The 144179-nt window shown below is 39.0% G+C and overlaps 2 protein-coding genes across 2 annotated transcripts; one reads left to right on the top strand and one right to left on the bottom strand.

Moving 5' to 3' along the window:
* Positions 1-39352: 39352 nt before the first annotated feature.
* EIF3H (eukaryotic translation initiation factor 3 subunit H) lies at positions 39353-128809 on the bottom strand. The gene is made up of 8 exons (XM_042786037.1): positions 128648-128809; positions 105836-105992; positions 56532-56699; positions 54934-55033; positions 53397-53546; positions 44803-44923; positions 42109-42241; positions 39353-39613 (listed from the first exon to the last, which is right to left on the bottom strand). The coding sequence occupies exons 1-8, from the start codon at positions 128765-128767 to the stop codon at positions 39516-39518; spliced, it is 1047 nt and encodes a 348-aa protein (XP_042641971.1). The 5' UTR covers positions 128768-128809; the 3' UTR covers positions 39353-39515.
* A 10715-nt stretch (positions 128810-139524) lies between these two features.
* UTP23 (UTP23 small subunit processome component) lies at positions 139525-142999 on the top strand. Its single transcript, XM_032993556.2, has 3 exons — positions 139525-139805; positions 141434-141608; positions 142503-142999. Exons 1-3 carry the CDS (start codon positions 139618-139620, stop codon positions 142884-142886), a joined length of 747 nt encoding a protein of 248 aa, XP_032849447.2. The 5' UTR covers positions 139525-139617; the 3' UTR covers positions 142887-142999.
* Positions 143000-144179: the final 1180 nt, after the last annotated feature.

The following is a 144179-nucleotide window of genomic DNA, read 5'->3' as shown; positions in this document are numbered from 1 at the left end:
TCAGTATAACACAAAGGGCTGTTATAGCTGGCCTAAACACAGATTAAAACCTGAATTCTCATCATAGTTGTTCAGTGACAATTAAGCCCCAAGCCGATCAGCTTGTAGAAGATGCCACTCTGAATTCATAGATGCAGACGTTTCCCCCATTTCATTACTAATCAGCTAATGCTACGTTATGTTGGGTGACTGCTACATGTCCCTCCTCCTTCATATGGCACCCACCATCTCTCATTACCTTCAGCTATCTCCAGCCTCAGACCATCCTAAGACAAAGCAGGATCTCCATCCACTGTCTTTGAATAAAATCTCCCCAGTGGTGAAGAGGACACCAAGGACTTTCAGAGTTCTGGGCATCTCATTACACAGGTTTCCCTCTGTCCTCTCCAGGCTTCTCTGCTCTGCCTTTGCCATCAAGGACCCAGCAGCAGACCCAGAGGGCTTCTGTGAAGCTGGCAGAGCCAGTGTCCACAGCCTCCCTGACCGCACAAGGTCCACGAACTCTTCCTGCTTAATCCTCATTGAAGGGGGAAGAACAATTTTAGTGCATAGTAAAGCATTTGTTTAATTCCTCTTAGGTGCATGGTGCATTTTAATGAATAAAATATTGGATTACCTCATATAAACAAAGTTTAACACGATCATGAATCGAGGCCTGAGAGTGCTCTCTACAAGCTCTGAAATTGCCTTTGGGAAACTGGCAATGTTTGGCATTTCCTGACTGTATATATTTTATGGAGTATATTATTCACAAACATAAAATATGCATTAAATAAATGTAAAACTGTGTCCAAAGCAGTGGGGTCATTAAAGATCCCATGGCACTTTATACTTACTGTGGGTGTTAGCCCTGGCCTCCTGTCCAAAATCAATTTGGCAATTACAGGCTGTTTGCCTAAATTCCCAAGCAGTTTCAGTCAGATGCCATATTCCTTGTTTTCTCCTGAGACTATTGAGTAGCAGCATTGTGTGCTGCTCAACAGTTTCTATGTTTCATCTTTCAAATGGCTGTAGTGGCCATGTCAGAAATGGGAAAAGCTAGAAAACGTAAGCGGACCCTTGGAAGGGTTTATTTGTCTTGGGAGGATCTTTGTATTTTTTTATTATTATTATTATTTATTATTTTGGTTTGGTTTGTTTTTTTGTTTTGGTTTGTTGTTTTTTTGTTTTGGTTTGGTTTGGGGTTTTTTGTAATTATTATTTATTTAGTTTAAAAGTAAAACCTAAAAGAATGAAGACATCCCCAAAACAAGGATCCAGCTAATCTGCAGCCACATTAGAAAAATATGGTTACAAAATGTTCCTCAGCCCTGACCCAGTTACAACCTGAATTTAATTTGCTGCCTACTTTGCCCATGGCTGTAATGCATCTCAGGAGCATGTTATTCACATGATAGGGTCCAATCCAACACCCATTCCTTTCTGTAAGAGTCAGACTGCTGCTACTAATAAGGATGGCATAATTCTCTCCTCGTCATTATGGCTGCTATCATGTGCCAGAGTTTACATGTTCCCTTTAGGCACATGCTTTTAAAGAAAGACTTTATTGTGCACTTTGGTGGAATCTGGAGCTGAAGCACAGAAGCCATATGTCAGGGGCTAGCTGTTTTTATATGGAGGTTTGCCATAGTTACAGCTGTAGGTAATTATTACAAATAATAATGACTAACATTTATGTAACAGCTTTCTCCAAGCATCTCAAATCACTCAGTAAGCCTTATATATTGATTACAAATCCTGAGCCAAATTCTGCTTTCATTCATATACACACAACACTGATAGAAATCTCCACTGGGATTTACATACGTAGCTGAGGGCAGATGTTAGTCCTGTGCCTACATGTATGTACACATGCAACATATATACACACACTCAGGTAGGGGTGTAGAGATTGGTTCACTTACTGGATGAAAACTGGAGCCGTGATATATTTTGAGCAACATTCAGCAACAGCGAAAGCAAGTGGGGATTAATAAGCATTTCCACAAAACAGTTTTCTTTGGAAAATTGAGCTGTTTTAATAAAAAAATTTCTTTTGGACTTATAAGCCAACCTCCAAAGAAATCAGAAAGAAGTCAGTCTCTCCTTGTTTTTTTCTGAAAAACTAAACTTCTTCAGCATATCAAAACAAAATATTTCCATATTAACAAAACAAAATACATTTCCCATAGTGAAAATAAAATAACGTGACATTTCCTAATTATTCTTTTATTTTTTCCCCTTTATGAATGTCCTGTGAGAAGATGGAGAACTAACTTTCATATTGACAACAAAAACAAATCTGGAAGAGTCAAATTTCCCGTGAAAAGAAATTCTATTTCCCAACCAGATCTACTCAGCAAACTGATCAGTACAAAGGTAATGAGCCTGAAGCCTTGGTTCTCTGCTGTTTACATAACCTAGGAGAAATGGACAGAGAAGACTTTGTATCACCTTTGAACTTCCCATCTCCTTTAAGCTTGGTTTAGCAAAAGTTTGCACCTGAGGGTTGTTCTAATACTTGCATGTTGGTAAAAGAGGGGAAAGCCAACTGTTTTTAAATTAAGCTTCTACACAGGAGAATATTGGATGAGCAGAAAATAACCACCATAATTATGAGTTAATCAAGAAGCTGGAATAAGCAATCCAGCTCCTGAAAAAAGTCCAGCAGTGAAAATTTTCTCTAGCATTTGAAGAGGTCTCTGGTTCCAGGCTAAATCAGGGAAAAGAGAGTCAGGACCTGAATATTTGACACCATTTCCTACCACACGTGTTTTTGGAGATTTCCCATACATGTATTGAGCAGGCCCAAGTCTGCTTATCCAACAGAAAGAAAACGATGAGTGCTCGAGGCAACGTGGCAGCAGACAAGCGTAACAAATCTTAAGATTCTGGACAGCTTCAGAAACCAAAACCAAACAACACAAATCAGGGAGACAAAAAGTGCAAAGTATTTACTCTGATGCAACGATAAGAACATTTGGATTCTGAAACAACAGTCGCCTCCTGCAATATCTATTAAAATGAACAGCACTAAAGTATTTATTTTAGAAATTAAAAAACACCCTAGTGAATAATTCATCTCTTTCTGTGACTTGAGAGGAGATGGTATGGTACAGCACAGCTTGTTATAATACACAGCAGCATTTTGATTTGCAGACTTAAAGAATTTCAGATTGCTTAGAGATACATGAGGCTCCGTGGTGGTATGTAACATAATTTCTCACACGGTCTACCCATTGGAACAACTGTTGCCTTAGAGGAGGTAAGTGGTAATGTGAAACATGTTGTTTCCTATTGTGAAGTTTTAAAGAAATACATTAACTGCAAATACTTAGACTTTTCCCTTCATTAATATTCTAGTTAAATATATGCTACTAATGGGCATCTCTGGGACAGCTCAGGCAGACTGGCAGATACATAATAAAAACAAGGGCCCTTGCTGGATCATGCATTGAAGTTTTTCAGAGGAATAATTCCACCGATTTCAGAAGAATTTCTCCTTATTTACTGGGGTATATCTGACAAGAGAATCAGGCTCAAAGCAATTGTATTGACAGTTTAAAAAATGTCACTTTAATCTCTACAGAGCAACATAATAGTTGAGATTTCAATTTAAAACATATCTGTTCTGATGAAATATAAAAGAATATGCTTTAACAAGCTGCTGTACTATTTTCAATCAGCACAAAAGCTCAGATCACATTTTAGAGAACTATTGTGAAATAATTTTAATGAAACTTGCACAAAAGTCCACCCTCTGAGAAAATTCAGACTACCAGACTAATACATCAATAGAAAAAGAAAATGAGACATGAAAACAAACTCTGGTTAGATGACGATAGGAAATGTTAGCTAGCCTAGAGGAAAGGAAAGGCTTGGAATTTAATGCAAAATTTAACTCTTCTTCTGACACATGCAATTTTCAATGTTTCTTTGGTTGCAAACTCTACAGACATAAAAGCTAGTTGTTGAGGAGTCGGGTGAAAAATAAATTATTTTGGGAAAGCTCTCACCTGTTTGGCAGGCCTGAAAAATCAAGTAAATTATTAAGGACTATAAACATAGATCTATCTCCATTTTGGAATTTTTTTCCCCACCATCCTTGATCTCAAATTATCCATGCAAAAATGTATCTTCTTCCTGTAACCTCTATGCGGCCTCTTTTCTTTTCTGGCTGTGTAAGTCACGTAAACAACACAGCATTTTTGCCCCTCCAGCTAATGACTAGGTCATCAGCTGTACTTGTGAGGGGAGAATATATTCCAGAAACTTTATTCTACTTTGTTTGCATTTGATCTTGATCATAAAAGTGGTCTGTCATAGCAAGACATGAGGTGGGAACAGTGCAGAGGGCTCAGGCCTTGTACTGATCACCACCTGCAAGATCAGGTCAGGGGTGGATTTTGCTAAGGATCTGCAGTGGGACATGCTGTAATGTTGGGCTGAGCTCCTTTGCTTTTACACTACCACTACCATGCACTGGGCAAAACCCCTCATCCTGCAGATCCTCAGTTTCCCAGCTGTGAAGTGGTGATAGAAAACCTTCCCTTATTATTGGCCTAGGCCTCTCCTATTAGTTTTGATATAAAATATTCAGAGGGAATTGATTCCTACCGGATGTCTGAGCTGCACTTCACACAGTGAAGTCCCCAGCCTCCAGTGATGCTTCTTGTAATACAAATAAACTATAGTGATAAATATGTCTCTAGAGGAACAAGTTTCCCTGAGCCAACAGAGCTCAGAGCAAACCCCTTAGGCAAATTCACCCTTTCATGATTAGCATTTAAAACTCATTTTATGAGCTGGTTATATGCTTATAATGTTTAATCTTTGCTTAATACTTTTTATGGGGTCCTTGTAGATGAAGGGTACATTTAGAGGGAAAGTTAGGTTACGTGAAAACTGCTTACATCAAGAGCTAGTAGGACTGGTTAGCCGAGAATTAGGGAATAATCCTCCAGGTCCTTAACACCAGAATTTGAAAATGAAGGAATTATGTTTCTTTACTGCTATTCTGCAATTTTTTTTCAGCTCCTGTTTTGGACCATAAATGTCTTCCTATAGCCAAGGTAGATATGCTAATGTCTGGATGGCCCATTACATTATTATATTGTCTCATAACAAAGCCAGTATTAATTTGACTTATCAAAGCCTTAACTGACTGCAGTGAGTATATTCAGCCCTTAAAACTCCCACTGACTGTTGCTGGAGGCACCAACACCAGAGAATGACCTATTACACTATTAGTCTTATTACACCATTTGCAAGATAACTCTGCTCACCTCTCTTTGTAGTGGCTGGTCTGCATGGGAAGCATCTCTATAATACTTGACAACTGTGAAATAATACTCTTTTTATCTCCAAGGCAATAAGTTTGTGCTTTCTGCAGTGGCGGGGGGAGGGGGGGGGACGTGGGTGTCAGTCCCTACAGATGACCCGTGGAGCATGTCTCCACTTATCTGCAGAGAAGTCTTTTCTCTCACACTCATCTCTTCCTTTCCGGACTTCCTCTGTCAGCTTATGGTATCATGAGCTCTCCCTGGGAAAAGCAGAGCTCAGGTCCTAGCAAAAAAGAAAATTCCTGCTGACTTCCAGAGACTTTGGATCATGGCCTCTGCAATCCTCTTGCCTTTCACTTCTGTGTGCTGATCTCCATATGTAGAAATATTTGCTCCCACACACTGTATAGCATGAAGTGCTGTCCCGGTTGGGGCTGGCCTAGAGTTCCCGTTGGTTCGGCAGCGGGAGGAGCTGCAGCCCCCTGAGACCCCAGGGGCTCCCCAGGGCCCAGTGCCCTCACCTGTGTGCGGGGGCGGGGGGAGCACAGCTGGAGGGCTGGGCCCCGATTGGCCGATAGTCCATGTCACATGACATTACGCTCACCATATAAAGGCAGGAGTGGGCTGGAAGGGGCTGCCACTTGTGGGAGTGTTGTTGTGGGGCCTTGGTGTTGGGGATGGCTGGCTGGGAGCAGGCGGGTGTTGGTTGGGTGGGTGGTGAGCAACTGTATTGTACATTACCCATTTATACCATCACCGTATTATTCTGTTACTACGATTAAACTGTTTTTATCTCAACCCGCGAGTCTCCCTTTGCCCCTCTGATTCCCTCCCCGTTCCCAAATGGGGGAGGGTGGGTGAGCAGCTGTGAGGCATTTAGCTGCTGACCAGGCTCAAACCACGAAAAGTGCATGCACCCCTGGACATCTTCTATCCACCTTCACAGAGAAACAGTCCCTTGCTGCTTTCTGCACCCACACAAGCCTCTTGCAACATCGACTCTTCACAGAGCTTTGTAAACACTAGCAAACCCACGTGGCAGAGGCTCTGCCAACCCACCAAAGACTCGAGGCTAACAAAACAGACCTCTGTGAGATGTGCCTTCAAGGTGGGACCCAAGCCCTCTCCAGATCCACCATCACAACCCAGGGAAAACCCTGGCATTACCCTGGGCTAACCTCTGAGCTGGCACTCCCAGCCAGTTCTCCCACATGTAGGGAGTACCGAGGCATTTGGCCATGTGAACCCTGATCCATCATCGTGCATTGGGGCTCGCTGCTCAGCACTGCTACTTCTGGTCATACTTCTGGTATGAACACTGCAAGACTCTCTACTCTGTCCTGTCCAGCTACAGCCCACTGATATAAAAAAGTTATACTTTCAGAAAAATGAGCTCAACCAGTCCCTCTTATGGAAACAACTCATTATTTCAACCAGTTCCTTTACAGAGCAGGTGCCTCTAGATCTTTATGTATCAAGTTTGGATAACGTTTTGATTGAAAATAAATATCTGCCTTGCTTTTAACTCAGCTGTACTGACTGTTCCCTGTAGCCATTTGCAGCACAATGTGGTGTGAAATTGTCCATGTGAACTGGAAACCTTAACTTTTACTCTTGTCGGTCTCAGTCAAGATTGCAGGCTCTTACAGCATGCCAAAACAACACGTGTAATGGACAAAAGCATGACATACTGGTATATATCTAACATAGTGGCAGAACAGAAAGCCGTTGAATACTCATTCAAGATGTCTACCTGGGCGAAAATAAACAGGAATTATTTGGATGATAATTCAGATCAAAGGCCACAAAAAATGCAGAGATTATTTACACTGTAAAGAAAAACTTTGGCTTGCACTGTACTTTTAAGCAATTTTCCTCACACCGTAGTCACAGGCTTGCAGTGGATAGTAATTATTTCTGTCTTTAATACAGACTTCAGCCCCCCTCCTTTCTCTCCTACCTCAGAGAAAAAAAAAAAAAAATTATAGGTAGTAATTTTCCTTCATTGGCCAACACATGGCTGTGTGTGAAGAATACTCTCTGGATATCCAGCACGATGTAGGCTTTGATGGATGGAAATAAAAGATCATTCTCTGCAAGCTGGAGCTGAAATGTTAGCCTTTGAGAGCAAAGGTTATTTTATCAGGAAATAAATCAGAGCCCTCTTTCATTACTGTTTTTTTCCGAGCTCATCTCAGTGATGACTAGGGTGTGTGTTCAGACCACAGGAATCTGAAGAACCACCCAGTCGCTTCATCAGTCCTAGAAGACGACAGGGCCCAGAGTCAATGCAGCACCGTCCTGGATTATTTTTTTTTTCTTTTTTTTTTTTTTTTTTTTTTTTTTGCATTTGGTCTTATTTCTGTTTGTTTGGATGTTCTCATTTATAGGCTGGTGGTTACAGTTCATTCCGTGAACTCTGAGCCAAGAAACGCTGGGTTTTACTCCCAACAGCCTGTCCCCTGTGCCGCCAGGCTCTGAGATGCCATCTTGCAGCTCTTCCCGATCCGTCCCCAGAGAGCCACCTTCCCCCAGGCTGCAGGGAACATCCGAAGCCCTTTTGTGGATCAACATCCATGACTCTCCAGTGCTTTTCTTCAAAGGAGAGTGCCTTGCCCTGCTGTTGGACACGACGTCTCCCCTCTGCTCGCAGCTCACTGCAAGCTGGCGTGCGGCACAGTGACAGTGTGCCGGCCACAGAGGCAGCTGCCCTGCCGGCAGCGGTGCTTGGAGATGTGGTTATGGAGCCTTCAGACCCCCACAGAGGGAGGGGACATGTTATTAGGCCTTTCCTAAGGAGACATGCGGGAGGGAATTATGCTCTACCCATGTGTCTAAAGTCGGGGGAAAAGGAGGGCCCAGCGGGAGCGGCGAGTGAGGAGGGGAAGGAAGGGAGCGGTTGGGAAGGCAAATGGTCGATGACAAAGGTTAGAGGCAGTGGGACAAGCCAGCACATACATCAGCATCCCCTGAGTGGGTAACACAGGCTACCAGCGGGGCGAAATAACTAGCGGGGTGGCCATGGAGGAGCAGGGTCTGGGTACATGAGTGAGCAAGGAGGGTAAATACAGGCCCTGACAAGGAGCCAGGCCCATGCAGCATCCACAGCCTGTAGCACTTCCCTACCTCAAAACCCGAAATAAACTTGGATACCACACCTTCAAGAAAAGATACAGCTATTTATAAGCATTCCAGCTATGCCTTTGATGCTATTTCAAAACCCTAAGATATAATTTAGTTTTGTTTTTGTTTTTGTTTTTGTTTAAAAAAAAAAAAAAAGAGTATCAGAGAAGAGAGAAGAGAAAAAAGTTTAAAAACCAGAAATAAAGTCCTACCGTCACATTTCACCACTGACTTACAGGTCTGCAGGTCTCACTCAGCCCCTGCCTTCCTAGCAATCAGATTTTTAAATTCATTTTATTCATTTTATATTCATTTTCATTCATTTAATTGATTTATCACTCAATTTGTATACAATTAAATATGTATTTTTTCCAAATATAAGTTTTACATTTATCAGCTACTAAACATGCATCCCCCATGCCCCCTCAGGAAAGAGAACAGATATCACCATTTTACATATGGCAAAACTAAGACATCAACACACTAGATGACATGCTAAGTTTGCCAAGGCAAGCCTATGTCAGAGATAAGACGAGAGCATGACTGCTTCATTTTCAGGTCTGATGCTAAATGTCAAGCTTTTCTATTTAATCTATCTTACTGCATCCTGGCAATGATTGTAAGTCTGACTGGAGAAATATGATCTTAAAACTGAATGTCTCTCAGTGATCTCATTGTGACTCTTACATTTATTTTATACCAAAATCCTGCCAGGGATGGAGTTTTTGCCTGTTCTTGACAAAAGTGTAGGTTATACAACATCTCACTTATTGGACATACAGCATCTTTTTGGAGGCCTCCTTGTTATATCACAAAGGTCATGAAGGAGTTGCAAGATCCAAGCTTTAGAAGTGCCATTGATCAAGATCCATGAAATTATATTAGCCACTACAGTATGTTCCTATGGATAAAATATGCAGAATTTATTCTGGTGCAAATGGGTCATCTCGTCAGGACTTCTTCTGCTTACACATACCTTGTACAACCTCTAGTCATCCACAGTCTTGAAAAGTCTCTGATTAGGTTTTGTAAGGGGAGCTAGCAACCTGTTTGGGACAGATCTTCCCTGGTCTCCTCAAATGAGGTGAGAGGAGAATCTGAACCAGCGTTTCATCGTCCTGAAGCACATCAGATCTGATACATTTTAGAAGGCGGCATTTAAACCACAGCTATGACCTTTTCTGGTCCTGGCCTTGTGCCTGCTATATCAATCACATGCTATGAGAACAGCAGCTGGGTTTATCACAGCATACATTTTCCTCTATCTAATTACAGTCCTGCAGCCCAAATTATCTGCACAGCTTTGTTTCAAGTCTATAATGCTTGCTTTGAACATCCCTTAAACTTCTTGCCAGTCTTGCAAAATCTTCCCCTGATTGCTCTGGAAGGTTTCTGGAGTACCCACCATACTGAGCAGGAAACAACAAAATCAGTGTTTTCAGGGAAATGGAAGAGACTGAGTCTAAAGTACCAAAATTCAGCAGTTGCATCTATGGGATACATACTGTATTACATTACATTTATATCCATTCACTCCAGAAGTGTAGTCTCAATTCTCTCCTCCTTTAAGGTTTCTTTATACTGCCCAGCTGATACAAAAAAAAAAAAAAAAAAAAAAAAAAGAAAACAAACAAACAAAACAAAAAAAAATGCTTTAAGGCATCAGAGCCTTTCTGCTAGGAAATATCATCTGTATAAAACAGCTTGCCAGCTGGCTTGGGAATTGTGTAATGACTCTGGCCCTCTCAAGGAAGTGGCCCTGGAGGGAAGGGAGGAGAGCAACAGGAAAGCCAGGGCAGAGGACAGGGAAGGGGAGAGGTGCATATAAAGAGGACAACATGAAGAGCAGAGCGTGAGGGTGCCTGCATGCCCCGGCACAGCTCAAAGGATGCTGCTCCAGAAACCCAGCAGAGCCCAGGAGGTGCCCTGGAACACTGGGAAATGCAGCCATAGCTCCCAGACCTCCCAGAAGGTATTTTATCCATACTGTGCTCTTGCATGGGATTCCATACATACCTGCTGAGTTTAACGTTTATGATAGCCTGAGTACATCACTGAAGACATTATACTTAACTGTGGGGCAGGGGGGAAGCTACCAAAATATACTGTGCACAGACTTTTCTTAAACACCGTTTTCAAAATGCTTCAAGGATTATTCACCTCATTTTAAATACACACTGTATTTTAAACCTGCTTAAATATATCTTTAACTGAAGACTGGACAAGTTCCAACAAAGTCATCCATGTAGTTGAGGTAAATGATATGCAATTTATGACCATATGTTATTTTATTAAATAAAAAACAACAAAAACTGTCATTGCCAAAGAAAAAAAGAAAATATCTTTCCAGAAGAAAAACATGTATTTACTTAATATTATGGCTGCAATACAAGTTAAGAGAAGCCAAGAGATTCAAAGTCAAGGCTATCCTTTATGCTTTTACCCGGCAGCTATATGAGGTAAGCGCCGAGTGCCAGCCATAACTTGCATTTCTTGTCCAGTGCTGGTTAATGTACCAATTTGTACATTATGGAAACAAGCTTCATCTGTTCTGTCAAACCTTTTCCTGCTTTTGCAGTGCCCACAATAAGCACCCAGCAGTATGGTCTTCCTGACTCTTTTATCTTCCATCCTTTTTAAGCAAAAGCCGCTGCAGCCCAGCCGTCCCTGCAAGGGTGCCACAGGTAGAGTTGTGGGGCTGAGCCCTCCCAAGCCCTTCTGTGGTGGGGCGGTATCTGACAGCCTGGCCCCAAACCCAGGGACAGACTTTCCCAGGAGAGGCAAACCCCCAGAAGATAAAGGGATGGAGAAGTAGGATGGGGGCTGGCCCCTGGCCGAGCCGGGGGGCCAGTGTGTCCTGGCGCGGGGAGCACTCTGGGCTGCGGGGCTCTGCAGCAGCCTGCACCCACGTGCAGAGGGCAGGGGAGTGGGCTCCATACTGCTGCAGCTTTGGGCAGCTCTGGGCACCGGCTCCCTCCCCTCGACATCTCCCAACTCAGATCCCTGGACTCAGCTACCTGCCCAGCATTTTCTCCAGGCCCTATAGGCACTAACGTGAAACCGATTCCTGTCCGGAAGCAATGGACAGATGGGCTTCCCCAAGACCCCGTCGTGCTATGGAGCAAAACACCATTGCGTCAGGTGCTATGCAGCCTCAGAACTGAGGGATGAACCCCACTCTGACAAGCATATTGGGAGGGAAACCTGACGTTGTTGTTGCAAATCAGTACCGTTTATTTCTCTGAACCAGTATCACAACATACCAGTAAATATAACTTCCCAATATGTTTTCCAGTGTTCCTCTGTCCACGGTATGTCACAACAGCACAAGGAGAGGTGAGAAGGGTATGTCCAGGGGGCATGGGGGAGAGCAGAGGTGTCCCCAGTTAAGGGTTTGTGGGGTGAATAGCTTGCACTTGAATTCTGTGCATGCTGGCTGACAGGCTAGAGGATTAAAGGGTTGCATACCAAGCGGAATTAAGAAGTGCTAGCTTTCCTAGCTCCTATAATTTGTAAAGAACGGAAAGAAAAAAAAAATTCTCGTGGAATTAATCTATTTCTTATGCTCATTCCAGCTGTGTTTAATTTACCCTCTGCTATTTCTCCCCTCTGATCGAGGAATGCTGTATCCTTACATTCATATTTCCCCTCAAAATCCCCGCGTTGAGCAGAGCTTTTCTTAATTGCTTTAATATGCTGCATTCTGGGACAGGAGAAGCTGATCCAGAGTGACAACTGCTCCCTCTCCCCTGGCACCGCCACAGCCCCCCCTCCCCAGCCTTGCCATCGAGCATGGGGGTCCTTCACCCGCCCGGCGGCCCCCGCTTGCTGCCCGCTCCCCACCAGGGCTGTGCTGCAAGCAGGCTCTGGCTGCAGCCCATGCCGGCCTGTTTGACCCAACTCTGCACGTGCAAAGAAGAAACTATGCTGTGCGCTTGACACAGTCACACCAAGCACCCTGCGGCAAAGCCAGAATATTCCCCTCCGCCTGGCTTCCTTTCATTCATGGATTAAAAGGCAAGCAAGAGGCCTTCAGGCGGGCGGCCGGAGCCAGGCGTCCTGGCAAGCCCGCTCACCAGTGATTTAGTAACCAACGTGCCAGATGGACCAAGCCTTGGAAGAGCAGGGATGGGGGCAACGCCAAGACAACAAGGCAAGGGGATTGCGAAAGGGAGAAACCAAGGAAGAGAAGGGGAGATTCAGAGGACTTTTTGGTTTTCTGCTTGTGTGTTTGCCTTGACTCAGCCTGCAGTAGATTTCTGTCCGGAGGCCCTCACATAACCTGGGCTCTGCATTCAGCGTGCTCTTGCATATCTGAAGGGCTGCTAGACAGGGCATCCAGGCAGCCTGAACATTTGCCACCAGCAATAATGAGAGAGGGAGACCTCCCTGCAGACAGAGCAAGGCCCTTCCACCATCAGGTGGCATAGGCTGGACAATTGACACTTGTATTTTAGCCCAGATCCAGAGCAAGGACACATCCTCCACCACCTTCATTTGCCATTGCATACTGACCCAACTTGCAGACAGGGTGTTGTAAGACCATGGGAGTACTGGCTACCAAACCACAGCACTCTGCTCTCCAAGTGAACCAAGAATTTCCATCAGTTGTCACCCGCGATTTAATTTTTCTTGTGGGCCAAGCATTTGTCTGTGTAACAGGATCCTGCACCTCAGCTAATGTGTTATTCCGTTCAGTGGGAGGGGAGAGTCCATGCAGGGGGTACAAACCTCTCCTGAGGATGAACCACAGAGGGGTAATGTATCTAGCCCTCTCCATAATGACCAGACTGAATATAACACAGCTCTTTGCCAAGATAATCACCCCCATGTAGGCCACTCTCATGTTCTGTGCAAGTCATTAGGCCTAACTTATGTGGCAGAACTGCTCAGCAAAATGGGAATTACAGAGCAATTTATGGGGGCTAGAATGCATATTGTCCAATAACTTCCTCCTCATGGAAATTTCCCTGTAGGTATTTCTCCCTCTGCCCCAGCCCTGTCCCACCGCTGCCAATGCTGTCACCCCTGTTCAGCTTTATTCTTATGCCCCTTGCTAGGAGTCCACTGAGACAGCCCCCTCTCCACAGCCTTCAGGATTCATTGCCCCCCTCATTGAGAGCTACTCCAGCAAAGCCTGGGACAGATTGTATGGCAGGACTCTTTTTTTTTTTTTTTTTTTTCTCTCCCTTGGTTTCCCATTCTGGCCTTTCCAGAGACCACTAAACAACTGTAAATAGACGAAACTCACGGAAGGGAGGGAAAATGAAGAAAGGCAGGCAAGTGAGATGATGACGTGAAGTTATACAGTGTGACCGGGAAGCTGACAAAGAGGTAAATTATGTGACCTTTTTCAGGGATGGCTAACGGTGGTGTGCACACAGCGCCCTGCCTTCAGCTTTGAAACGGCCAACAAGCAGGAGACCCATTGTCTGCAGTGAGCCAGGCTAAGTCTCCTGGATGCCAGGGGACACCGGCACCACCATGCCCACTAACAGGCCAACCTGGGGTTTCCTCCACTTGTGGCCACAGGTATGCTTCACCACCGTCTGGCTGGCTGCTGCTATTTATTCCACGATTTTCTAAAAATGTGCCTCGGCCTAGAAGCCCAGACTGTTGCCAACCCCCTTCTTTAATAAAAGTAACAACAGCAAGGTATTAAAAATCACGAGGCATTTAGAAATATACAGACTCCTTTATGGGTGAAATAATCTAATAGACAAGCTGTTGTTAATTTACAGCCTCAATTTTCAGACACACTTCTTGAGTCAAAAGTACTTCCTGCTCCATAATTCCTACAGGGACACAGGTGGCCCAAATTGCAGTATACATCTACTGTACATTAAAATGTATTTCGGACTTAGCTTAAACATTTCTGAAATCTCAAGTTTATGTCTAGACTATTTTAATCAGCTAAATGTCATAATAAGCCATATGTTGGGCTTGATAGGTTACATATACCAGCCCCGCTCATAAAGTATCAAAAGGTGTTTTTAAAAAGGAGTCTGTGTTTGTTTTACCAGGAAAATGGTGCTTTTAGTCAGTCGTATCAAACCTACTGGCGAAGTGCACAGGCTCTGACGTAACTACTGGGAAAGAGGGAGGCCGGGGTGGCCGCGGCGTGGGGGAACAGAGATGGCTCAGTCTGCCCCACCGCCCCACGCCGGCTCCGCTGGCAGGGAGCCGCTCTCCTCCCACCGCCCGCGCGGGGCAGACGGCTTCACCCCTGCTGCGAAAGGCTGCCAGCACAGTCGCCTGCATGCTCCATGACCTGTTCCTCATTGCAACGCATTCCTGGGCTGAAGCAGAGGGGTATTTTCTGCCCGATCCCTCCACGCAGGAGCGGATGGCACCTGCTGGGTCCTGAGCACCCCTTCGCATCAGGTCTCACCTGTAGGAGGGAGCTTGCTAGGGGAGAGCAGCGCGGGCAGGTTCTCTGGGTTGCACCAGAAAAAGGGCTTTCACCAGTAAAGATCTGCCATTACCAAATTAAATTAATTAAGCATAAGAGCACAAAAACAACCATTCCTTCTCCAGAGCTTTCGCTAGTACAACCCAGCAAAAATCAAAGTCTCTTTCCTGAGCATCGTTAAGTAGAAATGTCCAGCTTGGGGAACGACCCCTGACCCAGGGATGCCTCATGCCAGGAGGACGGTTCCCCACCGCATAGGCTGAAAGGGATCCTCTGTTTGCTCCAAGCCGCGGAGGGCCTATGGCACACAGACACGTAGCTTGGACTGCCTCCAGCAGCGAGCGGGGATATACATGCACACAAATTCATCACACTGTCGTACCAGATTATTTCCTTATGCAAAGCTGGCTCCCTTCTGGATGCAAAAATTCCCCCTCTGCTTCCAGCCACTGCCACAGGGAGGTCTTACAGCCCCTCCTCGGGCACCCTGACTGCCAAAAAGACTCGGCGGCTATGGGCCATGCTGTGCCTGGTGTCCCCGCAGGGCAGTGTGCCCGTCCCCTCGATCCCGTCCTCCTGACAATCCTGGCTCAGACCACTTTTACCAGAAAAACCACATATGGTCCTGTAAGAAATACGTACGCGTGGCCCAGTGGAGGAAATCCCAGGAGTTTTATGGCTGGGCACTTGCCTCCAGAGGTTCCCCAGGGACTCGAGATATACAGGAGAGTTTAAGGAGTATTTTAATTATAGACTTTCCTTAGGATAAACAGTTCATTCAGTGCACAGGGATCTCCAGGGGCAACACCTCAATTGTTACTAAAAGTAGAACACTCTTCTGGTTACCCCATCGTAACTCCTTGGGTTGAGCCATTTCAGATATTAGCTAGAGTAACTCACAAACTGTACTTTAACCCCCCCACACACCCCCAGTTTTCTGGTAATTTAGCCAGTCACTTTCCAGATGTACTTATTCTTCCTCCTTTTAACAAGCCTCCAGGGCAGAGGATGAGAGAGAAGTTGTCATGCTCTCACTCTGCACAGAAAGTGTCCTGCCTCTGCAGAGACTCTGAAATACAGCAGGGTGAAACCATGAAGAAGCAGAGCCTGCCCATGGTATCAGGTAAGAATACTGGCTTTTTTTTTAAATATATTTTCCTGTCAGTGTCTGCACCACAAAACATAAATCCTTACGTGATCCTTTTTTTCAGGATCCCCGTTTGCCAGCAGTAAACATCTGAGAGCTGTTTTTATTCCCATAGCAGTTTATTGCTGTGCAAATACCATAATTTTCAGTCTCTACAAACAGAGAGAGATCCTCATCCACCCAGTTTGTTACTATACTTGCTGGTCAGAGGGATATAGTAAAAGTCATGATTCCACTCAATGTGCAAAGTGGAATTTTGGGTTTTAACTCTTTCCCTGCCTATGCAGGCTTAGAGTTATTCTTTCTAATGCTGACTAGTCAATTTGAACTCTGGTCTGAAAATCCACAGCACTTTCTCCCTCCCATGTTGACCATCTGCAGAGGAAGGAATAGCCACACAGTTACTAAGCTACATGATCAACCCACAGAAGTTGGTATCGCTTCATTGAAGGTGCCATGCTGAAGATATGCAACATTGGGGCTTATGGCCTTAGTTCCAAAATAACAATTATGCTATGGTCATGAATCACAGCTGGTCATTTCCCTTTCTTGTCTCCCAGTTTTGGTTGCATAAATCCAAGACCCTGTATTGCTGCAGTGTAGGTCAGCCCAGCATTTTCCTGTCTTCCTGTACATGCCTGGACATGAGGAATAAGCCTGCTTGCCCCAACAATCACCCTTGTCATGTACCACCACAGGAAGGGACAAGTCCAGCTGCATTTAGGTGGCCTCTCAGGCTTTTATTGGTATAGATGGGTCAGCTTCTGTAACAGAGGGCATACCAAATGTTGTAACTCTGCAACTCTAGATGACTGATTCCTAATCTGGGTGGCCAGGAACCAAGAAAGGAAAGCAGGAAGCAACTAATAATAAACTGGAAAGAATAGATAGTATCAGCTGAATCGGCTTTTTCGATCACATGATTCAGCTGGGCTGGGGACATCTAGCTTTCCATAGAAGAAAATGGTGATCTCAGAACAAGGATAATGAATGGGATATATATCAATATGTCATAATTTCATCAATAGAGGGCAAATTCTCTTGTTAAATCAGCATATATACTCTTTTGTACCATCACAATCACTAGGATTATGTATGAGTTTGCAGTCCCTGATACCTGATTATGCTCTTTCTACCTCAAACAGTTCACAGTGTCACTGAGCTGAAGATTGGTCCAGGTGGGATCAAATCCACTTAATTAAGGCTCATCTAATGCTTAATGCAATGTTTTTTCTAATTCCTTATGGATTCATTATGGAAATTAAAGTTCCTTCAGAGAGCTCCAGAGTGTGAGCCCTGGCTATATCCATAATGGGGGGCTTAGGAAGACCTTCCAGGTCCTATGTCCAGACATGTAACTCGGCCACACTCTTTTCTTTCTGTGGGAAGGAAATCCAGGTATGAAGGTTGGAAGTGGGATAGCACTGTCCCCTCTCACCTAGCCAGCAGGAAAACAGGGGCTGTGAGGCAACTGATCTTCCTGCCTAAATCCAGCTCTATGGGGAAATCAGACACTTATATAAGGAGACCCAGATCCCATTAGCAAATACATCCATCTTTCCTGTCAACTAGATGTACTGCTTTGCTCCCAGATGAAGGGAGCTGAGCACAGCTGTTTCCTTGAAGGTCAAACTTGGAGTTCAGTCTTGCACCTGAACAGACAAAGGACACCTCAATCCTCCAATTATACTGAGACATCTTCATCTAAATATTTTAATGCACTTTCTTGACAAAAAATGTTTCATAAGTACGTACATTTCTTTTATCAATGCTCTACATAGGTTGTTTGGGCTTTTTTCAAATCAAATCCTTGTGTAAAGTGTTCCCATTTTTAATCTCTTTCTCATTAGAAGTTTTTGGTTTGTTTTTTTTCTTTTTTCTAAAAGTAGTTTTGCTTTCATTTTTTAAGGGTCTTTTGTGATTTCCTTTTTTAAACTTCCAACAAAGATGATATTTTTAACAAGCAGTAATTATAAAACACAATACCTGATAGCTTCCCAGACAGATGGATCACAAGAGAGTGTAATTGGAGGTGGGTAGGAAATTACACCTCTACCATTCACAGAAGCCTCTGTTCCTTAGACAGAGACACGTCTTCTGATCCTTGAGAGCTCTTTAATCTAACAAGCACACAGGGAAGAAAATATCCTCTTATTTCTGTGTTGTTGTTGACTACAACTCTGTCAATCAGTGCAACCCATTTCAATTAGGTTTTAGAGTGGATTTTGACAAATCACTGTCTGTTAGAACAAAGTTGCTATTGAAACAAGTTGCTAAATGGTGTGATGCACTTTCCATTATTTATCCAGTCCCGACACAAAATCTCTATCTTTCTAAAATATGTGCTTCAGTTTCTTCATAAATTGATATGTTTGGAACAGTTTGCATAGTACAAAATCTATGGCTTGTGGAATACTAGTCAAAACAGGAGTAAATATTGCAAAGAAAAATCTCAACCCCCTGTACAGAAGGAACTTGGGACCACGAACAGCAACCATTTTTTGATCAGTTTTATGTTCCTAAGTACCAAGCAAGGACACAAGGCTGCTAAATCACTCAGGCATTTCTGAACATGCCTAAGTCTTGGCTGATCTAGGGGTAATCTATAGTGCTTCTGGACAATTTCTTGTTCCAGAAATAACCTCTTAATTTATACGGTGAAAGGCTCACCCCCACTCACACAGTAGAGCACAGAGGCACCAAGGAAGCCCCGGTCAGAGACATGAAACCCTGTCCCAGCCTCCCTTCCCCCCCCCTCCCCCAAATTGTCCTGGAACCTGGAATTGTCTGGGGGGACCATCAGCCTCACAGGTTGGGTGAGACCCAGCACCATGAGTCCATGGGGGAGGCTCTCTGGGACACTGCACAGACTGGTGGTCCCTGTCTTGGGGGACAGGGGCCGTTATGGGGTACAGGGGAAGAGCATGATGGGACTGTGCAAGACTTACTATGGGATGTTTAGGGGAGGAACCAAAGGCTGGGAAAGGGAGAGACTGATGTGGGAAAACAAAAGGAAAAGGACCTCAAAGCTGCAGATAAAAAAGTGTTTGGTCAATATATTGGTCTGGCCATGTAGCAGTCTGTGCTATCTTCTTAAACAATTCCATTTCTAATTATTTTATGGGTGTGGGGCTATCTCTTCTGCATGCATGTGTGTGCAGGGGGCTCTGAGTGCAGCAACTGGAATAGGGCTGTGGCCTTGGGACCTCACATGTGAAGATGCCAGCAACTGGAGAGACTGGGATCCAGTCCGAGCCCAGATTCTGGAGCAGTCCACCTTGTATACGTGTACACCTATATATTCCTACTAAGGAACCTCAATCCTGTTGAGCCAGACAAGGGGACACGATTAGGTTATTCGTGCTGCCTGTGTTTGCTTATTTCTATCTATCTATCTGCTTCACTTGGTGTTATAGGTATGTGTGTGCACTCATGTGCCTACTGGGAACATGTGTTCAGTGTCACTGCTGGCTGGGATGGGGGACGGGGAGCTGCAGCTGCCTCTCATCTATGGGGCTACTGGTTTTGGCAACTCCTAACATAAGCCTTGTGGGTATTTTCAGGCAAAGTTTGAAATTAAGCATCCATTATTCTTAAATGAACAGACTGAAATAAAACATGAGCTGTGATGGCCATTAGTATAGGAACCACGGGGAAAGTAAATAACAATACCAGATCCTCTTAATAAAGCCGTGGTATCTCCATTTCCAGCTCAGTCTCGAACTCTTCTAGCAGTAAAAGAGATAGACGTGGTATGGAAAATGATGGAGGAAAAGCCACAAAGCAAGGAAGGGGACATCCTGAGAGGTCTGAAGGTTGTAATCTCTGTCGGGACAAATGACAATTAGGTCGATGTAAGGCAGATTTGTAAAAGTGTCCTGACCAAGCAGATCAGCCTTACGAGGACCTGGCACCCTCCCAAGCCACTGACACCCGCAGACCCAGAAGAGAGGCAATCAGGGAGGCACTCAGCACCGCCAGCAAGCAAGAAACATGCACGGAAAAACACAACCAAGCCCAGAGTGGATCAGATGATGGCATTTCTCCTGATCTCTCCCTTCACCAACACCAAACACATCCAAGAAGAAGCAGTTATAAAAATATCACTCACAAAATTAGAAGAAAAGGAGGAGGAACAGAGGAAGTATTGACAACATCAGTGTGACAGACAAACGTGCACAGCACTGCCAGCCCCGATCAGAAACCAGGCCAGACAGTCTTTATTTGTTGGGTTGTTTAGTTGGTTGGCTTGTTTGTTTGTCTTAATAATAATAACCTGTGGGTTTCTTCTTGTTCACCTTTTGGGTTTTGAGCCTTGAAGTATTCCTCTCAAGCTTTTCTTCAACGAACTTAAAACATTACTTAGAAAATTACCTTCTTCTAATACAAAAAGAAACCTGAGATTCTTCTGCACTCACAGGAAATCATGCTTAAAGAAAATAATCAGCATCAAGAGCCACACAGGAAAATTACTGCACCATCATTTTCCCAATTGATTACAGGAGAGTCCATGTTCCTACAGGGCAGGTGAGCAAGTTGCCCCCTCCCCATCTCCTCCTTTGGCCAAAAAAATCCTAATTACTCAGCTGTGAAGAAAGATTTAGTCGTCTTTAGCTATGGGACAGGCAGGGTATGAGGAGAGCACAGAGGTCCAATGCTGCCTGCACTGACTCTGCTGCGAGTCATGTACTTGGCAGAGCAGAAGGGTATTGCTCTTCAAGTAGATTTGCTGTTGCTACAACCAGGAATGGGCTGCAAAGTGCCTGAGGCAAAATAGCAGGATCCCTCTATTTTAAGGAATGTGTGTGTACACTGAGTATATAAACCAAATCTGACATCCAAAGCGGCAGACAAAATTAAAAGAAAATGAAAAGAATGCTATTTATGACTGAAAAAAAATCACTTTAAGTTTAGGAACAAGCAAAAGAGAGCCAGAGAACTGTATAATCTTGTTGCCTTGTCTCATCCAGTGTTTTGAAACAGCAACAAAAGCAGCCATGACATCAATGTTAAAGTGCAGCACATGCCCCAAGTATTTTTACAGTGGCTGTTCACAAGCAGGGTTAAGCTCTACTGCAGTGTAGCCAGATTTATCACTCCAGCCAGTTACCCACAGAACGAGATGTATGTACCCAAGAGATCAAGTATTACAGCCTATCAGCCACTCCTGAAAAAATTGGCCTGACCAAACAGATTGAAAGCCTGGTTGCTAAGTGGTAATCTGCTCGTTAACTACCATTTTCACACATAATAATTGACTTATCTTTTCTTTACCATTATCCACCTTTCCTGGGCTATCTTCTCTCTTTGTTGCTCTGGGAACTGCCTCACATACAGGTAGATGCAGGGAGCAGGAACCCACCACTGCTCCAGGACCCCAAGGTCTCAGCCTGAAGCCACAGGATGTGCATTAAACACCCGTACATGATGCCTTTTTGAGGCAAGAGCAGCTTTTTCCTAGTGTTTGCCCCAGGTCTTGGTCACAGGAACTAACAGCGGTTAATGCAGTGATTAATTAAATCGGGTACTTTCCACTCTCTGCCCCAGCCATGTATTCTCCTGCCAGACCACCAGCGCATCTGCTGACTCTTCCTCAGGGGAAGGTGGGTTTTTCAGTTTAATCTGGTGACCACCAACTAACACCTGCTGACTCCGATGTCCATAAACTCTCACCAATTTGGCACAACAGAAACAAACATCCCCTAGAAGGACCCCAGATAACGGGGGTACAGGGCAGCAGCAGCACCCAGCTCTCCACAAGGAAAAGCCATGCAGACGGGCTTGTCAGCCTCCTGCCAGAGTTTCATCCATCCCCAGGAAGGACCTTGCACTCCCTGTGAAACAACAAGCTCAGGAAACCAAGACCACACTGAGATGGCCTGGAAGTCCAGCTCCTGTGAAACTTTATTTTTTTGTTCAGATGGGCTAAAAGAGAGCATCCAACTTCCAATTTCCTGTCTGCCGCCACTTTGAAGCTAGCACACATAATTTAAGTGTGGTTTTTAAATGTTAAATTAAAAAATTCCTTCATTTAATACAGAAAAAATGTTACAGATGCTGGAAGGTTTCTAATGTTCCACCTGAAATACACACATTAGATTAAACCCTTGGATGCAATGTCTGAATTAATATAGATTGTTGCAAAGAAATAATTGCTAAATTTAAGCCTATAAGGAAACGAGTGAAGGTGGATAATTGCAAAACAAGGCATATAGGACTAGATAGGAACACAGGTTCTACCTCAGTCACTTATCAATATCAAAATACCTGAGACAGAGGTGATTATTTCAGGGAATATATGTAACAGCACATAAATCCTTCATCTATAATGCCTCTGGTGCAGTCAGAGTTCGTAAGTAATAGTCATCCAGCTCAGCAATGCTCCATGGGGCCCATGGGCAACCCGCAATCCATCACAGCACCAGAAGGTGGTCCGTGAACTGATTGCAGAAAAATAATTAAGAAACTAAACCGAAACACACACACGCCATCCCACGCAGTTGGCAGGCGCTTATGTCAGAGCCTGCCCACAGGCACTGTTCACTCCCTGGCTGCTGGTGCTCAGATCACAAAGGCCTGTAGGTCCTTTGATTTTAAGAGATTGAGAAACGCTCATTTAGCTTCTGTGAAATGGGGCAGAGCTGTGAGTTTGGCTCCTAAAGTTGCTCCTTCTCCCATTGCAATCAGGAACATGCCACCTCCTCCCCCCCTGCCCCTCCATCATGCAGAAGCTACCAGCAGGATTTTCCCTGGCTGGCAATAGAAGTAGGTCCAAGCTGAAAAATCTGCATCTTGAGTCAAATTTCCTCAAAATTCTTCCCCCACCCTGCTCCCAGATGCCTTGGTCAGTATCATTAGAGGGGGGGCAGGACAGGACCCTGCTGTGCCGAGGTGCCTGGTGGGCAGCATTACCACCCCAGCAACGATGCTGCTTCATCCACCCTCTGCGGGATTAACCCCCCCGCCCCGGTCCCCTGCCCAGCAGCAAGCTAAGAGATGCCTGACCCTGGAGGGTCTCCGGTGCAATGGAGTTAAACGATAGCTGCAGAGGACTGTGGCTTGTCCAGTAAAATAAAAGGTGAAAGGACCCCATTATTTATAAATTTGGCATCCTGACATCACCAAATGAAAATAAAGATTGAGAAATAGTAACATATAAAAAATATTTTCAAGTACTAGACACCCCACAGTTTTCCAGTGAGCAGTTAGCATGACCTGCTAAGAGTTATTGGGTACGCATGTTTAGCTGATTGATAGGTTTTATTAGTAAAGCAGATTTTTCTGTTTCAAGATCTGTTCCAGTCTCCAGTTAAGGGTATGAGAATATTGTTTCTCCCCTGTAAAGAAACCAGCATCTTATAATTTCTCAGTCAGAAGGAAAATGTGGTTCAGGGATTTTTTTTTTTTTAATTACCCTATATTTAAAGAAAAGATGTGCTTTTTTTCCCCACCATTTGTGTGCAGAATCAGGACTAGCAAGCTCCGTGTTTCTCCTTGTTTGGAGCTAACATCAAAAAATTGCCTGACAGTTTTTCTAAGAGCCAAGAAAGTCAGCTAGTAATCATCTGGGGTTGTGTGGCCAAAGGTACATAAACTGACTTCACATGGGACCAGCAGTAGATCAGATTGCATTGGGCGGAATGAAATAAAAAATCCCAGAAGTCTAGTTTCTTTGGAAATGTACCAAAACTGTCTCACTATACCAACCTGGCACATCATATGTAAAAAAGTGACTATTTCCTAGTACAGTATATGGGGTGTTTTATAGAAGTCAAAAAATCAGAATGGCCTTAGTTTGACATCGTAAACACAATATACTGTAATGTCACTGAGAGACTACTTGTTAACCTACTTGTCCCAAGATTAAATGCTGAAATTGAGCACGCAGACCTACCTAGTTTCCCTCTGAGCACAGACATGCCAGAAAAATCTCTTTGCCATACAACTTGGAAATAATTACAACAACTACGTAATAGTAGAAACCACTTCTGTTTAATTCACTGATGTTATTTATGTCGGCCAAGAGAGGTTACAGAGCTGGAAAGTGACACTATGAGAATGACACTTCCCTGTGAAGCAAATCTTCTCCCTGTCTGCACCTACAGCTATTCTCCTGCTTGCTTTGAAAGCAGGGCTGTGTTTGTACCTACAGCTCGTTCTTCCTGCCAGGGGATTGCTCCCCACGAGGGGCCTGGGGCGGCACAGTGGGGACGGGACCCCACGGCAGCCGGAGTAGGGCAAACAGCTCTGAGAGGCACCTCTTCAGCTGGGGCTGGCCTACCCGATGTCACCCAAGATGTATTTTCCCCACGCCCCCGCCCCCCATTCAAGATCAGGCCTGCAATGGCAAGTCTGTAGGTAAAAGGGTTGCAGAGGATTAACAGGTGTCTCTGCACAGTTTTAGCTTCTGGTGATGATGAACAGAAGCAATCTGCTGTGCATCGGGTGCAGTTGTAGGCTTGGCAACAGGGCAGGAGGGAGAGAGCTGTCATTAGAGCCCATGATGCCAGAGTCACAAACCTCAGTTGTTAAAGATACTACATTCTTAATCTATTCATCTATTTAGCAAGATTAGATTATTTTTTTTAACCGGCTGTACCACGTATTGGGGTTAGTGCATCATTCTTTCTGAATTATATATATATATATTGTCTCCAACATAATTTATAGATCATCAACAGCCTGGAGGTAGGAATTATTTCGCTTTCCAGAATAAGAAATAATAATAATTAAAAGATGTCGCAAACAAAAAGCTAATATGATTTTATGCAAATCAAGTTTTTTAAAATGTAGAACAGTATTTGTTAAGATTATTTTCTCATAGATTAGTTTATGAACTCCAGAAGAACAACATTATGGTTTCATTTCTCATGAGAGATGCCTAGACTTTTAGAGCTATAAAATATAAAATGAAACAACAGCAGTTAGATCTGACGATGCTTGATCTCCAGATATTAATCAGCAGGTGTCCATAGGCATGCAGATAGCAAAAAAAGTGAGAAAGCACTAGGAAACCAGTATGACCAGCTGACTTCCTAAGCAGCACAGGATCTAAACCTGGAAGTTTCTGCCCACAGCTCCTGCATGCTTAGCTTTCAAAACAACTTTCTGTAGCTGCATCCAAGTGAGGGAAAATCAATCATGCTTGTAGAAGAGTTGCTCCTACAGTTAATGGTTAATAGATGCATGTAATGAAGGTGGCCTTCCTTGCAAAAGTGATCCATGCAATGAAGAGTCTAAATTCTACGCGACACTCGCTCCTAAAGTCCGAAGGTATTTCTGAAAATGGGAGACACAAAGATTTACATGCTCTTTTGTTTGCCTTGTATGGTTATTAACATGTAGCAACTAACTCAGCTGTGTTCTTGCTGCTGCTGACTCTCCTCAGTGAGCGTTACTGGGTCTCGGTTTGCTCTCCTCACTGCATTCCTCAGCTGTACCAGATGTCAGTCCCTTCCTTTTGGAAGGGCTGAAAGCTCATTCCAAGAGAAAGTCCACAGCCCTTTCTAACCTCTCCAAGTCTGGCTTGGCATTTTTTTTCCTTCTCTTGTCATGAAAGGACAGAGCATTGGGGAGCTTAACCCAGTACAAGGTTATTCAAGTTATCTGCTTGCCATTAGGTATCACTGTGCAGCACTGAATTATTTATTCCAGCTTCCTAGGCAGGTGTGTGGCAAATTTCCATACAGCTTTAATGGGAATCAGATTGCCAGCTTCAAACCCAAATTCTTCATCTGCACCACAGCATGACTGTGAAGTGTTGCTGAGCAAGGGCGGGGTGAACAGTTATGTAGGAACAGACCACACGGTCACAGCTGGAAGAAGTATGTGGGTCTCACTTAATAAAACTTGAGAGAAAATATTTGTAGCTATACAAAAGTATCGACAGAGCCGGCAACATGATATACCTCATGTAACCAACACGATTCTCTCCCTAGGATGGGCACGTACCATATTTTGAAGCCTGATTATCAGTGGGGACTCGACTGTCAGAGTGCACACGCAGAGCACCTGCTGGCAGACACAGCTGCGGGTGTGACAGCTCAACAAGGACACTGTGCATGCAGACTTGCTCTGTTTCCATTTCCAGGTGGAAATTCAGAATAGCACATACCCAGGATGAAGAGGTGGACCTCATCATCACATACAAAGGGCACGCAGAAGATAACGCATGAGCCAGGACAAATGAGGTGGGGCTCTCAGCCCTAATGTGCCCTGACTGGAGGTACCAGAGGCTATGTTCATTTGACTGACAGTCTGTGTGCACCTGAGCAGGTAACCCCCGTGCCTCCTCTGCAGTCAGCAGAGCTCAGGGCACAAACGTCTTATCCAAAAGTAGATGGTGACATCCTGTCCCCTGACCACCGCCCACTTCGCTGAGAGGCGCCCAGAACATGGGGTCCAACACAGGCAGCAGAAGCCAGCTGAGATGAATCACGCCGTGAGAGACTGATGCACCAGAGCCTTTGCAGGTGGTAGCCTCTACATGAAAGCCAGCTTGTGTGGCCTCATCAAAGGGCTTGCCCAGGCCAGCAACCCGGGTGGCATGGCAGCCAGGAGCTTGGTGGTACCAGCACTGCTCGATCCGGGCTAGGAGTAGGTGGTGGGGTGCTCCCTGGGTGGTGACTCCTGGCAGCGCTTCCCCTGCCAACTCGATTGCTAAACATTTATCTTACCCAGCCCATGATTAGGAAAGTCTTCTGAGGAATTACGGGATGCACCCTCTGCAGAGTGCAGTACACACCTAAATGCCCAGGAATAAAAAAAAAAAAAAAAAAAAATGTGTTTCACGGGGAAACAACAGAATGCCTTTATTTATTCCCTGACAATGTCAAACACAACTCAAAGCCAGATGTTAAAATAAAATGGCCTGATTTTTACTGCCACTACTACTTTGTGCTGATTTGGTCAAAAATAAAACCCCTTAAAAACAACAAAAAATGCACAGCTCTGAAATAGCAAACCAGATCAGCATGGAAGAACAAAAAGTTGCTAGAAACTGACAGTGTCTGAATTTGTTTCTTTTAATAGATAAATGTCTGTGATTGTCACAAAAGGGATAGAGCCAGCAGTTTTACTGAAGAGTCCTCAACTGAAGGGTCCTCACTCTCTCCCTAGCCTTGCATAAACTGAATGACTGCAAGGTCAGCTTAGCTGCTTGCCTTGCCAGCAGGGCACCAAGGGATGCCTGAGAAATTATGGTCTCTGTTATAGACGGGGAGAGGGAGAGCTGTGCCTGGATACTGTCTGTGTTTGCAATGCCAAAGCCTGAAAGCGTGCCAATGACAGGCATGCTTTTATCACAGTGGAGCAGACAAAAACATTCAGTGCACTTGAAATCTCAGAGCTGTCTCAAATCACTGAGTCTTTAAATTAATTTAAAACACCTCTGAGGTGGCTTCTGTGGGTCCAGCTGCCCAGGTTACCATGCAGTCTTGGATGAAATAGGTCCTTGGGGGGCAACCTGTATCTTAATTATTCACTTAAATGAATAAGAAAATAAAATGGAAATAGAAAGAACAAGGTGAAGAAGTTCCATTTTGGTTATTATTTTGATGCGCAACACAGAGTTTGATACCTGCTGCTGTCTCATGTGGGTCCCTCTCCAAATCAGAGAATCGTTTAGGTTGGAAAAGACCCTCAAGATCGTTGAGTCCAACCATTAATCTAACACTGCCAAGTCCACCACTAAGCCATGTCTCTAAGCAGCACATTTACATGTCTTTTGAATAACTCCAGGGATGGTGACTCAACAACTTCCCTGGACAGCCTGTTCCAATGCTTATTCTGAAAAAGATTCACACACACAAACAGAAATGATAATCACTGGACAGCACAGGACGGTGCTGGGTGATGCAGTGAGCATGAGGGCCTTAGTGAAGGGATTGGGCTCTGGTTTTGTAGACCTAACTGGTGAGGACACACTCAAATTCTCCAGAAGAAAGTGTCATCTGTGAACTGATACCTGAAAATAACTAATACCTGAGAAAATGTTTCCTATTCCACCAATGTAATATCCATTTAGTATCACCTTTACTCAAATCTCTACTTTTTCTTCCCAGCTCACCAACATTGTCCAACTGCTTACAGAAAACTGCTCATCATTGGCTCTAGTCTGCTCACATTTGTGATTTTACTACCTAGTTTCAGCTTCCTCCATGCAGCACTCTTCACACTCAGTAATATGAAAATCCACATTTGCATCTGCCTTTAATGTCTCCCTCACACAAGGGCATTGCTTCAAGTCAGCTAATTTGCTGGGACAGGTAAATAGCTCTGTGTATTCCTAATTCCTTCCCTTTCCTCTCCCGCACCAAGACTTCCCTAAGTGATCCACCCTTTGCTTGTCCTCTTAATGATCACCTTCCTGCCTGTGTTTTTGAAATATAACCTGTTTCTGAGCTGGCCTCTGTGCCCCCATCTCGACTGCCCTCCAACATACTGGACTGGCTGAAGCACAGGGGCTCACTTCCCCACAGTTCTCCCTGTAACCTCAGTGTCACTCTGCCGAAAGCACAGCACTCATGAAAATGCAAATCAATAAATATGGGTCTAAAGCAGGTTTTTCAACCCTTCCATGCCAGAAAAGACCAATATTCTCAAACAACTATTAACCTTATTATACCCAATTTAGTGAGTTTAGGCTTCACTTCATGTCTTTGGCAAAACAGTCTTTTTAAGACAGCCTGTGATGGGCATGCATCTTATTAACTGCTGTAAAATGTCTTGACCTGGAGATGGCAAAGCTTTTCGTGACCAGTATGAACAAAATCACTCTTGCTGAAAAGATAAGAAGTTTAAAACAATGGCCATTAGAATATAACTTTTTTTTTTTTTATCATCTGCTATTTGTGATGGATTAGAAAAGGTCCTGTTATTCCTGTATATATCACCCTTCATAGAAAAACAGTATTCAGGGCTGAAAAGACCACAAGACAACAGAAGCCAAAGGCATCCATCTTCCTAAGATGGGTACAAGAGGTGAGGTACCTACCTGTCAGAAGTTTCTCCTGTGGGACCAGACATCTCTGTCCAGTGGCCTTCATAAGCTGCATGCCATCAGCACACTCCATCCCTTCACAAACCACCCTCTTCTATAAATGGCCTCACCTGAGCCCGCTTTTGACACTAGGGGAAACCCATTTTTTATCCCACCAGTTGTTGACACTTGTTCTTCAGGAAAGTGAGTTCTCTTTGGTTCTGCAAGCCCCAGCCCTCTCGCAGCTTTCCCACCTTTACTTTTCCCCCAATTTTATTTAAGGGCCTTTTCCCCAGACCCCATGTGCCACAGCAGTTCATTCCTCGATGTACACATGCACCTTTCTCCAGCACAAACCCGGCTACTGCTGCATCCTCCTTCTCCTGCACCCTGAGCTCATGGCCTGTAGGGAAGTGCTGAGTACTGCTGGATTTCCAAAAGCCATGGTAAATTGTGCTGAGAAAAGGCATAGCCTAGCAGCACCATCCAGCACTCAATGCAACACAGTACAGAAGTTAGATGAGGCTTAAAAGATTTAAAAAAAAAAAAAAAAATTTCTTTGTGTCAGGGTCCCAATAACTCTCAGGAGATGGGTCCTGGCTTTTCTTGCCATGCTGAGCCGTAGAAATGGAGAAAGGTATGAGTGGTCATCTCAGGGCACGGCACGGAAGAGGCAGTTATGATCTTGAAATGAGGAGACTTCATTCAAAGGAGCAAATAAAGTAATGAATTAAGGTATCCTGGTGGCAAAAGGGCTATTACACATGAAATAAACAACTTTAATGAGGTTGTAACCCTAGATTTATAGTCTCATCTCCATGCGCAGGACTTCAGGTGCATAACTCCATTAGCACTAATGGGACGTGCACAATTAAAGCCCCACACACCAAGATGAGACTGCTGCTATTAAAATCAGCCATGAACAAGCTTCAGAGAGGTTCTCCCATTTAGCTCAGCAGAGCGATCCAAAAGAGAGATGCTCATTTGTCACCAATCTGATCACTTTGCAACCTGGACAAGTACGAGCAGTCACTATGAATTCTCTGTATGCTGGACATGAGTCAGTGGATAGTCTGTATTTTTTGGGTCAGATATTACTCCTACACATTTTATGGGACATCAGCTCTCCTCTGCCAGGAATAAGCTCCCGTTCTCCAGGAAAGGTCAATAAAACTCTTGACTTCAGTCACCATCACCTCTCACTTTCAAACTGGGGAAGAGGCGTCACAGACTTCCCACCCCAGACATACCGAAACCTCCCGCCTCCCTGGCATGTTGTGGGGAACAAAGCACAGGCTTAGAGAGTGGCTCAGCTCACAGATACAGCGTGTTTTCCCTGCAGGGATCTCAGACTGAAGGCTGTCTATACTATCCTACTATACTAGAAGGCTGTTTATTTTTTGTGTAGAGCAGTGCAAAAATACTGCAGCTAGTTGGGATATCACAGCAGTCCAGAAATGTGAGTTATCTCAGGCAAAGTTTCATCCCAGTGAACTGCTTGTTCCCAAAGCCAGATCTGGTCTGCCCCATACCCTGGCATGGCAATATTTAGCTCTGAAAATAAAAAAAGAAACCTCTGGGAACTCAAAACCAGCATAAAACAGTATTGAAGATACTCTAGAATTTCATGGGGACAAAAAAAAAAATGTCTATCACATACTGAATGTGGACAAAATAGCTCAGTATTTTAAATCTGTAAATATCTCACCCGTACTTAGGAGCAGAGCATATATAACTTTGCTCAGGTGACAATATGCCAGCTGAGACCCTGAGATGCTGCTTGCTTACCTGTTATTTAATAGTGGCACCAGGCAGAGATCACCATTTGAAAAGGGCAACACCTTATATTATCAGGTTTTTTAGCAACCAATGCAATGTTTTTGGAATGGCTTTCTTGCCAGAGAGAGGTAAAAGCTATTTAAATCTGAATAGTGCCACAGCATATGTGAGGGTAATGGAATAAGGCACAGAGGCTGCAAGCATAACTACAATGATAAAACATTAAATACCAATATGACTTTAGATATTTTATTATGCTCTCTTGAGAGTTGCAATTCTTCAGATATATGAAGCATTCAGAAAAATGGAATTGAACCCTTCGTCACACAATTTTTTTTCTACAATATTAAAAATGTAATTTTACCAGAAGCCATGGGGACTTCTATGTTCTTAATATACTGAAAGATTTTTACAAGCTAACATTAAAACTGACTGAGATGCCATACACATTCTTGCTCACATTTAGGTCTGAAAAGCTATTCACTTTAGTTTTGTATTGTAATGTCTATATTCGTGTATGCTTAATACTCACAGATTTCAACAGTACAAAATTCTGACATCATTCCTGAAAAGTCCATGTTCACACAGAATCCAATGGTTTTACCATGAGCTTTAGTGGCAACAGGCTTAAGCCCAGAAGTCTTAAATCTGATAGACATTAAAGATGGAGAAAATTTACTGGTTAATCTAATTTAGCTAGCACAAGAACATTCTCTACAAGGCCAAGGTTATTAATGGCAGCACAAGTAGCTGCATTTATGCAGAGGCTACTTAACATTTTCCATTGTAATACTCCACTTCAGAATAACTTTGAACAATTCAGGCTAAACATTCCTGATGTTAGCTGTCTGACTAATAGGATCTTTTTTGGGAAGCTTTTGCTCAAGGGATTCAGCTATTTCCAAGACTGAGGTTACAAAAAAGAAAAAAAAAAAAAATGAAAACCCCACAGTTTTACATGAAAAGCTCTGGTGCTTCCATAAAGTAAAACAAGAGTTTTGATCATCACCCTAATGAAAATTCAAAGAATGACCAAGGGTGGAGGCTGAAAAAGAGCACAGAGTATGGCTGAAAATAAATATTGGGATGAGCTAATTACAGAATTAAGAAACATAAGAAAAGTTTCAGGTGCTAAGAAGAGCCTAGGCAGAACAACCTTGTCTGGCTGGTAGGGTTACAAGGCTTGGAGTGTTCATCACATCTATGCATTCTGGCCTCAACACTGCTTTGCTATTTGGCAAGTAGCAAGCAGCCCATTAACATCTCTTTGTTGTCAGGTACATATAGCAGGTAATGGCATTGTGCTGCTGCTTTCCACTCTCTAAACTCTGAAAGAGGGCAACTGTGCTTCCAATACAACCTCAAAACACAGCTGGCATGGCAGTCTACACAGATTCATACAAGAAAATCTGTTTTACTGAACTTTGGAAATCTAAACCCTCATGAGACAGGAAAAACTTGAATTGTCAGTGCAATCTTCATCCAGCTACTCAGCACAGAACCTTTTAATGGTCTAATCATGTACTCTTTTCTCCATAAGATGTAATAATCAGGCAATTATACTTAGATTCTCCAAATTATATCAAGGATCTGCTGAGCATGGGCTGGATTGAGCACATGAAGCACTTTAAACGCATATGACAGACATGGCATCTCTCTTATGGAGTTTACACTCTAAAATTGCAAAAGACAGAATCGCTGCTTATTGCACTGAAGAGTGAAATGCTGGGAATTCAAGAACCTGCCCAGAGCATTTGTCCAGATCTACTGTATCCAGGTTTAGACACAGGATTCCCACCAGGCTCATGTCTACATGGCCAGGCAGTTGTGAATGACGAAGCAGCTCGTATGTTTCATATCAAGAAGAGCTGCTCTTTACATAAGGGAATTATTCACCTATGTCTATTAACATCACTACTTAAGCCCTAGTAACAGGAGTGGCAAGTTCACAGCTATTGCCTGGGTGGCAGACAGAGGTGGTGGCAAGGAGAGATTGTGGCTTGTGAACCACAAGATACGGACAAGCTTCTCTCCAGACACGGTGGTCTCCTCTTTTGGGACTGCTCAGCCCGTGGCCCAGGTCCCCTTTTGCCTCCTTCAGTGAGGAAAGCCCTCCTACATTTTGTAGAAGAAAAGCAAATCTTCAGTTGTCCCAAGAGAGGAAGAAGCAGCCGCCTACAAAGGGGATGAGAAATTTCAGATAAGATGACTGATTTGTATCACTTTAGTAATCTAAAAATAGCTGAAAAATACCATAAATATACAAAAGGAGTCTCTTCTAATAATGCTGTGATCTAATGAAAATTCGTATGACTTCAGAAATATTCACACCAACAAATGCTATAGGATTTGATTTTTATGCCAGTGTGTGTAATTTGCAGTCACAATCCACTTGCTTTGTGACCACATAACTGGTTTAGTGCTCAGTTCAAAAGCTTCTTTTCTTCTCATAAGTCACCTTATTTCCTTTCTACAGATAAATAAAATGAAAATGTCTGGGTGTCCTTCCCAAGTAGAAATTTTTCCTTTGAGAGTGGGGATTCATTAAACATTCATCAAAGTCTTATGAAAATCAATTAGCGAATGGGAGAGTTTTTAATTTCCAAGTACCTTGTTCAACTACAATAGATGTTATCCACCCCAGGACAGATGCTGGGTCGTCCATGCGAACCCAAATCTGCACAGCTCCCTCTTCACACACCCTCCCTGTCTGCACAGCTGTGGATACCAGCAGAAATGAAGGGCGATGTTGAGCTTTTCTAAAGAAGCAGAGATTACATAGTTACGCAGTCCGTTAACTCCGCTCCGATAACATCTAAACTCATCGGCCAAACACAACAAGGTGATGGATCGGTGGGGCTGAGCGCCCAGGCCCCAGAGCAGACCAGCAGGATGCGCAGCCCAGGAGGGGCTGCAAACAGGCAGCGACAGAGAGAGCTGCCCCAGCACATGCTCGAAGAGGGGAAGAGTAAGAACCTCCTGGAGGGAGCTGAAGATACAACGCGGCAGTTCTGTGCAGGAGTTCTGAACGGCTATTTGTGGTTGAACTAAAAAGACCAAAAAGCCACAAGAAATGAAGTCCATGACTGTTTGTGATCACATATATAACTGTAGAAAGTGCTCCTCTATCAACTGAAAGTTGTTGTTTTTTTTTCCCCTTATTGTACTAGAAACCTAGATAGTTTTAGAATATGACTTCAGGAGTCACATTAGAAGTAATTAAATTGAATATGACCTTGTAGTCCATGTAAACAAGTTGTAAACACTGTTGAAGCTTGTAATTGCTAATCCTTTTGGAAACTAGTTTTTTCATAGCTAGTAACAACAGATTTGCCTGACTACTGTGTTATGTTAAATGTTACAATTAATAGAACCATACTTTTGCTTTGCTAAAAATAACTAACTAAACAAATAAATCCGCGTGGAAGATGCAAATTGGGTCCAAAGCAGAAACTGCTTGTGTCACAATCTGTTGTAAGACAGACTAGCCTTGATCATCGTATTACTTACATATTCTCCTAAATATATAAATTGGTCATTATTAGTTACACTTTCAGGCATATTCACTACCACATCTTGAAACAGGCAAGGGTGTTGCAACTGGTGCATTCCAGTTATATAATATGCTTTCCTGCCTTAGATGCAATCTCCAAGCTAATAATTAAATTTGCTAATGTTAAAGAAGCCAAATGAAAGATTTGGGAACACAAAAAATAACCAGTTCTGTGACAGACAAAACCTACTTTAAATCCTTTGATTTGTTTTCAAACATCAGGATACGCAAGCAAGCAAACACTGCACGTGGGGTGAGACCCCTGAACCTTTCAATCAGCTTCCAACTTTCTAACCTGTGGGATGTGACTCTCCATCAGTTTTACTGAGATAAGAGATCAAATCGCACACCGAATGACGAAAACAGGACACATTTTTGCATATAAGACTAAGTTTGTATTGCTCAAATCCAGAAAAATTAAAAAAAAAAAAAAAAAAGATCAAAAACTTGAGATATCATATGATATTTAAGGAACACCACTCTGTAATGGTGAGAGATTAATAAATTGATCATTTAAACCAGAATGGAAATCTTTGTTGCACGCATTCTTTTCATCTTATAAAGCTTTTGAAGTCTTTAACTGTTTCTGCTGAATAAATACATTGCTAACCTTTCTTGTTTATTTTACTGACAACCTATGCCTTTTAATATCATTATAAAAATGTATCTGGCCATTCTTCCTCACATATAAATGTTTGCTTTAACTGAAATAAGACATGGACTTTTCTCTCACTAAGGAGCCTTTTGCCAAAGCTGTTGTTTTTAAAGACATCCTCTACAGCTCTGTGCAATTTGCTACCACTCAGCATATGATGAGTTGTGTCAACAGCAATCTGTTCTGTCAATTAAAAGATCAAAAAATAAAACACAGGCCCAACTTTGTATAAACCTCCTTCAAGTTGTAAAGCTGGTATGAAAAGCTTCTGAATCCCGCCCTCTGGACGAGTCCCAAGGAGCAGCACCCCACCTCCTGCACCATGCCAACACATTCAGGCCCCTGCAGCTGACGACCAGGGGCATGAGAAAGTTGAACTCATGACCATACCTGACACATGAGCAACTGAAACTTCCACCATGACTTTGATGTTCAGATCACAAAATTTAAAGCATCTTTCCAACTGCAGACAAAGCTTTCCAGAAGAATTCATGGAAAAACAAAGCACGTAAGGACAGAAGGCATTGGATTTAAAGCAGTATGCTTTTTTTGCTTAAAAATCAACAAGCTGTGGGCAAAATCTTAAGAAAATTAAAAGGAAGCATAAAATCCAGGGGAAGAAAATGCACAGGAAAGGAAAAATCATGAGGGACGTATCTGTCACCCGAGGGCTGGCAAACTGGATGAGAAGCAGTTCTGCAGAGAGCAATTCAATTCTTACTGCACACACTGCACGTATTTCGGCTGGTGATATTATTTGCATCACCAGCTCCTAATGACTTCTTAACTGAGCAGCAGGAGTCCTTTGACTATCAAGTGAGAACCATTAAATAGTTCTTGCTTCTTAAAGATGTTTCAGATTGTCACCAGTGATCTCTCATATCAGAGATTCATCAGAAGGCAAAAAATCAGGCAATACTGACCAACAAGATTAATGACTCTTGTGCTCAGGAATTTGCAAAGCATAAAAAGCATAAACACAAAGATGTCAGATGTTCTTTACAAGCATTATTGGTTGCCACTGCAAATCCCATCCAACATCTTTGTTCGCACCAAAAGGACATCTGCAACCTCACCCAGACCTTCTCTCCTCTGTACTCTGTGCAGTTGTTTACATCTGCACAAACACTGACCACCTACCTGGCAGTACCTTATACTCGATGCTGTTCAGCTCTGCACAGAAGTCCAGACTTTGACAGGATGCAGAGAAATTCAGCCTCTAAAACATACAAGTACTTTGGGGAATATCATGTGGAGCTAAGAAGAAAAAGGACATGATAACCTTACGTAGAGTAATGGGGAAAGCACCCCAAGTTCTCTCCATGTGGGCAGTCATCAGGGAATGCTTACAGTTCAGATGGAGCTTAGTCCAACTTTGAAGACACCAAAAGGAGAAAGGAATACTATTATGTATCTTGATCTCCAGATAAGGGCATGTCAAGTATATCTGGATTACAGAAAAGCTCTCTTCCATTTGGTTTCATTTTCCTTAAATATTAATATAGAGGATTAGTCTCTGATAACAACTGTGGCAGTTAACCATATCCGAGGAATTACAAGTATTTTGTTAGTTAACCAAGCAGATGGTTCAAAGTTTAGCATCTTTCCTATTGCCTGTTCTGAATATGACCTCAGGGCTGTCAGTATAACCAGACACATTTCAGATTGTTAGAAAGGCTCAGAGATTAACCCGTTTCACTTTGTGTTGTGGAATGAGCACACACCACCCATTACTCTGACTCCTCAGGGAGGGCGTTACCTTGAACTATAGCAGCACTAACTTTCTAACTATTTATACAACACCAAGTTGTATCCACTCCACTTTTTGCCAGCAAAGCCCTTATGTTTTGTCTATACGTGAAAAGAGAGTTGATGCAGAGGACCATACCTTCCCGTAAGGAGGCAGTCATGGCAGTTTGACCAAGGTAGTGCTATGGTTAAGGGCGATGGCACTTACGAGCCATTTCAAGTAGCTTCAAATTATCAGTACAATGAGAATGTTTTACAAGGAGCAGTGGAGCAGGGGCAGTAGATATCATAGCAAAATTGGAGCTATACTGGTGAAGATCCCAAGTATCAACCAACTAGAATAAATAATGGTTTTCTTCAGCATGAAAACTAAAGTTGTTCCCTTTTTTCTCCTTTCAAACCTCACTTTTGAAAGACTTGCACAACATCTAGCTGAGAACATTTGCTTGTAAGACTTGGCAATTAAGAGCTGACTTCCAAAGTAACATTTTCTTTTACATGGATTATAACTCTGCACAAGTGAAAAGCAATCACAAAACAATTATTTCAACACAGACCTTCATGGTTAGGAGTGTGACAAGAGAGATGATGGCTAGAGGCAGACTTTGTGTGTAACTAATGACTGCAGGGAAGGTTTTCCCTTACGTGCACATTTGGTCTCTTGTGTGCATGTGTCACCTGTGGACACATGATGGGGATGGAACCACATGGCAGAGGCCTTGCTTGTCCCTGCAATGACAATAGGCTCACTGACCAAAAAGAAGTTCTAACTCTTTAGAGATGATTTTTAAAGACTCTAATGTCACTGCATTTTTATTAGCATACAGAAAAGCCTATGATAATTAGAAATGAAAAAGACATGTCTTACGGTGAATGAGCTGCCAGCTCACTCACGTTAGGAAGAGAGCATGTAAAAGCGGAGTTCCAGGAATATAGAGATAGTGGGGGAAAGCTCACACTGAACCCAGCATGGAGACACAGCCCCACCCGTTTTAATTCCTTATCTCCACAGCTCTTGGTTCTCATTTATAGACCAACTGCTTCAACTGACTCCACCTCCCTCACGCAGGGAGGCTTCCTCTAATTATTTCCACCATGACAGAAGGGTGATTCAGAACAGTCAAATCATCTCCAAAGCCTGCATAAACCTCACCTACCTCTGTACCTCATTCCCCTGTCTGACTCAGGTCCATACCTTAGGAGTCACAAATCTCTGCTTAAGTCTTCCATATTTCTTCATGGACTTTACTTGATGTTTAGCACATTTGATCTAGTTATATAAAATTCACCAATCTTGTAAAACTCCAGCGCAGTAGACTATTACAGTCTTCTTTCTCGCATTTACATCCTAAGTCTTAAAGAACTAATTCAAAACACACAGCTTGTTTTTAACCTGTTCCAAGTATTTATTTTGCTAACACCTCCTTCGCAGACCTTCTAGTACGTATAATGTTACTGCTGCTTTCTTCTATACACAGTCACTACAGAGTCAGTCTTCTATTCCCAGTTATCCAGAAGATAATTTTTTCTATCTCAGATGTCTCATCTTAGTCTAATTATCTGCTCCTACTTCTGTTCCCTGATGGTTATTTTGGTCCTTCAGCAAACTAGAAAATTAACGCAGTTTGAATATCATTTGTATAGGAAATTAAACTCAATCATGTGGCACGGCAGCAGGATACTTAACTAATCTTTGATTTCAGAGAAGTTCACTGTATGAAAGCCAACACAAAGGTGTCCAAAGTTTCCAAGGCAAAAGATCAGACTGGCAATTTGCCAGGTATGTGAGGGCTGAACAAAATTTGCATCTTTATTTACATAAATACTGCCATCACTATATATTAGACTGAAAAAGAATTAGTTCTTAGTCCAACCCCCAAGTTTTCATATGCTTCTGACTTTCCATAACATGCACCTTAGAGGCTGAAATATTCCATACTAGGTCCATATTTGGAGGATGTCATTTATTTTAAAAGACCAAACCACACTCCTTCAGCCATTTTAGGCTCTCAGAACTCATCACACAAAGACATGCAAGAAAGAACTCAAGAAAAAAAAGAAATCAATGACAGCAACACTTGTGAGTTTCCACATATTAAACCTTTGAATTAATATTCTTGTTAAAAAGACAAATAGCCTGAGTTCAGGAATAAAGACACATCCAGATGGCAAAGTTAATGCAGAGTAGGCATTTACAACACACCAGCTGCTCTAGGTCAGCTACATTCTACAGTTTCTGCCATGAAGACTTCAGTGGCATCACTGGATTTCAATCCAGTTGGTGGTGGCAACAGAAAATGGGAACACAGTTCAGCACAATATGCTGTGGATCAGTCTCCACGTAACACTAGTTTTGTATGTTCTGGATGTGAAGCCTACGAAATATTTGTGATATGGAAGGACCATTGTACCACACTGTCCAAACAGATTAAAATAAAAATGAGCAACTGCTCCAAGTGACTAGCATATTACGGTTGTAAGTTCTTAACCAGAACTGGGAAATCTTAAATTTCTTCTGTGAAGTCAGCCATACTGAACATTTGTAAAAATGTGTTTTAATTTCAGATTCCAAGTTAAATAAAACCTGTATTATTTGCTATGACTAAACATGAATAACTGCCAAACATTTAGAAAACCTGAGTGACCACAGAAAATTCCAGTCGAATAGGGCCAACAAATAAGGAAATACTAAAATATCATTAAAATTTGCCTTTATTTTTCTTATAGGAGAATTCTACACAAACCAAGGTGACTGTTTTACAAGACTCTTTTCCCAATATACTAAATTTTCAAGAGGATCATGAACAGTATAAAACTGTAAATAACTTCCCCTGTTGAGGGCTACAGCAAAGTTTTTTCAGTTGTTGTAATCTTGGAGAGCCTGAGCCATGAAAAGCTTGCCCAGGTTCTGTGCGTTGAACTCCTTAATATTCTGGCAGTAGGTATTAATTTGACCTGTCAATAGGAAAGAAGAATAAACCTTTGTCAGTTTGAAAATTCAGAAACAACATAATTTTTAAAAAGCCAAGCGTGCATGAATCATTGAGGACTTATACAGAAAAACAACCAAAACAGCTCAACTACTCTACACTTAGGAATTTTACATTTTTAGTATTCCCAAATAAGTTTGGGAAGAAGAAGAAACTAAATTAGCAGAATATGTAAACTGGTATGCTCAAAACCCCTTTAATTTTCCTACAGTTCTATTACATACAATTTCTGAAAAGACATGTGACAATAAAAAGAATAAACAATTCTTGCTGCTGTACTGAAAGCTTAATCACATCAATTGTTCAATTTAGTTACTCTAAAAATACTGCAAGACTGAATTTCAGTTCTGTTCTTATGCATTTGTTGTCCCTATTGAAATATCTCTAACAAATATTCTTCAGTAGCAGACTGAAAATTGTGGTACTCCTGCTTGACACTTCGCTAGATTTTTTTCCACCTAATATTTCACTTTATCAGCTATTTCAAAAATCATCTGGGTATGAAGACTTGTCAGTGCTTTACAAATCAAACATGCCCATCAAAACATTTTTATACACGTACTGCTACAAGTTATTTCCCTTGTTAGCTAGGAATAGCAAAACATGAAGCCAGTTTAATCAAAATTAAGACTGTTTAGAAGGCCAATAAACTCTCAATTTAATGCTCTGTTTGAAAAGTTTTTAAATGCCTCAGAGACAAAAGAACTAAGTTTTATTCTTTATCCACAAACTTTACTTCATCTAAGTTGAAGTGGATGCTTTCAATTCTTCCCCTGACTATGGTAAAAGGAAAAACTAAGAGAGTGCTTTGGCTGAAAACTGTTTTTTCCTTTAAGTATAATAGCTTTCAATTCCCCCTCTTCTAAGAGATGATTCATCCTAAACTATCACTTTCATAAAACACATGTGTACATACACACACACACACTTCTGTTGCGTTTTTAAGCCATGCTAAAGCTGAATGTTTAAATACTTTAATGTTGCTAGGATTCATTAACTGGTAAAAACTATCAAAGCAATAGTTTTTTGAAAGACTGGAAGGAATAGTAAATCAAGAACATGATTTCTTCTACAAGCAGCACTTCTTAGCAGTGTCAAACAATATTAATGTTAAAATCTCTTGGTCACTCCAAAACTTGAGCCGTAGTTCAAATTTACTTTTTTTTTTCTTTTTTAGTTTAAATATCGAAGCACTCTTTTTTGTACACTAAATTACCAGGACTTTGGTTTCTCTCAGTACAAAACAAGGTGATAGTTAACTGATCCAAAAAGCCTGCTGTAGTTAAACAATTTGCTTTCTCATGACATTTCCCAAATTTAGATTACTTAGCAGGGCATCTAGGTTTTCTGCTCTCTGTTGCCATTGTGAGGTCCCAGATATTTTTAACTTTCCAGGAGGCACAGGACAGGCACTGATTTTTGTACCAAACTATGCCTACGTACTGCACAACACCAGTAAACCGAATAAACTGGGGCTGTGGGACCTATGTCTTGTTCCCGTTTACATTTTCATTCACCTTGGCGTACAGGAAGATGGGGGTAGTTTCCCTAAAACCCTGGCCATAGAAATCAAATTATCCCAATTATGTGTGAAATCAAAAGTAAAAACTACTCAGCTGCTGCAACAGCCAGTTCAACACCTAGGGATGTGATCAGGAACTTAGGGCTGCAGACAACTACTCTGCTCTGAACCAGCAGTTCCAGCCCAAATGGTGTATGTAATTCCTGCCCCTTCTCTGTGCAGCCCCCTGACGTCTGGAGTTGAGGAAGGAGCTGGGGTATGAGTGCCGGGAGCAGCTCTCTGACTGCAGTAGTCGCTACACCCATTCGTGCAGAAAGCCTGCTCTGTGGGGCTTTTCTTCAGCTCTCCTTTAGAATCCCATTTCACCCTCTCAGAATGGAGCCAGGGAGGGGCTCTGGCTACTGCTCCTGCCCTTTCCCACCAACCCAGGAAGCACAGATAGCCAAGCAGGAGCTAGGTACCATAGCAAAATAAGAAATAAAGGGAGAAAGACTCTATACATCAAGTTTAAAGCTTTATGCAGCCATTCTGGTTCAACACAGCAGCTTGCTTTCAAAAAATTACATATGTTCGTATCTGTATGGGTAACATGCCTCTGTTACTTACCTAGATTGTTTAAAATTCTTCTATGTGTCGAAGCTTACTTTTTAATAAAGGCATGTCCTGCCTACTAGTAATAAGGTTGTTTTTCTTAGTTGTTTGTTTGGGGTTTTTTTTTTTGTTTTTTTTTTTTTAAACTTCAGACACTAGGGTTATAGATCACAGGTTGAAACCACCACCTTTGATCAGATGAAGGAATACTACTAATGCCAAAAGACCACACCATAACGGCAAAGGTAATGAAAAATTAAGATGCTCTCTAAGGTAACAGCTGCACGTTTTCCCCAGCTAATATTCATATATGAAAAAATAAGTCGAAGAGGCTTCTAGAACGTTACCCGCAATAAGGAGCGACTCCATTCTTGGGGGCGGCTGTGGTGGTTTAAAAAGTTTATTGATGTCCTCCTCAGGAAGAGGGGCTTCTCCTCGACTTTGACGCTGTATATTTTCTTGCTGACGTCTCTGCTGGTACTGAAAATAAAGTAACAGAAACAGAATGCAATAGGACTTCCAAAGCAGGAAAAGGGTTTTCTTTTCAGATGCTCTTTACATACCATCAAGTATTTTTTTTAAATATACTTTTAAAACACAATTCAGTTTCTTTCAAATAATGCAAATGAAATTCACAGTTTATTTCAATTCATTGATAACAAGCATTTGCTCCTCGTCCCCCGGTTGTCATCTTAAATAAGTGAGGCACTGGAAAATTATGTGGTTCTGAGGTGATGGGGTTTAAAATTTTTTCATAAATACTGTATCTGCTGGCAAGAATACAGCATGGTAGATAATGGCCTCCATTTCCCCATGCAAAAAAGGAAAACAAGGTTGGAATAAGTAGGTATGAGAAGCCATTACCTCAAATACTTACACAAACCAGAAATAAGCAATTTTACGCAAGTTAAAGGTCAAAACAATATTAATGGGAAAGGGGAAGAGAACTTGATTAAACAAGGTATTTTAAGCCAAAAGATATTAACTCTAAACTGAGGACAAAGTGCTAGCTGAAAAAAAGCATAATGGTTTATTTCTCCATTGCAGTTATTTAGATATTTTGCCACTTTGATGACATTTCTGTGTGGGTTACCTGAGAACATACTAGAGTAGCAGTTTGTAGAAATTATTTTGCTGTAAAATAAATAAATAAAACCCCAAACCTCAGATTTCCTTTCAGTGCTTCCCTTTGCCATGCAGATTACACTAGGTTTAGAAAAATTAAGGCAGACCATTTCTTCAGCCATTGGATAAACATTTGTTCTTGCAGAAGTACATACATTCAAAAATACATATGTGAGATTTTGTACTGTATGCCACAGCCAGGAATTAGATGTAAGGTTTATCTATTGAAGCCCTCATGTTCAACACACAAAAATCTTTAAAATAAACAGGCCAAAGAGTACAGGGTGTTTTCTCTCACTTACTTAAATATATCTGTGCATAAGAGTCTGAAAACAGTTCATACTTGGTGGCATATTCAAATGAAGTAATTTTTTTTCCAGTAGTAGTGACAAATACATGGTTTTGGACAATGTTAAAAATAAAATCTTAAATGCCCATATTTGTATGTGAATTGCACGTAGTTTCTTCTTTCTTTGCATTACTCCATTCACTTCTCAGCAGTCTGCCTATTATTCTCTATTGAAACGGCTTGCTCTTAATCACAATTGCTCCATTTTAAAAATTAAGTTAAGACCACTAACTATGCTGCAATGAGCCACTACTAAAGCAGCTATAGTTAGTAAAGAAATGAAGTGAGACACCATGGAACCTACTTTGCTCTGCTTTTCAAAATAAATAAATCCCCTTGTTATTAACAAGAACCTTTGAAGTGGATGCCATCTTTCTATTCAAATTAGGCACCAAAGGAAAATAAATTTTCTGAAGATAACATGCATGAAGCTTCTGTCCTCAAGAATTACAAAGGCAGGAGAGACCAATGATCATATACTGCTTCCCTTAAGTACTCCCTGTTCAAGCTACACTTAAGTAAAGTGAAAAAAGCCAATTCTGATTTTAAAATAGTCAGTGATGAAGCATTTCACATGAACCACAGGTGCTCTTTTTAATAATTACCTACTTTGTGTAGCAATACCTGCAATATTTTATCTTTAAAGTGGCCTGGCCCATTTTCAGTTGGCCGATATTGAATCTTGTCATATCTCTGTCTGCTAGATTAAAGAGTTCAAATTTATTTTTCATGCAGGTACTTCTTGAGTAAGCAAGTCACTAGTTAACTTAATTTATCACATGAAATGAATTACATTCACTAAGATCTGCTTTCCAAGCTTTTAAATCATTCTCATAGTGCTTTTTTCCAATTTACCAGCATTCTCCTATAATTAGACACAGTGTTGCTTTATCAAATATGCAGCAACAGCAAATAAAGTAATACTGCCTCCAAATTGAAGAACTGTTGAGGTTGCAAGGTACCTCTGGAGGTCACTTTGTCCAACCCCTCTGCTCAAGCAGGACCACCTAGAGCTGCTCTCCAAACTCAGTATTACCTAATCAGACTATTTTGGGCATCAGGAAAATTAAAAGGCAGCATCAACTGATCAGTATTACTATCTACTGATACAAAACGTGACTGAAATATAATTTCCAAGCAGAGAACAGTCCGCTCTCTTTTAAATATGGACTATGTTTCTTTATTTCTAGATGCATGACTACATGTGATGATATTAAAACATGGTTTGTTTTGGAACAATTCACTTGTAGTTTCAGCTCTTTCATTTAATTTATTAAACCTCTAATCCCTCTGTCCACAGCATATTTAGCAATTATTTTAGCTAATCATAAATCACTAACAAAAATGTAAAATAGCAAAGAAAGACCAATCCACACTAAATGTCAGCAGAAGCAAACCCATTTGATCATTCCCTATTAACTAGCAGATTTTATAAATCTACTTAGTGGATATGTTTCTGTAAGAATTTTATCTCACTTAGATCGAAATTCATCTGTTCTAGTTAACATCACCCAAACGGTATTTTGAGGAAAAAAACCCTCTCATTCTGGTTTTCCATGTTACCAACCTGGTGTTTCTGCTGCTGCTGTTTGCTTACATTCCTCAGGTAGGTATTGTATTTAACAATGTCTTGGCTCATCTCATCCACTCTGTCCATCAGCAGCTGCAGACTCTTCCCTAGATGATTACTGAAATACAAGAAACATTCATGAACGACTGAGTTTATTAAAAAAATATTTAAATTTTAAAATTCATCTCAAGTAATTTGACCAGCATTTCTGCACTAATGGAACAGTTTGTAAATTTTTAAGTTGCTGATTACCTTTGTTCATACATTCATTTGATGATACTTTACAAAGTAAATTTTGATGAAGAAAAGTAAAGTTTGATGATACTTTACAAAGATGCTCATCTAGCATGTTTACTACATTGCAAATACCATATTTGAGTGTTTGGTCTTTGCAGGGAATCTCATAGTTATGAAAAAAACAATGCCTTGTGTGAATTTACTGATATTACAGATGCAGGTCAAATGTTTAATAGAAAAAGTCTGATGCTTTTGTGACATGCAACCCCGAACAACGTTCCAGTAGATGTGTTCAAAGAGTTTGGTTTCAAGTTTCTGCTAGCTTTTTCATGAATATTTAACTATCCCTCTGCACGGATAGTTAAATATTCTTCAGAACTTCATCTCATTAACTAGTCTATCAAACCACGCCTGGAAGTTCAGCAGACATCGCTTGATCTCAGCCGTTGAGAGGGAGTGTTGCGTCCAGTCCAGCCAGCTCCACATTCCATACCATAGGCAACATGGAAGCAGCTAGGCTGGGCGCGTCCAGTTCCAGTTATGCGATCTACTGCCTTGGCCAGACAAATGCAGTCTGTTAAACAACTTTTATCGTAACCATTTTTAGCAATGGATTCAGTATTTTGCAGGAATGCTCAACTGAAGGTATAGCTTCCAAGTTAAAGTTTTGGAAGTTTTTACGTTGGTGCCCATGGAGACAGTATTCATCCTAAATTGTGTTTACAGGGTAGTGCAGTAAAAGAAGGATCCCTACCGCTCTCTATTGATCCCTCTGATCAGAATCTAGTTTGTTGGCTCCAATCTAAGCCTCACCCAGTCCTACCTGGCTGAAGACCAATGACTCGAAAAGCTAAACTCCATCCTTCTTCTCATCAACTGAAATCCACTACTGTTCATGAGAGTTTCTTTCAAATAAAAAGTTTGGTGCACTTCCAGATCAGAATCGTACCCTTCAGTCACTGCTTCTCCACGTTATCGGAGATTCTTTCTGCCTTTTATACTGCATTCCCACCATCCTACACCCTACGGACTGGGGAAGCTCTAACTGGAAGAGAAAGTGAAAAGGGAACCACATATGTAATACTATGCACGTCCCTTTTTAAGGGTAAATTATTCCCCAAATCCATAGAACTCACTGTTGGAGACAGAAGCTGGTGATGTGCTGAGGCACTAGAGGATACCTGCTGAGAACGGAGCTAAAGACACCCTGATCTCCGAGTACTAGGACAGCTGAGTACTAGGCTCAGCTTTCACTAGCTGTGCTGTCTGCTCACTGAACAAAAGGCTGTATCAGTAACTTCAGACTACAATTTATTTACAAGCCAGAGTTTTAAATCTCAGTTGCGTACACGGGCAGATGGTGAGGAGGACTTCAGCTATGCAGCAGCAAGAAAGGCGCCACTATAATAATTATTTTTAAACTTCTTGGGCTTTTTTTTGGTTGAACATTTCAAGCACATGATATTTGGAACTGTGGAATATTGCCATGGCTAGGGGTGTGCATATTTTCAGTTTTTTATAGAGTTTATATTATACAGAGTTAGTGTTAGAACTGGATATTATCAGAAATGCCTATGTGGGTACACACTAATAGCCTTGTAGGGTATGTGGACATCAGGAACACATAATTATTGTACAGATAGTGTCCATATGAAATATAGCTACTTACAAAGAATGATTTTATGTGAATCTCTTTGGGAGCAGCTTAGTACAGCAGAATACAGAAACAGAGAGTTATTGTTAGAAGTTGCAGTAATATAGTGTTTGCTCTCATTGCCAGGGAAACAAAAAGCTAAAAAACAGATAACTTAAACAGATGTGAACTGAGACATGAAGTGATAAGTACACTGCAAATACAGAACTAGCTTTTTCCTCAGTTCTCATGTGTCTGATATCCTTTTTTGCTCCATCTCTTAATAAAATAGAAAGACCATAGGAAGTAATTGGTAAAAATGTATATATACAATGTTTAAGCAAGTTTTATTCAGCTGAAGGTTATTCAGACGAGATTTAGGAACTCAAATCGCATTGCTCCAGCCCATAAGACTCATCATACGCTTACTTAGCACAAAGGCTCTCTTAGGCACCTCTTTACCTTGTGCACTCACCTACAGCACATCTCAAAGATCATGCTACTAGGAACCTATGTGACCCCTACACATCAATGCAACTAAAAAAATTAAAAATAAATTAGAAAAATATTTAAAAAGGAGGTACCAGTAAATGCTGCTCACATCCCCTTCAAGACTCACTTTCCTACGAGGTTCTACAACGCTCTGTGATAGCCAAATGTACACATTGTGGAGCTCAACACTTGCATTTGTTGTTCTGATGGCATCGGTAACAAAGAAATGGCATTTTCAATGGATGCATTTCAGTCAGCTGATTCAGCAGTCAATTAAATCAAGTTTACAACTAGATTGGCAAGTAGTGTAGACCAACAGGAACAGATCTATAAAGCAGAACAGCTGGTGCTGAGAAGCCAGTGTCCACGCTACATGTGTTTCAGGGGGGTTTCTTATCTCTAGTCCTGACACGGTCCAATGATCTGAACGCCCGCTAGCTGCTGAAGCACAGCAAACGCCTATTTTCAGTTTAGTTTAATGTGAACCAAGTCAGGTCTGAGATCACTCAGTGGTGATGATCTGAGTACACTCTTGAATGGAATTAAAAGACAACACTCCACCTTAAGATAGCAACAGCAGAACACCACATCTCAGTTATCAGTGAATCTTTGTAGGAGAAAAATATCAACTGCAGAACTGCTACCATAGTAAGCATTAGAAACTACACATGGGGACTGTGCTCTTTTTTGGGGGAGAAATATAGATAATAAAAGAGGAAAACCAGACTGGCAGTCTCTCCTGAAGTTAAAACAGTGGAAAAAAAATGTCATGTGGATTCTTACACATCTAATGAAGAAATAATCTAATGTGAGAGAACTCCTTCACCAGAATTGTTATTAGGATCACTCACCTGCAGCTTGGATGACAACCAAAAATGCCAAAAAAGGACAAAGACATACAAGCTGTCAAAGGAAAACTGTCAAAGTCTGTTTAGACAAAAAACAGACTAGAAAAGTATAGCTTGCAAAGCAATTTCTTGTGCTATGCATTTTTGCTGTAACAGCTTTATATTGATGGAGTATAATCCTTCACCCAAAAGGGCACATATGAAATCAAGTCCTTGACACATGGATTCCTTCTGATTCCTTGCTTAACAATTATCAAATACAAAGGTCAAATAATTCTGAGGTTGAGAAGTAGAAACCTGTGAATGGAATAGCCTAATCTGCAGATAAGAGTCATGATCCCTTCTGCCTTGTTATTCCCACTGGCGAGCATTGCATTTGGCTCATTAGCACCCACAGAAGGAGAAAGCAAAAACTATACATCAACTAAACTCACAGATCACTCACTACATGGGGGCATCCTGTTAGGATACAGATCTAGCTAAGAGACCTAAATGCAAGCCTCCCTCTTCCTGAGGGAATGCTCGTACCACCAGAGTCTCCCTTTGCAGATATATTTTAAGGAGAGCAAAGGTGCAGTTTGCTGTTGCCAGCAGAGCCAGTTTAAGAGGTTCCAGCATCAGCACCTTCCTGCCTCTCTCTCCCTCTTGGCCCAAGAATTACAGCACGCTCAGCTGTATGGATTCAGCTGTTTGCGTGGGCACACTTCAAACTCTTTCAGTGAAATAGTCTACTGTAAATGCAAAAACACCCTCTGTTGGGGTTTTTGTGTTGGATGGGGTTTTTTTTGTTTTTTTTTTTGGTGGGGTTTTTTTTTTTGGTTGGTTGCTTGGTTGGTTTTTTTGTTTTTTTCCAGAGAGGCTGAGCAAAAGACTGGAAGGGAAGAGTGGGAGCCTGAGTTTTTCCACCAGACTATTCCACAAAGCTATTTGTACAGCTATGTTCTGAAACAGATGAGGAATAAAAAAACCTTTGAGAGTGGGAGGAGTGTAGAGATGAAATGGGGGTAGTGGGGAGGAATGATGCAAGCAGCTGGGGCTGGAACCTCAAACTGGCTCTGCTTCTGTAGGATTCATAATGGTGAACTACACATGAAGCCCACATTTACTTCAGCATCTTTAATCAGGAAAGGACTCCAGACACACACTCACTAAAGGTCTGAAACACCCAAAATGCAGCCTCAAGTCAGACACCAAACCTTCAAAAAGAGGCAGCAATTCACATCATTCTCAGCTTCCCGCATCCTGCTCATTAGTTATGTCTCTACACACCGTTCGCAGGCCTCAGCCTGCACTTCTGGAGAAGCCTGTCTACCTGCACTGGCCCGAGAGGGACCAGAGGCTCTCAGCCTCCAAGATCTGAATCCCTGTGCTATATCCAGTCACCCAATTTTGGGGTATAACAATTCTGAAGCTGGAGGTGTCCAAAAAAGTTGGTCCCTTAAACACACCTACCATCGCCATAAATGGACGGCCTTATTGATATCATTTTATTTTGCTTGTACCCTGACTAAGGAAGATGAGAACAGGGAGCAGCAAAAGGAAGCATAAAAAAATGCTGTATCTGCTGCTTGTTTTCCACTTTCCATCATATCTACTGAGGCCCCTCTCAGCGTCACTGTTTTTCAGGAAAGGTGCTACCCTGTGCAGCGTTTCTCCTCCTGGTGGGAACAGCTTTGGGTGGATTATAGAGGCACTGCTGGGCAAAGCACATCTTTTTGATTAAATATTTCTAAGGAACATTCCCACCACTTAGCAAAACTTGTTTACGTCTCAGCATTTCAGCCTGAGTTCAACCTGTGCTCTTTTTAAGAGGATTTTGTTTGAATGAGATATGTAAGTCAGGAGCCTTGAGCTCCATTCCCTCTTCTACTCTGACTTTGATGTATGCCTTTGGGCAACACATTTACCCTCTCTCTGTCAGCTTCCCCCATCTGCAAATTAGAGATTTTCATAATTATCTTAATAATCCGTTAAGCACATTGAGATTTCTGAATAAGCAGTACAATGTATAAAGGTTAATTTTGTTTTCAAAAGACAAAGTAACCCTCCTTATGTCACTTTTGCAAAAATACTGCATCTGATGTTTGAAAAATATATCTGCCAAGTAGATGTTACTGCAGTAAATGTTCAGCACATGTTTGCTTCTACTGACGCACACTATTAGAAAAATTGCTTGAGACAAATTGAGATATTATAGAACAACCCTATTATGAAGCTAGACCACAAAAAAGCTTTTTTTAATTTAAACTAGATCATCAATAGAATAGGGAAGAGATGGATGAGAATGGGAAAGTTGGTTGTAATTATTTCTCTGAAGATCTGGAACATTATCTGACAGGGTTTTAATTCTTGAGTCTCTATCAAAAGACTGGCAGTACTCCAAGGTCTTCAAGACATTTTGGTCCTTAAGGGTAGCAGGAGGAGTTTGAGCAAAAGGCCTTTACTTGCTATTACTTGCTAGCCTTGTGCTATTCTGCCTTCAACTTCTTTCCCTAGAATATTCCAGTCAATTCAGATTTCACAAAAGAAACACAGATTTATGCCCAAAAAAGTTAACTACTCTATATGATTATCACAAATGTACTTCAAAAGAAGAAAGACATTAAGGTGTAGACAAAGTACCTCAAATAGGTACAGTTTCAAAGTCAGACAAGGTGGGTGGCTGAACATGTGAGAATCTTGATGAAACAAACTCTACAGAGGAGAAGAACTATGGGTAAATAAGTTCATTGCCAAAACCATTGCTTCAGAAGATTAAAAAAGGTTCAGGGATGCTCACAAAGGACCCAAAAAAAACCCAAAAAGCCCAACCAAACCCTAAAAAAAAAAAAAAAAAAAAAAAAAGTAGCCTTAAAGTTACTGCCAACTAATTCTACAACAGCAAAGTTAAGTGAGGAGGATATGCACCAAAATTAAAAGTTTATATCTGAAATGTTTTAGCCACAACTATTCACAGAGAAAAATAAGGAAATGCAAACTGAAAATAAAACTCAAGAATAGTGGGGGTTTGAACTCCCCTACTTCAGGCAATATATTCTTTGACAGAGAAATCTTCACTGTTGAATTCAAGTAAAAAGCTAGTTAAATATTTCAGCATGCAGTATAAGTCATCCTACCTTGAATAAACGAGCATTAAAATATTTTAATTCGCCGGTTGCTGAGTTATACCAATGTAAGATATAACTGAATGTAACCTGCCTTGTAATTAAAAGCAGCTATCAAGTATTTTAAAAAGACGACACATACAAAAACTTCCAAATAAACCCAGTGGGGTAATTTCTAAAACTGTCTCCTTCAAACCAAACTAAGCACCTTAAGTTTCTCAAATAGACCATGTGAGCCAGAAGAATGCCACCAGAAAAGTCAGTTCAGGAGACATAATTCACAAATACATCTGAAAACTAATGAATCTGTTGAATTAATTCCCCATTATTGGGAAATTCTAGACTTCAATAAGCTCAAGAAATTGCTGCCAGTGTACAGGATAGTAACTCGGTAAGTTCATAGAAATACAACTGAAAAGGCAATTTTAACCATCTTTACCAAGAATCCAGTTCCACCTGCGTCACCAACAGTGCTGCACTGCTCCAAGAAAACACACACTGAAAAGAAATTCTGATTCACTAAGAAAAAAAGCTATCCCTTTTTTTTCCTGTTGTGAATGATTCCTAAACAGAAATAATGAAGTTTCTTTTTTTTCTTGGTCTCACGTTTTTATAGTTCACTTCTCATTCTGTTTACCGATACAAGGACCAACACAAAAGCCTGTCTTGCACCACACTATTAACACTGTCATTCCAGAAAGGAAATTAATTTGTACAGTTCTTATCTTTAATCTTGAGTCAGGGCATTGGTATGGAACAGTTACTACATAAGATGTAAAGCTGATGAAAAACTTCAGCTGTGGTTTGTGATCTGTTTAAATTAATTTCCACTTCCAAAATTGTATTGGGTGACTAGCAGCAGCCCATGCTAAGATTCAGGGTGCCGAGTAATCCCAACCCTTTTTACATGAGCAAACCCATAGAAACAATCAAGGGAAATGCTGTCAGGTCACCTCGAAACATGCTTTTCACATTAAAGTGTTAGAGCTCATGAGGAATCATCGCCATCTCCTACATCCAGTGCCCATCCCCTTCTCAGATAAAAGCTTTGTGATCTTTGACCAAGGAAAGAGCCTGGTAGAAGGACTGCAAAGTCAAACAGACTGAACGTCCTGGCAAAAATTCTTCACTTCATTAATTCCAAGGTGCAAAGTCACAACTTTACTGGACAAAATTAATGACTAAGTATCCCTTGCAACATTTGTAAATTCCCTGGCAGAGTTCAACCCTATACCTGTTCTCTCTTGACCAATTTCTCTAAAAGCTATCAGATTCCTCAATACATCCACATAAGCTCAAGTAAAGAAAATAAAGAGGAGAATTTCTGCTAACTCAGGCAATATGTTGACCACTAGCAATATGGATCCACTAACAGCCTTACGTGATGGGGGTGGAGGGGTGGATAAAAGATAAAACAAAAGAAGCCACTAGCATTCCCCTAACTTGGTTGTCAGTCAGAGGGGATCAGAATGTTGGGAGACAATACCTTGACATAGAAAGTGTTACATTCCAAAAACCTATTAGTGAAAACATCCCAGTTTCTACATGCAGCAAGATACGGCATCATTTTCTATATCTCGTTATTTTGGTCAGCCCAATAGTAATACAATTAATTATATTGTGTTGTATAAGATTTAAGCACCACCAAATTTCTGATCATACTGCTAGAGGTCATGTCTACTTTGTTATCATAAACGTATTTTCAGGGCTAAGTACTACAAGAACAAAAAGTTATTTTTAGATATTGTGAGAAGATCATTACAGAAACACTTAAACAATTTCTGACATCACGAATGCTGACAATTAGTCTGAGCGTTTTTGCCAGTTTCTCAGATAGAGGCTTTATTGTTTTACTTTCTTTTCAAATGCATCTTACTAACAAAGTAGAACATGTGACTTATTTTTTATTAAAATAATTTATAGAACTACTTAAGGAACATTTAACAAAACCAATTTTTATTTCCAGATCTATTTGCCCAAATTTTCTGAATGCCAGTACTTTCTTGAAGCAATATACACTACTGAAAAGATTATGCACTTGAAGCAGTACAGGTATATGCAGATTACAGACTGAATTTAGTCCTTGAATCTAATGCTATAGTTTTACCTTGCAGTTTTTCCTTCAGCAAAAGAACATGAAGGATAAAGTCTTAACCCCATTAAAAGTCAAGGCAAAGCTTCCACGGACTGTAATGAGGCTGGGATTTCACCCAAGGTGTTAAACTGTGGTTTGGGAAAGCGAATAAAAATACATCCATTATTGCAACAAGTACTTACCTGCTAGCCAGACTGAGCAATTCATGTCTATCGGCTACTGCGGATTTCTTTTCCAGTTCCCACAACATCACATTGATCAGGTATGAATTCTTAATTACAATGGGCACTTCTTCAAACATGTTTTCATAAGCAATACTTGCTTTTTTCAAACTGTAAAAAAAATTTTAAAATATTTATTAATACAAGCAGTAACTCCCTTGTTCTTTTTGTTGCTCCAGCAATTGTCAGTTTTGTAAAAACTCTTGATTTTTATAGTTCAAACAAGAGTCAAGTTTTGGTTAGAGAGCATTTGCATGGCAAAACCTCACATTTACAAAGACTAGGAAAAGCTGTTCTAGGAAAAACCCTCAGAAGTCAAGCAGCTTGCTAATACATTACTTACATGAAAAAGCCTCCAGCAAGACTGTACTGACAGGATTAACTCTGCCCCTTCCAAAATATTATACTGATTTCCCTGCCATCAGGGTTTCTCAAATAGAACTGAACCGTTAATTACCACATGACATTGAAATACCTTTGAAATAATAACTGCTACAATGAAAAACAATTTCCCCAATAGCTGAATAATTAAAATTTTTACTGACCAAAAATTAGATTGACAAAATAGGGTGTGTTTTGGAATAATTAAATTTATGATGGATATTAAAATATAAATTTCCAATGTGCATTTTTTACAATATACATATAAAAGCTATTGTTACAGCTTTGTAATAAACTAGACAGTAATACCTTTCAAAAAATCTGCAAATAAAGGCATAATCTGTAAATTTCTAAGGAAATATATCCTTAACTTCTTTGTATGCATACTGGATTTTGGAATAAAAACTTCTGCGTTTCCTTTCCTCCCCTTTCCCTCCCCCCCCCCCTTTTTTTTTTTACTAAACACAGACTTGTTTGTTCATCATGGAAATGTTTTGTTTAGACACTAAGAAATGAAATGATTCCGTTTTTCCTCAGCGAAGAAAGTTTAACAAGTGCTCATGCTTTTGTCGTTGAATACCAAGTTGTTTGAGAAAGAAGATGACAACTAAGGCCTACATCTATCACACACAGCTAATCTTTTGAAACAGAGTAATTATCCTACTTTACTCCAGAAGATTGTGTCCACATGGGGGAGTTAATTTGAAATAAATACAGAAGAACAACTATTCCAGAATACCTGTTCAATTTTCCTTCTGGAAAAAAAAAGAGCTTAAGACAGACCAGCTATTTCCCCTTCTCCATTTCTTTTTTCATATTTTTGACTCTGTTCCCAGATACAGCTATCTTCACCATGGTCCTTACAGCCCACTGACCATCTCCAAAATTAGTTCAAGTTCTACCACCTCAGCCCTTATTTAGGTGCCCAAAGACAGACTTTCATGCCGCCTTAGCCCACTGTATCAGTGTACATCTATCGCTACCCATATATATAGTTTTCCCAGTGCACAGTATTAAATGAGATTGTGAAATACAGTATTTCATTATCCCATGTATCCTTCTGCCTCCCAAATAATCCAGCAAAACCTATGAGAAAACATTCTTTTAAGTTACTTACGCTTCTGGAGAGAAGTCTTTTTCTTTGCAAACTTCCATCAGTTTGGGAGTCAGCCTATATGCCTTTAGTGACAAAGATCCTTGGGCAGTCTTAATGGGATCTATAATTAAAAATGAAAGTAGTATATTATTACTAACCCCAGACTAACTTTTTTAAAAATATCTGAATGACAAACAGGAAAAAAAGCAGTCCTATTTAAAAAAAAAAAAATGAAGATAACCAACACAGAAATGAGACTATAGTGGAAGTAAACCTGTTGTACTGAAATTTAAAATACATCCAATTTTATACAGTGAAGCTAATTAATAAATGGTACCTGGAGAACATGGGGGGGGTCTAGACCCAATCTACTTACAACCTTATTTCCCCATTAAAGGTCTAATTCATATTTTCTTTTCTTTCATATGAACTATCCACAGAACTTACGTAAGAGCTCCCTCATTTAAATAAAGATTTTTCCCTCCAGTCATTATGCAGTAAATCAAAATATTCATTAAACTACATTTCATACAAAAAAACCTGTAATTTTAGAGCAGCAATAAGGTAATTCAGATCAAGTTGCCCTGCTACTTTGTGCATAACAATGCAACTGGTATATAAAAAGATTAGTTTTGCCTTGACATATTCTACTGAATTTAGGGGGAAATTTTCTAAACAAACTGTTACATTCCTAGGACAAAGAAGCTTAACACTTGCAGCACGATAACGGCTGAAGCATGCCAACATGAGAATAAAAGCTGTGTTAACATTCATGTTGTCTGAAACTTAACACAGTAAAACTTTTAGCAATCGGTGATAAAATGAAAACCAAAATAGACTGAAACAAGTGGAAAATTCATCAAGGTCTGATGATGCAATGTTTCCAGCCAATATAAGTATACTTTAACAACTTGTTCTTTACTGTAATCCAATTGTTAACATACTGAAACAATTTTGGGGCAGCTCATAAGATTGATCGTATTCATTAGTATTTTTTCTGACAGATACTCAGGACGTTACATTTACTTCTCAGCTGGAAACTATATGCAAGTCTGCCAGATATGGCAAACTGTGAGTGTTTGGGGAGGGGGAGGCTATAAAGCTGTTAAATTGCCTACGGTTCTGATACAGCACAGAACATCTGGTCTGGAGAGCTTGAGGAAACACCATTAAATAGGCAGAAAAGAAAAAAATCTTTGTGCTAAGAAACAGTCCAGGTTTTGTATGCTTCTGTCAGAGGTATAAAAAAAACTTGGCAATTCGTGTGATGATTGGTCAGTCACGTACAGAGCCAGACACGCTAGCAAGCGGGGTTTGTTAGACATCTGGTCGGGTTCCACCAGCCCCTTCGACGAGGGAGGGGAGATGAAGGAATAAAAATGAAGCAGCTACTCCAGCATTCCAAAACGTACACATCAGGGCTCTGATAGCAAGAAAAATAAACAGAAAGAAGGAAACCCTGTCTAGACTTAGCTGCTGCTGAGGCTGCCGTAGACACAGGGTTGGTATTTACTCGAAAAGGCCTGCCAGGCTACTCTTACAGGCAAAAGACAGAATACAAAAATAGTAATAATAATATTAAGAGGGGAAAAGAATAATATAGGAAACCTCATACTAACCGTAAATGAGAACTACAGACTCCTCAATTGCGTGCTGGTAACTGAACTGGGAGTCCAGGAGGGCACGGGTGACAAAAGAGCCATAGTACGTGGACTGGTACCAGCCAACGTGAAGATGATCAATGTTTACATGGCGAAGGCTTCGCATCATTTCCATCTGGTATTGAACTGGATTAAATAATAAGTATGTTTAAAAAGTAAACTTACACATCTGTACCATTTTGAGAGAGCTTGATATTAAATAAGTAAACTGTATTTCATTTTATTTTCATTTTTGCAACTGTGTAGAAGTTTGTTTCTTCACTGCCAGACTGTCTTCTCTAAAACCCAGAGCTTCCTCACAGAACGAGTGTAAAACTAATCTGAGTAAGCAGACTTTTTTCAGCTGCAGTTAATTGCTAAAGTGATCAACAAACTGTTACACATCACTTACAGTGTGTATTACCTTGCTCATTCACAAAAAAAATTCTGACATCAGGTTTCATTAAGCAGTAACATTTTACCATTTAGTAACAAAGAAATATTATGATTTAGGTTGTAATTATGTCTGGAATTAGATAACTTCTGGAATGAAAAGGAGAATTGTTTAACGAGTATATGAAATGGAAGATAAACTATTTATGTCTTTTTCACAAGGTAAAACTATATTTTCAGCATTAGAGTATGGAGGAGCAGCTTATAGCTGTCAGATAGTTTTGATTGCATTTATCTTCAGTATTTCAACACTGTTTCTTCTTTTTAGAGACATACAAATACATAAGTATATATTATACATAATACACACACATATTTATATACAGTGAGCTACCTTAGACAGTAGGGATCATTTTTGGTCAGGCTTTTTACACCAAGAGCTGTAATGTTTCATTGTACCAACTCATAAATTTGGTTTCTACTAAACGCTTCATTCAAACAGATTCCCTTGATGGAACAGAATTCTATTCAGCAATGTTCAACATGATCCCATCGAGCACATCAACACACCTTATCACTTATTGGACCTTTTAAACAGACGGACACTGTGCCTGTTCGTTAAATTTAAAAAAACAGATTTCAGTGTGACTATCAGATGGATCAACACACACAACCAACTGATAGGAAATCAAATGCAACAACACTACACAATCCTTAAGTTTTGTCTACAGCTGCAAAATTTACAAAGATAAAAAACAACTCCCTCCTCTGCATTCATTTTTGTTATTTTTTTTTCAAGGCTTTTCCTTGTGCAGATGAAAATATGATATTCATTATAAAAGAAGGCAACATAAATTAAAGGACAATATGTTACAATTTCAGACCCCCCCTTCATATCCTTTCAAGAGGGAAAAAAAAAAAAAAAAAACACACAACAAAAAACCCAACCATATTCTTTAAAGATACGCAGGGACATTTTTCAAGATTGGACAAATATTTTTCCAACTTATCATCCTTACAGCACAAAGTACATTCTGCAGTCTGCTGGCCCTTTTCATTAAATTGACATATCTTACTGACTGTATTTTTAAAGTAATCTACATACACTTATATAAACCCTTGCAGACTTTTTCCACCAGCATATGTTGGTGCTTGCATTCTATTTCATTATATCTTAATAGAAAATACTTGCAATTTGCTTTTCATCCAGGACACCATGATAATATAGCATCCCAAAACTAATACCTCAAAACCATCCAGGCTACAGTCTGAAATACCATAATACACTGCAAGCAAAGAAATGGCCTGTACCACTCAGCTGTCTCTAAATCAAAGCAAATCTAAAGATGCCACTACACTCTTCAGGACAGGACATCCAATAGAACTGATCAAACAGCTATTTTAAAGTCAGTATGAAAAAAAACCTTCCCCCTTGCCAGATGAAAATATTTTAAACCCACTTTCTCTGCACAACTTCCAGAAATAGTGGCCAGTTTCAAGCATACTCCATACACAGCAGTCCCAATGCTTTAGAAGGTAGCATCTCAACATTTCTCACAAAAGCAAAGGTAAGCTCTAGCTTGTCAAAGAAGTTCAGTCCTTCATTGTTTTGTTGGGCTTTTTTGGAGGGGAAGATGTTAAGTTTCTAAATTTTACAATTAAAACATAAAGAACATAGACATCCCTGAAACAAACTAAAAGACTCCTGCCATGATCATGATTTCACATTGGAAAAGCATATGATCCATTTATTAAATGTAGATAGAACAAGCTATTTTGGTTAAAAGAAGCTTTTCAAAGATATATCTGTGTGGAAAGCAAGTAAGGCTTCCTTTTGATATGATGTGCTACAACATGCTAAATAAAACATAAAATTATGGTTAGATCTTTTCCAGCCAAATGAAGTCATGAAAAGGAAAAACTACAAAGGGATTCTTAAAAGCAGCTGAAAGAGATAAAATATATTTTGAGAATGAAGTTAAATGTGGATTTTTAGACAGCTGAGCTAGACTGCTGCTTGTAGTGGCAATTCTCTTGTAATTGAGGACACTGTCAAAGTAGAGGTGGTCAAGTAATGATGGGAAAAATATACTTATATATAGATTCTTATGAAATTATGTGGTTGACACATTCAGGTAATTTCTCCCTTAAGATGTACAATGTTAAAAAGAGGGAATACCCTAAGAAAATATCCAGATCTTTTACAAATTTGGATAAAGTTATATCATGCGCTTAAAAGTGTTCACCTGAGAGCTAGCTGGCAACCAAGTTCCAGGACAACTTCTTTTCTTAAACACAGTATAACCAGCAATATGTAACTGAACATAAGTGTAAGCGATATCATTTAGAAGAAAAAGTACTCACTGAAAACCATCCAGATTTCAAGTCAGCAATTCCTCCTCTCATGACTGTTAGCAGTTAGATGATAATGAAGGCAATAGCGGAAAAATCTCAAAGAACCAATAAAGCATCAATAGCTAACATCTCTGCCTTGGGAAAACAACTACAGAAATTAAAACATGATGCAGTCCCCACCAGGGAGAAATGGAAACTCTTTTAACCAAACATATATATTTTATAAGATGTATTAGTAGCTAGATAGCTCCAACAAGCTGCCAACTTGCACAAATGGATAACAGCCCCCAAGTTGCTTTTGTTGATACCGCTACCACTGTTTCTTTATATCTTTTGCCCAATCTACATAACATCATTTTACCTAGAAGTTTAGCAGACTAAGCAAGATCTCTCTCCTTCTACACAGTCCTCAAACTGGCAGGACTCACAACAGTCTTGCACTTCTATTGAGTAGTTCACTCTTTCTAGTCATAGTCCTTTCCAAGCCACACCACAAAGGCACCACGAAGAAGTGCCATCGAGCCTGAGAGCGCCCAGAATGGAAGTCAGCAAAGAAAAGGGCAGGGGAACAGCCAGACCAGGATGCTTCCCTCCTCTCTCCCACATTTAAACAGTGCACCTATATTATTAAGCAAATTATTTGTTTAGCAGTGTCCTTATGATGAGGAAAGCCAACAGTCATGCTTGCATTTCTCATTGTGCTTCTTCAATTGAGAACGCACAGTCCCTGTTTCCTGAGTCATCGTGCATCTCCTGAGCATGTCTCTGGGGTGGATTTTTTAACAGAAGGTTCTCTCTTTTGCTATTTAAAAAAAAAAAACAAAACAAAACAACACAACAACACAAAAACACACCCCCACACACACAAAAAAAACAACAATCAAAACTAAACAAACAACCAAAAACCTCCTTCCTCTAAAACATCAATTTTTTTGTTCATTTGCAAACAGATGGAGTAGGGGGATTAATTTGTTACTATAATTTGTCTAAAGTAGAAAAAGTACAAAACTATACAGTGTGGGTATTCTGCTTGAATATGATTGACTTGTGTGAATCTGAACTAATAAAACCCCTTGACTGAAAACAGTAAACCCTATTACAGTAGTTTGGTGGGTATTTTTTTTTCCCTTGAATTCAACTATGTTTTAACAAACTTCTTGTAAAAGATCAAAGAAAATACTAAAATAACATAAACATTTCTTCCTTTTCTAAAAAGCACTGGCAACATTAGAAGCTTTATCTGGGCATTAACATATAGTAGGTATATACCCTACCATACCAATAAGAAAATAATGTACCTAAGAACTGAACACTGATGTAATGATACATTCAACACTGAGACAACTTAGATGTGTTCTCTAAATACCTTAAAATATCCTTGGACAGTAACTTCACTACTAGAAAACTTAATTTAAGAATAGGTCAAATCAACTGAGGCACTGAAAAAGGAAAAAAGGTCCACACAATGATTTTAAAATACAAACAAATCTGACATCAGAGTTTACAAACAACTGTCAAATTCATAGTCTTCTTGAAATAACAGCTTCTTTCTAAAATGCTTCCAAAACAAGTGTTCTTGTAGCAGCCTGATACATCACTATAACTGTATTGTTTTTATTTATTTATAAACAATTAATTAAAATTCAGCTCTCAGGAGGTCACATATCAATGTACATGTTGCCAAAATTTAGTCCTTAAATAGTTATTGTTGCCATCAGATGAGATGCATTTCAGCCTGGCCACATGCAGACTGCTGGCAAATGTTATGACATGTGAAACCCTGATCAAGGATGGCTTGGAGACAATACATTTGATGGCACCTCAGATGCTCAAGGCCTTAATTTCCAAAACATATTTTAAGTGTATATGACTTAAGAAATCTGATTTTAAGAGCACCAACCAACACATCTCCTAAAAACCCACACACCACCTAGGTGGAACAACTTTGTACCCAGTACCACACACCGTAGACTGGTTTTACATTTCTGCTCACCAAGCTCACTGCAGCATGCAGCGGATGCAGGCAGCACTATCCAAAGAGTTGCATGGCCAACTCTATGCTACGAACCATTAACATCTGCAAAGCCTTCAGTCCAGATTTCACAAGCGTTTGTCTTGACTCACGTTTCACAAATTTGTCCTTATACTGTGAACTCAAACAGCAGAAGTTACACATCTTCATAAGGGAAGGTCACTGATAAAGAATAAGGTAGACCTTTACTGCTCCCACACCCACAACAGCCTCTGCAAGAAGACGGGAGTATCTGAGGAAGAACATTGATTCTGCCTCGCAGAATCTTGGGGCATCCAGAAGACAGATGACACTAAAACTTAGGGTTGTCATTAACTAAAATTTACTCAAGCTTGGGCATATTTTCCAAGGGACACAAAAGTCTATCAGAAGAAACAGCATCTAGCTTCTGCCCTAACACTTCTCTGAATTTAGCTGGCAACATAAACATGGCAAATTTCCGTTACTCTGGTCAAACTATATTGAAAAACAGCTAAAATATTCCTTTTATAGCACCACCTCTAATGTGGATAGTATTTTTAAGGCAATAATGTGTCTCTTTTGAAGTGCTACCATGTGGTGGCATGCGTACTGAACAAGTGCTATACACTACATGGTACTTTTTAGCAGCACAAAAAATTCTGTTTTTTCTGTACATATTAAGCTTTGCCAAACCACATGTATGCTTCAGACAGTATCTTCAATGACTAAAACAAGTTAGCAGATGCTAGTTCAAGGAACTAGCGTATGAATTTGAAAAGAAGGAAAATTGATTTATTTAATTTAATTAAGCACAGAGAATTATGAAGACAACAGATTAATTTGTTTCCCTCCACACACACAATCTCAATTAATTGTCTAAAAAACTATGAATCACAATGACTGCATCTACTGATAACAATTCCAATTGTAAAGATACAAATATAATTAGTACCACAACCAACTTATTCTCGTTAAAAAATACAAATAAAAAAGGATGGACAAAGAGAAACAAGAATTCACAGTTAATTCCAGCAAAGGCAATGTTTCATCTGAAAAAGCCTTTAGATACTGCTGAACTGTATTTCTTAAGTGTTCAACACATACGCATGCACATATTTGCAGATTTTTATCTATATCCAACCCCCACACACTTCCCCCAAGACAAATGCACAAGCTCAGTAACTCAATAATTCTCCTATTCAGGGAGAAAAAAAAATTAAAAGTAAATATTGCCTTCCTCAATAATATTCATTTCCTCCTCTGAAATATCAAGTCAGGGTTACAAAACAGTACTCTATTTTATGCACTTTTGCTACACTGGGGCTGAAAGCACCTGATCTCCTCTAAACTTGGAAGCTATGCAGACCAGGACCTGTGAGTAGCTGGATGGGAAAAAAATCACCTGAAAATAGGCAAAAGTCCAAGAGTCAGTCTATCATAAAGCCACAAAAACAGAAGTGAGTCAAAAGACTTAATTCAACTCCATTTTAATTGCTAAATTCAAGGATGAAAAAAAAGGCAGAACGTATTTATCCAAAATGGATTAAATTTTTCTTAGGGAATTGTTATATTTTACTAAGTTAGCAATTGTGGTGGAGAAACTGCATACCATCTGAAAAGCATTCTTTACAAATCTGCATTTTCTTTATAGACTATGGGATAAATTGAAAGCAAATCTGTAGCAATCACCTCCATCTATGCCACTGATGCTACAGCTCTAGTAAGAGCAAGTCCAATCGTCTTCTGTGAGTATTTGCTCATGACAGCAACTGAGGCTTTGCTGGTGTCTTAATGCTTTCTAAAGCAGAAAGACCTTCATTTTATGAGAAAGAAGGGGAGAAACAGAAGAGGAAAAACTCTTAAGTAACTATTCATTGTGTATGCACAGTGTACTCATTTATTTTTAACCTTGATCATAATTCAATGTTAGTTTTACTACAGCACTGCGTGGTATTAATTGTGCTCTACAGTAAAAGCATGGGACACCCAGAGGAGGCATCACAATCAGTAGGTGAACAGTGAAAAGTAACAGAAATATAGTAAAAATAAAACAACGTTTGGAGTGCTTCTGCCTGGAGGTACTTACCCAAGATGTAAGCATGCCTCTCCAGACTGTTATTTATTACCAGTTCAGACAGCAATTGCCCATGCACGGTCTCCACCAGAGTTGATGACTAGAAGCTTGGCAGTACGGGCAGAGGTATCTGTCCTGGAGTTTGGGACACCACACCAGTGCAGGCAGTGACTGCCCATCACCACCTTGTTGCTTTACAGAGGTGGCTCCAAGACATGGGCCAGCACAAGGACACACCTCCTACCAAAGCAGGGCAAGATAGGAAAGGGTAGCTGTCACTGGTGGGAATAAGGGAAGATAAGGACAAGTTTTCAGAGGGAAGGAGTAAAATAAGGGAAAGGGGAGCATGGGGATGTGCGTGACAGGACAACGGGAAAGCACAAATGGAAGCACACAACTTTCTGCACATGTGCTGGCACTCGCCCAGTGTTTTCTGACAGCAAGCTTGGGGTTCTGGTCTAAGCACATAACCACTGAATTAGGAGGCAATCAAACCAATTAAGCTATCAGATCATTTTATTAACACATGACCAAACACTCAGATAAGCCTTTGGACAAACTAAATAGATCTCACTGACCGCACAATTCTCTACAATACTCAAGATAATGGAATTTTGTACTGTTTTTAAATAAACACACCCGAGCCTCACGAATCATCTAAAGAAGATGGGCAGGACTGTCAAGATAACTTGTAAAATTGTCTTCTAAATTATGGAACATTACTCCAAAGGATAAAAGCGTTATATTATCTTCCAGAAAAATTAAAACACTTGAGTCTTCTAAAAACATTTTTTAATTTAGAAATCCATTTTAAACTAGCATCTTGAAATTAAAGTTGAAATCAAGCACTATAATTTCACTATTTTGTTGATGATGATCTTTAAGAAGGAACTGCCAGAAGAAAATGCAAAATATTTTGAAGGTTTTCTGCCATATATTTGGAGTAGTTTTCTTGTTATTTATATAGAAAGCTCCACCTTCACAGCATCTTACAAACACTCACCACTTAATCCTCAATCTCCTCCTATATGGCAGGTAAATATTATACATATCTAAGCATCCATTTGGCTTACTACATTACTATTTTTATGTTGACTGAAGATGGATTTGATACTTGATTAAAAGCTTTATCAAGAAAAAAAAAAAATCAATCAGCCTACATTGTCATGACAGCAGTAAATTATATTACAAAAAAAAAAAAAAAAGCCATCTGGGCAACTTAATTCTAGTTTTCCTTGTAAAAGAGCAAGAAGATGATATCTCATTTCCTAATAAACATCAAATGCCTAATGCAGGCATCAAATGTTTTCTATTAGGAATGCATTCCCATGAACTTCAGCACCCTGAAGCCGTTACTTATACAATTTTTTTGTCCAATGACTATCATCCTAGCTGCTAAAATACAAAGTATGATTAAAGGCATGTAAAGGAATCAACATGGTCAAAAACCAACTGTGCGTTAGAGTAACCTTTTATCTGAGTAAGTATCTCCTTCAAAAAAAAAAAAAAAGTTTATCGAGATTTCCTTAAGTTTCTTTACTGGCCCTTGTTTTTTGCTTGTTTACTCTAGTGAGGACACATTAATAGGTAAAAGCTCTTTTTTTACAAAATATTATCAACATATCTAGCTTAGTGCTACAAGTTATAAAAGCAATTAAACACCATAACACAAAAATATGGGTAAAAATCTAATTCCTTTCCTACACAAAGGTCAATCAGATTATATCAAATTTCATAAAAATACAGTAAATGCTCAGACATGTTATTACATTATCTGGAAAAAAAAAATGGAATTTTTTAAAGATTAATGAATTACATGGTCATTTTTACTTTTTGATACTAATACAGATATTCATATTCGACAATCTGAAAGCAGAATGGGGACAGGTACTGAAATGAAAACAACTTAGAAATCGCTGCACTTTGAAAATCAGTAATGTCATACAGTATACATCACAGGAAAGTCAGTCTCATTTTGTTAATAACTCTTCAATAACTGATGAAAAATAATAATGACTTCATATAAGGGGTTCTGGGGCTTTTAAATCCCCCACCTCCCTTTGAAAAGCAAAAAAATATTTTCTTTTTTGTTAAGCTTCAAAGTTTGGGTATTTTGTACCACATCTTGTGTTTGCATTGTGAAAAATCAAAGGGCAGGGAGAAGGAACATCTCTAACAGCTTGCTTAAAGCCAAAACACCCATCTTGTCTCACCAGATACAATGAAGCAAGTGATTTTCTGATGCCTTGGTATTAAATATCCACACACTTGTTTTGAAGAATTTCTCATATTGTTCTTAAGTTTCAGGCTCACAAATTGTGGTCCTAACACTGCAGCAGACACAGTCCCAATACAACAGTTTTCCTGAATTGTCCTTAGAGTAAATTAGGATTCATTGAAAGACAAAATCATTACTACAGACTGTTTCTTCAGTTAAAAGCTATTTGTTTTCTGTGACCTCCATCAGACCATCATGTAGGCTTAACACTATAGAACATCTGACAGGGAGAATCAGTCAAGAAAAGTTCTGGTTTTTGGCAAAACAGAAGAACAACATGATAGCTACCCCCATAAACACATTTATTGAACCAAAATCACAGAAGTATCGAGCTTTCACATGTGTTAAGTGCACTTGGAAAAAAAAAGATGAGTGTGCCTCCAGCATCAGGTTTACAGCTTCTTCCACTGGGGGCCTATTTGCACAGAGCAAGATCTCCCCGCACACCAGGAAGGCTTGAAGCAGTTAACATCTACTGCTCCTTTAAGGAAGAAAGGAGGACCACACACAACCCCCAAAATTCACATTTGTTTTACAAAGTCTACCAGTTTTATCTAGCCCAGGTGCTGCCAGGTGCTGCCATATTAGCTTCTTTCTTTTCAGTAAGAATATCGCTTAACTCTCATTCCTTATTTAAAGCAATAACTGGGAGCTTTGTATAATACCTAGATGAACACAATGTCACAAGGACATTTCAGTATACCTCTCACAACACTCTTAAAACACCGCATGTCACCTCTCCGTTACACATCCCATTGAGCAGGTAGCCATTTAACTGTCCGTGACACAAAGAAAGACTGAGACATCCCATCCAACTAGCTTAGCAAGCAATGATTAAACTGTATGAAAGCTCCAACCAACGGTAGCTTCATTTGGATCTCTGCTGTACTACCATGTAGGTGCAACTCCTCATCACTGTCAGCCAAGTCCTCAAGCCATGAGCAACATAACTTTAACTCACAGAAGGTATGAGTAAGTCAGAATCCAAGCAAAGTCCTACCCAGTAGATAGATAAGAAAACATCTCTCCACTAGGAGATCTGGGGTCAGCCATCTGCTTTGCCAGGCATTGACTTTCAGATAAAATGAACCAAGTCCTCTTGCTTGCAGTCTCTGCCACAAAATTTTTTACCCTTCTTTAGCTTGCAGGCAGAAAGATCAGAGACTGACAGGTTCACTGCTGGTTTAGTTCTTGAACTACAGAACCAACTACTACACGAGACAGACGCATGCAACATCACTTATCAGTGGGCAACTCTTTAAAAGAGAGGGAAAAATCAACTTTCACTACCCTAGTGCTAACAAAATAATTGTTAATGTGCAGATTTCTGAAAGAATAAACAACCCCTCCACCTAAACATTTCTATAGATGAAGTGAAAGGCTTTTTGTTGCAGACATGGAAGCTGTGGATCCATACTTAGCTGATGTCTGATGAGAGCCAGAACTGAGTATCTGAAATAACTGCTTTAGGTTTTCTTAATATATTAAAATATTCATAAAGGATACACTTTGCACTAGTATTTTATTGTAGCATGTTGGTTACTAATAGCTGTTCTCGATTCTCTCTTAGGATAGAGTTTATGAAACAATATGAAGGAAACTCATTGTAGTTAGGCTCAAGAGTAGAAGACCCTGATTAACATTTTCTAAGGAGCTCAAAGAAAAATACTCTATTTTGGAGAAAGAGTAGGATCAGTGGTTCAAACACTGTGAAAGAATTTGCCCCAAAGGCTCCTAAATTATTGCAATTAGATGACAAGACATTTCCACATCTGATGAAGACCTATGCCTTTTTATTAAGTCCTCCCTGCCAATGGTCATGGCACAATCGTTTTGGAAGCTGTTGGCTGTACCAATAAACATCAGGTTAAATCAAATTCTGATAGAGGCAGTCACTTCCTGCATGTGAAAATCAGCCCCTTTTAATTCCCGAAACTAAAAAATATTATGTGAATGTCAACATGACAGGTGATAGAATTAGGAGGGTACTGGAAATGCAAAAAGTTATTTAGTGGCCATGGATGCTAGCAGGCAGCAAGAGTTTACAGTGATGAGACACAAGACATTCTGACCAGAAAATCATCATTCAGAACTGACAGCATCCAAATTCTCAGCACATCTCATCCCATACAGCTAAGAACCGATGTTAGAAGAAAAACAATGTGTTAAGAATTTTGGAGCTGATCAGTTGAGGTAGTATGTTATGCTTCATTAGGTGAAACCTTGTTTTTATGCCAATTCAAGCACAGAGATGTTCAAGATCATCACTACTACATCATTGTATGGTTTCCTTACATGGCTGCTGCCACAAGAGCTATCGATTAAGTAGCATAAGCAACATTTAATTAGTGAAACAGTATTAAGGTACTTCACATTTTAAAAGCGTACAGTTTCTGGCATAACTGTATAGATTTCTAAATAACTCCAATATGATGCTTTAACACAGGGTTAGCAACTTACAACACAGGTGCCATGGAAAGCCAGAAGGTAGACCTTTGAAAGGCTCAGTTGTCAGCATTTTGTCACAAGAACCATGAAAGTCATCTTTTTTTTTTTTTTTTCCCCCCCAGATCCCACTACCTTTCTACCAGAATCCTCATTCCTTGACTTGGGGAAGGAAAATACAACTTAGCATGCCACACTAGGTAGGGGGAAGAAGAATGCTAGTCCTTGTTTTAACCCATAAGAATCTACTGATGTACTTAAGCACTGTTTAGTCTTCAGAGGCATTCCACACAGACGTGAAGAATGTAAAACCTAGTACAACTAAATGGCATTTTAACTGGCCAAGACAGATCCAGCCCAACTGTCTTGATGCACTAACATTCTCCAAAACTCAAAACTATATCAGACCTCCAACCTTGTCTTGGACAACCTGAATAGTTAGCCCTCAGAGGTCTCTCAGCTGCATCCCAAGGAAATCAGGTTTATCATCATCGCTTACTGCTTCCTTGTTTTCACTTATGTGTGTGTGTATATGTACATATACACACACATGGCGGAGGGCAGAAAGAGAGAGAGAATATATACAACCCCCTACATTTAAATAAGCATTTAACCAAGAATGAAGGTGGATACCATGGTAGAGGTTAACACACATGGCCATACTTTTATATACATGGAAAAAGGGTGTTGTAAAGCAAGTTTAACAATGACTAATGGAATGGCAACTTCTCAACAACAAACAAGACACAGAAGGACTAACAGCACATGTTTGCTCACAGTATTACAAGGTTCATCTCTACACCTACACCCTCCCCCTCCACCACCCCCACCCCCCCAAAAAAAATTCCAACTTATGATTTCACACCACTGCCCAGATAATAACCTGACAGAGAATTTAGATCAAGGTAACTCAAAACAGAAATCCCCATTTCATTGTGCATTAGTGCTGCAGTTAGGAGCTGTAACACTGCACAGTATCTGCTGAATGGCATTACTATTGGTATTACTCAGTAGAGTTTCTAAAGCCCGGGCTAACACTAGCAATGCCTGTCGTTAGTATAACTTCTTCAATGTGTCCTCAAAGAAACAATGAATTCAGGCCAGCTTCAAAAAGTCTTTTCCATAGCACAGCAAGAGGAACAATAAAAACAGGAGTGGTTAGATATTTGAGGTGAAAGACATGCCTTCTCACAAGCAGCCTTTGGCATCTAACAACTTGAGATCATGCACTATGTACAAATGCAAAAGAAATCAAAAAATTTAAATAAAACTAAAACCCTCAACAGTTTAAGAATACTAAATTTAGAAAACAAAGCTCATGGCTTTTTGATTAAGCTACATAAGACTGAGTTAGGATGAATTTCTCCCCTTTCTAGGTCTTGTAACATCATATGGCAGGATTCTGCAAGCCAAAGCTAATATTTCAGCAACATAGCACTTGCAACTTTTATATCTAAGTGTGGCTTGTTCTTTTAAAGTAGCCAAGAACTAAACTCACACCCTGTTTAAACAGGCAGAAGAAGTGCTCTGTGCCAAGAAGGAAGTTATAAACTTAAAGTACGCTTTGTACATGGGAAACAAGTTGGGAAGCTGAGGGACAGATCCACTGCAATCAATTCTCTAATGAGTAAGAGAAAAAGCACAATGTAATGTGCAGTACATCGGAGCTGGAGACAGGAGGCTGCGGTTCCACTGCTCGCTCAGCTGAAGGACCCCCTGATGGGGGCTGGACAAGTCAATTCTTTCCATTCCTGCTTCTCTGAAGATTATAAACCCTTGGGACAGCATTCAGCATTTACTGTGAACACAGCCCCAGAGCAAAATAGACCCATTTGAGGAAAAGATGAATCATTGAATCACTTGGTGATACCTATGTTTATCCGACTGCCAAAATGCCTTCATAGCTAAATTATCTTTACAAACCTAAATTATAGCTGGAGAAAAAAAAAAGTTCATCAAGATTAATACTAGCCAAAAAGACTTCAGATAAAAATCACAGTGATGATGAGGCGTGCAGGGTTGTGATCAGCAGCACAAAGTCTATCCTGAGGCCAGTCACACTAGTGGTGTGCCCCAGGGGTCAATACTGGGTCCAATACTCTTCTGTCCTCTTCATTAGTGACCTGGATGATGGGAAAGAAGTGCACCCTCAGCAGGCTTGCAATGACACAAAACCAGGAGGAGTGGCTAATACACTGGAGGTTTGTTCTGGCATCCAGAGGGACTTCACCAGGCTGGAGAAACAGGCTGACAGGAATCTCAGAGTTCAGCAAAGGGAAATGCAAAGTCCTGCCTCTGGGGAGGAATAACCCCAGGCACCAGCACATGCTGGGGTTGACTGGCTGGAGAAAAATTCTGCAGAAAAGGCCCTGAGGGTCCTGGTGGACACCCAGATGACCATGAGCCAGCAATGTGCCCTTGCAGCAAAGAAGGCCAACAGCCTCCTGGGCTGCATTAGGCAGAGTGTTGCCAACTGCTAGCAACAGTAGAGGGAGGTGATCCTTCCCCTCTGCTGAGCCCTGGTGAGACACACCTGGGGTGCTGCATACAGTGCTGCGACCCGCAGTACAAGAGAGACATGGACTTACTGGAAAGAGTTCAGGGACAGGCCATGAAGATGACTGGGAGCATCTGCCATACAAGGAGAGGCTGAGAGCTGAGGTGGTTCAGCCTGGAGAAGAGAAGGCTGAGGGGGACCTTATCCATGTGCATAAATCAGCAGGAAAGTCAACATAGGACTTTTTTTTTTTTAATTACTTTTTTTTTATTATTATTTTGTGAAACTGTGAGGATGGACAAACTCTACAATAGGCTGCCCAGAGGTGCTGTAGAGCCTCTATACTTGGAGATGATCAAAACCCTGTGACAGACATCCTGTTCTAGTTGACGGTCATCTAGTTGACATCATCTAGTAGATGATGGACAGCCTGTTCTAGCTGACCCTGCTTTGAGCAGGGAAATAGGACCAGAGACCTCCAGACATCCCTTCCAACCTCAGCTATTCAATGATTCTGTGACTGTAAAACACAGCTTAATAAATTAGAACATGGTAAAAAAAAAAAAAAAAATCAAAACTTAATTCAAGTGACATAAAACATTATTAGTTGATTTTTATTTTTTTATTTCTTTTTTAAAGGGGGCCAAGATCACAAAAGTTCTGCCACATACTAAAGAAAAATTATGGCAATCTAAGGAATCCGAGTTTGCCTTGAGTAAAATACAGGCTTTTAGAAACAAACAACCATAGTGTGAAATTTCGAAGACAAAAACTTTTTGTGTTTCAAAAGCAGTTATTTTAATTCTGCATTCATCTTTTTGTTAGTTATTGAAAATGATAAAAGCAATTATTGAGAACACTATATAATTCTCAAAGGATTCAGCCTAAACACTTTTTTAAATGCAAACAAGACACTAGTCACAAAAGGTACCAAATCTTTGGTTAACAGCCACAGAGTATATTTATTTTAGCCACTCTCATTGAATGTCAAAAATGTAACAGAAATGGTTTCAAAAAATTAACATGGGTAAGCCAGTCCGAAAATATTTTGTTTCGCAAACTGTGCTTAGATTTGTGACTGCAGTTCAATATGGTAAGCAAACATGAAAATACAGAACTGTCAAAGGACAAAGAGGAAACAAAGCCAAAGACTGAATAACATTGAACTGCAATGTCAAGAGGACTTGAAAAGAGAGGCCTGGAGAATTCATTTTGTTCAACAAATGGGGAAACATGGCAGAAAGAAATACAAATTAAAAAGCATCTTAGTACACTGACCATAATCTCCTCTGTTTAAAACTGCATTTGAATCAAGAAAATTGAGAAGTAGTTGCAGCCGTCAACAGCTGTGTCAGTAAATTCTCTTGAATAATAATATAACCAGAATAAAATCTAGATGAACTGCTAAAGATCTTTTCTCTGCAAGATATTACAAAGAATGCTATTTTCTGAAGTATTTCACTGAAAACCAAAAATTTACATGTGCCACAATTAACATATTCATATCAGAAAACAGTTCAGAATAAAAGTTTAATGAGCTGAACACTGGCAACTTTGAGATATCTGGAAAGGTGTTAATTCGTAACAATAAGCTCAATTTCTGTTTACTTAAAATAATTATTTTAAACTTCCTAATTTTTTTTTTACATATCACAATCACTGTATCAGGTACTAGCAGGAAATACTGCAAACTTTGACAAAAGTTTTCTCTGCCTCAGAAGAAAGACGTTTCTACCATTCTCAGAGTCTCTAAACAGCTACTTAAAACTGTAATTTGTGTTTCCAACACCTCCTCCATAATTTATCATAAGAATATACTCAAGGGGACTTAAAAAAAAAATAAAAATCCTTCTTTCTGCAGGAAGACTGTGAGCCACAGCACTGATTATTAGAGAGCATTAAAGTATCCACACAGACACAGAGCTTGTGGTGTGCGTGCACAGAGTCCTTCACCATAAAACACCAACTAGATTATGCTGGTTGGTAGCATATAAAAAAGATTTTTTTCTGCATAGTAAATCATTTCAGTTACTGTTTAGCTTAAGAGTCTAATATACTTTTTTCTATAAATAATCTTTCTTGAGTTTTTACACTTAGAGTTTTGAAGGATCTTGGAAATCATGTCCCGCTCCTTTGACAGGTAGGAGAGAAGATTTCACATGAAAAATGGCCTTGCCTCTGAGTTAGAAACACTCAACAAAATGACAATTACACTACCAAAACCTCAGCATGGGAGAGCTGCATCCACAATGATTTCACAAATCTGAACTTCCACTAGGGACTCAGCATCACCCAGTCCACGGCAAACTATACCATTTCTACACTGGACAACCCTTTAGTGAGATTTTTAGGCAACTGGCTAAGTTACCTATATCATCTGTTCAACAAAACTGGAATTTTGCTCATTTCACTGTTGTCTTTTAAAGGAGAAGTGGAACCTAAGCTCTTCTCTATTCCTCTATCCTCACATGGCCATGTGGCGATGGAGTCTGTCCTCAGAACCTCCTTGCTTTGGCATCACTTTGCAAGCATGAGGAGGAACAGAAATACCACCCTGGACTTAAAGATATGCCAGTTAGCTTTTAAAATAGCTTCCAAATTCTGTTTTGGAGAGCAATAGCTGATCACATCATGCTGGCTCTGGTAGCCAGCTGTTGTTTTAAAAGATAGCTATAAATACATGAAATACTCTCCTGATACTACTTTTCTATGTAAGCAATTGTAGCTGTTACAAGAAGGCCATGTAATTAAGTCCCAAAGGGGAGAGACATTTGCACAGCCACAAAGGAGAGATCCACAAATGGAAAAGTAGGTACACAGAATAGTCTTTGTTAAGACCTGTTCTGTGTTATACAAGAGTTCACAAACTCTTGATCCGAAGTGTTTTCAAAATGGCTCTCTTTTACTTCTCATTTCAAGAAGAGCAATAAAGAACTTGTTTTCCAGTACTGCATTTCAAGTGCACTTAATCTTTGCTCAGTTTTGCAAAGTCTGACAATTTTTCTCCAGAACTCAAGTGTAATATTCAGATCTATAGAACAGAGTCAGATTTAAGTGTTTACTTGGTTTCTACTTACCTATTAGTTGAAGTTAACTAACGATTCACTCTGTTTATTTGACAAGTTTCTGAATAGGGTATTTCTTTTTCATGGAACTGATAGTGATGAAAAACAAGACATAAGGTAGAGATGGTGCCTGATGATGAGCAACACCATTAAATGTGCCTGATGAACAAAAATCACTGAACAGGATTACAGACATTTCACTTGCTGTCCCCTAAAATTTACACTGGTAAAACTTTCCAAAATATGGTTTTATTATCTTCCTGAACTGCAAGTCACAAGTACTAAAAGTGTTTTTAACAGATACCAAACACACATCAGCTTTAGGACAGTCTTTCAACTCAAACATGGCAGGGATAGCACATGGTTTTAAGCGCATGAGCAGGTGCAGGACCACAGAAGTTGAATTTCTGACCTCCTATATTGCACAGAGGCTATGGCCATTGGGCAAAGACAGTGAGCCACAGAAGTGTCCCTAAGATCAACTTCTTTCCACAACTACCAATTGAATCACCCTCTCTAAGGGATCTCTTCTTGAGATTCACAATTGTTACTGAAAATGCTGAGGCTTCTTCAACCAAAAGATTGTAAGGGAAAGAATGTTATTTTCGCAGAACAAGTCTGATAAAGGAGAAGCGATTCACACCTAGCCTGTGGCCAGAAAGTAAGTGGTCCTTTTGTTAACTGTGATGACCCAGTACTTGGAACTAGTTTTAGGTGGATGGAGATACGAAAAGGCCTGGGGAACCTGAACTTTTGAACTTTTCATCTTAGTACACTTGCGTGATGAGCTCATGCATATTAACTTCTTCGCCCTGGAGAGAGCCAAGGTTTATTTCCATGAACATGCGATGTATGAACACATACATGAAGAGGTGTGTCGGTAGGTGGTTCGGGAAGTCTGTACACTCTGTAGTGCTCAACCAATGAGGAATCAGGGGAGGGAACTTGTGGTCCGGAGACAGGGATATCAGCCATCCCATGATGGCTGTTCGGCACGTCCACCTGGTGGGATGCCCGGTATAAAAAGTGCTTCACAGCTCCTCCTGTCTGAGCCATTGATAATTGGCAATTAAGCATTTTCTCACAAGATTATTTTAAGCTGTAAACAAATTTTAACAGCAAATATGTGAGATATTAAATTGCAAGAACTATTAATACAAAAATATAAAAATAGTCAATATGTTCACATAAACAAACAAAACCTGCTGAGTTACAGTATCTTTAAAAGCATGATTAGTGTAAATCAAATTGGATCAATACATGAAATTATAAAGTATCTCGTTGAAATATAGTTTAAAAGAAAAATATATTTAATATGAGACATTCCATTGCTTCTTCAGGTTATAAAGGGTTCCTCTATCTCCAAATACCCATAACATGTTTAAAATTTATTCTGAATTTTATTTCTCAGTGTTTGATATAAAAAACAAACCAGAAGGTTGCCCTAAAGATAAATGAAACATCTGGTGAAACATGTAATAAGCTTCAGGCTCACATCTGCTACTGAAGTTAGTATTCCCGCACCATAGCTACAAGCTCTATGCAAAGCTCTATAAGAATAACTGAGAACAGGGAGGATTATAGGGAACACATTCCTCCATCTAAATTGATATTTCCTCTTCCATCTGAATCAACATTGTGCTTCCATATGTATACATTAATGTCCAGCACTAATCCTCAGTGGAAAATAATTTTTAAAAGTAAAGTTATCTTATTATTTTATATCATAGGGGGTTTCAGGCATTTTTATGCATATGCAACCATTTATCTAGGCATATTTATATCCATATATATATGGGGGTGTATCTAGATAAAACTAGATACTATAGTTTTCTTCTAGAAAACTAGTTTGCACTAGTATTAGACCACAGGCAAACTTAGAACAATTCATTCATCCATACATCATTACATTTGACAAAACTTACTTGTAAAAAACAAGGGTAGACAGTAAAAGGTATAGTTGCTGCGATTATATAAAAATGCAGCCCCAAGTATTTTCAACTGATAAAACTGAATGCAAGGTATTGCCTAAGGAATAAACTATGTGTAGCTCTCATTCCTGTTTCGATATGAAGGTTGCTCAATATTTATCTTTTTTTAGCCATTTACTCCTAAACTTTCAATTTCTTCCATAAACAATGACAGCAAAACATTTACATTTAATGCCAACATAAATTGCTTTGTATTAGTGACATTTTAAAAAGACCCTTTTGTGCCACAGAGAGTTTAGAAAAAGGCAGATATCTGCACAGCAGGGAAAAAACCCACTTACATTTTGCAACAGCTGTGAAAGATCAGTCCTCCAGAGTAACTGAAATCAACGGCAAACTGAGAAGTGTTTAGGAAATAAAATGTTTCCATCACCTCATACTATCATTCACTTCCATTAGTACTGATGAAAGAGAGACTGGATTTTACACAGTGTTATAAATGGTAGGAACATTACTGACAGTGGAAACAGAGCTTGGTCACTAAACAATTCTAACATCAAACCTGGGACAAAAATCAGAAGAATAAATACTCTAGTGGGCATTTGGATAGTCAAATTTAGAAGTTGAAGAAGTGATATCCAGACCCAAACTTACTTTTCTTGGATAAAAAATTCATAGTAGAACTGAAAGCGATTAAAATGTTTAATGCCATCACAGGAACACTGAAACTTTTCCGCTGAATAGACCACACGTTAACACAAACTGTGTTGCAGAGAACTCTCAGTACAGGTCCCTTCTCTCCCACTTACCTTTGCATAATAGCCTTTATTATAATAATCAGAAAAGTTTTACGTGCACTTTATGCAAGACATGAGACAAAACCAGGGAACAGATGAATGTAATGTGGTCAACTAGGGAACACAGAGATAAAGAACTGGCCATGGAAAATGTGGTTAGGCGAGTAGTGTCATAATATAAATCATGCACAATATCAAGAATCTATCATGAAGAGAAAGAATTGCCATACCAAGCATACCAAATTATTAGGTGTTGATATTAGGCTTGTGTCCTGAACCTTGACACCCTGCAGAGAAGCGATGAAAGGTTCCAGGAGAAGAACAGATAAAGAAAGGGACCACCTCTGTCTGACACAATGAAAACTGAGAGACAGAGGGGGCATTTTTGTTTGTTGAGTTTTAAGAAAAAGCAAGCAAGCTTCAACTTCTGGTCCAAGTAACTGTTGCAAATAGTCTACCTTGCAACGCAAATCAGCTGTGGGGGCGGGGGAAAAAAAAAAAAAAAAATCTCAAACCACTACAAATGACCAAAACATTATTCTGACATGGACAGCCCTACAAAATTTGTGTGCTAGGGTCTATAGCTACCTTGTCCATGGAGGTATTTCAAGCAAAATATTAAAGATAAATACTCAGCTAACCTGTATTTGTGATCTCAAATTTAGTTCTTCCCTTAATGAGACACAACAGTTGCCCAGCTTTTCTAGACAATTTGACAGCTGTGAATCAGATAATATTTTGCTCAGGCTTATTTAAGAATTACTGTATCTGATACGTTATCTAGATATTTAGCTAAGAGTAAAACAAGTCACTCCAATAATGTTTACAGCTCTTGATCATTTTATGATAAATCTTTCAGTGTGTTACAGACAACAAAGCAAATAAGATGGGAACAAAAATGACACTGTTTCATGTTACTCTCAATCCTTTAACTCGAGTTGCTGCTGAACTGGGTGGTCTCTACTCAGTCCTCCTCTTCCTCCAGCTATGTGAGCTGCATCAACTTGTTGGATTCACTCTGCAGCAGATCAACCAACTAATCTGACTCACTTTGTGGCCATGCAATCGCTAGATCCTACGCACAGGAGGAGGCAGGAACATGCAGCCAAGTGCACAGGGGAACAGTTGGGACCCCTCCCATCCCTTGGCTGTTAGATTAGATTAAATGCATTATGAAAGTTCACCTGCAGACAACAAATCACTCCTCCTAAAATTAATAGTATTGTAACTAGAAGCACCCACTTTTTTTTTATTATTTTTTTTCATATTGTTATTGTTAGTCATCATTCAAAAAGCCTGTCCTAATAACAAAGAAGGGGCAACTTATGTGTTACAGTTAATTTACTATTCTCGAAACCATCCAACTTAATCAATACACTGCTGCTTCAGGCCACAATATAAATGCCTCTGTTACCTAAGATTTTCTCTGCTAGGGAGTGAGCTCTGAATGACAGATGCTTAAATTACAAGATTTAACAGCCAAGAGACTGCTGTAAGAACATACTTAAATTAAACACCACCTACAAAAGGTCTCCCTGTAACAATGATCATTTACTTCAGAAATGACAGTGTAATGAAATGGTCTGCTCCTAGTAATGTGTGTCCTAACAAGAGCTATAACTAATTAGGAGAATCACAAGAAACTTAAATAGCATTAAAATTATTTAAATTCGTCCAGAACTTACAGAACTTATCATATAATACATGTACAGCCTTACTTTGTTATTCACATATGAGAAACTGAAAAACAGTTGTAAAACTCAAAGCAAGATCCCTGTGACATTAACTGGAAATTTTAATTCACTGAAGTTTAGAATGTGAATGAGGACAAAGCTATACTCAGCGTGCCCTACGTACAGATACAGGATTTATGCAGCAAATTATTGAAAAGGAGTGTCAGAATTCTGAAAGGATAAATGTTTTCTTTAAAAAAAAAAAAAGGAAAAAAAGTCTTCTGTATAAAAAGCTGTGTAAACATTTGCTTTGTCAACTAAACAGATATTTTGGGGCTAGTGTGCATCAATACAGAAGGTATTTTAATGATAAAGCAGAGCTCCAAAACAGTTTGAAAGAGAAAAACATGCAATAGAAGACTACCTTAATACTCAAGGTCTCCTGGCTGCTTGAAGTTAGATTTACTGATTTAAGTATTTTTATATAAAATTTAATTATTAGGAAATAGTCTCTGAAAAGTTGTATCGCCAGGTAGAGTTGCAGGGCCTGGAAATGTTGACATATGTTGTTTTAAGTCATTCTGCATTCTTCTCCCCATCCTGCAGTGCATGCAGAGAACACCCCCATACACATTTGTGGTGCTGTCGGCAGGTCGAGTAGGATTAAATTATGCAGAGGAAATAATGGTACATATTTCACTCTATGACCAATTAACATTGACATGAAGTCAGTCAAGACAGGAACCATCAAAGAAAATGTCTTTCCCTCTGCAGAACTCTATGTGGACACAATGAATCATAAAGAATATGATTCAAACTCCAACTGTGAATTGCATTTCTTGTGAGAAAGAGAGAGAATAGAGATTTCTATTTTTGTGAGACTGGTAAAACAGCAGAACAATTAAAAGGATTGAAGTATATGTTTAATTTTTCAGCAAATGTAGGATCCAGTCCCAAACTGAATTTGACCCTTCAGATCGTATCACAACAGCATGAGTTTTCCCATAGCACCAGCTAACACCTCCATGTTCTTTCTAGAAAAGTGACATCTTTGAGCATCTTCCTATTGAATGAACACTAATTTACCAGCTCAGGCTTTATACCAACAGTCAGAATCAGCTTTTCCGCCTTTCTCAAAACCTCTCAGTGTCCTCTCTAAATAGGACAACTGATAAAAACCAGCCAGTATATTATCTTCTTCTTCCCAGTTGTTGTTCTTCCTTATTTGACATTCCCTATGGCTCATTTTCTTGTCAATCCAAGTTTGCTTTACTTTACATGAAAAGTCTCACCTTGGAATACAACTGCTTTTATTAATACATAAAGCTCACTATATATACTGCTCACAGCCAGCACATGGGGATCCTCTCAAGTTCTATCCTAGACCAGTTCTTAAGAAGTCAACCACAAATTAAAAACACAGCCATCCCTATGTAAAGGAACAACAAAAGGACAACTAAACTATCTAGTCTCTTGATATTTTCTTGATGATAAATCTGGCATTTGCTGTCCTTCGACTTTAACCAGTACACTAATAATTTCTTCATATCAATTCACAAAACTGATACAGATAGTTCTCCTATTCGACCACTTTAATACACTCTAATACAGCATAAAGAAGACTGGAGTGGAAGGTAAAAGGTGTTATCATTCCAACAAATCTAAACTGATCTCTCCACTTTTAAGGCTTTTGCCTGCCTTTCCATTTTCTTCATGTAAATTCTCATTCAATATTGAACAAGAGGCTCATTTCCTTTTTGCTATTCCCACACCCCATCTACATCACCTTTTTGCAGTATTTCAACTAAACTTATGAAGAAAAGCATAAACACTGCCTTTTTTGATTATGAAGAGTTGTCCAAAATCAGCTGCAAATCCTTCTCATTATTCTTTGAGAAACCACTCCTCTCTCAGGACGCTTAAGAAAGCTTGATAAAAGTCTATAAATTTATCAGGTCTATTTTGATACCCATGCTCAAGTTGCTAACGCTTCCAAGCAGGGGAAAAATGGAAGTTCGTGCATTGCATTTTGGTTTGACAAATATTGTAACACAAATAAGCAAATATATAGAAGCCTCTTTGGGCACACCTTTCCAATATGGGCTTTAACTGCTATACCACCAAATGGACATTGCAGAGAGGAGGACACTTTCCTACACTTAGGAAATGAAGGATCCATTTACAACTTCTGAGTCACTTAAATGTAATTTATGGGAAAAGGCTGAATTCTGTGAAAAATTAGCGAGCGGCTTAAGAATTACTCTAAAAATCCTCTGAGACACCCAGCTTTTAGGCATGTAAGAAACAGCAGGGAAAGCATGCTCGTGTTCAAACGGAGACAGTTCATTAAACTGGATACTTGGAAGGTGGAGGTACCATATGGATACAAATAGTAGAATATTTTTTAAAAACTGTTTCAGTATATAATTAAGAAGACCTCATTCACAGACACAGTCCCCTCCATCTCACCAAAACATTAAATGCAATTACAGTTTAGAATTTGCTTAAAAAAAGAACTCGCCGGGGGTTTTGCAAAAAAAAAAAAAATGTATCAGCTAAAGCACAAGAAAAACTTAATTAAAAACTAGTACCTTACTTTAAAACAAATGGTGTTACACTGAAAATTTGTTATACCTTGAAAAGTAATACAAATTATCTCACCTTATCCCATCTTCACCTGCATGTTTCTGTGAGGGTGTAACACAGTACTGCCTTATAAACTTGTAATGAAAAGTTATCATCTTTTTCAACAAACACTTTCAACAGTATAGCTTTAAATATTTACTTTTACCAGTTTTTGCTTAATTCTGTTCAGTGATGTGTCTTTATTGTGGCCAGATCACAGATACCTTCTCATTCTGGGGTAAAACATCAGTTGAGATCTTCCCTGTCACCATATTAGACACTCTCTTTGAGCTTCTCCACCTCATAAGCGATAAGCAAGTCTAGGAAGATCTCTCTAGAATAAATCTGGCCACTGAGATATTGTGAAGGGACATTCACAAGCTACTACTCCATCCTTGCTCTACAATTATAAACTGTTCCCTTTGTCTGCAGCTGCCCACCACTTCCACAACAGATACGGCTACCAAGACACCCAAAAGACTATAAGTACCAGGTAAACCTACATGTTACTTTTATGTAATTTAAGAAAGTCATAAAAGGGGTCTGAAAAACAGTAGGATTCCTTCTGTCACAGTGTTAAGTTTTGAGTGTGACTAGATTAGGGTCAACTCAGTTTGTCAGTGTCCTTTCCCTCAATTATCTGAGACTAGTAAAATTTTCAGAACTGGGTAGGTAGTTGTCTAATTCTAAAGAAATGCTTTAAAATCCTGCTTCAGTCTGTCCACTGCAAGGAACAGTGCAGTTACCTGTATTTGTTCATCTTTTTTGGAATTTTATACAAAATAACTTAAAATCTCTGGGGTTGGAGTTTTGGTTGGTTTTTTTCCTATTAGTCATAATTGACTTGTACAAATTACATGGAAAAAAACTTAGGAGTCATTAATTAATTACACTTAGAAAAACAACATGTTAAAATATTTCTAAAGATTTTACTTTTCCCCCCTTCAGTATCACAGTAAGAACCACAAGCTTTATTTATTTTGGAATGACTTACAACCCATTTTCCTCTAGCTGGTTATAATATTGTCCACTGTCTTCTAATAGCTATGAAGTATCCTTTTCTTTCAGAAAAAAAATCATACAAACTATTTGCAAGTCAGCTGTTTTTCTTTCTTTTTCAACATCCATGAAGGCCATCCAGCTATAGTAATTTACTGCAATTTATTTTCTTCTTACTTGTAAGGAAAAAATATTCCTACAAAAAACATCAGACAGAGCAGACTTCAAATACTGTGACTCTCATATCTGTTTGGGTCTTGTTCTCCAGTTGGTTTTACAACAACATAGTTAAACATCTTGGGCAAAATTTTTAAAAGCATGTTTCTGTTGGGGAGGAGGGAAAGCACTATTTACATGCCCATTTTTCAGATAAATTAGATTTAAAATAAAATCTGGCCTGAAACACCAGAATACTAGTAAGTATGGTGTGCCAAACACGCATACCACCATCTGATGGCATCTCAAACAGATTCATCTAGTCATTAACTTCATATGTATCCTGAAGTGACAATATTTTGTATAAACAGCTCTATTGCTTAAGAAAATAAACTGGTTTTGTTGAATAGAAGCAAACGTCTTTCATGGTTTGTAGGCAGATCACCCTTCGTAACATCTATACAGCACATTAAGTTTCTGTAATTCCGTATCTGGTATGTGTTTATCATGAAATACTGTCTCCTATGATGGAGCACACAATGGATAATGTATTTTTTGTATTTTTTTAAAAGCATACAAAGTTTTTCCTCTGAAAAAAGGGAAGGGGGCTGGTATGCTTTAGCTCTTCACATGAAGAGCTACTTAACGCTCAAGAAATTAGACATGTCGCAGCTATTTCCTTCATTTTTAGAAAAGGAAAGACAAGGTTTAATAGGAGGGAAAGGATTAGTCCATAAAAGCCTGAGGGGAAAAAAAATTTAAAATATTTTTTAACAGAAGACACAAACTGAAAATAGAAATTGCTATTAAAAAAGAAATCACCAAATGTTCTAGAACAGATGCCCACATTTTGATTTTGTAGTGTTTACGTAACTGATGAACTGAAAATCAGATTAGGTGACACAAGAAAAAGACTACTATCCCCTCATCCAAAACACAGATTATTATCGATTTATGGTGAAATACACTCATTGCTGTCAGATGTTCTGCAATTGCATTACTGGAAGCCACAGAAATGCCTACATGAAACACCATATCTGCATTTCTGGCATGACTAAGGGCACACATATATTAGGTTTCCATACGAAAGTTCTCTCTTTATTTCGGTTAGCAGCAGGAGTTATTTTAAAGAATTACACATTTCCCTCAGTGTCAAAAACTTGCAGGTCCTCAGGGTCTCTTGTGGAGGTAGAATAATCACTTAACACACAGTTCATCAAATTTCTCAAATGCTGTTTTCATGCATTGAATCAAATCCTTCAATTTTTACAATGTAGGAAATAAACTTACCCATTTTAGCCTTATCCTTATGAAAAGGGAGACTATGTTCAAAAGACAATACTTTGCCTTATAACTTTTACTTCCCATCACCATTTCACTCCCAGTAACATCAAATTTCAACTCACACCACAGTAAATACATTCTTTCTTCATGTATAAATTCTCCTCTTCTCTCTCTCCACTTCTTATTGCTGTGATCTCTCTCTTAGCCAATTTAATGCCCATATTTCTTTCCATTGTCACTGCAGGTTAAGCTTTGCCTGTTTACTTATACAATTCTCACCGAGTAAATACAAAAGTAGTAAATTATCATCTTGTAAACATAAAAGTAGTAAGCTATCATCATCTGCACTTATCTTAAGCATTACTCCGATATGTTTTGCCAATCCTTCTTTGCCTTTCTATTTACTGCTGGGGATCGGTTCTAATCCATCTAACATTTTCTCCAAAAGCCTATTAAAGACATTATTTTTCCCAGTATAAATTGTAGGTAAACATTACCTAGTAGCCCATTCACTACTTAAAATTAATAACCTACTTGGCCTGTTCAAGTCCCAGTACGTAACTGTTTGGCACATCTCTATTCCTCAGCAGAATGAACTTGTAATACTATTTGACTGCTGTGATACCAATTAATTACCGTATAAAGTCTTCATGATACAGAATCATACAACTTCCATTGTGTTATATAAAAATTATTTATTACAAATAAAAATAAGAACATCTAATTCTAACAGCAATGTTTCTTAAATAACAAAAATGTATTTATTCTTAAAGAATAAATTACTAAAATGCAATCTTCAAACCAATACTGAGTTGCAGTGAGACTACTACTGTCTTACTCTTCTTGGGAGTAAAAATCTAATTAAATTGCACTAAAAGTAGCCAGTTCAGTTAAAAAAAAAAAAAAAATCTCCTCCAGGGCTGAATCATTAAATACTAAAAACTTAATTTCCAGCCCACTGTGAAGGGAAACAGCAAATATGTGTTTCAAATAGGTCATCTGGATTATTTTCTGTAAAAACAATAAAACTACCTGCAAAGAGGTACATTTTCTCAGGCATTATTATTTTGTCAACTCTTTTCTAGGAAGTAAAGTAAATAAATCTGTCCTTCAAATAAGCCATCCAAACTTTCAAAAGAAGTCTCTTCATATTTATGGGGTTTTCTGCATCTTTTAAAAATAATTGTGTAATGCATTTGGGAGGCGCTACTACTTAGCATGATACCAATTTAAAAGAAGGAAACAACATGTTCTTTTGCCAGATTCCAAATCAGCTTGATGGCCAGGCCAGGAACAAAGAACACCATGCTCGCAGATAACAATTTAATAAAATCTGTGGCATCTGAAGTAGCAATCTTTACCTCAGCATGATACTCACAGGCATCAAATTTAATAAAATGACCCCAATAAAAGTTAATCAGAAGTGTTTAAATGTATTGGCAATAAAAGAAATTTTACAGCCAGCAGAGTCAGTTATCTTCTGTGTGACAAATTAACTAAGCACTGAAAATGGGTGATGCATCAGTACCATTTCAACAATGAAAAATGCATGGAAGTTAGTTGGGAGAGAAACCCCAAGCAGAACCACCATGTAAATGAATAAAACCTCCATAATACCATACATTTTGTACTACACAGAAGAGAAAAACAACTAAAGGTGATTGTTTTTCTTCAAGACAACTGTAATTTTACTGGGGCTACAGCAACAGGTACTCCAATAATGCCTACTCTTTAATTATATCTCAAATGTAGAACAAGTACCATTAAACACTAGAAGAAATCAGCCACGATCAGAAGTTTTGCAGGTATGCTTACAAGACAATGGATTAATTCTGCTCAGCTATCATGAAAGTTTGAATGCTTACCAGGATGAACCTCTGAAATTTGTAACATACCTAACGTGACCCTAATTAACCTTCTTGGACTTGGGATGATAAACTAGAGAGAGCTGGTTAATATTACGTCTACACAATACATTACAGGAGTAAAAGCAGCATGTTTAAAAACAGCATCAGCAGATGCATCTAGCTCAAAACCACTCGTTTTTTGAACCTAAAGCTGGTAAGTTTTCTCCCTGGAAACAATCCATTACCTTTCCCATCATAACAGTTACCCTTGTGCCATCTAGAAAGTTTCTAAAATTGTCTCCTGTTACAAAGACAAGCTTTGTACATATGTTTCAAAAGACCTCTCTTTAAGAAACTGATTAAATTATGTTCAGCTCTAGTTGCTCTTATTTTAAAGAAGTACTGTATAGCTTTGCTAAATAAGAAGCAGATCAGAAAAGTAGAACAATTAAACAGTAGGTTTGGGGTAAAAAAAAAAAATGTAAGTAACAAAAATTGTCTATCTTGAATACTTAACCTTTTGATTTTGCCTTGCAGCATGAGATGCATTATTACCTATTAAGCAGGAGAAGAAAAAATACTTTATCTTGGGAGGCAACAGCAGCTGAAATGAAACATTAAAACCAATTATCAGTCTTGTCAAGTCTGCAGTATCTTAAGGGAAAGTCCTGTTTACTTTTTTCTTTTTCGTCTCCGCAGCAGAGGTCAAAAAATGTGGTTTGCTTATTGAGCATATGGCTAATATCAGTTTTCTTTCACCACTCTCGCTGCCCAGTGTCTTAAAACCAGAAGAAAGTTGCTACTAACAAGAACTGGCACATGTAAGAAGGAAATCACTTTTCATGAAGCTGGGGGGGGGGGGGGGGGGGAAGAGACATCTATGCAGTGTCCATTTTCCATTTTTATCCATGTGTACTTCAGACCATAAATTGCCACAGTTCAAAAAATTCTGAAGTACTTTTCTTTCTTAAGAATTGCTACTCTCAGTTGTCCTTCTAAAGGGAACTTTTTATATATACTACTACAAAGGATGCGGCCTGTAGCATTGTTTCTCTAAAAGATAAATTTAATTTTCATATTCTAGTAACTCTTCAACTGAATACCTGATGTAACCTTTCCCAGCACATATTAACTTCTACTTACTCCTGGTTTTATAACCAGTATAGACAAGCAGGAATTTTATACAGGCATGGTTAAAACAGTTAAAATGATAGCTCTCCTAGTTTATTCCTAATTGGACTTTTTTCATGTTAGGAATAAAATAAACTGAGAAAGTTTTCTTTTGGCCAGAGAGGTGTGTTCATACACTAAAACAGAAATGCAATTTTATTTAAAGCCTCTAAATGCTAACAGAGACAAAGCCATGCCTTAACACAAGCATTACTAGTTAGGAGTGTCTAGCTCACCAACCATTGCTAGGCCACCACCAGCAATACACACACTTCGCAAACAACATGGTAACTCCGGCACTATTGGATCACTTGTTCATGATTTCTCTAAGTGACAAGACCAATAGGGAACATAAGGAAAACCTTTAAGACAGCTGTATCTTGAGGACACTGGGAAGAAAGGCAAAAGACTTCAATTCTTTTCACGGTAAAACTCTGCTCTTCAGCATCTAAAAAAGATGGACAAGTTGCAGTGCTTATAACTCATAGTTAAAAGAGCACTTCATTTCCCTTTCCAACAGTTCTCTACAGCTGCCACCTGTAAGACCACAGTTCAAAGGACCACATGGAAAAAAAATACAGGAAAGGAACCCACACAACTGAAGAGCTGGAGGAGCAAGAAAAAAAGGGAATCAGTTACCACCTTTTGTTTAGGGAAATTAAGTGCTGTGATGTTAAACATTCCAAAATTAGCATGAGACAAGCTTCACAATTTCTCCCACAACTACCCAGGCATCCCAAAGAAGTTACTTAAATTATTCTATGCATCAGTTTTTTTAACTGTAAACTAGTGATAGTTTACCTCACAGAGAGGTTATGAGGCAATTAACTGATCATAAAGTGTGCCAAGATCCTCAAATGAAAGCTGCTATGCAAGTGCAGGGTATTAATCTCACACTCTAGGTACAAATCATTCTCTTATCCCACCTTCTACCTAGTGTTGGCAGCTTTACAACCATTTAAACTCTCTACTACATACATTGGCTAGGTTCCCTGCAGCAGACATCTTAGACACAGTGCACTTTTGTGGTTCAGCTACCTACACCTTCCTGCATAAAACAGGGCATTTGGTTCAAGACATCTGCAGCTTCAGGTAGACTGCCCAAACACACAGTCTGCGAGCTGCATACAGACATCGAATTTCTGGCTGCAGTACTACCAGATCCATGAAGACTTCTCTGAACTGCATGTAACAAATACATTGCCAGATACCATCTAACTTACATAAAAGCTGTAGCATAGAAGAAGCAAAAGGACCACTAGCCATCTTTGTAAGCTTAACTTTTAATTGCACACTTTTCAAAACGTTCATTGGTTTTATAACCAGTTAGAATGCTTACACTTCATTCATCATAACGTTCTTTAAATAATATATTAGATGACTTCCTTCTAAATTAATAAAACAATGTTAAGTTTGGAGCAGGCAGTAACATAAACAATGGAAAATTCAGTCATGATTCACCAGTGATATGGATCCAGCAGAGGTAGCAAAAAGGACGGTGCAGCAAAGAGATAGTGCTTTTATCAGCCTGGTCTGCAGGTCAGCAGATCAAGTAGAGAAAAGGTTTCAAAGTAGGAAGTGAAGGGGAAAAGATCAGCAGAACAAGCAAGGGCAGATCTGCTCTATATTAAGAGGACAAGCTGGGAGAAGGAAAGAGAAAGATCAAGGAGAGAGGCAAAAATAGTTGTAAATCAACTGTTACCCTAATGCCATAATCTGGATGGGTGAGACTTCAGTAAAGAGGTGACAGTAAAAATTAATTTACCATCAAGTGATATTCCATACAAAAAGACTGAATAAAAAGCAAAACACTTCAGAAAATTAAAGAAAATACAGCATTTGCAAGGTTCCAGATAGGATGGAAGAACAGCAGTTTCAGAGTATGCATGTGTGGATGACATGATGACAACAAAGCCAATTCAAAGACAGCCTGGTGGGACACTGCGAAGGAAATGCAAAACAAACCATAATGATGATCAAAGTTACACAACACTGGCTCAATCCACTTTAGTTCTGCATTCACTATAGCTTCTAGTTATGATTTACTAGTATAAACAAAGCCTTTTCTTTTTTTTTTATTTTTTTTTTCCTTCCAGCAGCTCAGAAGTGCTTTGCAGTTCCCCAGGCCTAAAATCAAGGTCCCTTTCCATTCTTCTCTTCCAAGCCTTTTCTGAATATTTTTCCCTTCTCACAGAGCCAACAGAAATACCATTTTATAGATGTTCAGTGCACTATACACCTTTCTGCTACACACAGACAAAAAGAAGCACACATATACATTTACAGAAGTCCCGACTGAAGAAGAAAGGTATTCTGGGAAGAAAAATACCAATGGCTCTCCTAAATATTTAATACTTTTTAAATTAAAAGACTGCTGAAGTGTTTAAAAACACCTGATCAATTATTTTGTTCATGTCAGGATATATTAATTTATTCCGACATAACAAAAATGGGGAGTTTTGTTAACTTTGGGAGTTTGAATGGATTTATAGACAAAATACATTTAATATTAGTAAATAAATTTAGTGAAAGCTTTAGTTATTCAACCACCTCCACGATTCTCTTAACATTTCTATCCATTTCTTCAGAAAACTAGAATGGCGATTGTGTTTCTATCAAGATATGATAGTGATTTTTCATGAGAGTGGAAGTTGTATTACTTTATTCCCATAACACTTTCCTATAATTTTCAAAAAAATGGGGATGGGCCTTTACCTGAGCCAAAGATCTGCAAGACCTTACAAGGAAATGAAAACAAAAGAAGTCTACCAGAGCTGAAAGACTAGAATTTAGCAGCACATTTCCTAACAACTGCTTATACAAAAGCGTGCTGTTAAAAGTAACTACCACTATTTTTATCCAGGTTTGAAATAAACAAATCATTTCATCAACTATTTTCCATACTTACACATTGGACAGAAAGACTTAGAGTGTCCTGGGAGCTGTGTCACTATTTTAGCTAACTTTAAAAAAGAGTTAATGGGGACTGGGAATCTACATTAATATAATGCTTTGACACTTGAATATAAAAATTGACTGCTACCATTTGCTTTATTTGGCCAATACCTTTTTAACATTAAGTGGAGTACCACGTTTGAGAACTGATCCAGATAGAAACAGACTCACTGTGAAAGATATTTGGAACTCTTAAATACATGGGCTAGGTCCAGATAACCACAGGCAGTCACAGATCTATCCCGATTTATATGGCACTTTCCAGTTCATGCCTGTACAAGCGAAGACTTGGCTACAGAACTCGCTGGAATAACTGCTCCCACAAACCATGTGAGCAGGACCCCTGCTCGCTCAGGACCCCACAGCAGCACTAACTACAAACCAGCCAGAGCCCTTGCTAATCACAAAAGCACAAGCAGGAGGAGTTATAGAACTTTGGTCCATCCAAATCAGTCCAGCATCTCATGTGAACATGTTTAAAGAGGTTCACTTAGGCTTTGAAGCAAGTTGAGGAACTTCTGGAGAAAGGAGATGCGAAATAAGCAAGAAGATCATATATACGCTGCATGCATATGACCTGAAAATACAGACCTACTGCTATTTTAACTAAGGATATAGCATTTCTTTGAATGCAAAAACTGACAACAGTAAAACTAACTAAAAATTCAGCTTAATAATTAAACTCTGTTCTGAAAGAGAAAACATTGATTAGTGAAACAATTACTTGGATATATTTAATGAACATTAAATTTTATACTCAAATTGCTAAAAAATATCAAAGAAAAAATAGATTTTACAGTAAAATATACATAAGGAAGCTTTAACTTTTGTATGCAATCTGGAAATGAGTGGGGGGAAAAAAAAAAAAAAATCAAATGTTTAAAAGTGGGGAGGATTTGCACGATTTCCTCCCACACCTCTACACCCCCCAAAAATCCTCCCCAAATGACCTGTTCTCATTTTATGATGTAGTGGATCCCAAAGACATTTGGACATTACACTGTGTTCACCATGTTCACATCAACTGCCTTCCTCTGTGTCAAAAGGAAAAAAACTGCAACAACATACAATTGAGTAAAATGCCAAATAACAAAAAGTAACACATAATAATTTCTTCATTATACTATTCTGAGATACTTGAACTACAACATGAGATGTTTTCATACAAACTCCAGTTTCCCATTTCAGAACCCTAAATATTATTAACGAAATCAAGCCACCTCCACATCAATCCCTGCACAAACGAAGACTTCCACATTCAGGGGAGTATATGGAAAATATTACCAAACAAGTTGATCAAATTACAGATGTTGAAATGTATAGATTTTAGTAATTTAAAAGTCTCTTTCAAATTCAGGATAAATAGGATATCAAAATCATAGGGACAGAGTTAAAAGTAATTCGATAGCTGTTTCCTCCCATTATATACTGTTTGTAGTGAGCATTTGGCTAACATGTCCTCCAAGACCTCCCCAGACTCCCTCTCAACCTGCAATAGCATACCACTACCCTTACAGTGTCTCTCCTGACGACTCACCCCTGATAAAAAGTTAGGCCCACTACTTCTTCTTGCAGCCATCTTGAACACAGGAAAAAAAATGTTTTCTTCTTTTGCAGAAACCTTTTTCTTTATGGAGACTTAATCAAATGTCCTTTTACCCTGTCAACTCTTAAGAACCCAAAAACACACAACAGAAACAAGAGAAAAAATCCCAATTCTGAACTATTGTCATCCTTACTATTAAACACTACCTGTTACTCTGTCATATATATATATAAAAAAAAAAAAGGGGGGTGAGGAGGAATGTTCAGTAGCAGATAAACACAGCAAAAAAAAAGTAGTATTGTCAGAGGCTGAATAACATGTGTTTAGGTATCCACAACCAAACCAAATACACAGATTCTATCAAACAAGCAGTTCTCCTAGCTCTGCCAATCAACAAAGCCTCAACAAGTTGCAACCTAGGCATTTTGTATGTAGTGATAGCTGTATTTAATGTCTGCAAAACTGCACCAAAATTTTATTAAGAGAAAGAATAAAGACAGCTATTTCCCATATTCAGGTTATTAAGATGGATCAGATTTTATTAATTTATTAGCAAGAATGAGCAGAATCAGAAGACAGGCCTAAGTGTTCCCTCTTTCATGTTAAAGTGCCACTTAAATGCATGAAGGAAAAGCAAGAGAAAATAATAAGGAGCACATCTGCATCGTGCAGAGGGCAGTGCTGGGAACCTGAAGCCAGACCAGAACCCGGCTGTTTCACAGCGCAATGCAGAGCTGTGCACATGGCCTACGGCTGTGCTTACTCGTTGCACCAGCTCCTAAGGGACACGGCTGCAGCATGCCAACATACCCACATCCTTACTGATGTCCACCCCGATCCCTCCACCTGAGGTGCCAGTGCACCTCTCCGTGTGGATTCCTCTCTGCTCCCAGCAGCATGCGTTACTACTGCTGCTCTCCGTGGCGTGATGCAATGTGTCCCACGTGCTCTGAAAATAGTCTTCTGGCCTTCTGTCAGATTACAGGACTTGTGCAACAGGTGCTTTTGTACCAAGGGTGACATATTGAACTAGAAACTCCCCCATACCAATTTCTGACTTGAGTACTGTCTCGGTTTTTGCAATCCCTCTTTGTATTGTGTCAGATAAAAATCTAAATCACAGTGATGACAAGGAACATTGACACTATAAACAGACGACTCTTTAAATAAAGTTGTGATCAAAGCATCAAGTAGCCTAATAAAAGCCAGGTGGCTCTAGCTTATCATATGCCATACTCATTATTTCAAGTGGCCCATTTAATAGATTTCCAGGTGACAACAAAAGAAGGTTTGTTGCCAGTTATTTCATTTCTGGCTCTGCTTATGTATCTGGGGCCTTTTGATAAGATGGTGTAATTAAAAAAAAAAAAAGCTGAAAAATACTTATTTTAAGAATCAGGCTTTTTGTCACTGTTGGCAAAACCACAGAAACCAATGTGGCTTTGTATTATTCACTATCTACATAAAGCTTAGCTAAGTACGAAGGAGATACCAAATGACTCATGTTTGCCATAGTTTTCAGTGCGCCAGTGTGTTTGTCCTGGGAAGTCCAAAATATTTAATGGCAACTCTCAGAGAAACCTTTAAGTTTCAATTAAAAACAGTCAATATTTTTAAAAACTTTTCTAAGTCTTTATCTTTAAAAGGAGTATAAGCTCTGACAGCAGGTAGACAAAAAAAAAAAATATTTGACATTTATTTTTAATTTTAAATTTGCGCTTTATGCATCCAAATACATCAATTCAGTCAAATGTCACAAAACAGACCACTGTGAATAACAGGAACCCATTTTCAAATGTAATTTTAAAAAGTAAAACCCAGAACTCAAATTTCTACATTTGAGGAAGGAGGGACTTTTTGTTTTTAATTTTACACCACTGCATCAAACTAGAATTTTACAAGGAACTCTGTCATCCCCTCACCCTGCCATTTATTATTTCAAGTAGTATCTTGCTTTCTCCTGCTCCAAGCATATTTTAATTTCTGACCCACTACTGCAATTCCTTTTCAAACAAAAGAGTGGATAAATTTTTGCATGGAAATCAGGTTTAGAAGTCTAACATTTTCTAAATGCTGTGGCATTTAGCCTTTCAAACCTCCATTTGCCTTTCAGTTATAACTGAAATTTCAGTTTCCAAATTAGCCAGGTAGAGATGCCAATATTCCACTGAAAGCCATTAAGACCTGGACACCTAAGCTCCTGTGCCGTTTCTAAGATGTTTGAGCAAGTATGTGTTTGTACAATGTTTAGGACACCCAGAGCCAGCTGACACCTCCAGGCATGAGCACAGTAAAGCATAAATCACATTGCGCTTCCTAGTTTGAGAGCTACACATCTTTCAGGATGGGAGTAGTAACCTTGTTCCAATTTACATCTAAACACTTCTTACTCCCACTCCTCACCATCTCCTCGGCATTCCTCTTATCTTCAACACTTGATTCCTATTGGAAACCATCGCTATATGTCACCAATTCTAGTTTCTATAAATTGATCAATGCCAAACCAAACCTCAACCGTCTTTTCATCTAGTCTTCTGTCAGTAACACACCACTCAATGATTGTTGATACTGTACTATTCTAACAAGCACATGACCAAAAGACAGGAAAAAAAAGAAATACACTTCCAAGGAAACATTAATATTTTTGTTTTGTTTTGAAATTATTCTTCCTATTCTGAAGGAGAATTGTCATGTTTGGTCTATTCCTGAATACTTGGTGCTGCAACCCTGTCTTTCTTGCACATGATGAGAACTACATAACTAGAGAGCAATACATCAAGTCTATAAAATCATCCTCAGTAGAATTAAAAGAATTTTTTAAAAAATCCTGCCCTTGGAGCTTTAGTACTCAGGAACGTGTTTTTTAACTAGAAGAATCACTAGGCTCCGGGGACAAAGACCTTCAGAATTTCCTGAGTAACAAAAACCTCCATTTTTAAAAGTGCTTGTTGTTCCACTGCGTGAGAAAGGCTTTTGAGCCCCAGTGTGTACCAGGAGTGGCACCCAGTGTCCAAACTGCATCCTTACAACAGCATCTTCAACTCCCTTCTCAGTCTTCCCTCGTTCCTTTCTCCCAGGCTGCAGCCACAGAAAATAAGCAGCTCTATGCTTAAACTGTACATTTCATAAAGTGTACTTTAAGTAAAGCAGTCTACATAAAGCTTTTGCCAAACTGTTTTAATCAACAGTGCATAGATGAAACAAATTTTCAACTATTTAATACGGAGAACAACTATCAAGTACGATAAAATACTTCAATTAAGCCATACAGCTACAGATTTAAACTCTGAATGAAATCAGCATTTGCATAGACTATGGTCTTTCAACTGTGCTCAACAACTGACTTAACAGCCACAAGCTGATTTATTCCCAATCACTGGTATTGCCTTATTAGTCCAAAACAGTTTTCCTAAACACGCTTTGTTAAAGCAGAACTAAAAATCACTTAAAGAATTAGAAAAAAAAAAATTTCTATTTTTTTGCAGCTATGCAGGATCATCTATTGTGATTGGCTAAGTGAACTGAGTAAAAGTGAGAGCAACAAATCTAGCAAATAAAGTCCTTTTGTTTCCTCCCAAAAGTGATCAGAGAGATAAGACTTAGGTTTAAACAAGATTCAACACCTGGAGTAAGCTATAAAGAAAGCTTCTCCCAACCTGCTGTAAAAGCTACAATTTCTACTTTTTTTATTATTATTATTTCACTATCACAAACAGTTCAGAGTTGTACAAACTGGATTACGATAAAACACTTAATGATTAGAACAATTATCCTAAAGCACTAAACGGCTATTACTCTATTGGTAGGCAAGGACACAGTATGCAGCAATACAAACTGCTAGAGAGGGAAAAAAAAATAAGAACATGCCAGGGAGAAAGCTATTTCCATCTACATGTGGAAGTCAAATTGCAAATACCCTTTCAGTATTTTGCCAGACTTCAGATGGTCAGTTTTCCTGTTTTACTAATATCAAAACCTAAAACCCACCATAAGCTCCCTCCCCTCAAACAATGAAGCCTAGCGTTGCCCATCTGACTTGCTATCTGCCTGACATGTTCTAGTTCGAGGAACATTACATGCACCTCTTCAGAAGTCAAATGCCTTACAGCCACATGAAATTCTGAGTTCATGAGAACTAAAAGATTAGGTCTCAGCTACACTGCAAATATCTCTGACCCAGCTTTTCTTTCTCAACCAAAGGCACAAAAGTGGCACAATTTAACAGTTTATCGAGAACTATAAAATCCTGATGTTCAGTGACTGTAGTGCCTCCCTAATTTACCCCTCTAATTTCTCTGCTGCACAAATGCACGCTATAAAAGCTCCAAGATATATCACACAGATTAGGTTTTTATATGTATTAAAAATATATATACACGTATAAATATATATTTCTAAATATATATATATACATATTCACACACACACATTGAATAGCGTGTTCAAATCTTGTTGAATTACTTCCCCGTTCAGATTTATTTTGTTTCAACAAGACTTCCACTTGCAAAAACATGCACACATTGCACAGCAAATATATCTTTGTTAGGTGCCTAATATGGCCAGGGAAACCATTTTGATTATTCCGTGCCCGCTTATGCATTGTCCTACAAAACAATAAGATAGAACAGCAAGAAACTAGCAATTAAGAGAGTCTGAATGCACATCGGGAATCACTAAAATCCACACCAGCCAAGTCAGGAACAATATGACTGATGAATAGGCCATATTATATTCGGATTGTTAGCAAGTGTTAAAAAATTATCCTTAGCAGATGTCCCTTATGACCTAAATATATCACACAAAGAACATGCCTGTGTTGTTCTCTAAAAAAGTTTTAAGAAATCCTTCCATTTCTATTATTGACTAAAACTCCACAATGCTGCATGTTGGCTATAAATATGTGCATCGAGGATTTATCATGCTAAACCTACAAAAACGTACGAGTATTTTACTGAAGAGTAAACAATCTATTTTAATGTGTATTTTTCTACTGCATGAATTTACGCTGAACTGAAGCATGTAATCCAATAAAAGAAATCAAACTGTGTATTCAGCAAACAGTGAAACAAAAGACAAGCTGCATCCTACAGCAACTTCTCGACCAACACACCACAAACCAAAATATAGTAAATGTCTTGAAGTTAGATGGGTGAGAACAACTTTAACTGCAATAAATACATTTTGTAGATATAGTCAATAAGAAATTATATAAATTTAAGCTACTATACCCTATTACATTTGCAGCTATGCACACTCTACTCATCTTCAGTAGAGCTTTAAATAAGTTTTTAATTCCTTAAATTTTGATGTTACAAAGATTCTATACACTTGCTTGCCACACTACAGCTAAATGCATGATTTGCTCAGTTGGAGCTTTCTCAGTTTCTTCATATATTCTTGACTGCACCACTGGATTTAGCAACATATATTAATCATAAATAAATAATGCTAAAATATAGATCTAAACTTAAACTCTACTAAGGATTTTTCTCTTTTCCATCAGACTAGTACTTCACTTGAAAATCTTTTAAGTTTAGTAAGCTTTGTGAATCAATTACTTATCCTTTCAACTCCACTGCTGCAGTAGGTTTCCTGTTAGCAAAATGGATTTCAAGACTGTTCCTCAAGTATTCCGTTCAATATTCAGTACTGAACCTTGGACTAATAATGTGTCTCTGTCTTTCCATCAATAAAAGAAATACAAATTCTATAAACAAAAAAGGTGTGACTTGGGTTTAATGTGTTCTATATCTTGAGTACGTATGATTTTCCTCTAGAAGAAGATAATGCTACATAATTTTTCCAGATTATGCAGTTGAGAAATCCATAAAACATTATGGAGTGAGAAACAAGAACCAAAAAGATTTTTCTTAATTTACTACTACTACTTATTTCAATCAGTTTCTATTATTTTTCACCCAGATGTATTGATTAGAATTGTTGTTCAATAGAACTATGGGCATTTCCTTCATTTTAGCTCTCAGAAAAAAATATTATTCATTCTGCCGTGCTTTTTTTCAGCTCCCTCAAGTTTACTGCAGCATTCTTCAGGGAAGGAAATGGCTAAATACTTGCATTAGCAAAAAAGTAAAGGGGGGAAATGGAAAGAGGTAATAAGGTGTTAAAAGAACACTCTCTTCCTCTTGGTCCAGTCACACCTGAAGAAGTGTTAACAAAAGAACAAATGAGTGTAAAGTCAAAATATCTGGCCAAAGATATGGGGGAACACAGGGACCACAAGCAATCGCTCTCTTAACAAAGGACATGCTACAGACCAAAACAAGACAAGCAAAATGTAGAGTGTGATTCAGGCACTCCAACTGAAATATCCACTCCTGTAGCAGATTGCCCAAGACTGAAGAATCACAGTCAAGGATGAAGAAGTAGAAAGTTTTTTGCAGAACTGACAATGCCATATTTACATTGTCTGGGCTTCCTTCTAGATGAAGCTTCACTTCCTCCAAACATAGTGGTAGCCTAAAGCTACTACTTTTCTAACATTTAGGCACCCAAGGCAGCACCTACCTCAGTTGGGCAAGATAAATACAGGATCTACCAGGATGTCTATTATACATTCTAGCAGTTGCCAGAAAAGCATCTGTTTCCTTAAAATACAAATGGTTATATTCAGACTTTTTTCCTGAATTGCAGTACAGCAAAAATCAAACGCTTAGTAAAAGATAAAGTACATCTAGAAAAGAAAAAAGCCAGTAAGTTTCACCTTTACCATATGTCCACAGCAATAATGGTTTATGTACTAATCTGTAGTAGAACAGCTAAAAGAATTACTTGAGAGTGACTGCTTTTAATAGGAACTAGCAAATCAGATATTGTTTACCATAATATTTCCACTAGTTAATGACAAAATTAAAACACAAAAAACAGATGGTCATTTGCATCTGTGCAATTTAAAAGTGTGGAGGAATATAAAATATTTTCCTATTTCAGAGTTCTTGCATATTCCAAAAACTGAACAAACAATACATTAAATGCATGTGTAAAAATCATATAGCCTTCAGATTCTTTGTAATTCCTCAAAAATTATTTTTAAATCTCTTGAGTACTCAGGGTACTCAAATCTGTACATTTTCTCTCCCTCTAATGAACAGTAAGTATAAGGCTTAATGTTTTTAAATCACTGTCACAAAGGACAATATAGGCATAAAATTCAGACTAATGCCTGAAATCAAAGAATACATATTAAATTTCTAAATATACTTTAATTATTTAATTGGTTATCCTCTTCTGTGCACTTCTATGTCTTTAATAAAAGTTGAGCTCATTATATTAGCAAGAAAAATCAAATTCAGAATAGCTCATTTGTAATATTTTGCCTAAATCGCAGGTAAAAACCTGGGCATTCATACTACTGATTACATAGAAATTAACAAGTTTCTGCACATATTACAAAAATATATTAAATATCCATATAGCAAACTAAGTGATCTTATACCATGATTATAAATAAAGAATACAGCTAAGATAGAATACATACTATGAGGTAAAAATCTCCTGGCTTCAAGTTCAAAACTTGCATATAGTGAAATGGTTAAATGCAAAACTGAGATGGATACAAACTTTCAGCTCATTCTAATGCTGCTAAAAGACAGTTAAATACAGCAAACTACCTATCACTTAATAGATGCTTAATTTTTAGGATTACTAACTGATAATTCTTAAGCATGATTTTCAGTAAAGTTCAGCATAAAAGTTTATTAGATATCACAATAATATCCACTGCACTCATGGATTGTTAAAAAAAAAAAAAAATCAAACAAACTGACTGGAGTTATCAGAATCTAGGCAGCTATAAAGGTTTTATGTTTAGAAGTTTAAAAAAAATAGTATAACACTTCTGAATTTAAAAACAAATTACATTAACTTATTTTGCAGCAAAATTTTAATGGAACTGGATTCAAGTAAAACTTTAATATGCCTGGTGCTTTAAAGAGCAAAATTATGCCTCTTTTTTGATCCAAAATTATATGTTGAACAAAAGGATTTACCTACCACTTTAAAGCATTGCCTCTACAGTAAAAATCAACTTGAAGATCCAGAAATGCAGTAAGCAAAGCATTTCAGACATTTCATGCAACACTATCAGAAAAGGAATAGTTTAGATGCATTTTTTTTAAGTCTGCACAGTCCAGTAGCATGAACCCACTTTAAATAAGCTAAGATGTTCCATCCCAAGCACTATCTCTTGCTTAGTTACACATGGTAGAATTGGAAAGAAAACCTGCAAAACAAGAAAGCCCCTGCTCTGCTTTTAGGATACATACACATACACAAAAGTCTCTGAATCAAATTCTACCGATCTATACAGTTCCTCAGAGCACGCAGCACATTTAGGCTGAGTTAAGAAACAAAAAAAACACCGAGTTAGTAGCGCCGCATTTAATTCAATGCGCTTTGTAACGTACTTTCGGAATTCATCTGTATAAAAGACGCTATGAACCTTATCAGATGAAAATAATCTTGCTGCCTCTCCCGCCTGCAAGCCGCGGGTCGGCGGGCGCGCGGCGCGGCCCGTGCGCTGGGCGCGAGCACCCCCTAACGGCCGCGGCTCCGCCGCGCGCGGCCCGAGCTTCAAAATGGAGACGGGGGTACGCACAGGTACCCCTCACCTCCCCCCGCTGTAGCTCTGATAATTAAAAGTGCTTGTTCTTAAGGCTTTTTATTAGCAAAACGTGCCGGGGGGGGGGGAGGATAGGCTGCTGCATCTGATCTGTATCAAGCCCTGGTATCCGCACATACGTCGCTTCAGATTGGGCCCTGAAAAGTAGGCTTTCATCTCAATTTCCTTTTCTTTGCCCAGTAAAGACAAAAACCTCCAGCAGAGATAGGTCTGCACAGTATGAAAACTTACACAAAACATTTAATATGCTGCATGCCTGCTACTCCACTGAACCATTACAATTACGCAAACAATATTAGTTTTCTTTTAGGAAACAAATCAAGAAATTGCACTAGTGACAGGTAAAGTACAAAATAACTCAGGTGTGATTAGCAGCTTTATTAAAGAACCTCGATTATATGATACATCTTATTACATGGCAATTAAGCAAACCTAATTACCAACCTCTCTGTCAATGAGTATATTCCAATATCAGTTCTGGCAACCCACAAAAAAAAAAAAAACAAATATGAAAGACTAGATGAGACTGTCTTGCATGTTTAACAACTGACCATCTACCCTTTGTCATAATCATCTGAATTCCTTATAGATTAATCCCTACAAAGTCTATGGACTATTTCATTGATTCTTTTCACCCAAATGATAAAGAAAAAAATCCAACTTAAAATTCAATATTCTTTTTCAACAGAGCACAAAGTAAAACTTCATAAATGCGCTCACAAACCTGACAGGCTTTTGCCAGCACTTCGTAATTGAAAAGTCAACATTTACATAGTATAGCTTTCTTCCTAAATTACTATAGGAACTTACAAAAAACACAGTTGAGGAATTCAGATAATTGGACTACAACCGGAACCAGAACCCAGCCTGTGATTTTGGAGCTTTTGGGTCATCTATTCCTGTCCTTAGTGAAATAAAACTTCAACTTCATCTAACTGGATTATGCATTTCATAAATATTCAATTTTCCTACAATAAAAGACAATACACATGACATTCTCTATTTTTGCCAACTGTTATACCGAAGAGAATAAACCTAAACAAAAAAGAAAAAAAAAAGTCAGCTAAAATTGCACCTGCCTATTCACAAAAAAGTTACAGCATGCTAAAGTTCTGTCCTGCAGCAATAGAAGAGGAATAAAAAATACGCCTACAACAATAAACCTTTGAGTTATAATAAAAGCAGATTTAAAATGGGAATAACTGGAAGTTGTTTCCACAAGAAAAGCTGACAAAATTTAGCCTTGACAGAAACCTTTCCAGAAAAGAGATGAATCAACACAGCCAGTGGGCTGTGATTTAATGACATCAGGACAGACTTCTACAGCAATACTACCAAAAGAAATCAACCTTCACAGAGTTAATTTGGTCCCTATAGGTATATGCATACTGTCTGGGAGATTCTGTTCTGGCCATACAGCAGTTTCAAGCACCTTAGGGGTTCACACTACCTCTCCAGTTGTACTCACAAGGCTGTTTGTGGAGCTACAATGTTAACTTGAAAGAAAAAATATAACTCTTCAAGACAGTAGCCTTTTTGGTTAAGATGCTTCTTAAAAAGCCAGAACAGTCCACCAAACACCACCCCACCTATGCACTGAGAAACAGTATGCTAAGAAGTGTGAGAACTCACGTGACTTCAGTCTTGAAGTCCCTATAATGTCAAGCCAATGTAGCAGACCACAGGCTTCAAGAAATGCAATCTCAAGAACAAGTCCTCCAATAATACAGGAGATGCCTTAACACAGCCAACACTCAATACATTCTCACTGCAGTGTGCAGCAGTTCAAAAGCACACATTCAATCCATTGCTTTATCTTAAATTAACTTCTCTAAGCATGGTTCTTTTACCTAACTGAAGCCCTCTGCTTCTGCAATAGCTACATATCGCAGGTCACTGCACTGGCAACACCAGAGGTAAGGTTCAACAGTACAAACTGCTGCAACACCTTGCTGATTAAAACCCTGAAAAAATACTATATAGGAGCTGTGACATGTTTCTCCATATGCAACTGCATTCACTTGAGGATAAACAGAAGCCACAAAACAAAGAAAACAGTGAGTGTTTTTGTGGAAATGCTGCATTATGTTATTTCTAGTTGTTACCGACTGATGATACAACTAAATACAACCTACAGCACAGAAAAATACAGGTATTAGAATCTTCCATCATCTAGGTACTCCTAACTCAAAAATTGAAAATCAAAATTAACATTCTCAGGTAAGAAAGTAAAAATCTTGTCAGGGCAGGAAAGTGGGGGGGGAGAAGGTGGCATCATCTTTTCATCTGTAGCATTTCAGAGGGAATCTAATGAAAACTCTGCATAGTTATAAAAGAAGAAAAAGTTACAACCTTCTATAACTTATTTTGATTTTATAATTATATAACTGTCTCAAAGTTTCTATTGGCATAATTACCACTGCACTTAATTTATTATCTTACCTTTGTAAGTAAGGTTTTACATTTTTAACTGTTGCTTTCCATGAAAGGAATATAAATTTCCTTTAAATAGGGAGAAAAGCTACTCAATGAATAGCACTGAAGATAAAAACAACGAAGTGCAAAGGATTGAACTTAACATGTCGCTTAGAGACACAATTTATAGTCAAGAATAATACATTTACTTCTCAGGAAGAAAATACACCTCATGCATTACACCTTTTTTGTAAACCTTAACTGAAAAAAAGCAAAACTATGCTTGGACAAAAGATTGAAAGTATCCTAAAGTGAAAGTAATTACCAGAAAATTACCCTCACAAAGACAAGCTGAGGTACTGCATCATTTTACAAAGTGCCTAAACCAAAAATCCTTACAGCAGAAATCTGATTTTCCCTAAACAGGGGTTGAATCCATTGGGTGGAGGATGGGGGGACTGGGGGGAAGAAAAGGGGTGCACAGGAATAGGGGTTGCATGTGTACATAACAAAGTATCTTCTTAAAATTAAAGATCTGTATTTTGAGAAATAAATTCAATACCTATGAGGGTTTAAGTGCAGTAGTAGTAAGGAAAAAGTAGTAAGGAAACACAGTGAAAAATGCCTGACCAGAGTGCAGCCCTGAAATATCAAACATTTGTATTGAAGCATCTTTTGCTGAAGACTCAACAACATACCCCTGTTCTGCAATTTTCTTCCATTAGCTCACACATCATCAACTAAATTTCACCTACAGATTTCTAACACAGAGAGCTGGGTTGAACCCTCCCACCCCCCTCCTAAAATCTTGTGCTGCAGCAGACCAACCTAAGTGTTTAAGACTTTCCTGACAGGAAAATCTTACCCAAAAAATTACACTTTGTAAAAAGAATCATAAGAAGATGACACTGAAGGAGAACTTTCTAAGATGAAAACCACCTGTGGCTTCATAAACGGTAGACCATCCTCCCAGATTTGTAATAAGAATTACTTGAAGGTAAAAAAAACCTTCTCATGTTCTCAGTCGTTTCTAGAAATAGCCCAATTCAAACTGCACTAAAAATGTTCTTGCACTAAAAGAACAAGTCTTGGTATGTTGTTTTTCTTTAAATCAAAAATTTCATTTTCGAACAAATTCTGTTACAGAAAATAGTCAAAACTTTAATGTTATCTCGGGCATTAGCAGCAAGAGACAAAATGTCACCGTAACAAATGCATACCTAAGCATATCTGAAGAAATAGATGTTGCTAAAAAGTTAGAAATAACATCTTTATCAAACTGATTCTTAAATGTCATGCATACCTATTTCAAGTTCAAATTAAGGTTATTTTCTTAGCACCCTCAAAAACGTGTTTTATATTATATTTTCTCAGTTTAAAAAAGGAAAACGTTATCTTAAATGTGTCTTGCTAATTATCCAACAGTTTGTTTGCTCAAGTATCACCCTCCTGTACATAAGCTCAATTCTATTAGCGATCACCTCAAGACCACAAGACAAATGAGTATTTTTCAGGTGACCTGTTCCTAGAGCTCCTGCAAAATGATAAAGAAGAGATTATTTTTTGGGGTGTATACATTCAATTCTCAGCATAGCAGATTAGGAGTTTGCCAACAGACAACCACACCATGGTTGTTCCTTGTTTCCTCCCCTCAGGAGAAGGGCAGGTAGGGTAGTGTGGCCCTTCAGCCAGTGCAACACTTCTTGCATTAATATAATATCAAGTATGTCTAAAGTCTGCTACAAAATGCAGGCCCAGAAACCTGGAATCTCAATAGGATTGTTCCTATTTCAGAATCTTAGATGGAGAAGGGGGATGGGATTAAAAACATTAAATATACACACTGTGGAAGAAGAAACGACAGTACAGCATTATTCTGACCAAAGAGAACAATGTTAAGTATCATTCTGGGTGACGGAGGCACTGAAGCACCAAGACCCTTCCACTTCCCTTCCAAATTTCTGGCCCTGAATGTGTGCAAATATATAAAGCCAGTTATGATACTGACATAACATACAAATCTCAGGAAGAGGTGCCTTGTTTGGTTTGGTTTTTAGCAACCTGAATTTTAAGGTTCTGGCATACAACAAGAGATTTCTCTGCTGGAATATCCATATCTAGAAGAAAAAAAGAATCTTTCGAAAATCTGGCAGGATGCTTGCATAGGGAAACATAGCTCCAGGGAAAACAAACAAGGAGTATTTATAAAACATTATTAGTTTTCATGTTGGCAAGACAGAAGACAATTCTATATAGAGCCTAAAAAGGTATCTAACACTCCAGCCTCTACCACATAGGTCAAAGGGCTGAACAGGCCTCAAATAAAGGGAATGCAGAATGAACATGAGCACTGTGGGTTTTCTGAATGGTTCAGTCTAACTATATTTTACTGAGAATAATACAGAGCAAACCTCTCTGTGACCCACATGGTAGAGGCTAGGGAAGATGAAAACAAACACAAAATGGCTCTTGAGATTGTCTTACAGAGTTCAGCACAGGCAGGCTCCCCTGACCTGGCTGCAAATTCCTTACTACTGCTAGAAGCACGCATCAACATCACTACGATGGGTTCACTTTCCACTCTGGCTAGAGTTTGCTTTTCTTTCTGGGCCTCAAGCATGGGAACAGAAGGTTCACAAACTAAGTCATCCAGGTGAGGGAAGCTCCACAAGCATTGCCTTCTGCACCTCACTTAGTGCCAGGATCATTGCCTACTTCCTAAAAAGGGAAAAAGGTAGACTGGTAACAAGTGTCACTTTCTTGGAAAGAAGTTTCTCCCAAGCAGGAACAGTTGAACCTTGCATACCAGATCACAGGCTTACAGCTTCAGATGGCAGTCATCATATGGCAAGATGAATCTATCTCTGAAACTAAGAAATTAATTTCACTCCTTGCTTGCCTATCAGCTACGTGGATATAATTCAGCCATTTTCTATGGGAAAAACTAAAGCATGGGCTCCAATTAAAAATTTAGATTGCTCCAACCTTTTGAAGAGCTCCAGAAGAGAACAAATCTTTAAAGCATCTTCTAGACTTTAATAAAATACAGTTCTGATTCAAGCACCATTATTAATGTAGGATAATTAAGATTCCATTGTATTTTGCCCTTTTTTTTTTTTCATATAGCAAATTTTGTAATCCCACAACAGCAAAAAACAGCTAAGAAACATTACCAAGTTGCAAAGAATTCTTAAAACAATCTCTGTTTTAAAGGCAGGGTCCAAGATTCTTTTGTAATAAGATAAAAGATAAATTTAATAATATCTAATCTCATTATAAGCAAGAAAAAGCAGTGTATACTTAAAGATTAAGTAATCTTACTCAAACTGAATTATCAAAATTAGATACAATCAAGCTTCCAGCTACAACTACTTTGACTATATTGCCTCTTTAGTTACTCTGGAAGTTAAGTTGTCCCTCTTTAAGCCCTAACAAAAATGTTTCTACTAGTATCATTAAATACACACACATATGTATATTAGCAAGATTAGAACAGTAAGCCTTTTGAGTTTACTTTATCAATTTTATACCATTCCGTGTCAAGCCAATTATATTCACTTACAGTGGCAATAACAAAACATGATGCGGACCAGCAAGGAAACACCAAGACAGATAGAAACCACTGATACTACTTATTGCTCACTTGGAAAAGCAAAAATATCACCCAGATTTCAAGTCAACTAGTGCCTCTTAAACTTAAAAAGGTCTGCTCTTCGAGCTTTCAAGGAGTACATAATCACATACAAATAAATCCACAGAGAGGCAATCTATATGCCTGACTACATACATATACATGTATATATATACATACACATATACACACACAGACATTTTCATTAAAAACTTTAAAGTCTATACAAATTATAGACTGGAAACTTATGTAACTTCCTGTGTGGACAGTCTTACTCTAAAGTAAGTGTGTCCACATAATACAGTATTTCTCCCTATATCTTTCCTCACATAGACAAGATTTCAGTTGGATATTCAGAATGGCATTGCAAGTAACCCATTGATACCTCAAATCAAATAAAACCAGTCTCTGATCACATACAAGCTTCTGGTTACTGTGAAAAAAAATCCTTTTCTGTACATATGGATTTTAATTTTTTTTTTTTTACCTAAAGTTTTGTAAAACCGTAACCATTACCTTCATCAAAGTCTGCATCATCTTCTGTATGCTGAGGGAAAGGGAAGCAATTTGTGATTTCAAGTCTGTCATCCACCACAAGACCCAGCAGCACTCCCTGGACCACTTCATTCCCCTGTCCTTCCTCCTGGTAATGTTTAATTATCTTCAACACAACCTACAACACAAAGACAAGAAAACCATATTATGCAATGAGTTTCTTTGTCCCCAAACTATGTATTTGGAACTTTTAAATTGTTGAAGTGTTCCATAAATTAGAGTGTAAAACCAAGTGAACTACTGAACAGCAGCAATTTTAATACAGGTTGAGGAACTGGAAGCCATCCTAATATTACTGGAGAATAAAGATGACCATTAAATGAATGGTCAAAATGCAGTTTTAAAGAAATTTTCTCAAACACTGCTCTAAAATGAAATATTGCTGGGTGTTTTGTTTGTTTGGCTGGGGGTTTTTTTAACTTTATCTTGATGCTGTAACTGTTAAAAACTATCTTGCAGGGGCAATAAGCTCCCTTCTGAAGGAAACTGCACAAGAAACACCTTGAAAGTAACTGCAGAAACTCGTATGAAATTTTTTAAGAGAACAAAATGCATCACATTTCAGTTGCATTAACCTTCAAAATTACATCTCATTGCAGTTTTATTTCAGATGATAATGTAATTTATATTTTTGTAAACTATGTGTCATAGGATATTTAAGAATAATGAATGATAAAAGGAAGAAAAAAGAGGAACATATATTACTCATTATATTATTAAAAATATAATTCTCACTTCCTTCCCTAAATCTGAACTCTACAAAGAATAATTCTCATGAGATGATACTGTAAATTGGAACAGTATGAGCAAAACCACTCCAAAATAGTCAATCATTTGCTAGAAACGCCTTACACTTGAGTAAAATTTTATGCTTAACAACAAGAACCAGAACAAGATAAGACACTAACCACAAACACAGAACTGAACTTATGCTTTGTCCAACATAAGTGAATTTTATTTCACTAAACCCTAATTCATCCAAGCAAAATACAACAGAAAATGTCTGATGACTATGTTGTCATTAAAGCAATACTTCAATACCTGTTGGCAAACAGGCTAGTCTAATGGATTTCACCTCAACCCACTGAGAAGAATTTTGTACAAATACTGGTATTTAGCGCATGTTCCACAGGAACAGGAGAGTTAAGCTCATATTTACACATCAGGAACATATATTTGTCCCTAGCTTTCTCAGTTGTTTGGCAGAACTTTAGAAATACCATTAATGAATTAAAGTACCACAATAGAGGTTAAATGGAAGAAATAGGTGACTAGAAAATAAATCCTTTACAAATACGTTGCCTTCCTGGAGTAAAATGGGAAAACAAGAGCTTCATATACCTGCTTGCAAAGGGTGGGGAAAGAATGGAAAAGAAATACCTTTTTCTAATTAAGTTGGATATAAGTACCAAACAGGACTAACATCCACCGATTCCTTATTTATTAACAGTATCACTCACTTGTGCTTTCTCCTGCATCTAGATACACTTGCATTGAAATTTCTCAATCACAGGTAGATAACATGTTATCTGTTTCACCCCAATACACATTCACATCTGTCCCACAAGTCCTTTTAAGCAGTACCTTTTTATCCAATTTGTTAAAACAGGTCTACAGAGCAGATAAACAAAGAGATACTCTGGTTACATAAAGCACATTTCATGGGAAAGCAGCAAGGAAATTAGAATCACTGGGAAGTGAAGTAGAATTTAACAGTGCTGAAAGCAGTACAGCAAACACCAATTCAAGATCACCTGGATGTAGAAGATGGATGTCTTCTACCACAGAGCCAGCATAAAAATATTAGTCAACTTACACTTAGTGTAAAGTTAGTTTATCTTATATTTGCCACAAGCTCTGTCTTCCACAGTGGAGGAATCCATACCTAACCAGATTACAACACAGCATGATCTCTGCCTACGATGTAACTATTCTCAATATCTTTACGATCATGTAAACTACACCTTTTCCAGTATTTTTCTCTTAATTTGCTCTTGAGTTTTGTATGCACACCGACTGCCCCTGTTGCTGTGACTCCTGTTTGCCTGTTTGATTCCATTCCAGGAGCATTTGTGATATGATGCCAATTTTATCACAGCATTTCTGATGATAATTGCTCAGAGAAAGCAGCAGCAAATGAAAAGAGCATGGGCTGTCATAGAGTATCAATGATTTTTCAGGGAGATAAAGCTAGGAGTTAAAAACTCCTAAATGCTAACCCAATATCCCAATACACAATGAAGTTATTAGAGAAGACTGCAGTTTTCAGTCTCCGGCCTGAAGACCACAGCAGATACCATCCAGGGAGATAAAGAGCCCAATTTAGGCCTACCTGCAAGCTTGTTTTCTAGCACAGCCTGCCTGAGAAAGTTAGCAGATAAGGTCATGAACTCACTACTTTAAATTTCACACCCGTTAGCAAGCTGCAGAAGTTCATGTTTATGAGTGCACTGGAAAATACATTAGCTACTGAAATAATTTATAAAAAGATAAATGAACAAGTCTGAGAAATGCATCCAGTGACACATGATTCTTGTTTTCATTTTGGTCTTTGTTCTGGAGAGTTTTATTTAGCACATAAGACACAAAACTTGGATTGAAAAATACTACCATATGACCAAGAGGCAAACATGCACTAGAACTTATGCTCCAGTACTAAAAATAGACCTTCAAGTGTAAAGTATAACTATTTCTCTAGTGATAACAAGACCAGTTTCAAACATTAAAAATGTCATTTCCATTTGTTTGCTAGTCTACATACAGCAGGAAGGGCTGATCACTATACAAATGAAAATGCCATAACATTTCCCGATTTGAATGCACAAACCAATACTTCATATTGAGTAAACCACACACACACAAAACAAATGAACACTAACTTAGATCTAGACATTTTACAAAAAAGATGTTACATTTATGAAGCATCAGAACAAAATTAGATTAGTTTTATTGGTCTAAAAATAAATGCAAGAAGTGATAATATAAATAATGCAAGTAACAACAGAATGAGAAATACAAAATGATTTTTCCAAATGACACAGAAAAAAATATCCCCCCAAAATCAAAATGAACACCAGTATAACCCATCTTTCATCTAATGCTGACTGACTTTCCAAATACTATTTACAATTCCCATATATCTATTCATCTATTAAGAGATATTGTCTCTTCGTATAAACTACAATTGTTCTTAAATACCCTTGGACCCTTCAGTGCTATACCACTGCTACATGAAATTAACAGTAACCAAACCACATTTCATCTGTTACTATTATTTAAGTAATGCAGATGGTCAACCAGGAAATGCTATGTACTCAAGAAGAAAATGTATAAATAATTTGACTTACTGTTAAAGAAAAAAAAAAATCAGATTTCTAAATTCTGATACCTCTGAACACACAAGTCAACAATCATATGCAGCTTGATTTAGTAAGTACAATTAGTACGTAAGAAATATTCAGGTACACGAGTACCGCTTAGAAAAGGATATACAAATAGCTCCTAAATAAAACTCAATTCTTTGACTCATAAATCTAGTGCTCAAAATATCAAAGCAATTTAATCACTTGGAGTGGCCACTTGGCAAATTTTAATGGCCATTAATCCTCAATTTAAAAAAAAAAAAAAAAAAAAAAAAAAAACCACACCCACAAAACAACAAACTTGCAATTCACCAGTGATTCTAATCTTCAGATCTTCAAATCACTGCTCAAATTTTAACTTTGGCTACATCCTGACATCACAGTTGTTAATTTCAGAAGTTTGTATATCACTACAGAAATACCTATAACATGAACCATCAGCTGAAATTATCATAAGCCTTTGGGGGATCCTTGGAGGATTCCGCTGTAAGGACATGAATATGTCAAGATGCACATTTCTTTATTTCTCCCAAGAGAGATAACAGCAAATCAAAGCACTTAAGATTCATTTCTGATTGCGTTCCAGAGAGCTGGAAGTCACCACATTGAAACCAGATTTCCAGTACCTGTGCTGCGTCTTGCAGATGCATTATCAAGCAAGAGAGCTTCTGTTAGCCCACTGGATACATGATGTAACAAGCTGATTTACAGTATTAAATCAAGTATTTAAATCTTTTTGAATGCTTAACATTTTTTCCCACCCAAGAACACATTGTCAGCACAACCACTAGCACCAATTGCCAGCATCTGGGGAGAGGATGGAGAGAAAGTGTAAATAACACTGTTATGTAGCTGTTTTCAAAACCACCATAACCAACATGGGCATCAAATGTGGAAGGCGACACAATGCCCACATCCTCTCAATATTTAACACTAATGAAACTGTGATCAGCATTTACCTTGGTAAGAGAGTCTTGAAAGCTATTACTGCTAATAGTGTCTGATATATTTTGAATACATCCGTATCACATATGGACCCTTCCCCATATGAATTCTTAAAACTCAAACCATGAACTTTTACATTTAAGCATTACAGTATGAGCAATTTTACTTAAAATCCTAGCACAGATGAAGCTCAATAGAGAATCGCTAATGTTTTTTTGTAAATGGATAGATCTCAACTATCATGACTACCAATAACTCATGGAACTAAGTTTGAATTGTGCTAAAATCAGAGATGCCTAAAATTAAGACATCTACCTGACACACATAAAATGCATATATGGCACCTCTGGAAAAAGTGTTAGTTCACCTGTTTAATAACATCCAAATTAAGAGATACCAAATTTTACACCAATTTAGTGGCGTGGCCTGCTTCCCCAGCATACACTACACCAAAAGGAAATCTACAACCTGTGTTGTACTGAAACTTAACCAACTAGCTACACAGAAATTAACTAACAGTTCTGAAATCCTCAGGTAAGCACAGAATGGTTTTGCTTTTAAACAAAGATTTGGAAAAAAAAAAAAAAAAAAACAAAAAACAGAAAGAAAATTAGAGCAAGATATAGTGAAAAATGAGCAACGTTAACATTTAATAGTTCCAGATGAGAGGTTTTGGGGAGTTTGTTTTGTTTTTTTAAAAAGCACTACAGAAAAATGCTTATCCTACACTAACAAAAGAAAAGGTCTGGAAGTTGACCCAGCGAAAACTCGACTTAAGCTGATTTGTCTCCTGGCTATAAGCACCACTCGATAAGACGGTAACAAAGCCTCTCAACTTCCCTGTCAGGAGAAAAGGAACTCTGAAGTAAATTAAAGATACCACTGCAAAAGTTAAGAGTAGGAAAACATGTGTCTAATACACATAATGCTCTCCTCCAGGTGATTAAGGAGACAGATATTTACAGACACACATAAGAAAATCCAACTTAATCAGTGCGGTCCACAGAAACATGTTCTAGAAAGCACTGTCAGCACAGATAATGCATCAAAAGCACAAAATCAACAGGTTGATACCCTAATCTTTTGGGTGTTCAGGTATGAAGCTTCATGATGCAAGACTGCCACCACATAAAGTCATGCCATGAGGTAAACTGAAGATTAGAGGTGAAACTGAATTTTCCACGTTACACTAGTCTTGAGAAATATGACTATCTCTACTGACAGTCAAACCCTGAATTCACTTAAATGCATATTTTAGATCATCTGCAGAGATTTTTGAATTCTTCTAGATTCTCTTATTAAACAGGGCTGATTTCTTGACCATTCCCAACATGATCGATATCAAAACATTGATTCTTTTCTTCCTCATGCTTAACTTTGGAATAAACGCTCTTTTAATTGTTAGACCAGTTTTATTTCAGGAGAAATAAAAAAAAAATTACTGTTTTCCATTAAGACTTCAACATATTAAAGTAATCATTTTGACAGATATCTTCAATCCTAACTATGATTTGTGGCCAAAAAAACAAAGGTATTTTAATTCCCTGACAAGTAGTCAGAAAGATACTTAATCTGAACATACTGTACAAAAGCTAAGGCCAAAAGAACAAGACTGAGTAGACCTTAAAACCAAGGTAACTTTAAAAAACGTTGTTCCTGAACAGCATGTTCAGAAATAACGAGTCTTTGCCCTCACTGTTCTGTCTAGCACATGTAATAGTCATCCTTTGGATAGAAGGCCTCGAACGCCCCACAGTGTTTTACCTTTATCTTGACTGGGTAGAGCCCTAACACCAACATTTACAAATTTGAAAATACTGTTCTTGGAATAGCAAGCTTACATTTTATGTCACTCAACAGCTAATAAACACCAGATGTTAAAATCTTATTTCTGAACTTGACAGAAATTTGGGGCCTAAAACCAACAATTATATAGAAGGCATAACAGAATGATGCATGCCATTTCATACCATCTCCATCAGTTGGAAATATCAAAATCCCTTTTTGACATGAGTGTGGAAGCTTCCTGGAGCTGAGCCTGAAGTCAACTATTATGAACAATGCATATTGATCTGAGGGGATCCAATTTTCACACAGAAATTAGGATTCTGTTTGTCTCATGTAGACCCTCGCTTCCAAATAATTTTGGAAACCCATGCTATATTGAATGGAAAATACCGCACCTTGAGCTGTAGGGTGCTTTTCGGGGAGGGGGGGGGGGGGTGGGGGTGGAAATGTTACATGTTCCTAGACTGTTTGAAAACTTTTGGGTATCAAGCAGCACATGAAAAGCTTCCAAAGCTTTTTGTACCCTGAGGGACTTATTATATTCCTTGGTTCCATATCACCCACTTAGTTTGTAAACCTCAAGATTTCAGATAACTTGGGTACAAAAACACTACCCAAATCATAACATGTGATTGGTTTAGCATCATTTTTTTCAGTCACTTCTACTTGGTTTAGGAACCCTATCACCCTGTAATTATACAAATCTCAATGGTTTTCCACATTACCTCCAGACCCATAAAGTGCTTCTAGCCATTTAACTCAACACTTTCCTGTGTGTTTTTTTTTTTTTTTTCCCCAAACAGCACAAAGAAAGCAACAATATCCATACATAGCATTAAGCTAGATAGAACATACCTTGCCACTTTATCTCAGTAAATGGCTGACTCAAAGCACAACTCAAATTCAGTGACAGGCCAAGAAGCATTTTATTGCTTCTTCCTGAACATTAGCTGGTTACATGCACTCTTTAGGGCACAGCTGGAAAAGATGTACCTTGCTTACCCTGAAACAGTCTAGAAGAAGTAGACATTAAGTTCCTTTTTCACTTTCTGTAACCATTACACAGATTATGTGTATTTCAGCAACACGTTTAATGCAAACTGAATGCAAAGCTTAAACCACCACCAGGTAATGCCCCATATAAAATACTTCGTAAGAATCCACTTTCAGTTGTTTTGTTATTTCTCTTTTTAAGAACTACTTCCAAACTGTTGTGATGGAAGAGCTCTAGAACTTCCCTTCAAGCAGCAGGGAAACCCAGTTTAACAAGAGCAGGGCCTTTGTCTCCAGTGATGCAGCCTGCCCACACCTTCCCACAGTCTGTGTCTTCCAGCTATGGTGGTCACTCACACAGTCCAAGTCCAGGCTTCCCATGGACACTGCCAACTGATCAACACAGACACTGTATTTACTGGAAGCACACACAGTTGATGTGCACATGAGTTAGCTTCTCATTCTATTACTGAGATACTTCAAAAGCTGTAGGGATCTTAACAAAAACAAACAAACAAAAAAAAAAAAAAAAACACAAAACAAAGCAAACCATCAAACAGAAAAAAACACATAAAGGCCTATTAAAAAAAAAAAAGCTACTCCAAATAATAAAAATCACTGATTTTATAAAAAAACAGACACAACATGAAAACAAACCATTAGCTAATACCTAGCATTAAAACTGGTAAATATCTAAAATATAAAACAGAAAAGATCTTGATACTGACATAAATAGGTAGGTAGAATTCAGCGTGAAGAACTGAAACAGTACAGACACTAAGCCTGTTTCCGTACAAATACAACCTTAGAAGGGGAGATTACTGGGTTTTGGTCAGAGGCCTGTTGGTTTTTCATAGGCTGTGGTTTTTCTTGACTCTGTCAGGAACTTACATTAATCAGCTAATGACTTGTAGGTACCATGAAACATCTGTTTAAGTCATTTATTTACTCATGTCCAAGCGAGCTGCTTGTTCCTGCAAAGGGAAGAAGTTAAACACAAACTGCAGTGCACCAAAGGAAAAAGTCATTAAACAGTGGAGAAAAGTGAAGCTTTTATTAAAACAGAAAAATACCAAATGTTAATCAAGGTGTGTTTCCGATTTTTGTTCTGCTATGTTATCATTTGGGGTTTTTTACACTGTACAACAGTTCAGGTCAACAACCATCTCCATGGTTGTTCACAAGCCATTAGTACACTTTAAATATTGCCTCAATGTAAGTAAAAATGCATCATTACATTTATGTATTTAAAGTCTCCATTGTCCTGTTCACATACTGCTATAATGTATTTCTCTGCAATACAAAGTTTCATAACACTTTTCACAGTAGACGGATTCATGCTCATTCCCATGGAAACCATCAGGGCCACAGGCACTGCTGAATCACTTCCTTGTAGAAACATTTCTGTAAGGCAGCCCCAGGATTTCAATCGTGCGAGCAGCAGGGCATTAGATGTTATTAGCACACTGTTAGGAGGCAGTGATAGGGCTGTAGTAAGATTAACATCCAAAATTCTGCTAGTTCCAAGTGGGACAGAGCATTTCCCCAGGACTACTTAGTGTATTATTTCTCTTATTTCACAAATCTCATCAAACTCAAATATTCCTGAAAACATTCAGTACTTCAGGCAATTTTTGTAAATTGCCAATACAATTTATATTTATTATTTTTAATGAATTCAATACCTAACCATCATTTCAAGAATGAAAGCTGATGAATATACTCCTTTAGAACACAACATATGGAAATTATATAGAAGCAGTAAAGGCAGTCACAATTTCAAAATTTTCCACTCAATACACCAGAGTCTTACATTTATACTTCAACATAGAGTCGATACATATGTTCTGTGTATTAGCGAATCACCACTGTTCAAATATTCACAGCGCTCATTGAGTTAGTAGTGTATTTGCAAGTAAAAGGTTTTCTCTTCAGCAACTTCTAGCAGCTTCCTATAAAAAGATTCAAAGATGACAGCCAAAAGCAGCAGTAGCAGATTTTATTTAATAGCCTGTTTTTAATGATTGTGCCAAACTGTTATAATTTTGAAGCTGAAGAAACAGTGCAAGACAGTTACCCTTATCTATGTGACCTTCAAAAATTAGTAAAATAGGGCAGAGCCAGATGGGGAGGAGCGAGTGGGGGCTGATCTGCGACTACAGATCTTTGAAAAAGACCATACCCTGCACAACAGAACTGGAATACGTACACTACTTAAGGGTGTGTCTTAAAATCATGACTTCCATATGTATTCAACAGATGCTTCCAAGTAACCAGTAAAATCCCAACTGGACATGACTTGCATGTCATTTTAATAATTTATAACCTTTTGTGCACGATTTTTTTCCACATTCAAACACTTATCCTTTCTGGCAAACACTTGGTTATGTGCTAAGGGGCTGCAACAGAGACAGATCCTCCCAGTAACAGGTAGTGCAATCCAGAAAACCAAGCCTGGACTCAGTCTCAGTTTTCCTGCTGATTTAAAAGTATAAAATTGAGGAAAAAAACATGAAAGTCAGTTATTGCTGGTAAGATTCAGCTTTCCCATCTTTCACCCAGAGATAAGTCTTGCCTTTGTACCACCATCTGAACAAGCCCATGTGAAAACCACTTCCAGAAGAGCTCCATTTCTAACAACACTACAGTGACAGTGAGATTAAAAACAACCATTCTAATTTTAGCACTGAGAGTGACAATGGATAAGGCCGGATGGCTTTCAGATTGTTCCCAAAAAGTGATGACAGCTGCAGTAAATACCCTATATGTCACCTGAAGTTTAAAAAGCTTCAAACCATTTAATTTTTTACATTGATAATAATGTAATAGTAAAAAAATAACTGTCTAAAATGCTCAAAACTCAGCCCTACGTTAAGCAATCTCACTGATAAAATTCTTCATTATTTTCATCAGATATGCATAAAAAAAACCAAATACTGACAAGAAGTGACTGACACATCCAACTAAGATCTGAAACACTGAACAAGCAAGACAGTTGCTTGACACAAACAGGTATGTATATTGTGTATTGCAAAGTTATGGGGCTCCATGGAACAGGAAGGATGCTCAGCAAATGGACAGCAAAGCAGGATACAATGTTTAAGCAGAACAAAGGCAGAGACTGACAAGCCTCATATGCTCAAAGAAACATCCTAACCCTCCTTTTCCAGTAAAAGGCCAAATATTTATAAGAAAAATAGCCCGTTACTGTATGCATACAGCAAAATTTAGGTGCATCTTCAAACTCCAGTGAGCAAATAAGCCTTGATATTCAGTTTAAAATTAGATTAAACCAAAAGAAATTAAGAAAATGTTTAACTGAAATAAGTATCCACATACAAGTCACTCAAGACTTTTCCTACACCTATTCGTAAATAACTTTGTGTGTGCATGTTACAAAAGACACTATTAAAGTTAAATGAGTTATAATGTCTTTGCTTTGGACTCCTGATTTTAGATTATTGGATAATCGTACAAAATACTAACACAACTACTTATTATACAAGCCTGAAATTTTCCAATTTATTACATTAACAATTTACGTACTTTCCATTAAGATGATATCATTATGTTATGTGGTAACATAACTGAACTGCTAAGCATTGTTGTTAAGCAAGTATCACATCTCTGCAATCTTAACGCTGCCTGAAGATTAAAAAAATATGGAAGAACAGCATGCTCTAAACTGTACCATCATTGAGAATGTATTTTGAGCATGTGTGTAAATATGGAATAACAACACACAAAGTAATCATACCCCAAAAATGTCTCTGCCAAAGAAAGATTAATAAAATAAGATACTATAGCAACAATAAATTGAAAATACATTCTCTTTTTTCAAACAGTAGGGAATAAAAACAAGACTTGTTCCTCTTCTTACAAGACCTCTCAAAGTCTGTAAATTTTAAATAAAAGGTGGAAGAAAAAATTCTAAGAGATAACAGGGCATAAAAGATGTTCATTTTATACATACCACAAAGGGCCTTTCAGTATCTGTACCTGCTGGTTTTCTACTTGTGGCCTATTGTATCTTGTATGCTTCCCTTAACTACATTATGCTGCATGCCTGCTGCAAAGGTCTAATTTTGTTACAATAAACTGAAAACCAAAGGGGAATATTTAACAGTGTTTCAGCTGCAAGAGGACATCATTCATTGTCTCAGCAACAAAGCCAGCAATTGTCACCTCCCCACTCCTAGATACCAGAGTCAATTTTAACACCTAAATAAGACACAAAGGTAATGTTTATTACCTCATTTGTTTCTGATGTAACATTTTAATCATTAAAATTATTACTAAATGAGTAATAAGTACTAAATTATTTGAAAGACATTTGGTGGAAATACTCTTTTCCTTGGTAGTAACACAGCCAAACAGGTATCACAAAAACACAATTTATTGTTCTCAACAGCTATGCATACATAATTACAAGGCAAGAGACCAGTTCGATATGTACATAACTGGAACAAAAAATAATGAGAAGTTTAACTGTTAATGACAGCAGTGCAGAGGGCAACACATTATTTCTCCTTGCACACAGTAAAAAAAAAAAAAAAAAAAGGCTGTTTTGAAATAATATTTTCCCCTTCAAGTCTTGATGTGTATCACTGTTCAACATATTTAAGTCACCTCCACATTTAGATTAACTCCTTTTGTCAGCACACTAGTTTCATGGTATGAAGTGATACCAGATGTTCTAGTTTTAAATGCCTCACTAGAGTATAATTACCATGACACTTAGTAAATGCTGAGTGCACCAATGCGCTGTTACAATTTATTTAAAGTTTGTGCTCTGTTAGCAAGTATACCTGCTATGCATTGACAAAACACACTGAAATTTTAATCCTCAGACGATAACAATGTGGGTACTTTATCCATTTCAGGTTAAGAAATCTTCACTAAGCCTTAAATGTGTTATACTCCAAGGAGGTTGTTGACCTTTCAACTTGCTAGCACACATCAGTGCTTTCTCTTTGTAATGTAAGCACAGATTGTATATGAGAAGTTCCCCTCTGGGTTAGATTCGTGCACATCACTGTACCTGAAGATTAATAGAAAGTATATACACATCACCCAACTAATACAATGCACTTCTGTCTTCTCCATGGTTCAAGGTATCCATGAACACATCAAGCTAGTATTCAATTCACCCACTAACTCTCAGTACCAGCATAACCTGATCTAAGTTTTTAGGGAAACAGGTCAAGAAAAAGTCAAAGAGATTAAACTTCAACTTAAAATTCCATTTGAACTCCTTTGGAGGACACACAAAACACAATACAGCCTCAGGCATGTTATATCCTAAAATCCCATTCTGCAGCTCCACAATGTCAAGACATGGTACAGAGAACAGCAGACAGAATACAGCCTGGGCATTCTTGCAAGGTCTTCAGAAAGGATAATGGAGAAAGGAACAAGTCACAGGAAAAGCTAGGAAAAGCACAATCTTCACAACTTAAGAAACATCAAAGATTTTTAGCCAGTTTGGTACAGGCTTCACTGATAATATTAATTACTCAAATATTATCGAAATTGATTCCTTTCTTTCAAAGAGTGTCAAAAGTTGTCATTTTAACAAGTGCTTAAACAAACACTTGCAAGATGAGTCTCAAAAACTGATTTTCAGTAAACATGACAATTTAATTTACTGTTTTCAAGCTTATCATCCTAAAGAGCTCCTCACCCTGGAAGCTAGCTAGTCTTCCCCTATTAACAGCTGGGGATACAATCCTATCTATCATATACCTTTAGAACAAAAATGGCTGGTAATAAGAAAACAAGGCACAAGCAACTTAAATACCAGAACTATGAGTAGCGTAACTGTTGAAAAACAATTAATGTTAAGGTGTTTTTAAAAAGATAGACTTATGTGTTTTTATCTATGTAAAAAAAAAAAAAAAAAAAAGAAAAAAAAAAAAAAACTCTAAATACCACAGATGAAAATACAAACCATTAGGCACACTATACCATCACCAAATCAGGGATGATGTAATGAAGCTTAAAGTAACAATCTTTGATTAAAGCAGTCATATCTGACACAAGAAAAATATCTACACTATATCCACACCAGTGCAAATACAAATGCAGACACAGCCTACAACTTCTAACCATCTTCCTGACATATTTATATTTTAGCCAATGTATGTTTTTATTTAATGTAAGTAAACTGACAAAGATATCTTAAGGTTTAGCTTAAGTTCTATACAAACTTTAAGTACACCTAAATATATATTTAAAAACCCATGGAATTAAGTAGCTGGAACAAATATTAGCTGGCATTAGAAGATCACCTTGAATATTACCATGGCCTTCCACCATCATCTCAGAGATTGATGGCCTAATGATTCAGGTATCCCTCACCCACTGTTGTCCAGGAATGCTTCTGTTGAAAGCTCTAGCAACATTCATTAACTACAGAATGGCAATTTATAACTAGTGTTAAGGTTTTCCACATTAGCAGCTATCAAGATAAAAGAATAGAAACCTACAGTCATTTTGAGAAGCCTACATAAGTTTTGCTCCTTTCTACAATACGTAAAATTTGTGTGCAATGGGCATAAGACTAAAGAATTCATAGGCAGTGGTTTAATAAAAAAGGAAACATCATTACCATTAATGAAATGGGAGTATTAATGATTTAGCATGTTGTTAAGGTTCCAGTTATATTGTTATGAAAGAGCAATGGATAAGAAAACCTTATTCAATCAGTCAACATTGTGTTATCCAAAAGCATTACTGGATGTAATTCTTTGAATTCATACATAAATTCAAGAGGTTAGGATTTTAAAAAGAAAAAAAAAAAAAAAAGTCATCATGTATTGGGGCTTAAGTATTTAGTTAGATGAGGAATTATTTTCCTTTACATTTACTCTTCTTCCTAGAACATCGTCATGCAGAGGATCTCCAAATAAAGAAACAGCTTCCCAGTAAAAACATACTTCCTTGTGACTACTCTGAAGGCAAACTTGATCAATAAAAAAAAAAAAAAAAAAAAAAAAAAAAAAAAAACAACTTACTTGGTCTAGCAGCCAGCACACTTGCCTTTCTAAAAGATCCCCAACTCCCAACCCACAGCTGTTATTTTCCCAGGAGAAAGTTTCCATATATCCATTACCTACATACTAGCGGTCAGACACAACCCACAATCCACCACATGGAGTAACTCTGGTTTTGAATATTAGTTCCATTTCCATATTACAAAAACTTTCATGCTCATCTAGTAAAATTGTTATTTATCCTGCCTGATCTTATGTCTCCAAGTGATACACCAGCTCATCTCTGCTTTCACAGTTTTATATCTTTCCTGATATCACTACTAAAATTGTGAGAACTGCAGAATTATGCAGAGGAGGCCCTCGGTAAGTGCAACTTCAGATAGTTGAGTAGGGTTAGAAGTTTCACTTAAAAAGCGTTCTAGAAAAGTCTCCAAGATTTGATGGAAATTCAGGATCTCTTATTAGAACTACATCGTTCCCCAGTACTCCCAACAGTAGACAATTTAAAAACTGGAGAATCTGCATGCTACGTCCTTATACAAAACTAAACTTTCAGGTTTCTCAGGAAAAAGCTTACCCAAGAGAACAAGTTTGCAACAGTAGCGGTGAGCGACCAGTCTGTAAAGGAAGAAAAACAGCCAAGGTGTCACACCACCCTACAGCCAGCAGCCTGCTACCTTCAGTAAAACAATGTAACTCTGAGCCTATATGATGTTATCATACATATGATTACTTTGTTGAAAAGAGCACTAATATTGTAACAGCAAATGCTACAGTTACTATAAACAGGAAACAAAGTTACCCTGCAAAACCGAGTTGTAATAATGCAGAAACAAAGTTACCCTGCAAAATTGAGTTGTAATAATGCAGAAACCTGAAAGATTTTTTAATGACAAACTAACTCGCTCCATCTGCTCTCATGGTCACAGCACAGTTACTTTAGTACCAGAGTTCCTCTGTCCTCTTTGCCTCATTTGCTCACTTTGCTGCACAAGAGAAAGGATGCAAGGTACTACAGAGCAAACTGTTGGCAGTCATGCAGTTAAAGGCTGCAATCCAGTGCATATGTAAAGAGGCCAAACAGAAGTTGCAACAGCGGAATTGAAATTTTGGAAAAAAAAAACCTTACAATTTAAGAGATAATAAATAACTATCAGGAAATGCAGCTCATCAGAACTGTTCATCCTATACTCTTCTATTATTTTAAAGGCTCTTATTTAAAATTGCAGATGCAAGAAATCCGAGTACCTTTATCATTAATCCAATCAGCACAAAATTAACACCCTATTTCCTTTTCACCCTCCCTCATTTCAAATTTTCCACTGGAAAGCAAGTAAATAACAGGATTCTGAAGAAAACAGCAATATTCCACAAGTGGGTTTACATCTGAAACCCTATACAACAGAGTAGTGTTTCATGGCACATCCATAACACCAAACAAAAACAGAAATTTTTTCTTTTGTTATATTATCCATGGTATAATACAGATCCTAAATGATTATATGACAAAGAATAAAAAAGAGGAAAGATGATGTTTGTTAGCTTTAAGGAAATGTTGTGGTTTGAGCCTGGTCGGCAGCCAACCACCACCCAGCCACTCTCTCTCCCTTCTCTTCCAGCAATAAGAAGGGACAGAGAGCCAGGCTTGGGGTTCGAGATAGGACTGGGATGGGGAAAAAATCCCCCTTTATGGTCACGAGCAAAAGGCAGACTCGTTAGGGGAAGAAAAGAATAACATACATTTATTACGGACACTAACAACACCTAACAGAGTAGGACAGTGAGAAGGATTGCCACATCTTGAGAACATCCTCCCCCCATCCCTCCCTTCTTCCCGGGCTCAGTTCTGCTCCCAATATCTCTGCCTCCTCCCCCAGTGGCGCAGGGGCAGGGAATGGGGGGTGCAGTCAGCTCTGCCACTTCCCTTCATCTTCAGTGAGGGGAGTGTCCGGAACTTGTTCCTCCTGCTCCATCGTGGTCCCCCTCTCACAGGAGACAGTCCTCCACAAACTTTTTCCGACTTGAATTCCTCCCATGGGCCGCAGCGTTCCCCACACTGCTCCGTCATGGGTCACTAACTTCCTCCGACTGGATTCCCTCCCACAGCTGCAGCCCTTCCCGAGCTGCTCCGGCGTGGGACTCCCCCGCATGCTGCAATCCTCCCAGCGCTGAATTACAGCAGCGGGGCTGCCTTTTCCCACATGACCCTGGTCTTCTTCGGGCACAGAACCTTGATCATCCAGGCGAAAAACACAGACCATAAATCAATGTCTGCTCCACCGTAGATCTCCATGGGTGGCAGGGGGGGCCGCCCTGCCGTCTCACCACAGGATACAGGGGGGTCTCTGCTCCGGCACACCTCCCCCCTCCTTTCTTCCTCCGTTCCTCCACTGACCTTGGTGTTCATGCAGGTGCAGTAACTCCTCCTCACCAGTCCGACTGCCTGTCACCACGTCCCTTCTTAAATACGTTATCGCAGAGGCGCAGCCGATTGGCTCAATTTCCCAAACAGAAGTGGAGCTGACGTGGAGCTGGGGGAGCTGAAAGAAGCTTCTCACAGGGGGCCGCCCCTATAGCCCCCTCCCCTGCCACCAAAAAACTCCACCACTCACTCAACCCAGGACAGAAAACAAACATGAAGATATGAAAAAACCTGAAGCAGTTGTTCATGTGATTCCCTGAAAAGGATATTTTCAATATAGCTATCTGTATAAATCAACACTACAGCCCCACTAACCCCACTCCCAGAAAATATGTGATTTTTAGGGACAGCTACAAAAGTTTTAGGTATGCGACTGAAGTTTGAACTTTGGACTTAAGATCAGTTTTGTAGAAATAAGGACAATTAGTATTTATACCCAAATTTACAAATTCAGATCACTCAGACTGGTTATTAGATAACAAGACTCTAAGTCTTGTAAAAGTTCCAGCAAACATATGTACTTAATTCTGCATTTTGACATCACTAAATGCAATCATTTGGTAACCAAACGTTCTCCCTTGCTTTCTTGCAAGAAAAAGGAAGGCACGAGCATTTTTCCTTTTTGTAGATTAACACAGGAGGTCACTTGACGGCACAGGTAGGTACTCATAAAAGAAGACTGTCGTATCTATTCATCTAACCTGAAAATTTCTTTCCATTCAAAGGAAAAACTACTGCTTATGTTCTAAAAATCCATCAGCTTACAGTTTGAAATTTATTGCACCTTACTGAAGGAAAAGAATATAAGGTCAGTGAACCAAATCTGATTAATTTCAGCAGCTGAATTCCAAAAAATTCAGCCACACTAAAGAATTTCTAGAAATACAACAAACAAGAGTCCATCAACATCTCTTGCAAGAAAGAAAAAAAAATAAATTAAAAAAAAAAAAAAAAAAAAAAGGTAAGCAAATTATGGCAGTGCTGTACATTTATTTCAAACAGCATGTGATAATCATTACCCCTTCAGGGAAGATCCTGAGAGTGGCCTTTGAGCCCCTTGCTGTGAAACTGAAAATCTAGCAAGCTTATAAGCACTGAAGAAATGGCTCACAAAGTCGTGCACAACCTCGTCTAAACTACACCCATTAATTTTGTCAGAAATACTAACTGTTCAAGCTATAATATGGTTCTCATATACCTGGACCCCGCTAGCTAGACAAAAAAAAAAAAAATCAGAAGGGCCTCCATCAAGTGTAGTAAAAGCTACAAATTACAACATTTGTTATATCGGTTGCTACTTCCCCATTCAGCAGGAAAAAGGGATCAGACAATCTGCTGCACAGGAGCAACTGGGAAGAAAGCCTATGTTCTTTCCTTCTATGCATTCCTCACACACACACACACCAGAGTTGTCTCTTCCACATGTGAAGCTTAGAAAAAGCATATGTTATATACTCTTTCTTTCAATGAAAAAGTGAACAGAGACAAAATTTAATTATCTACAAGGATTCCTAGATGTCCGGTCACAACTTCAATCTCTGAGTGACATGCCTGCAATTAATTACAGTTGCAATCAACTGTGAATGCAGCTGGTACATCTGGAACTAGCTGCTCTGACCTATCACCAAGCAGGTGAGAGTATGCAGAAGCCCCAGAACTAATAATAAACCAATGTAATTTTTAGTCTTCCTATGTCTGAATACTGCTTAAACTCACATTCTCAAATGGCAAAAGATGATCATAAGGTGATCTTAACCCTGTATTTCTTTTCAAACAACTACAAAACAGCTTGAGGTGACCACATCAGATACACGTTCCAATAACATAAGACACTGAGTCAGCAGAATTATTAGTCTAGTTCCCTATAGAAAGAAAACTTATATGATGTCCACACTCATGTATGTTCTTCCACCTGTACTTCCAAAGTTGCTGATAATTTTACTAAACTTAAGAAACTAAACTTATTTCTTCCTTATGGACTCCATGCAAGTAAACAGCTGAGCAAAGAGACTATATGAAGAATAAGATCACTCACCTTCTAAAAATGCCTTTAGAAAGCAATTCACACAAGGTAAAAATAGTTTACACTACTCCAAATGGACAAATAGCTTTAAGAAAGTGGGAGCTCTAATTAGGTCCAAAAGCCTACTGCAAACCAAACTGCAAAAACCCAGTCATGATTCCCCACACACACACTTCTTGTATTAAAAGCATCATTTGTTCTTCTGTAATTATTACAGATGGACACTCACTGTAAAATTTACAATTACTGTTTCTAAGACCTCCAGAAGGCATGTTAAGAGTCTTCACAAAGCTCTCTGTAGTCATAATCATCACAAATTTGAGTGATCAGTTAAATCCTAATCTCCAAAAAAAGCAGAAACAGAAAAAGGCTACTTACCCACAGCCATACAGAAAGAAAGGAAGAAGTAAAAAAAAACCAAAAAAAACCAACACACAAACAAATTAAAAACAAACAAAAAAAAAAAAAAAAAAAAAAAAAAACAAAAAAACACAAGAGACAGAAATATTCTATGCATATGATCACCACTACTGTGAACACAAGTTTTCTTTGGGCTACTTGAGTGAACAGAATATGATGGAATCTCTATTAAAATTTCTGCAACAGGAAGCAAAGACAACAAAATGTGATGTGTTGCAGTCATCTTCTGATCTTTTTCTCAGGATGGTCAAAAACCTAATGGCATTCCTAATTAACTGCCAATATAATTGTATGCATAGATAATTTGACCACTACAAATCTCTCAATACATGAAACCTTATATCTGAAAGAAAAAGCACATTATAAATATAAGTTTCTGGAGGGTTATTTTTTTACCCTGAGATTTCTAATTTCCTAGAAAGACTAGACCACCTACATTGTAAACTGCTTTCACTATAGGTTGATTCATTAAGCATATCATTTTTCTGACACACATATCAACACAAGCTCCATGTAAAAACTTACAATTACATGGGATATTTTGTTTGTTGAACCAACACATGATGAATCAGCCCAAGCACTTCATGATGGCATAAACCAGTGACATATTAGGACTTTCCATAATATGCAAGTAAACCCATGTTATCCTTTACAGCGGTACAAATTCTTATATAGACTACACATCCCTGCTCAATAGGGACGAGTTAATTCAGTGATCTGTAGAACAAGCACAGGCTGCCACTACTAATCTTTGCTACTAAATAAACCCAAAGCAGATCACAATATTGTTTTAAAAGGAATAACAGAACTCTCATATTTCTATTTATCACTGTCTAAACTGCAATACCCAAATTAACTAATTCAGAAAATGACCAGTTCCAAAAAAGAGAGCATTGCAAAGGTGCCTTATTTAACAAACCTCCTCAACATCAATGGCTCTGAATCTACATGCAATCAGTGGGTTTTTTCTGTGTTATAAAAGCAACTGGATAGAGTAAATTTTCTTTAATATTGCGGTCATTCCTTGTATTCCTGAACTGGATGAAGAATATCACCCACTTTTGCTTATTACATCTTACAAAAGGCATTCCTAATTCAAAACTGCCAATATAACCGTATGCTTAGATAATTTGTCTGCTACAAATATCTCAAAAATTAATCAGAAAACAAAACTACATTAAAGTTATCAAAAATAGAATAAAATACTTGGAATCTCATTATCGTTCTGTACAGTAGCTAGCCATATATCATTTGATGACTGAGAACTTAACTATCTAGCAGAAAAGCTGATAGAAAAGGGTACAGACTTGTATTTTTCCTCTCTTTTTTGTCAAACTGTGAAGATTGGAAATCTACATTCACATTTAATTTCAGAAGCATTTTATAAACAAGCGTTTAGGTACTTCAATCACGTTATCATTGACAATGTGATACAGTTCTCCCTCAATCTTCCTAAATTTAGCTGCTATTTTTGCAGAATAATGTAATAGTATTAACATTTTTTAAAGTTATGCAAATTTAGGCTATTAGTTAGGGTTTGTTTGTTGGCTTTTACTCCTGCCATGGCAGTACTTTTTAATTTACTATTGCGTTACCTGAAACAAACTGCATTTGATCTAAATCCAAACTACATCATTACATAATAAAATAAGGAATTAATCAGATTAAAATAAGAAAGACGTTAACTATAGGATGTGCTACTTGTACCAAATTTTAAAAGGAGGCCAGAAAAGTAGGTATTGCTGCATCATTATGTTTTAAGGTAACAGACTGACATTCAGAACAACTTCTCTTCTGAAATAACAAGTTTTCTAAAAGTACTTTCACACTCTCACACATACAGAAGACTGATGCATCTTCTATTTGTCATACCCAGACCCAAAAGCAACCTACATAGCATGCCTTTGTTTTCAAAGCAGCCCCAGTTGAAAGGATTACTTATGCCACTGCCAAGAGATGAAGCACCAGTGGAGAAAGAGTTCACTACCTCCCCTTATGCCCACCAAAATTCATCCCCGGTTTCACACACAGCCACCCTGGTCATCATCAAGTTGACTGATGTAGTCTTGTTACTTTGTGAAAGCACAGACAAGACATTTAAATCAGTAAGATATTATAAATGTTCTAGCATAATTCCAGTAAGACATTCTGAGGACTGGCAACAGGAGCTACTTTGTTTACAAAGCAAGCAAATTTATGCTAACACCTTCTCTTCACCACAGATGTCACAGAACTTTGTGAACCACTGTTAGTGTCCTGAGAACACCTTGGGTAAGATCCATTGGGAGACATCTTCAGCAAGTGGAAAGGTGAAAGCTTTCCACTGGAAGTTACCTTCCTCCGTACAGACTCTATGCAAGAGACACCACTGTGCTGTACCAGAAGAATACACAAGGACAAGATAAAAAAAAAAAAAAAAAAAAACATAAAGTATTCACATGTATTTGTTGGACTGTCTGAAGCAGACCATCAGAACCACTCATAGTTGATTTGAATGAACAGTAGTTCACAAAGCAGGTTATACATCTGATAAAGAACAGTTTTGAAACATCTGTTCTCTTCATTTCACTAAAGCAGGAACCAAAGAAATCAAATTTAACAGGTGTTATTAAGTTCAAAACTGATAAAATAGCTTTTATACCCACAGGAGTAGAATTAAAGGTGCTAATCTGTATCTTGTTCTTAACTATTTCCTTTTTCACTGTTCCCTCAAACTTGCTGATAAAAAGCCACACACACACCACTGTCCATCTGGCTCCTTGCCTACTTGCAACCGTAGCAGTCTGCTGTCAGTTGCTGTATTTTCAGGGCTATGTTTGATGACCAGTCAGCTTTCATGACTCCTTGAAAATGCCATGTGCACCACAAACACAGACACACAGTTGAAGAGAATACTCCAGAAATACTCTAATTAATTCGAATTTGCTCTTTCATAAGAGCCACCATACACAAATAAGTTACTCTTCCTCTTCCCAAACATTTACTATACTGTGTAACTCCAAGATAATGACTGGGGACTATCACTAATAAATGCCAAGTAGGCTTCAAAGCTCACCCCAAAACTATGATCTTCCTTCTCATTACTGGTATACTGAGCCTCCTTCACACAGCTATACAGTGTTCTGGTGACACTTGGGAAAGATAAAGGAGAACAAACAATGCTTCTATCCTTCAGAAGCTCAAGTAACTATTTTTTCCCCACTTTATGTCCTTGTGAGTAATATCAATTGTATGAGACATGAGCTGACACAAGAACATCCAGCAGCAAAGTCAAGAGCCAAAACCAACTTCAGGAGACATTCTTCCACCTAAGCTCTGCAAGGATCACCTCTATTAAGATGGCTTCATTCTTTGCTAAACCCCTTCAATCTGCTGTTTTCTTGTATTTCTTATTAATAAAACTCAGTAGGTGTTGTAGTAGCAGTCCTAACAGGGAAGGCAAAATGCACAAAGGACGAGGGAAAACCCCACCGTGTTCACCATCTCTTGCACCAGGATAGCTTTCAACAGTCTGAGTTACGAAAGGTGGAAACAGAAAACCAGGGCAGCTGAGCTGAAGGAAGAAAGGGAGCATTTAACAGCAATTAATTCCTGCCCTTCCCCAGCCTTCCCTTACGCAGGGGAGGGAGTCGTTCCCCTCCCCCGTGATGAGCACACGGGGATCCCGGCCACGCGTTGGGAAGCTCGAGAGGAGAACGAAAGCGCTTCTTCCCCACGGGGAAACACGGGGAGCCGGGACGGAGACTGTCCCCCGGCCGCGGCACCGCCCCCCAGGCGGGACCGGCCCCACGCGGCCGCGGCCGCCCCGCCCGCCCCTCCGCTCACCAGCCCGTCGATCTGCACTTGCTTGACGGCCGAGTCGCCCGCGGCGGCGGCCTTGCCTTTGCCCTTCGAGGCGCCGAAGCCGCTGCCGGCAGCACCGGAGCCTTCCTTGCGCGACGCCATCTTTGCCCCTCGCACCGGCCGGAAAGAGAAAAACGAAACACCGGAAGCGGCGGCGCGGCCGCGGCGGTGCGCAGGGAAATGGCGCCGGGCAGAAACGCGCCGAGAGGGAGGGAGGGAGCGAGCGAGGGTGTGCGCAGTGCCGCTATGGCAGCGTTCTCTCAGGGCTGAGGGCGGGCGCTGCGCGGGAGCCGAGCGGCTTTCGCTTGGCGTTGCTAGCCGGCACGGCGGGTCTGGCCGCAGGTTTCACTCCTGAAGCAGGAGAAACCCTGTGCCTTGTGCAAGGCGCCGGTGGCCGTCACGGATCGCCCGACCTGGTCGGGGAGAGGGACCGAGGGCCGTTTCCTCTCCGCCTTCGTCTCCACATGCCGGTTGGCGCCTGGAAAACCCTTTCTGACGCCCTGGGAACCTCAGGCAGTGCATTCCCGTGGCTTCCTTGGGTGATTCTGATTGTAACGGTCATGTAAAGTTACCGCGATGTCCCTGGGCCAGGCTTGGGCTGCAGTGAGGGTCCCTCAGCAGGACTGAGCGGGGCTCTGCTCGTGGGGAGCATTTACACCTAATAAACCGACTTAATATTGCGGTATTGAGATATCTTCCAAGGGACAACAAATTTGAAAGTGTAGGATTTTAGCTTTTAAAAAGCAGACTGCTATGGAGTTAGGTATCTGTCTTGAGGAGGAGTAACAAGTCGTCAGTGCACTTGAGAGTGGATACAAAATCTTAACATTAGATACAAACAAAACTGAACTGTCGACTGCTCGTGTTGTTCCCAGGAAAGGGTTTAAATGTATTTAAAGTTAACTGTTGGTTTTGCTTTGCTGCTCTTTTTTTGTTTGGTTTTGCTTGAGTTTAAAAAAAAAAAAAATATTTCAAACCCTACACATTCTTCTGAAAAATGGAGTGAGCTGTGAAAGGTAGGCATGCGAAATACTCCAAAGCTCTCCAGACGCTATACCAAATATGTGACCTCATAAAAATTCACCATTAACCTTTTCAACAATGTAGTTGACACTGATTTCTACCTGGGGGGTGGGGAACATACTTACCAACACCAATGTAAAGATGTATCTGCATTTTCCAGCAGACACAGACCCAGCATTTGCCTGTTCCTGTAAAATGGCCTTAACATCACAAGAATATTCCATACCAGCTTCCTGCATCAGGGCTGGAACAAATTCAAGCAAAGAATCTAGTATAATAATCATCCCCACCAGGCAAACCTAAATGCCACTGATATTACTGACCAGATCTGCATTCACTAAGGAGTCCTAGATACCCAGCTTAGCTCCTCGCAATTGATGTCTCAGGTTAGGTGTGATGAATCCCACTAAAGTGAATCTAAAAGAAATCTCAAGAATTCCCTTTGGGAAAAATCTGTTAAATGGAGATAAAGAGTGAAGTTAGAAATTGCAGCACCACAGAGGTCAAATGTGCCTTGTGCCACAAGGAGACTGAAGTATGCATGTGCAGCGGGATCAGGGTGTTGTTTTAGAAAATAGGTTTGTAGAGAGGCTGATGCAATAGCAACCCAGAGTTTCAAGGCAGCATGCTGTGGCCAGTGAGCTCAACCATCACGTAGGTGTTGTAAATTTGCATCCTACTCTTCACAGGTTTCCATGACTGAATGTTGCACTCCCACTGGCATTGCCTTTTGAAGTTTTTCTAGAGAACAAAGTTGGTTGATTCAATATTAATATTTCACTTTGCTGTTACATACACATGCACATGCAGTTTTAATTTACAAGTATGATTAAATAGCTTTAATTAAAGAAAACTAAGATTAGGAAACAGTATTATGGTAATATAGTGGTTTTCATCTCCAGTCTGTGGACTGATGGAGGTCTGTGGACTACTTCAAAGATGCTGGTGAAAGCTATTTAAATAGTAAAAACATACCTTCTGTCAGTGAATGCACAGTGCTTTACTACTGGGAAATTCTTAGGTATCTGAAAAGGAATGAAAACTCCTGGGATAAGACAGACAAATGTGATATATTATTCATGCCTATCAGTTTCTGAACAGAAACTCAATGTAATTTTAAAAGAAAAAAACAAGCAAAAAAACCCAAAACAAAACAAAACACCCCAAACCAACAAGTAGCTACAGCACAGAACATCAGTATGTTCAAAGAGGTTGCTGTGGGCACCCAAAATAGCCCTATTCAAGGGACTGGCATAGGGCTCACATTACTTAATGCACTGCCAGAATAATTCAGTCAATTTGGTTAATTATGATTAACATGAAAAATTAAACACAAGTATCAACTTTCTACTTTTCAGAACTCAGTAGATCACTGGAGGCAAAAGGCCATAGAAAAATTCACCATTGAAAATACTGAGTTCTTGAAGAGGAGGCCATAAAAAAGATGTCAAACTGAAAAAATTTAGTAGCATTGCCCAAGCTACTCAGGAAAACAACAAAACAGAAGACTTCCATCACGAAGTATTTTAGAAAATTCAAGTGGTGCACAAACTCCACTAATCATTTCTAAATGATACTCTAAACCAAAAGACAGCTGGAACCAAACAAAACCCTTTTATTCCCAGGTCCTTCCTAGGTAAAAACCTCAGTAGAAGTCAGACGTATCATTTATCTCTACAGCACTGCTGCACCATATCAGTACTATGAGCAGAACTAGTGTTGTTAAATGGAAATTATCTGATTAAGTGTTCAGAGATGTAATCCCTTCCAAATTGTCAGACTGACTTTACCTTAAGGGCTAAACCAACCTGAATTATGTTTGTGTATGCTGCAGGCTAAGACCATGCACATGAATAGCTACCAAAGACTGGCTAACCTGCAATGACTTGCTACCATTTGGTAAATGGGTCGTTTCTGAATTCTGTGTTTTTCCTCCTTGCCCTCTCAGCAATTCCAAACATTTTTAAGCATAATGAACACCTTAATTTCATTATCACAAAGGATAGAGGAATAGAGAAGAATCACCTAGGATACACACACAGCAGTCTGTACTTGCACTGAGACACAACAACACCCCAAACACAAAGTTGCACTCATAACTACAATTGCCTAAAACAACATTAATTATCTACAAAAAGAAATTGTTACAAGTAAAATAAGCTCCAAAACTCGGTGGCAACAGATTCTCCTAACACAGACTTAAGATTGCCTTGTAGTATCTTGTACCCTTACAGAAGTTTGAAGTTCAGAAAAGCTCAGTTCTCCCAAAGAGATGAGGTATTCAGGCTTAAACTTTCAAACATCAGGAACACAGGCACATGGCATATCTCCATATGAATATATTGCTGACCTTTTTCATTTTGCAATTATGTATAACTTACCTACTCTGCCTTAGCAGATGGGTACATTGGTTAAAAAATAAGTATCTAACATCTTTTCTGTGTAAAGTAAGGCTTGTATTTGGGAGAAGTGTAGTGAATATAAGGCTGTACTTAATTCCTATGTTCAAGCAAAAAGCTTACTGTATGTAATTCTACACATGGCATGGTCTCTTTGCTCCTTTTGAAATCCTTTTCTTATTCACAGGATGCCTTTTGATAGCAGCCTCTCACAAACCACTCTCAGAGTGAAAATCCTTAAGACAAGAAGGTCCCTCTGTGTCAACGGTATCCGTGGTGGGTTGACCCTGGCCAACAGCCAAGCACCCACCCAGCCTCTCGCTCGCTCCCCTCTCCCACAGGACGGGGAGAAAACAGGAGGAAGGCAAGAAGACGGATGAATCGAGTTTCAGAAGCCATGGGACAGACAAGATTTCTTAAATGCTCATTCTTTTATTTCCTTTGATTACAAAAAAAAAAAAAAAAAAGCACTTGGGAGATGTATCAGAGACCCTCAGGTCTCTGCAGTAGATGCAGTTTTGCCAAGCGCATGCATTACTCTTCCATCAGCTACAGTGACATTCAGTAGCGCTGTGTGCCACGTGCAGGCAATTCCAGATACTGACTACAGCTTCAAGGAGCAGCCTTGTGTATAAATCCTGTGTAATTCAAGGTTTTCAGCCATTTTTGTTCTGCTGACTGCAGCATTTTAAGTCTAAAGGAAATTAAATATCCCCCAGCCTATCAACGCCATGTTAAAAAGGTTCTCCCTGATAAATAAGGTAGCACTCTACCCCTACTTTGTTCAGATATCACTGGTCACTCATCACTTCACCAGATGCAAGTCACTGAAGTCAGGCCCTTTGTATATTTATGTCTACGGCATCTACACAATTCTGTTTCACTGATAAATAATAATCTTTACTGGCAGATATTCCAGTGTGTATCACTTCACACAGAGGAGCTCAATGTGAAAACTAAAGATCAGGGTGCATGTGCAATTTCTGCCAAAGAATTTTTAAGTACCAGTATTTGTCATGAGGCTAATCATGATTTCAGAAATTACTGGTGCCAATACTGAAGGCCACTCCACAAATTTTTCTCATTTTCTTCAAGAGACTCAAAGTGAAGAAATTGGTTTTATTGAATTTTTTTATTTGAAATAGGAAATAGAAAGTAATAAGGTGCAGAAGTGATAGAAAAAATGGTAAAGGTGGGAGCTGCAACAGCACAGAAACCCCCAGGGACAAACATCAAATGCAATAAAGGAACTATAGGACCAGAATGTGAGCTCTGAAAATTCAATTTCTTTTCTGTAAGAATGGAGGTTTCAGAGGCCATGCATGGTTTCAGCCATGCTCTTAGACAGGCTACCTTTTAGTATTTGCTGGACTATAACTGTAAAAGCATTACATTAAAAAAAAAAAGGAGTAGCTATCCTGGACGATAGCGTAATAAGGTATTTCTGCACATGAAGCAAATATTTAAAAAGATAAGCTCTTGTCTTGGGAAAGTTGGGGTTTTTTTAACTTCTCAACTTTTTCTCTGCTTTTTTCAATAACTGTTTTCTAATAAATGTTTTCAGTTATCTTCTATTCTTAGCCACTCTTTACATTCCAGGTGTTTATAGGTATTTTTTATTATTAATGGATCATTTAGTATAGCACCTCAAAACTTTTACCATACAACTAACAAGAACAAACAAACAAAAAAATTACATTGGAATTAACAATAAAATTATCTAATCAGTAACATAGTTGATGAAAAAAACTGAGACATTTTATGTGCTAATTTTGGCCCATAAAACAAAGAAAATTATAACAAAGGTATAAATTTCTAAGCAGAGCCAGACTTTTGCTATAGTATCAAATTAGAAAATCATGTAAGTATAGGGAGAATATATTATTTATCAACACAATGTAAAGATTCCAATTCTCTGTTTCCAGTTAACTTATTTCTCCCTGAAATCAGTGAAAGGGTGAAAAAACAACTCAGGCAACTGAAGTGAATTCTCTTACACAAATCAGAATTTTGGCCATAAAGTTATTTTCTTGTCTGAGATAGGCCTCCCATGTAACTTCTCTTTTGATGTCAAGTTGTCCTGCCTTATCTTCATAATCAACTAATGCACCTTCTGATTCTTGCTGACATCAGCTATCACATGCTGAAGATAACAACCTTTTCTAAGGAAAACATGAGGAAACAAACGGAAGTATTCATACCAAAAATCCAAAATGTTTGGTGTCTTCCAGCTTCTTGTTATCTCCAAGGTAAACCCATGTAGTAGTTTAAAAGACCTAATATGTACCTGATATATTTACTTTTTATCAGAAATACTAAAAGAGCAAGAGGGATGTTCTGCTCAAAATGAAGCAATGAATACTTTCATAGGCACAATAGGAGACAAGATGTACAGCATCACTCCATTCTTCCCTCCATCTACCTAGCACATCAGCTATCATGTAATCAGTCTGGCAAAATATCTTTCTGTCTTCTGCACTCGTCCTGCTCCCCAAATTGAAGTTATAATTCCAGTCCTGGGCACCTCATGAAGACTTCCTCTTTTTCTAGATTATGGCACTTTTACATCACTCTTAAGTGTTCCTACAAGCTCTGTGAGCATAGAGGGAGCAGAATGGCAACTGACTAGTGGAGATCTCAATGAACAGTGCAAGGAGGAAGGGCTGCTCCAAAAGGATGTCCCCGTGTGTCCTTACAGCAGCATGACACCAGTTGTTTAACGTGTACATGTTAAAGAGCTACATCAACCAAAAATGGTGCATAAGCTAGATGACGTGTATCAGTGACACGTAGCTATTCAGAAAGACAAAATATTTAGTTAAATTAGATAGGATCTGATTTTGCTCATCATTCATGTGAATTTAGCTGAAGGTCAAAAAAGAGAGAAAAACTTGTAAAACATTTGAGAAGCTGTCAAGAATCCCACTGATTATTTTCAGCCCTATTATTTCTTTCAGCTCTAGTAAGAAGGCTAAAGTTGCCTGCAAAATCTTTGCTCTACAGAGCATTCTCAAAGTATTTGCTACTATAAGCAGTCACTTAAAAGCCTGTATAGGTATCTGCTGTATTCTATTTCTGATCCACAGAAGCTACCAGTATGAAGTGAAACTAAGTATCCTAACCTCTACATTAAATGTGTGTTTCTTATGATATACAAATTAAAAGATAGTTAACGTGGCACATACTGTGATGGGCAGTTATGGTATTTAAGCCAGAAGTAATTTTCTAACTAAGGAGTATGATAATAGTAGAACCAGAAAGGTGCAGAAAGCTTTATCACATACAAAATTCTCATCTGCTGAGTTCATACCAATCCATAAAGAAAAAAGAGAGCTTGTCACAGCCATGTTTATTATAAAACCAGATGCTGCATTCCCATGAGATAACAGAAAAATAGGTACCGTAAAAGATGAATGTACATGATGAAGGCTAAAATTCAAAAGCTCAAAACCAGCCCCAAGGCGATGAAAGGAGGAGCCAGCCATGAATAATAAACAGTCTGACAAATATAATTTAGCATATTAAATGCTGCTGAATCTTATTCTATGGCCTATACACACCTCAGAAAAATTCAAAAATACACCTAGGGAAATATTTTCAGACACACTCCAACAATGTTTTACTGTCCTGTGTTTATTTATTGTACCTTTGTTTCCAAACATTATAATTGAAAACACTACCCTTTTCTTTTTTGTAAATCAGTTAATTGTTCGTATTTAAGCATGTCTGGTGTTAAGACTTATTGGAGATAAATGCAGAGCACAACAATTGCCCAAAAGCAACACATTCAGATTAAAAAGGTCTGACATAGGATAAGTTTGGAAGAATCAGGAGCTGGGATCTTTTTCTTGCCAAGCTACAAGCATCTGCCAAGTGCCAGCTATTAAGAGAAGTATTTGTCACTTTGTGGGCCTCTGTAGGGCCTACTTTGTAGGCCTACATCAAAGCTCTTTTGAAAAAGAACAGCTTTCACTTCAAGTAATCCATGTCACATCAATTTTATGTTCTTTAATTCTACTACTGCATTACCTAGTGTCTCAAAACCAGAGCTGAACTCATATATGCCAAGAGATGGTCGTCTCTATAAAGAGCTAATACTCCACCAGAGCAAATTTTCTGTGCGGTGCAATGGGTGTAGATGGGTTTCCAATGACGCCTATCATTGCTCAGATTTAATAAGTTTAGTATGAACTTCCTTTGGCTATACAGAAGGTCTCCTTCTGTGTGACACTTTATTTTCATAAATATTGTATATATACCACAAGTAACTAGTATTATCAATAAAGTCACAGGAACTGTTTTATTAGATCAGAACCATACCCTAGACCAGTAAGTATCCTGTCTAACAGTGGCCAGGGACTTGAGTTTCAGAAAAAGAAGTTCCCCATTTCAAATTCTTTTTCCTGTTCTTGAAAAAAACAAGTCACATTAACAAGGGCAGTGCCTCAACACCTTTCACTCTCCTCCTCAGGCTCACTTCCACAATAATACTGCCCAATAGGCAGTCTACTGATAATGCAAGTGGTTTGTTAGTTCTTCAATTAAATAATCATTTATTAAAAAAAAAAAAACCAAAACCTCAAAGTCTTTTAGTGATGCAGTCAGATAACTGATGAAATTTCTTAATTAAAAATGGCAAGTAATTTCAAAAAGGTATCTTTCTCCGAGCTTTATGACAAGCTTTGCTGTGCTACAGACAGTTTCTGTAGGGGTATGTGGAATGTGAGAGCATTTGGTTCATTAAGTCATCCAGTTAAGGACTATTCATCATAAAAGAAATAGGAAACGAGAGGAAAGTGATGTATTAAACACACACAGATGCACAAATATTGCTGACTGGGCATGTAGTAACAAAGACAATAGTGAAGAGCAGAACTCTTCCAGCCATTAAAAGAGCTGCCCAGGAAGCCACCCTGAAGAGGGTCAGCCTGAGCTTTGTCTCTGGTGGGAAGGGGGAAACACGATTATCGTGAGCATCACAAGATATTTGAGGGGGCATATGGGACTGTGCAACATTTTCTGTGGGATATCAGCAGGCGTTTGTGGGATTATGTAAAACTTCCTATGAGATATTCACATAACTGGCCAAAGGCAGGGAGAGGAAGGATTAGGGTGGACCTAGGACATGTGGGAAAATGGGGTGGAGGGGGGCTTATATAGGATCTGACAGCGATCAGTACTCTTGTCTGACTGAGCTCCCTGCCCGATCATGGCAGCCTATCCTATCTTGGTTTTGACCCCTTTTCTCAACTAGTTATCTTTCTCCAGTGAATTTAATCCTGTGGATGTGTAATCCACTAGCAGATTTAAAACGGACTACCCAGTGAGTAGGAGGAGACGCACATACATGCACAGATGGGTTAGGGAATCCAAGGTCCAGACACAGATATCAGAAGGACCAATGGGCCATGCTGATATTTGAGGGACCTGTGACTGTGGGAGTACAGGGAGCAAGGGCATGTGAGCAGTCACTTGGGAGTGCCACTCCTCCTCAGCTGGAGAGGGGGAGCAGGACTTCGCTATCTGTTTGCTATCTGTATTTAAGTTATATATGATTTCTGGTCAAGTTATATGTGCCGTGGGAGTCTGCATGGCTGGCTACATTAGTGTCCTCTGTGCATGCTTTAACATTTAAAATTTATTTAAAAGAATCTTTGTAAGAATTGCATAAAAGTGATATGCAATTTACAAAATGGTACTGCAAAGCAGTTTATCATACAATTAATGCTATCTTCTGCACAGTGAAGGAGAAATCTGTGCTGTTTTGCCTGCTAGGCAGCCTTATGAACATATTTTACCATACCAATTGCATTACAACTTGTCTGATGATACTGTTTACCAACTGAACAGGGAAAGAGTATCTCATCACAATGGTATTTAACATTCTACTCTGGATTATATCTTACTTTGTATTTGGTTCAAAATGATGACTAGTTCAAGCTCTCATTTACTTGTTTCTCCTTTTTATCTCCATTCTGCAATAGCAGCTGTTATCATTGCAGATTCTGCATTCTACCTATGAGACGTAGAATGTGTTCTTAATAAGGAATAACTGCCTGTCTTTGGACAGTTAATTAGTCATCATCATCCACCCTCTATCCAAAAAAAAAAAAAAACCCAAACCCTACTTAAATAAAAAAATAATTAATCTAATTAGGTTTTACTTTGGAGTCTTGCTGAGTGTTTTTGTCAATTTTTCTAAACAATGAAACTATGCAATTAGAAGAACCAGGACACTACGCCAGTATGAGAATATGTTGGCCACTGGACTAAAGTTTAGTAAAGACCAGTGAATTCAACATAGGCTAAGGAGTGTATGTCCATAATGCTCATGAGCATGAGCAACTGTCCCCTAAAGACAGCTAGAAAGAAGGATTTAATGACAGAAAAACACTGTCAACAGCACAATCAGATCCCATGGAAAATACTCTCAATCACCTGTTCTTCACACTTTTCATCCTGTAAATACTTTAAAATATCTTCCCATTTATGAATTTCTAGAATAGTAACTAAATGCACTGTTTTTCAGTTTCTCTTAACATTAACTAACCTGCTTGGAAGCATATGTTTTCCCTGTCTATTTTCTAGCAAAAAGACCAGTATGACAGGTGGGTATTTGCTTAAATGACCTTAAGAGTAGTCTGACTGATTACAGCTAATGGCCTATAATTTTTTGCTTGCAATTCAGTCGTCCCTGGCAGAAAGACATCTCCTGCCATACCTGCACTGCGAGGCAGATGTCTCCAATTACCATTTTGATGGTGTTAAGGTACCACAACCCTTTGCCTGCCTAAAATACAGGCATCAAGTTCAGTTTCTTAGCCGCCGAACACCTGGTGCACTCATGCTTTCTGTTGGGCAGGGAGGAGTTTGTGCAATCTAGCTTCCTGAATGACAGCTGTTTCCCCAGACTACAGTGCTATTACATTTTCTGTATGTCATGGAAAAGAAGTAGTAGTATTAAAATGTAGAATGCATGCTTTCCAGCTTCTGGTTTGGTGTGCTTAGAGTTTACGCTGACGTAGCCGGTATGAACTAAGGCAAGCATGCCCATGCACTATTAAATTTGTCTCTGGGATAGTTATTTAATCATTATAGTGAATTTAAAAAACCAAACCAAACCAACCAAACAAACACCAAAACGTGCGTGTTTCTGATCTCGGCAAACGGCAGGAGCTAGCACAGCACCGCCCAACACTGGGTGACGAACCCGTCGTCAGGGAACAGGTGTGAAGGATTAGTTGGGCGAGCGGGACCCCGCTCAGGCCGCAGGCCGGCCGGGCAGCTCTCCCGGCCCCGGCCCCGGCCCCGGCCCCGGCCCCGGCCCCGGCCCCGGCCCGCGCCCGGAGCCCACCCGCCCGCCGGGCCACGCCGCGCAGCCGGCGGCGGCTGCTGCTGCTGCAACTCGCTGAGGGGGCGACGGGCCGCGGGAGGCCCCGCCAGGCCCCGCCAGGCCGCGGGAGGCCCCGCCCCGCCGCGCTGCGCTCCGCGGCCGGGCCCGGCGCAGCTTCCGTGGGGGGCGGCGGCGCCATGAAGCTGCGGCGGCAGAAGCACGCCAAGAGGAACATGGGCTTCTACCGGCACAACTTCCACTTCCGCGAGCCCTTCCAGGTGCTGCTGGACGGCACCTTCTGCCAGGCCGCGCTGCGCAACAAGATCCAGATCCGCGAGCAGCTGCCCGGGTACCTCGCCGGCGCCACGCAGCTCTGCACCACCCGGTGGGTGCAGCCCCGGGGGCGGCGGGGGGCCCCGGGCACGCGTGGGTAGGGGGCCGGAGGGCGGTGGCTGTGGGGAGGGGGGGTAGCGCGGTGGGCTTGTGCTTCACTGGCGGAAGGGCAGCAGCTTCGCTCAGCGCCGGCGGCCTTCCCGCGGGTGGCGGGAAGTGTTGGGGTGGGGCGAGGGGTGGTAGCCCCGGTGTGTGAGGGGGGGGCCCTTCCCACCCACGGCGTCTTCCCGGCGAGGTGGGAGCAGCAGAGCCGAGCTCGGATCTCTCGGGCAGGGAGGGGATTGCCGCGTGTCTGGAGTTACAGCCTGCCGGTCAGGGTTTGTTTCCAAAGTGTTCTCAAGGGAGGCCAAGGACGTGCGAGACAAAGGCGTGGAACTAAAGCACGCACGCTGAATACCAAAGTTGCCTTGAAGTTGCCTTTGTATATTGCGCATGATAAAATCTCCCTGACAGAATAGCCGTCTGCCCATCGCAGAGGCAAGTACTGAAAATACCAGGGAAATGTATACCCTAGGCTACAAAAATGAAACATTGAGCTGCCTTGCAAAGCATACAGAACTGGCCCGTACTTCTAAACAGTAGAAGGTATCAAGTCATGACCTTACCTGTGAAAGGTTCGGGAATCACTTTGCTCCAAACTGTATTCCAGTCGTGTCTAAGTATCACTTCTTGCTTTCTTCTTTCAGCAACATCTGTTGGTCTTTTTGACCTGTTTTCACTTAGGTCAGCTGAATAGTCTTGCCTCCTCTGCTGTCAGAATGTTAAGTTGATGAAGCAGCCCCTCAGTGGCATGACCAGAGCTTCCCTAAGGAAATGGGCTTGCTCGCTGTGAAAGTCTTTGCAAAAGGAACAGGCTCAAGTCTCCACAAAGACTGTCCTCAAAGGCTAAACTTTCTTCTCTGGAAAGAAAGATAGTTGCTACCATATCCTTGAAGCTGTATTTCAAAGCCATACGTTCCTGCCACTGTCCATGTTTAGTAGTAAGACTCAGTGTCTGGAGTAAGTTAGGTCTCATCTGTTCATTTCTGAGTATCCAAGGTAGCGTCCTCCTAGACTGCTGCACTGTCTGATGTGAACGTTTGCTCCGAGTGCTGCTAAGAGGAGAATTTTAGGTTTGCATTTTATTGTCTAGTTGGAATGTTGTGGAGCCATAAACTTACAGATTTTTAATCCTATGGACAGTTTTTTCTGCTTCAGTTGGTTGGATTCTGACAGCAAGTTTAAGCAAGGTGATAGATGCTAATACAGGGTTTAACTTGCACTCAGTGATTAATCAGTTTGTGCTAATTCAGGTTACTTCATTTGTTAAGTAGTAGTTCATATGCTAGGTGATACCCGAACATAAATGTAAGGACTTGGCATTGTCACCGATACAAAATATTTTTAAATCATTTAATATAACTTAATGTTGTTACCGGTTAATCTTGTTTTGAACCGAGGAAGTCTTGCTGACATCTTCAGATGTGCTTCTGTTTTCAGATTACTGGGTGCCATTTACAAATCACGGAGCCTGAACAACTGAGCATTGCTCATGCCTAATTAACTCAGGTCAACCTTTTGCTGTTGTCAAAAAATGCATGGTTATGTTCTCATTTAGAAATCATTGCTTTTGGTTTTCAGATGTGTTCTAAAAGAACTGGAATCATTGGGGAAGGCGCTGTATGGAGCGAAATTAATAGCCCAAAGATTTCAAGTTCGAAACTGTTCTCACCACAAGGATCCTGTGAGTGGTTCGGCCTGTTTACTTTCCATGATTGAAGAAGGCAATCCTCATCACTTCTTTATCGCTACACAGGTAAATGCTTATGGGAAACATAACTCCATTTCCTTTGAAGTGATCCTTTGATAACTAAGGATAAGGAAACCTACAGAAACCTTGATTATGAGATTTTTAAATAGCTTGGGGGAATTAATCTCATAAAGCCTTACTCACTCTTAACTGTATTTGCTAATTAAGAAGCAGGGAATCTTTTGTCTTACTTGAACAACTGGATTTTTTTACCATAGATGGATATTGCTTTGTTTAGCAGAAAGCGTACCAACTATTGACATGTAAGAAAACAACTGATGATTGTTAATTTGCATATTGCTTGTGTGTGCATCCTCTGCCCCAAACTGTTTTCCACCGTAGTCTGAAAAAGTAAAATTAAGTGTTAAACACACTTTTTAAGTTTAGTTTAAGTTCAATTTTAAGAAATTTTTGAAGTTTTAACTAAAGAGTAAAGGTAGAACTTGTGTACAAATAAGAAAGGCAGGTTTTTCTTAGATCTGTACATATATATTATGTACAAGATATATAAAATGGTTTGCAGTAGAATTTTGTATGCTTATGTAAGACACAAGAAGTTTAAAATGTCTTGTTATAGAAGAAATTATATTACTTCTTGCGAAGTATGGACTACATACCAATGAACTGGGACCTTTTTCCTCAAAAGATTGATGTATGCTTATACATGCATGAAAAAAGGAAATGCTAATAAATTTTCTAGCAGAAGTACAGCTAATCAGAAGGAGCGAAATTGAAATTTAAATTGCTCTGAAAGGCACCGCCGTGTATATCTGCTAGATTAAGTTTCTTATCTTTTTCATAATGTAATTTATCTTCATAGTTTTATACTGAATGTAGGTGCATTTGAATTGCAAATACCATTTAATCCCAAAATATTGACTGAAGTATTTAATTTTACAGGACCAGGATTTAGCAAACAAAGTGAAAAAGAAGGCTGGCGTTCCTCTCCTCTTTATTATTCAGAACACTATGGTGCTAGACAAACCTTCTCCTAAATCTTTGGCATTTGTTCAAAAGTTGCAGACAAACCAGCTTGTTCCAGAGCACCAAAAACAAAATATTGTGCAGCTTAAAGAAAAAGAAGGTCTAGTGAAGCAAGGTGAAAAGAGAAGAAAACGTAAAAGGGCAGGTGGCCCCAATCCTCTCAGCTGTCTGAAGAAAAAAAAGAAGAAAACGGAGGAGGGTCAGGAGCCTTCTGCTGAAAAGAAGAAAAGAAGAAAAAGAAAGCGAAATAGAGTTAAAGCAGAAACCATGCAGTCGGCGCAGAAGAATGAAGAAGAATAAACCCATCTCTGTAAACAATGCAGGACTTGAACATTGTTTGAACTTTGCAAAAAGAAAGATTAATATGCAACCATGTGAGATCGAGTTGTTAATATTAAAACTTATTTTTATGAGGTGGTACTGCTTATTACTGCATCTCAACATTTGCAGGTTATTGTTCTAGCAGTTTATTCTGTTGTTTAGTAACTGAGTTTGTGACAAAATATATAGGAACCCTTACGTTTCATTATTCTCTTTAGCATCTTGATTCCTGGCAGAGAGTTTACATAATCAGTAGCAATTTTTAAAAAATGCTTTTTGGATTTCATATGGGTTTTGGTGGGATACTGGACTTCTTTCTAAATCTAGGTTGCTAACATAGTATCTTATTTATCTGTATTGCTTGAATACAAAAGTTAACTCTTTTGCAAAGTGACCAGATGCCCTCAGGAAGTCCCTTCCAGCCTAAATTACTCTATAAACTCCATGTGAACTGTTATGTCTGTCATTCATGTTCTCTATCAAGAAGATCCTGGAGGACATGTGACATATTATTGACATTATGATGGCATCTCTAGTGTGTCTAGTTTATCTTTAGTGTATTCTTCCTTTTCAGATAGGAAGAATGCAGCTTGAAAATGCTCAATCAGAGCACTGGCTAACATCTAATGCTGTCACAGTACTTGCACAGCTGTGGAGGAGACCCAAAATACAGCCAGCTGATGGTGACAGGGCTCGGACCATGATGCATGTTTCACTGTTCTGTAAGGTTATGAACAGAATAGAACTGGGTTGGAGGGGGGAGCTGCCTAAAATATTTCAAGTACCTGATTTTGTTTAGTAGGTATTTCATGTACCTTGCATGTTTGGTGGCATTAGGAGGCAGAAGTGAGTGGCTGAGATGACTTAATAGAGGGATATGCAGTATATGTAGTACATGCTGTGGCATAGGTGTGCTGTCAAAGGACTCCCAGTTCCCTCTTGCCATATTTTTAACTTTCAAGCTGCATTTCTACTCAGCCGAGATGAAATTCGTAAAAGGAGGCCTTTCTGTTTCTTTGCCTATGTGAGTTTAAGCCGTGTTTTCTGAACAGTCCTTTAACCTATCATATGTTTGCAAAGTACTTCTCATATGTGCATTACCTGCACAGGTTCTTGAATGTGGAGTATGTACACAGCTATAACATATGATGCTTTCTGTTGGCTTTTCAAACTGTAAGCAACGTTGCTTCATGGGGTTTGAGAAACCAGCTTGAGCAATGGGAGTCTGCCAGTCTTAGTGGAAAGGGCAGGGTTGTTCTCTGGAATCTGCAG

The sequence above is a fragment of the Tyto alba genome, unplaced genomic scaffold (assembly GCF_018691265.1).
Source record: "Tyto alba isolate M040663 unplaced genomic scaffold, T.alba_DEE_v4.0 Super-Scaffold_9, whole genome shotgun sequence".
Taxonomy (NCBI): Eukaryota; Metazoa; Chordata; class Aves; order Strigiformes; family Tytonidae; genus Tyto; species Tyto alba.
This window is presented reverse-complemented; position numbering and strand designations above follow the sequence as displayed.

Coding starts and splice junctions, on each gene's coding strand:
- EIF3H (XM_042786037.1), bottom strand. CDS start 128,767: ATGGCGTCGCGCAAGGAAGGCTCCGGTGCTGCCGGCAGCGGCTTCGGC. Junction 53,547..54,933: donor AAAGACTTCTCTCCAGAAGC/GTAAGTAACTTA, acceptor TTTTTTTTACAG/TTTGAAAAAAGCAAGTATTG. Junction 42,242..44,802: donor AGCAGCAGCAGAAACACCAG/GTTGGTAACATG, acceptor CTTTATTTTCAG/TACCAGCAGAGACGTCAGCA.
- UTP23 (XM_032993556.2), top strand. CDS start 139,618: ATGAAGCTGCGGCGGCAGAAGCACGCCAAGAGGAACATGGGCTTCTAC. Junction 139,806..141,433: donor ACGCAGCTCTGCACCACCCG/GTGGGTGCAGCC, acceptor TTTGGTTTTCAG/ATGTGTTCTAAAAGAACTGG. Junction 141,609..142,502: donor ACTTCTTTATCGCTACACAG/GTAAATGCTTAT, acceptor TTAATTTTACAG/GACCAGGATTTAGCAAACAA.